We start from the raw sequence: 139,714 nt of genomic DNA, 5'->3' as shown, positions 1-139,714 counted from the left end.
AGTCTGATGAAATGGTGGCTGCAGTCCAGCTGGAGTGATGAATGTGATTCTGTCAAAGCGGTGATCCTGTAGAAGGGTCTGGTCTTCCTCTGCAGGTCCAGGGGTGCTTATGGAGCTCTTGTCCTCTGGGAATGCAGTAGGCAAGGTGGTCATGGTGTTGCAAGGGTGAGATTATATCCAGGTAGGAATGCTTGGTTCCTCCCCCTGGGCGGAGCATCCCACAATGGGATGATGTGATTTTATCAGTCCTGCAGTGACACTCAATGGCCCATTAACAGAAGATGGCCCCTGGAGGACGTTATCAGGGCTGAGCCATGGAAGAGATAAAGAACATTGCCCCACCTGTTGATAACAGTTTATGGAGATGGGGACTGAAAACACTTTTGGTTACATCTGACACTGTAACCTGAAACAGTGAGGCAATCCCTGCTCGGGGTGGGGGGTGAACACCACCCCCCTTACCCAAACTGGCTCAGGTGTAAAACCCCCACCCTGGGAAGGCCACGCACACAGGGGACAAAGTCACACTTGCCCTGCCCCAGGGGAGATTTCTGTCTTGTTACTCCCTTGCTCCCTCCTCTTTTTCTTTCCATCTCTCTCTACCTCACATTTACTGTTCGATAAAATCCACTTTGGATTTGGTCTTGTGAGCACCTTAATTGGGGCAGAGGCATCTCTCTAACAATTTTATTATCCAGATTGCAACATTATTTTGCACAGTGAGTTCAGGGCACTGTTGGCTGACCCCAAGTGCTTTTGACAACAGCCTGGTTCTATCCTCTGAGGAGTTTGTGGCTCTTTCTGGAGGAACTCTTGGAAACTTGGATGCAGTTTCCTCTGAGTGACTTTTGGGAGAACTTATGAGGAAAATGGCTCTTGCGGGTGGCCAGTGTAAAGAAAAATATTTTGTTTTCCTTCTTTGAAAAGTCTGTTAAAATCACTGGAGGAAAGGGACCAAATGATACCAGCAAGACTGACAAGGATCATTCACCTCAAAGTGAGGAACACAAGGCTACTTAAATCCTACAAGAAGCCCAGCTCAAGTAGCTAAATTCCCAAATAACTCCTGAATTCACGGGCTTTGGGGGAAGAAGCATTATTTTCTTGGTCCCTGTCACCTTTGTGATAGCTACACAGACCTCTCCTTTCCTTTAATAATCTGTATTGGGACAAATTTCCATGTGTTTTTTTTTTTTTTTTTTTTTTTGAACCTGCCAGCATCTGAGCTGGAGCTGTGTTGGAACTGATGAAATTTGGAATTGCCAGAGAATTGCTTCTGTTGTTGGTTTATTAATGTTTGGGATTTATTTGTGTTTCCATGAGAAATGACTTCTGGGAAGAGCAAATCTTCCTCAAGGCATTTTATGGAGGGTTAAATTTGATTTCTGCTGAGTTTGTTTTGTCCAGTGTCCAGGGGATGCTCAAGGGGTCTCTGGTTTTGGTTTGGCCCTAATTTACTTCTGATTTGTCTTTATCAATTAAAAACACCTGAAAAATGACTAAAAAGAGTATTGACCAGAGATGTCAAAAGTGCCACCATTTAAGAGGTATTTGAGGTGGAATTTATTGTTTGGGAACATATTCTGGAGGATTTGTGGCTTCTTGGGGGATATCTGGTAGTATTCTCCATATCTTTGCACTCCAAAAGCCAAGGTGGATTGGTCTGTCACCTCAAAGTGACTCAATCCTACCTCAAAATGGCTGGTTCCCACCTCAGTCCCATGCCAAAATTACTCAGTTCCTCAGCCTCCAGGATGAGATGGGGTTGGAAGGTGACTGGGAGAAGTGAGATCCAAATTTGAGGTTGTGGGATCAGGATTGTGTGGGGCTGGGTGGGTGTGATTTATTTTGATAATAAGTAAAATTATCAGAATTATTGATTTCTGTCCCATTCATTTTCTGTCAGTTCTGGTTTGCTTTTCAGAGTGCCGCCTTCTCAGCTGATTTTGTTTGTGTCCTCCCTTCCCAGACTGAAAAGCAAGATGTGTTCTATTTGCCATCTGTATGGCAGTTGTCCTGTGTTAAGTGGGCAGTTTTTCCTTATCTCTTCCACAATCAATCCTCCCTCAGGGGAGACATCTGCTGATAATGGGCTATTGAATGTCACTGCATGGCTAATAAGAACTATAACATCCCATTGTGAGATGTTCCGCCCAGAGGGAGGAGCCAAGCATTCCTACCTGCATCTAGTCTTGAGATTCTGGCCCACCAACACAGCTTTTTCTGGGCTGGATTTTCCCATAGGAACAGCTGCTCCTTCCTCTTCAGAAGAAGATTCCCATTCCTACAGGATCACTTCTCCAACAGAACCACACCTGACACTGCAGGAGGACTGCAGCCCCAATTCCAATTAGACTGTGGCCAACATCCTGTCCAGCAGGGTGTCAGGTTGTATTCTGACTCTGTCAGTGTTGTTTTGGTTCACTGCATTGTTCATATTTTCATTTTCTTCCCTATTAAAAAAAAATTGTGATTCCTGCTCCCGTATTTTTACCTGAGAGCCCCCCTTAATTTCAAATTAATACCAATTCTGAAAGAAAGGGTCTACATTTTTACATTTCAGGGGAGGCTCTTTCCATCCTTAGCAGACACCTCTCCTTCCAAACCAAAACACCTCCTTTCTCTCCTGCCTTCCTTTGCCTGCTCTGTTTCTCTCTCATTGCCTCCCTTGACCCAGGGCAGCTCTCAGCAAAGTCCCTGCCCTGATTTAATTCCCAATCCATGAGCTATAGCAACCACAGGTGAAAATGTGAAGGCTGGCAGTGAAATGTCACTGTAAGATCTTGCTGCACTTGGCTTTTGGCTCTTTCATAAGAGCTTTGCCTTCAAGGGCAGGAACATCTTTTCCTGGCTGGGAACTGGAATTCCAGGCCCTGGGAGTGTGTGCCATGGATCCCAGAGGGGCATTCCCAAGGCTCCCAGGGTGCTGCTCCTGCTATTCCTCCCAAGGAGCTGTGCAGGGCAGGGGACAAGGTGCAGCAGCTGTGTTGGTTCTGCAGTGCCACAACAGCCCCTGGTTCCAGGAGTTTCCACACTGCCAATAGCGGTTCCTGGGTTCCATGATGTCCTGCTGTGTCCCCATGGATATTTGGTGTCATGAAGTTCTTCAGTGTCACAATTACTTACCTCGCTCCATGAGCTTCCACAGTGTCCAAATGGCCTCCTTGGATGGGCAGTGTCACCATGGACCATTGGCTTCATGCAGCCCCGCTGGGTCACCATGGACTCCTTGGTTCCATGAGGTTCTGGGGGGTGTCTCCATGGTCTCCTTGGATCCTCCGTGTCACAATGGACCACTGGATCCATGTGGCCCTGCTGTGTCACCATGGCCCCTTGGTTCCATGGGACCCCAGCGTCACAATTGACTCCTTGCTTCCACGTCATCCCCTCAGTGCCAAAATGTCCCCTTCATTCCATGGGGAACACAAAAGATTTATAAAAACATTGAGCAAATCCCGCTTAAAACACTTGGGAACATCTGTTTGCATTCCAAAGACAAGTTAAAGGTGAGGCTGGCACCAGCAGCTTCCATCTGCAACAGAGATCCAGGGAAAGGACAGGGACAGAGAACTCAGCTGGGAGACTCAGAGAATTCTGCTTCCAGAGATCATTTCTGACCACACTGTCCCTTGTAGAAAGGTGACACCACTCCAGGCAGCCTGTACTGAGCAGGTGGCTCCTGAGTGGGGTTTCTTGTTTAGGAAACCTGCTCAGGCTTTTCCATTCTTTTCTTCCCAAGAGGAAAACTTCTCCTGGGCCTGTGTGCAGGCAGAGCCCTGAGGAGAGCAGGTGGGACACGGTGCAATGGGCTGGGACATGGAGCTGCAGAGCTCAGGGACAAGGTTCTGCTGCAGGGCACAGGGATGTCAGTGCCAGGTGGGCGATGTCAGACATGGTGAGGCTGGGGGTGAGGAACAGCTTGTCCAAACAGGGTCAGTCCTCAGGGGGCTCATTCTTCTACATGCCCAGACCTCCTAATGAGACACTGAGTATCAAGGTCACCAGGGGAATGCTTCTAATCAGCTCTCTCTGAACTGGAAACTAAGAATACTCACTTGATTAAAGAAAAAAATTCAGGAGGTGCACTTGGAAATCTTCCTCCTTACAAGGACTCCAAACTGACTCCAATCAGCTGCACAAGCCCAGGAGATTTGCAGACAATTGAATGAAGACAAAGCGCCCCTGAAGTATTCTTTCATTTTGATGATCCCCATGATGGATTTGGGGCTGAGTCCAGGACCCTCAGGCACTGAGAGAAGGCTGAAGAAGCTGCTCAAGGAGTCAGGAGCAAAACTCCAAGTCCCTTGGAGCATCACTGGGCCCCACTGAGGGCAGGGACTGCCAAAGGCTCTCAGGGACTGGTGAGAGCAGATCCTTGAGGCCAGGATTGCAGGGAGCCCAAGGCTCAGAGCAGGGAACTGCAATGCTGAGCAAGGCCTGGGCTGGCTGGGGGAAGCAGAAAGGCCAAGCCCTGAGCCCAGCCTGGCACAGCAGGGCCTGTCCCTCACGGGCGGCTCAGGGCTGTTTGTGGGGCAGGGGGATGTGAGGGGCAGCAAGGACAAATGTCACAAATCTGTGTGACCCTGCAGATCCTCATGGAACCAAGGGGCCATGGTGACACTGTGCTGCCTCATGCAATCAAGGAGACCATTGTGAACTCAGAGACCCCAAGGAACCAAGGGTCCATGGTGACCTTGTGCAGCCGCAGTGACACAGAGGAGCTGTTGTGACACAGCGAGGGCACACGGAGCTGAGGGGCCATTGTGACACATCAGGGCTCTGTGGAACCACAAATCTATTGTGACATTCCAAGACCTCATGGAAGCACGGGGCCATTGTGACTCTGCAGAATCAAGGGGAACATTGTGACACTCCAGGGCCTCATGGAACCAAGGACACCATTGTGACACTGTGGGGTCCCAGGAAACCAAGGGAACATGGAACAGGTCTGGCTGGCTGGGCCTCCTGGGGACCACCTGACAGGTCTGGCTGACCTTGGCATGTCGAGGGCTACTTCTCATCTGCCCCTGAAGCACTGGGGTGTTGGCCTGATTTTTTAAGATTTTCTAAAACCTTCTGAGTTTACATTCTTGTAGCAAATTTTCTCACACAACTTTCTGTAAATAACTTATTGCTTTGCATTCCTTCATAGAGGAGGGGAAATTTGATGGACGGTAGTTTTGTCCAGTGTCATTGGAGAGGTGGCACTTTCACCCTCCAATCCACTGTCATCTTTGGAAAACTATAAATGTTGGAGTCAGAAATAAATTACATTTCTTTTACCGTCACAAACGCAAAGGTGCCCATCATGTTTACTCATGTCCCATAGTGACACTGGGGCTCTGGGCTTTCCTTCCTATGGGAGAGAACTATTCTTCTCCTCCAGGGGCCTATAGCCAAAACTGGAATTCCTCCGCCAAATTTCCTTATATTGCAAGGATTGTTTATAGATGAAATCTGCCAGGAGAGACAGATCTGGCTGCCTTGGCCACCCAGGGTCCACCTCTCATCTGCCTTTCAAACACTGGGACCATGTGCTTTTCTTTATTATGGGGAAAAACCATCCATCTCAACCAGGTACCCATGGCCAAAATTGGGCATCTGCCTCCAGAATTCCCTATATCCAATGATAGCTCCCAGAAAAATGATGCCAGGAATCACAAATCTGGCTGGCCTTGGCTTCCTGAGGACTGGCACTCATGTGCCTCTGAAACTCTGGGGCTCTGTGCTTTCATTTCTAATGAAAAGAATTCTTCTTCCTGTCCAGGTGCCCACGGCCAAAACAGAGATTCCACCTCCAAAATGCCCTATGTCCAAGGATAGCCCCTAGATGAAAGTTGTCAGGAGAGAGAGGTCTGGCTGGCTTGGCCTAAGGCTGGCCACATCTCATCTTCTTCCAGAACACTTGGATTTTGAGCTTTTCTTTCCTATAGGAAAAAAAAATCCATCCTGAGCAGGCATCCATGGCCAAAACTGGGATTCCACCTCCAAAACTCTGTACATCCAACAACTGCTCCCAGTGAAATCTTCCAGGACAGACAGATCTGCCTGCCCTTGGCCTCTTGGGGATGCCTTTCACCTGCTTTCAAAACACTGGGGTCAGTGATTTCCTTCCAATGAAAAAGACCTGTCCTTCTTCTCAAGGTGTTCATGGTCAAAATTAAGATTCCTTCTCCGAAATTCCATATATCCAAGGATCTCTCCATGACAAAAACTGCCAGGACAAACAGGTCTGGCTGGCTTGGCCTCTCAAGAGCCACCTCTCTTCACTTCTGCCTTTGAAACACTGGGGCTCTATTCTTTCCTTCCTATGGAAAAGAACTGTCCTTATCTACACAGAAATGGCCAAAATTGGGATTCCACTTCCCAAATTCTCTATATCCAAGGGTTGCTTTCAGACAAAAGCTACCAGGACAGAGAAGTCTGGCTGCTTTAGGCCTCTGGTGGAAGCCTTTCATCTATCCCTGAAACACCGGTGTTCCGTGCTTTTCTTCCTATGGAAAAGAACCATCCTTCTCCTTCGGGTGTCCATGTCTGAAATTGGGATTCCACCTCTAAAATTCCCTATATCCAAGGGTTGCTCCCAGCCAAAATCTGCCAGTACCATCAAGTCTGGCTGGCCTTGGCCTCTGGTGGCTGCCCCTGCCATACTGGGGCTCGGTTCTTTCCTTCCCATGGAGATCACTGTGACACTGTGGCACCTCATGGAACCAAGGGGATCATTGTGGCACCACTGGAGCCCATGGAACCAAGGGGCCATGGTGACACTGCGGGGCTTCATGGACCCAGAGACCATTATGACTCTGTGGGGCCTGATGGAACCATGGAGACCATTCCGACCCTTCAGGGCCTGGTGTCACCAAGGGGGCATTGTGACACCTCAGGGCCTCCTGGAAGCAAGGGACCATTGGGACACTGTGGGGCCCCATGGAACCGAGGGAACATGGACCAGGTCTGGCTGGCTTGGCCTCCCAGGGGTCACCTGACAGGTCTGGCTGATGTTGGAATGCCAAGGGCTGCTTCTCATCAGCTCCTGGAGCAAAGGGGCTATGTGCTTTCCTTGCTATAGAAAAGAACTGTCTGTGTTCAGATGCCCATTGCCAAAACTGGTATTCTCCCTAAACAATTTCCTGTATGCAAGGTTATGTTTTAGGAAAAAAACAGCCAGCTCTCGCTGGCCTTGCACTGTGGTGGTCACCTTTCATCTGCCCCTGAAACAATGGGGCTCTGTTCCTTCATTCCTGTGGAAAAGAAATGGTCTTCTTGTCCATGGTCCATGGCCAAAATTAGACTATGGCCTCCTAAAGTCCGTATATCCAAGGATTGCTCCCAGACAAAAGTAGCCAGGACAGACAGGATGAGTTAGCCCTGTCCTCTGGTAATTTTCACAGACCATGAGCTGAATATTTTTATTAGAAAACACCTTGGAGAGGGCCCAGAGATCTCCCAATGAGAGGTTTTGGGGGCTAGGGCACATGACCACTACATATGGACAAGTTACAGATGAGAAAGCGTGGCTGGGTCTCTCTCCCTTCTGGCCCCACAGAGGTGCCGAGGCCGGCCCAGCCCCGTCTCGGCCGTGGGGCCGGGCGGCTCCTGCCGTGGGGCCGGGCCCCTTCCCAGGGAGCCGCCAGGCGCCATCGGCTGCCGGGCAGGGCAGGGGAGGCCGCGGGGCCGAGGCCGGGCCGTGGCTGCGGGTGCTGACATCTGGCCCTGCCGAGCCCTGCCCCGCCGCCAGCCCGGGCCCGGCCAGGATCCGCCGGGCCCCAGGAGCAGCCCCGGGCCGGGCCGGCTCGGCCAAGGCTCTGCCGCCCTTGGGCTTCGCCCGCAGCCGGCGGGCAGGGCAGGAGAAGCCATCGGCCCCGGCCGTGCTGCTGCTGGGCTCTGGCCTGGCTGCTGAGATCCTGGCCCTGCCCCAGCGCGGCCCAGCCTGACACAGCCCCAGCGCAGCCGCTGCAGAAACCTCCATGGCAAAACAGCTCCGGCCGCAAGCACCGAGCCCGGCCGGGCTCACGGAACCATCTGCAGCCCCGGGAGATATTGACTCTGCCAGTGCTGCCATCCTCCCTCCACTGAGAGAAAAGGACACAGGGCAGGCACACAGAGGAGCAACATGGACACACCGAGGGCAGGGAAGGGGAAGTTGAGTCCCAGATGGGAGGGATGAGGAGATGCCTTGATCTTGGGGCTGAAATCCTCTGCTAAAGCTGTGGAGAAGGATGTCATTGATACATCAGACTCTCTTTTTCCCTATAATGAATTGAAAAGTATGGGACGATGACTTGTTTCAGCAGAGGCCTCCATGCTAAAGTAAGCAAATGTTGCAGTAGCTGTGATCTCCAATGAGAGGTTTGGACAGAGAAAGGGAGAACAGTGATGAGACCCTGCACCCTCAGGAAGAGAGGAAGACCTCTGTTCCCAGAGATGAAGATGATTTCAGAAAGAGATGAAGAGAACCTTTGCTCTTAAAGAGCTCATCTTGGGACTAATACCCCATAACTTGGCATTGCCCATAAGCACATCTGTGGGAAAAGGTGGGAAAACATGGGAGGGAGTTCATGATTGCAGATTTCTCCAGGCAGCTGCTATTTGTGAAAATGAAAAGCCATGAGATAGCTGTTTTGTTGTGGAGAAGTCTCCATAACATAAACAAGAGGAACTTCTCTACCTAAGTGAAGTGAAGAAAGACTATTCTAGAGGTGGTAAACTGACTGAAAATTTCAGGTTTTGTCTCTACATTGTCAGGTTGTATGGAGAGGGGAAGTGTTCTGAAAATTTTGCTCTGATTCTTATTACTCTTTCTTTAGTTATTATTAATACAATTTTATTTATACACTTCTAATATTTTAAGCCTACTTTGCCTTTCTCCTAATCCTATCTCACAGCAGGAAATGAGTAAGTATATTCTAGTGAGTGCACTGGTAATTAGCCAACACTGAATCCACCACACTAATTGAAGCATTGGCCGAGAAATCTCAAAATGGTGAACCAAAACCACTACAGAAACTTCCTGACAAACTGCACGAGAGCAGAGAGAAATTGAGGCAGAGCCATGGTTTGTCAGGACTTGCTTGATCCTGATGAGCCCCATGGTGCATTTGGAGCTGAGACCTGGAACTTCAGGGCCTGAGAGGAGATTGCACAAACCTTTCCCGGAGTCAAAGTCAGAGGAAAACCCCAAAGTGGTTGGAGTCTAAAGCATTAATGGGACCCACAAAGGTCCATCTATACCACAGACTCTTCATGGAGTCCTTGGAGGAAAGAACTGGAGGCCAGGATGGCACAAAAACCTCTCAGAGACTGAAAATGGCTCAAAGAACTCTCAATGTGGAAAGGAAAATCTAAAGTACCTTACAAAAGTTAAGAATCTCAAAGTATTCATGAGCCCCACTGAGTGTCACTTCAAAGCTCTCAAGGGAGTCATTAAAGCAGATAATTGGGGACAGGATTGCACAAACCTCTCACAGAGTCTGTAGCAAAAGGGAAACACCAAGTACCTTAAAAGAACTGAAGTACCTTGAAGCATTAATGGGCCCCACTGAGTGTTGTTACTGACAAAGCCTCTCCAGGGACTAATTAAAGCAGATAATTGGAGACCAGGATTGCAGAAAGCTCTCAGAGACTCCAAGGCAAAAGCCAAACCAAAAGTCCTTTCAAAAACCTGCAGTCCCTGGGAGCATGAAGGAGCCCCCAGGGCCATTCCTGACCAAGGCTCCCCAGGGACTCCTTCCAGCAGATCCTTGAGGCCACTGAGATGTGGGCATGGGGGGGATGCTGAGGGCAGGACCAGGGAGTGACAGTGCCCAGCCTGGCTGGGGCTGTGCCAGGAGGCCCCAGGGCCTCAAGACAAGGTGTCTCCTCACAGCCCTTGGTGGCACAGACCCTGCTGTGCCCCAGGGCACCAAGACTTGGCTTCTCTTTGTCCCCACCTGGCATCAGTGCCTCCAGTTCTCTGCTCTGCCTGGGGCCTGAGGAAACTTTCTCAGTCGTGTCTCTCAGTGGGACCCATTAAAAGTCCAAGAAACTTTGGAGTTGGATTCTGACTTGGAGTTCTGGAGATGTTTCTACAGTTCCCTCTGAGGGCCTGATGTTCAGGGCCTGAGCACAAAGCCCCAGAGGGTCATTAAAGTCCTTGTGCTGTGTCTGTGCTGCTGAGCTGGGCCGGGCTCCTGGCACAGAGGGTGATCCTGGTAAGCAAGCAGAGCTTCAAAAGCACATTTCTCTTGCTGAGCAGCTCTTCTCCCAGCCCAGCAGGGCTGGGGCACTGCCTGCAGCCAGCCCGGGCACAGCACAGAGGCACAGAGAGCTTCAATCAGTCAGGGCTGGGAAGGGGCTGAGAAGTGCCTGGGGCAGAATCACTGCCAGCCCTTGGCACAGGAACCTCTGGCTGCAGGACAATGCAGCTGCAGCTCCTGGAGAGATCTCCTAAAGCTGGAACATCCCGATGCCCACAGACCCTGTGCGTGCATTCTCTGCTCATCTCCTGTGCAGAGCAGCCAGGGGTGCCCAGGGCTGTCCTGCAGAGCAGGGTCCTGCAGCCCAGGGCGCTGTGCTGGGCCAGGGACTCTGCTGCCTGCCAGGGACAGCTCTCAGCCGGCCCTGGAGCTGCTCCCAGCACTGGGGGACAAGATCTGGGTGGAAGGACACAGCTGGTAGGACTTGGAATTTTCTTGTGTGGTGAGGATGCTGCATTTTTCAGGACTGCTCCCAGCATAACATTAAACTCTAGAAACGAGCAGATCATACAAAGACCACAGTAAGGCAGGGGCTACATCAAGGGGGAAATCCTGCTTTGAAAATCTAATATTCTGGGTTGCCTGGATGGAAAATTGCAGATAGATATTAATCTCTCAGTTTAGGTTTACAAAAATAAAAAAAAAAAATCTCTAGATGTGAATAACCCAGGGAGTGACAGAAATCAGCACCGGGCCCCTTAGAGACAGCATCAGTGTGGCTTTTCCAGCCTCCTCAGGGCTACTCTGACATTGCCATCAGAGCCTGCAGAGCCAGAGATGCCCCTGGGCAGTGCCTGAGCTGGGAGGGGTCTGCAGGGCAGACCCGAGCCTCCAGGGCTGGGCTGGGCTCTGGCAGCTCTGGCAGGGCTCAGCCCTGGGCACAGGAAAGCAGCAGCTGGCAGGGACAGCTCCAGGCAGCAGAACCCTGGGCAGGCAGTGAGGGGAAGAGTGCCTGCAAGCTGTGCTGGGATATTTAAAGTCCTCTCCAAACCCAACTATTCCATAATTATTTTTTTACAGATTCCCATGTGCAGCCAGAGCAAATGTCCAACAGCAGCTCCATCAGCCACTTCCTCCTGCTGGCACTGGCAGACACGCGGCAGCTGCAGCTCCTGCACTTCTGCCTCTTCCTGGGCATCTCCCTGGCTGCCCTCCTGGGCAACGGCCTCATCATCAGCGCCGTAGCCTGCGGCCACCACCTGCACACACCCATGTTCTTCTTCCTGCTCAACCTGGCCCTCAGCGACCTGGGCTCCATCTGCACCACTGTCCCCAAAGCCATGCACAATTCCCTCTGGGACACCAGGAACATCTCCTACACAGGATGTGCTGCACAGCTCTATTTTTTTTCCTTCTTCATTGGATCAGAGTATTTCTTGCTGACCATCATGTGCTATGACCGCTACGTGTCCATCTGCAAACCCCTGCACTACGGGACCCTCCTGGGCAGCAGAGCTTGTGCCCACATGGCAGCAGCTGCCTGGGCCAGTGCCTTTCTCACTGCTCTGCTGCACACAGCCAATACATTTTCCCTGCCCATGTGCCATGGCAATGCCCTGGGCCAGTTCTTCTGTGAAATCCCCCAAATTCTCAAACTCTCCTGCTCCAAATCCTACCTCAGGGAACTTGGGCTCATTGCAGGTAACGCCTGTTTAGGACTTGGCTGTTTTGTGTTCATAGTTTTCTCCTATGTGCAGATCTTCAGGGCTGTGCTGAGGATCCCCTCAGAGCAGGGACGGCACAAAGCCTTTTCCACCTGCCTCCCTCACCTGGCCGTGGTCTCTCTGTTCCTCAGCACTGCAGTGTTTGCCTACCTGAAGCCCCCCTCGATGTCCTCCCCATCCCTGGATCTGGCCCTGTCAGTTCTGTACTCGGTGGTGCCTCCAGCCCTGAACCCCCTCATCTACAGCCTGAGGAACCAGGAACTGAAGGCTGCAGTGTGGACACTGATGACTGGATGCCTTCAGAAACATTAAACTGCTGGCCAATTTCTGCCAATCACTTGTAATAAAAGTCATCTTTGACACATTTTGTTGATTTGTTTGGGTATTTTTTCCTTTGTTTTAGTTTTTTCCACATTGTCTGCACTAAATATCATTTTTTGTGCCATTTCTCATTTTGTTTCTCTCCACTTTCCCTGTACCCACAGACTGTGTCAATGAGGGGCTTCATTCTCAGTCGCTTTAAAGGAACTAAAGGATCTCCCAGCACAGTTTTCTGCAGGAATTCCCTTTGGTTGCCTTCTCTGGAGCTGCAGCAGCAATGCCTGTGTGCAGAGCTGGGGCAGATCAGGGCTGGCACAGCAGCTGTGCCCAGCAGCAGCAGCACTTGGTGCTGCCAGTGCTGCTCCCGTGGCCCTGCCTCGCTGCCCTGGTGGCCCTGGTGTTGCTGCAGGGCCTGAGTGCTCTCGGGGCCGGGCACAGTCCTGGGGGTGGCAGTGCCGGGGCTGCAGCAGGGACAGGCCATGGGCACTGCTGGGGCAGCACTGACGCCTCAGGCCAGGGCCTGGGGGCTCCAGGCTCCTTGCCCAGGCTCTCTCAAGAACACGGCCAGGCCAATGCTCAGCACAGAAAACCCCCGTGAGCAGCTGCAGGCTGTTGGTGTGGGGACATGAACCTGAGGGAGCACAAATGCCATCAGCCCCTGGGGCCAGGAAGGGCTGGGAGATGCCAGGGAAACCACTCAGCTTTGTCATGGCCTCTGCAGTCAGCCAGAAAGTTTTTTCCTTTCAGCTGGGAGTTTCCTGTCCCACTGGAGACGCTGCTGCTCAGAGCCAGAGCTGCCTGGCAGCCACCCCCAAACTGCCCTAGGAATTTCCTTGGCTTCACCTTTGCTTTCTTTACTCTTCCCTGGTCCAGATTTCTTCCTCTTGCCCAGCCCTGTTCCCTCCCCTGCAAACAGCCCATCCCTGTTTGCCCTTTCCTCCCCCACTCCCCATTGCAGTTCCTGACTTGGCACCATGGGAACGTCCCTTGGGGAGCAGGATCATCCCACAAGTGCTGCAGGAATTGTCTGCAGGCTCCTGCAGTGCCTGGTGCTGCTCCCTTGCCAGAGGCACCCCAGGCCAGGGGGGCACATCTGGGCTGCTGTGTCTGCCTGTGGGGCTCCCTGTTCTGGGCAGTGAGGAGGAGCTGCAGAGGCTCTGCAGGACTGACAGGATGGGCTTTGGGGCTGTGAGGAGAAGCTGAGGGACCTGGGCTGCTGGAGCTTCTGAAGAGGAGGCCCAGGGCTTCTCCTGCAACTGCTCCAAGGGTGTTTTCAGAGAATCCCAGAATCAGCAAGGCTGGAAAAGACCTTGGAGATCATCGAGTCCAACCTGTGCCCTGACACCACCTTGTCTTCCCTGAGCCTCCTCTTCTCCAGGATCAACAACCCCAGCTCCTTCAGCCACTCCTCACAGCACTTGTGCTCCAGATCCCTCACCAGCCTTGTTGCCTTTCTCTGGACATGCTCCAGCCCCTCCATGTCCGCCCTAAATTGGGGGTCCCAAACCAGACACAGCACTCGAGGTGCTGCCCAACCATTGCCCAGCACAGGGGAAGAATCACTGCCCTGCTCCTGCTGGTCACACCATTCCTGATCCAGGCCAGGAGCCATTGGCCTTCTTGGCACCTGGGCACACTGCTGGCTCATGTCCAGTCTGCTGTCCATCAGACCCAGTAGGTCCCTTTCTGCCTGGCTGCTGTCCAGCCCCTCTGTCCCAGCCTGTAGCACTGCAGGGGTTGTTGTGGCCAAAGTGCAAGACCCGGCACTGGGACTTGTTAAACCTCACCTTGTTGGATTTGGGCCCTGGATCCAGCCTGTGCAGGGCCCTGTGCAGAGCCCTCCTACCCTCCAGCACATCAGCACTCCCAGACAACTTGGTGTCACCAGGGTTAATGAGTCCCCAGAGTGTCCCAATGGTCTCCACGATTCCGTGAGGTATCCCAGTGTCACAATGTCCCTTTGGTTCCATGGGACCCCTTGGTGTCACAAAGTCCCTTGGATCTTTGGGCCCCACAGTGTCACAATGTCACCGTGGTCCCCCAGGGACCTGCAGTGTCACAGTGGATCCTTGGTTCCATGAGGTCTGGAAGGGCAGCAATGCTCTCCTTGGTCCCACAGTGTCACAATGGCCTCTTGGTCCCAAGGGCCACCATGATGTCAAACATGTTCCCTTAATTCTACAAGTCCCTGAGGAGCAGCAGTGGCCCCTTGGTTCCATATATTTTTAGACTGTATTAGAAGGTGCTGGGGATAAATATCAATTGGACATTGCTGATATCAATCGATAAACTGGAAAAGAAAACTTAACAAGACAAAACAATTCTTTCTGCATTGTTTTCAATATAGTATATTCACTTGGAATAAACTTCTGAAATCTGTCTAATTCACCACAGATGAATTGAGGACATGAATTTTCCCATAGGTTTTTCTTCTTCAGGTGTTTATAACATATATTTATGGGCCTTTTTCACGGAATTCCTGAACAGAAGAGCTCAAAAAAGCAGAGGCCTTTGGAGTAGGAAAATTCATCAGTAACCTCCAAGTGGCTGAGGGTGCATCCCCATCAGAGCAGCAATGAGCAGAAATGGGCACAGCTTTGTGGCTGCCCCAGCTCTGGGATGGGCCCTGGGCCTGGAGCAGGAGCAGCTCTGGAGGGCCCCAGGGCCGGGGCTCTTGTGCTGGCCTGGGCAGATGGGATGGCAGCAGGGGCTGCAGAGCTCTCAGCACCTCAGGCAGAGGGGAGCAGGGCAGCCAGGGAGCTCCTTTGGCCTTGGCCAAGCCCCTTCCCCCATGGTGGGGCTGAGTCCTGGCTGAGCTGCAGCTGCTGCTGTGCCCTTGGCAGGGGCTGAGGCCGTGGGGCAGTGCCCAGAGCAGCCTGGGCTGAGCAGAGCTGTGGGGCCAGAGCCGGCTGGGCTGTGCTGGGGAGAGGCCCTCGGTGCTGCCCAGAGCTCAGGGCAGCTGGCAGAGCTGGCAGGGAGCTGGGCTGGGCTGGGAGAGCCTGGCACAGAAACCATCAGTGTCCATCTCAGCCTGGCTGAGCGGGCAGGGGCAGGGAGATCATCCAAGGTCCACAAGTTCTCTGTGTGGGAGCTGAGCTTGTGACCCCCTGAGCCCTCCCAAGTGCTGGGGCTGCACCTCCAGCTCCAGAGGAGATGTGACAGATGGGAGCAGAGACAAATAATTCCTGGTGGACTCTTCCTTGGGTTTGCTTATACAGGTGACCTGGATCTATATGTAGATGAGGTATTTAGTGTCATATAACACTGTGAGAGTGATAAGAATAATATTTTTTAGCTGAAAATTATATTTCACACATAATGCACAATGAGAAAAAAATATACATAGGATCAGAAGAGCATCTGCGTTTTTCAGAGAATGAGAGACTCATTGATGTTCCAGCAGCCAAACCTGTTCAAATGCTTTCAAAGGCTTTCAAAGGCTTTCTTGAGATGAGATGTGACCACCCGAGGCCAAGGCCAGTCAGAGCTGTCTGTCCTGGCAGATTTTGGGTGGGATTACTCTTGCATATATGAAAGTTTTCAGGAGGAGTATCCATTTTGGCCATGGGCACCTGGAAAGATGGATGGTTCTTTTCCATAGGAAGGAAAGCACAGAGCCCCAGTTCTCCAGGGGCTGATGAGAGGCAGCCCTCAACATTCCAAGATCAGCTGGACCTGTCAGGTGGCCCTGGGAGGCCAAGCCAGCCAGACCTGTTCCATGTTCCCTTGGTTTCATGGCACTCTGCAGTGTCCCAATGTTCTCCTTGCTTCTGAAGTGTGGCCCCTTCCTTCCATGAGGCCCCCAGGGTGACAGTGGCCCTTGGGTTCCACAAGGCCCCACAGTGTCACAATGGTCTCACAGAAAGGAAACCACAGAGCCCCTGTGTTTCAGGATCTGATGAATTCTTCAGTCACCGGAGGCCAAGGCCAGCCAGACCTGTCTGTCCTGGCAGGTTTGTCTGTGACCAACCCTTGGATATTTGGAATTGTGACTGTAGAATCCCAATTTCAGCCATTTGTGCCTGGAGGAGAAGGCCAGTTCTTTTCCATAGGAAGGGAAGCATGGATCCCCTGTGTTTGGAAGGCAGGTGAGAGCCCACCTAAGGATGCCAAGGCCAGCCAGACCTGTCTGTAATGGCAGCTTTTGTGCAGGAGCAATCTTTGACTATGGAATTTCTGGATGTGGAATCCCAATTTCGGCCATGGAAACCTGGCTGAAAGAAGGAGATGGATGAAGGATGAAGAAGCATGGTTGTTTTCATAGGAAGGAAAGGACAGAGCCCCAGTGTTACAGGGCAGAATAGGGAGAGAGACCACCAGAGGCCAAGGCAAGCCAGAGCAGTCTGTCCTGGCAGCTTTTGTCTGGGAGAAACCCTTGCACGTAGGGAATTTTGGAGGAAAAGTGTCAATTTTGGCCATGGTTGCCTATGCAGGAGGGACAGTTCTTTTCCACAGGAAGAAAAGCACAGAGCCTCAGTGTTTGAAGGCAGGTAAGAGCCAGCTCTCAGGAAGACAAGGTCAAACAGACTTGTTGGTAATGGTAGCTTTTGTTTAGGAGCAATCCCTGGATATTGGGAATTTTGAGAGGGGAATCCCATTTTGGCCATGGATGCTTGATTGAGAAGGGCAGTTCCTTTCCATTTCAAGGAAAGCCCAGAGCCCCAGGGCTCTGTTTCAGGGGTACATGAGAAGAAACCCTCGACATGCCAAGGGCAGTTGGACCAGTCAGGCCAAGACAACCAGACCCGTGACCTGTTCCCTTGGATCCATGGGGCCCTGCAGTGTCACACCGGCCCCTTGTTTCCATGGGACCCTGCAGTGTCACACTGGTGGTGTCATATTGGATCCTTGGTTCCAGGAGGCCCAGATGTGTCACGCTGGCCTCTTGTTTCCATGGGGCTCCATAGTGTCACAATGGTCCCTTGCTTCCATGAGGCCTTGCAGGGTCACAGGGGTCTCCTTGGTGCCACAGGGTCACAATGGACCCTTGGTTCCATGGGCACTCACAGTGTCAGAAGGGTCTCCTTGGCTCCATGGGGCCCTGCAGAGCCCCTTGATTCAACGAGGCCTCAAAGTGTCAGAATGGCCTCCAGGATTCCAATGGGCCCCACAATGTCACAATGGACCTTTGGTTCCCTGGGGTCCCACACTGTTCCACGAATCCTTAGTTCCATGGAGCCCTGCAGCTCCTTGGTTCCATGGTGCCACCCAGTGTGACAGCTGCCCCTTGGCCTGCCAACACTCCATAGCGTCACAATGGCCCCTCGGTTCAATGGGGCCTTGTGGTGTCACAATGGCTCAGTGAGGCCTTTAGTGTCACAGGAGTGTCCCTGATTCCATGAGTGTTGGAACCCTGGATGCTGAAAATGTTAAACTCGCTGTGCTGAAAGGCACAGACTTGCAAGAGAACACTGCATTTGACCTGAGGCTGTGGAGAAGGCTTCCAAAATTGATTAATAGCACTGGGGTTACAGGTGCGTAGTTGGTTAGAGGTGCATAGTACCACAGGGTGGAAAACATAGAGTTTGGTGTTTTAGAACATAATAATAAATATGATACAATATTGAGGTTTTAGGGTGGACACAGGTTCTTCTTATTTACTTTCTCCTTTATGGGTTTGGGTGATATTTTGTGATTGGACAGAAAAGTCTGCATTGCTGGCTTCGAGGAATCAATTATTGGGTTAAAATGGAAAATAATTTAGGTGTCATTCTTTGGTTGGATAATTTTAAAAGACCTCTTAACAAGAGATATTTGGTCATTTTGTGACTTGCTAATGAAAGATTGCAGAATTCACAATTGTGAGGTTGAAACACTGATGAGAAACAAGAAGCACCTGAGTCTGAACATGAACTATCATCTCAAGTACCTTTAATCCTGACCAGGACACAGGTAGAAAAAACAAGCAGAGCACCCACACCTAAGGCCTGGCAGTGTGACAACAGACCATTGGTGTCACTGAGCCCCACAGTGTCACAATGGTCCCCTTGGCCCCACGAGGCTCTGCAGTGCCACAGAGGCCCTTTGGTTTCACAAGGCCTCAAAATGTAGGAATGGTCTCCATGGTTCCATGAGGCCCTGCTGGGTCACAATGGACCTTTGGTTCCAGGATGCCCCAGAGTGACACAATGGTGACACAATGGTTCCATTGGACCCTTCATCCCATGGAGACCCACAGTGTTCACTGCAGTCCCCTTGGTTCCCTGAGGCCCTGCCATGCTCTAATGGACCCCTGGTTCCAGTGGGTCCCAAAGTGTCAGAACAGTCTCCATTGTTCCATAAGGCCCCACAAAGTCACTGTGCTCCCCTTGGTTCCACAGGGCCCCACAGTGTCACAATGGACTCTTGGCTCCATGAGATGCCATGCTGTGTCCCAATGGCTCATGGTTCCATGAAGCCACACAGTTTAACAATGGTCCCTTGGTTCCATGAGGCCTCCCCGTGTCACAATGGACTTGGGGTTCCATGAGCTTTCCTACTGCCAAAAACAGTCTCCCTGGTTCCACAGTGTCACCATGGTCCCATTGTTCCATGAGGTTCCATGGCACAACCTTGGTTCCATGGCCACCTTGGTTCCGTGTGACCTTGCAGTGTCACAATGGACCTGTGGTTCCATGAGGCCTTGCTGTGTCAGAATGGCCACTTGGTTCCAAGAGGTTTCTCAGGGTCACAATGGTCTCCTTGGATCCGTGGTGTTACAATGGACCATTGGTTCAATGTGGCCCCAGTGTGCCAAAATGGATTTTGGTTCCATGGGGTTTCGCTGTGTCACCATGGACCCTTTGTTCCATGAGTTTGCACAGAGTCACAGCTGACAGCTGGGTTCTGTGAGGCCCCATGGCCACCAAATCTCTGAAATATCAGAACAAGACTCCTTAACACTAATTTGCTATTTAAGAGGGGATCATTTATTCAGGCCTTGGGTCTAGTGAGGGATAACTCCTAACCGTATGTGGACATGTAACTCTACCTGTGTGTTGCTTATACACAGTCGCTAAATGTGTATTACCATTTACCCATTGCCATAAAACCCACCCCAAGTTCCCAGGTTCAGTCCTTGCTTTTTCTATCACTGCATTCTTGAGCCAGATGTCTTCTACACTTCCAACTGTCCTTGCTGGAAAAGCAGCTCCTGCATGCATTGTTCTTGTGTTAAAAGTTCCCAGCACAGTAAAAATGGAATTAACCCTTTGGGTATCAAGGCCAAGGCTTTGTGTGGCCAGGCAGGGGCAGCAGGAGGCAGAGCTGCCAGCAAAGGAAGGGCCAGCGAGGTGGGGCAGCCGGGGGTGACGACAGCCTGCAGGGACAGAGGCGCAGGGCAGGGACACCGTGGGACAGCCTGGGCTGCAGAGGGCTCAGGGATGTGCAGCAGCTGCAAGGCCCTGACAGAGCCAACCTGTGCAGCCCTTTGGCCATGGCTGCTGGCCCTGGGCCTGAGGCCACCAGGGGACAAGTGACCCTTGCAGCCCTGGGGCCTCAGTGCCTCCTTGTCCCTGCTCAGCAGCCTGGCAGGGGCCGCCCCATGGTCCTGCCCTTGGCACTGCACATCCCCACATGCCAGTGCCCATCCCGGGAAGAGCCCTGAGCAATGAGGGAGGGACAGGATCTGCCTTGCCAGGGGCTGGGGCTCAGGCCTGGGCCCTTTGCATTCCTGAAACACATCGAGGTTTGCTCAGCACCAGAGACACCTTTCCCTTGCTTGTGCCCAGCTGTCATCACTGACTCCAGTGTTCTGCTCTGACGGGAACCTGGGGAAACTTTCTCAGTCCTGTTCCTCAGTGGGACCCATTAAAACTTCAAGAAACTTTGGAGTTTAAATTTAGCTTTGAGTTCTTGAGAAGTTTTTTGAAGACACTCTCAGGGACTGAGTCTGATGCAAACAACACCAAAGCCCTGAGAGGGTCATTAAAGTTTTCCTCTTCCAGTTGTGGAGAAAGATTTCAAAGAGCTTGTAAGAAATACACATTCCTGTTTTAAAGGGTGTATTTTATTACATTTCTCTTTAGATCAGAGGCGATTGCAGCATTCTGTGATTGATATTGAGCCAGGGTCTCCCCTCAGGAGCTCTGGCCTGCTCAGAGAAGCTGTGCCCTGAGCTCTGGCCCAGCATGGACAACCTTGCTCCACATTGCCCCAGCCCATCCTGTGTGTCCTCACTCACCTGGGACCTGCTGTGCCTGCAGAGCTGGCTGCACCCAGCCTAAGAGGGGCTTTCCCTTTTTCTATGTTTGGAGCAATCTAAAACCCCTGAGTTTCCCATGAAAACAGACACCCTCCTCAGGTGTGTGCCAGCCCAAGGTGCCACCAAAACTCCTCCAGACCGGCCCAGGGCCAGCTGTGAGGGTGGATCATCAGCCCCAGCTACACTGGGCACTGCAAGGGGCTGTGGCCATGGGCACTGCACTGACCCCACTGCTGGGTTTGGCTGCCACGGCAGCCCTGAGAAATTAAACTGTCCTTGGAAACACTGGGGAGGACTGGGACACATTGGGGAACACTGGGAATGCTGTGGGACACACTGGGACATACTGGGAGTGATCCTGTGGGGCACTGGGACAGCCTGGGAACATGAGGAATGCTGAGGGGGAATCTGGGTGGGCTGGGACACACTGGGACATACTGGGAGTGAAACTGGGAGTGAAACTGGGGGATACTGGGACAAACTAGGGACATTGTGGGGAAGACTTGACAATACTGCAGCATACTGTGGATGACATTGGGAGAAACTGGGAGGGCCTGGGAATGAACTCAGGTGTATTGGGAGGGACTGGGCTGTACTGGGAAGGACTGGGGGGGAACTTGGTTTTTACTGGGCTGTACTGAGGATGAACTGGGCTGTACTGGGAGGGACTGGAGGGGTTGAATGGCAGTTCCCGCCTCCGCCGCCTCCCATTGGCCGAGGCTCCCGCCCATCAAAGCCCCTAGCTAATCAGCGCATGGGATCATCGCTTTGGGGGCGGTGCCTGGAGTCAGCGCCATCTTTTCTTTTTGCCTACAACTCCCATAATGCCACGCAGACCACTAGAGTCCCATGGGGTCGGGACTACAACGCCCGACATGCCCTGCGCTCCACAAACACACACACACACACACACACACACACACACACACACACACACACACACACACACACACACACACACACACACACGCGCGCGCGCACACACACACCGCCCCCCCCAGTATCCGCCGCCCATCTGCCCCATGCAAAAGTGTCCCCGAGGCCTTCCCGGACCCCAAACGCCGCGTCCGAACCACTTCCGAGACTACAGCTCCCATCATGCTCCGCGGCGCACGGCCAGCGCTGTTCCAGCCGTGACTTCATCTCCCGTCATGCCCCGCGCCGCACGAGTGCCGCTGTCGCTGTGCCTGGAACTCCCGTGATGCTCCGCGGCCCCGTTACACTGCATTGTACCCGCGCCTACAACTCCCATCAGCCCCCGCGCCCAGCGAGCCCCGCCCGAGCCCCCCGAGTGCCCAATCAATAGCCAATAGTGGTCGATGAATTAATTGTGTTACTTAGAACCAATGACCAATAATTTTTTGGTTACAAGACACATATAGAGATTTTTTTATACAAGCATTAAAATGAAATAATAAAATATTGATCAATATTTTTATTCATAAGCAAAATAAAATTTTAATTGTTATTAAGCTAAAATTAATTAATTGAAATAATTTATTAAAACTTAATTAAATTTTATTTATGAAGAAAAATGCATAATTTTTAAAAAATATTTTGGCATGTCAGTCTCAGGTGGGCAATATCTGTGGGTAAGGGGCATGTGGTAAATGGATGTGATTCATGCTGAATAAGTTGTGTCCTAGATTGCGAGGCAAGATGTATTCAATTGCCATCTGTTAGAGGTTGGTTCACTACATTGTTTATTTTATCTTTTTATTTTCTTCCCTAATAAAGAACTGTTATTCCTGCTCCCATATTTTTGCCTGAGAGTCGCCCTTAACTTCAAATTTATAGCAATTTACAGGGAGGGGGTCTACATTTATTTTTTTCCCCATTTCAGGGAGGGTCCTGCCTTCCTTAGCAGACTCCTGTCTTTGCAAACCAAGACAGATTTTGGCACCCAACGTGCAGCTCGAGGGCACAGGAACAAAAAAGGGAATAACAGTTCTTGAGTAATCCAATTTCTGTGTGCTGCTACAGAAACCTCGTTCAGCGGCACCCTGTGCTCCAGCCTGCCCTGGTTTGGGTGGCACGGAACCGTGGCTGCATTTCTCCATTTGCAGGCCCTGATCTAAACACGGCTCCTACAGCCAAGGCTGCTGTGGCTGTTCTCCGGTTTGTTTTATGGGTGAATAAGGGGAAGAATTCATGGATCTTTAACTTCCTCTGGGAAGCAGGCACATGGATTCACAGCTGTCACACACTAACTGTGTGCTTTTGGGGTTACTTTAATAATGGCACCTACTGTGAGGAAATGACACCGGGGGAAATTTTCGCCCAAGCCTTTAACCATCTCTTTGGGGCTGCCCCACCAGTTTGTGAAGGGCTCAGATCCACTCCAAATACCAATGATATCATACAGGGGCTGTGTTGCTGTTAGCCCTGTTCTATTTGGCACTGAGAGACAAGGGAAGATTAACCTGGATAACCACCCTGACACCCAGCCCAGAACCTGACACGGCCCCAGAGACCAGGGATGCTGCTGCCCCAGAGCCTGACCCTGCCCCACAGCCACCCCAGATATGAACCACCCAGACTGGGTGGGGGTCTGCTGAGGGAGATGCAGGAGATGCTGAAGGAGTGCATTCCCCAGCTGGTGAGAAGCCCTGCCCCTGCCCCAAAAAAGGAGAGTCTGATGGGGCAGCAGTGGAACCCACAGATGTTACAACTGTCCAGGTTCCAGCTGAGCCACAAAGGCAGCCACAGCCAGCAGCAGTCGCCCCTGTAGAAACAAGGAGGTCTAAGATGGAATCAGAGCACCCAGATAAGGGAAGGCCCTCACAACCCATAGGGGAACCAAAGGTTGCAATCATCACCGAGTCCCTGACGCACAAAAGTCTCTGTAACCTGCACAAGGACATTGAATGACGGAGACGTGAGGCTTATACAACCTGACTGCTTCAAGTCTGAGACCTCATGGGTACAGGTGTCCAGCTGGATGGTGGTGAGGCAAGGAATTTGGGACCCTTGACCCAAGGCTCAGGTATGAATCAGATTTTTGTAAGGGAGCCAGGGTCCCTTTCCCTCTGGGCGCGGATTTTAATGAGTGTCAGAGAGAGGTTTGTCCACAGGGAGAGAATGCAGGAGCACCAGCATAGACGTGCTGGAAAACCCTTGAGGAAGGGATCCAACAGCTGAGGGAAGTGGCAGCATTGGAGGTACTCTTTGGGAGGGATGGACAGCATGATAATGACCCCAACAAGGTCAGGGGCACAGGGCAAATGCTGTGGAGTCTGGCAAGGCTGGGGCCATCTCAGTACACCACCTTCACTGCCACGATCAATGCTGATAACAGCCGAGAGACAGTGGGCTCTGCTGCCAGCAGCTGAGAAATTGTGAGAGTATGATCCATGGCCCAGTGCAGGCTCATGGCTCTGCTGTGGGCAAGGAACTCAAAGAGGAGATGAGGGAGATGAGGGTGGAGGTGAGGAGGAACAGTTCCCACATTGCCCCAGTGCGAGTCACAGGCCCCAAAGTCAGAGCCCAACGTTCCCCAGCCAGAGAGAGAGGGTACGCCCCACGGGCTGGCCTGGGGTTCTTTCTGTGTGACCATGGGGAAGACATGGGAAGGTGGGATGGGAAACCCATTTCTGTCCTGGCAGCGTGGGCGTGTCAGCTCAAGGAGGGAAGCACTGACCGAGGGAATTCCAGTGAAGTGAAGGCAGCCTCAGCCTCCCATGACTGAGCTGTCGAGTATGATCTGTCAGATCCCCTTTAAAGTACCTCTATCATGTATGCCTAGGAAAGAAATAACAACCAGGGCTAGAGGGGCCCCTGTCTCCAGCCAGGGAGACGCACAGGAAAACCAGATCTTTTTGTCAGTGTGGATCCGATGGCCTGGCACATCAGAGCCACAGAAATATGAAGCTTTAGCTGATACTGGTGCACAGTGTACCCCAATGCCATCGGGACATGTGGGGCAGAACCTGTTTCCATTGCTGGGGTGACGGGGGGATTGCAGCAATTGACCCTGGTGGGAGCTGAGGTGAGCCTGGCTGGGAAGGAGCAGCAGAAACATCCATTGTGACCGGCCCAGAGGCCCCGTGTGTTCTGGGCATAGACTTCCTCCAGAACGGATGTTACAGAGACCCAAAGGGACTCAGGTGGGCTTTTGGCATAGCTGCTGTAAAGGCAGAGGACATTAGGCAATTGAACACCTTGCCTGGACTGTCTGAGAACCCATCTGCAGTAGGACTCCTGAGGGTGGAAGAGCAATGAGTGCCAATTGCCACCTCGACAGTGCACGGCTGGCAGTATTGAACGAATCGGGATGTTGTGATCCCCATCCACAGAATGATCCGTGAGCTGGAGAGCCAAGGGGTGGTCAGTAAGGCCCACTCACCCTTCCACGTCTGGCCTGTGCACATGTCTGATGGAGAATGGAGATTGACTGTGGACTATTGTGGCTTGAATGAAGTGACTCCGCCACTGAGCGCTGCTGTGCTGGACATGCTGGAACTCCAGCACGAGCTGAAGTCCAAGGCAGCAAAGTGGTATGCCACTATTGACATTGCTAACATGTTTTTCTCCATTCCTCTGGCAGCAGAATGCAGGCCTCAGTTTGCTTTCACCTGGAGGGGCGTACAGTACACCTGGAACCGACTGCCCCAGGGGTGGAAACACAGCCCCACCATCTGCCATGGACTGATCCAGGCTGCACTGGAAAAGGGTGAGGCTCCAGAACACCTGCAATACATCGATGGCATCGTTGTGTGGGGGAACATGGCAATGGAAGTGTTTGAGAGAGGTGAGAAGATCATCCAGATACTACTAGAAGCTTCGCCATCAAGAAAAGTCAATGGACCTGCTGAAGAGATCCAGTTCCTGGGACTGAAATGGCATGACGGATGGCACCAGATTCCCACTGAGGTCATCAACAAGATCACAGCTATGTCCCCACCAACCAGCAAAAAGGAAACACAAGCTTTCCTAGGCGTCATTGTTTTTGGAGAATGCACATTCCCGAGTATAGCCAGATTGTGAACCCTCTCTACCTGGGTACCCGCCGTTCCCAACCGTTCCCAGCCCTTTCCAGCCCTTTCCAGCCCTTTCCAGCCGTTCCCAGATGTTCCCAGATGTTCTCCAGGTGTTCCCAGCCCCACCGCCGTAAAGCGAGCCGCGCCCGCCGCTCCGCGACACTCCGCACCCGCCGCCGTAAAGCGCGCCGCGCGGCGCGACAACATGGCGCCGCGCGTTCGCCTCGGTGCATCCCGGCATGCCCCGCGGCCGCCGCGCCTTTGCCTCGGTGCATCCCGGCATGCCCCGCGCCCGCCGCCGCCGCCATTTCCGGCAGCCCCCGCGCCGCCCTCCGCCTCCGCCGCCGCCGCCGCCGCTCCGGTGGGAGCCGGGATCGGGGAAAGGGGGAGCGGGTCCCACCGGGAGCAGCGGGATCAGCGCCGGGAGCCGCCCGCAGCGCCGCTGCCGCCCGCAGGTCCCGCAGCGCGCCGCGCCCAGCTGAGGAAATGGTGAGGGAACGGCTCCCCCCCCCCCGGGGGGAATGGAACCGACCGGGAGCGAACCCCGCCCCCCCCCGCGGGGGGAATGGAACCGGCCGGGAGCTCCCAGTCCCTCCCAGTTCATCCCAGTAACGTCCCAGTTCATCCCAGTAACGTCCCAGTTCATCCCAGTTCATCCCAGTCCCTCCCAGTTCCCTCCCAGTCCCTCCCAGTATGGTCCCAGTCCCTCCCAGTTTGCCCAGTTTGGTTTCCCAGTCCCTCCCAGTTCATCCCAGTAACCTCCCAGTTCAAACCAGTTCATCCCAGTATCGTCCCAGTCCATCCCAGTTCATCCCAGTATGGCCCAGTCCTTTCCCAGTCCATCCCAACCCCCTCCCAGTAAGTCCCAGTTCATCCCAGTCACTCCCAGTATCCCCAGACCCCATTCCCAGTTCCCTCCCAGTAACTCCCAGTTCCCTCCCAGTTCATCCCAGTAACCCCAAATCCCATTCCCAGTCCATCCCAGTATGGCCCAGTCCCTCCCAGTTTGATCCCAGTCCATCCCAGTCACCCCAAACCCCAAACCAGTTCCCTCCCAGTCCCTCCCAGTCCCTCCCAGTTCCCTCCCAGTCCCTCCCAGTTCCTCCCAGTTCCCTCCCAGTCCCTCCCAGTTCCTCCCAGTTCCCTCCCAGTCCCTCCCAGTTCCCTCCCAGTCCCCTCCCAGTCCCTCCCAGTTCCTCCCAGTTCCCTCCCAGTTCCCTCCCAGTTCCCTCCCAGTCCCCTCCCAGTCCCTCCCAGTTCCTCCCAGTTCCCTCCCAGTCCCTCCCAGTTCCCTCCCAGTCCCTCCCAGTCCCCTCCCAGTCCCTCCCAGTTCCCTCCCAGTCCCCTCCCAGTCCCTCCCAGTATAAACCAGTTCCTCCCAGTATAAACCAGTTCCCTCCCAGTATAAACCAGTTCCCTCCCAGTTCCCTCCCAGTCCCTCCCAGTATAAACCAGTTCCCTCCCAGTCCCTCCCAGTTCCTCCCAGTTCCCTCCCAGTCCCTCCCAGTAACTCCCAGTTCCCACCCAGTAACTCCCAGTCCCTCCCAGTATAAACCAGTTCCCTTCCAGTTCCTTCCCAGTCCCTCCCAGTATAAACCAGTTCCCTCCCAGTCCCTCCCAGTATAAACCAGTTCCCTCCCAGTAACTCCCAGTTCCCTCCCAGTCCCTCCCAGTTCCCTCCCAGTCCCTCCCAGTATAAACCAGTTCCCTTCCAGTTCCTTCCCAGTCCCTCCCAGTATAAACCAGTTCCCTCCCAGTCCCTCCCAGTCCCTCCCAGTATAAACCAGTTCCCTCCCAGTCCCTCCCAGTCCCTCCCAGTATAAACCAGTTCCCTCCCAGCACGGGCGGCTCAAGCTCCGCCCCGCGGACTCCGCCCGGCGCCGGCAGCGGGAGGAGAAACTGAGGCACTACCGGGAGGCCATGGACGCCTTACTGGGGGTACTGGTTTGTACTGGGAGGGACTGGGAGGGACTGGGGGTTACTGGTTTGTACTGGGAATGGGTTTGGGGTTACTGGTTTGAACTGGGAATGGGTTTGGGGTTACTGGTTTATACTGGGAATGGGTTTGGGGTTACTGGTTTGAACTGGGAATGGGTTTGGGGTTACTGGTTTATACTGGGAATGGGTCTGGGGTTACTGGTTTGTACTGGGAATGGGTTTGGGTTTACTGGTTTATACTGGGAATGGGTTTGGGGTTACTGGTTTGTACTGGAATGGGTTTGGGGTTACTGGTTTATACTGGGAATGGGTTTGGGTTTACTGGTTTATACTGGGAATGGGTTTGGGGTTACTGGTTTGTACTGGAATGGGTTTGGGGTTACTGGTTTGAACTGGGAATGGGTTTGGGGTTACTGGGATGAACTGGGAATGGGTTTGGGGTTACTGGTTTGTACTGGGAATGGGTTTGGGGTTACTGGTTTGTACTGGGAATGGGTTCGGGGTTACTGGTTTGTACTGGGAATGGGTTCAGGGTTACTGGTTTATACTGGGAAGGACTGGGAGGGTATTAAACTGGTCTGTACTGGTCTGTACTGGTTCATACTGGTTTATATTGGGATCCCACCTGTCCAGCAGGGGGCGCTGCCCGCCCAGGTGTTATCCCTGATTGGAAGTGGTTTATACTGGTTTGAACTGGTTTTTACTGGTTCATGCTGGTTTATACTGGTTTGAACTGGTTTATACTGGTCTATACTGGTTTATACTGGTTTGAACTGGTTTATACTGGTCTATACTGGTTCCCACCTGTCCAGCAGGGGGCGCCGCCCACCCAGGTGCTGCCCCGGACCGGAACTGGGAATTACCGGGGAGAAACTGGGATGTACTGGGTTTATACTGGTTTGTACTGGTCCGTACTGGTTTATACTGGTTTATACTGGTTTATACTGGTCTCTGCAGGGGCCGCCCCCCGCCCAGGTGCTGTCCCTGACGGGCGCCGTGCTGGCGGCCAATCCCGACGTGGGCACCTGCTGGAACCTGCGCCGGCGGGCACTGGGAGCACTGGGAGGGGACTGGTTCGTACTGGTTTATACTGGTTTATACTGGTTTGGGCCGGGAGGGGCCGGGAGGGCACTGGTTTGTACTGGGAGGGGGCGAGAAAGGGTTAAAAGGGAGTTTGGGGCTACTGGTTTGTACTGGGAGGGTACTGGGAGGGCACTGGTTTGTACTGGTTTGTACTGGTTTTTACTTTTTTTACTGGTTTATACTGGTTTTGACTGGTTTTTACCATCCATACTGGTCCCTACTGGTTTGTACTGGTTTATACTGGTTTATACTTCTTTGCCTTATACTTTTTTTACTGCTTTTTACTGGTTTTTACTGTTTTTTTTCTAATTCTTACTGGTTTTTACTGGTTTTTACTGGTTTATACTAGTTTATACTGGTTTTTACTGGTTTTTACTGGTTTTACTGGTTTTTACTGGTTTTTACCATCCATACTGGTCCATACTGGTTTGTACTGGTTTCGACTGGTTTATACTGCTTTGCCTTATACTTTTTTTACTGGTTCTTACTGGTTCTTACTGGTTCTTACTGGTTTTTACTGGTTTTTATTGTTTTTTACTGGTTTTTACTCTTTTTTTGTAGTTTTTACTGGTTTTTACCATCCATACTGGTCCATACTGGTCCATAGTGGTCCATACTGGTCCATACTGGTTTATACTGATCTATACTGGTTTACTTTATACTTTTTTTACTGGTTTACACTGGTTTTTACTGGCTTTTACTGGTTTTGACTGGTTTTTGCCACTCATACTGGTCCCTACTGACCCATACTGGTTTATACTGGTCTTTACTGGTTTATACTGGTTTGCCTTACACTTTTTTTACTGTTTTATACTGGTTTTTACTGGTTTTGACTGGTTTTTAGTGTTTTTTTCCTGTTTTTTGCCACTTACACGGGCCCGCACCGGTTCACACCGGGTCCGCACTGGTCCGTACTGGTCCTTACTGGTTTGTACTGGTGGCAGGGTGCCCTCGGAGCTGGCGTTCGTGGGGCAGTGCCTGGGGGTGAACCCCAAATCCTACGGGGCGTGGCACCACCGGGGCTGGGTGCTGGGCCACGCCCCGGCGCCCCCTGCTGGCCGGGAGGACCTGGCGCTGTGCGAGCGCCTGCTGGCGGCCGACCCCCGCAACTGTGAGTGCTGGTTTGTACTGGTTCATACTGGTTTGGACTGGGACGGGGTGCTGGGGGTGCTGGGGTAGGGCTGGGGTCACTGGTTTGGACTGGTTTGTACTGGGTTATACTGGGAGAGGGACATCAGTGTGTGTGTGAGCGCCCCCTGCTGGCCGGGAGGACCTAGCGCTGTGTGTACTGGTTGTACTGGTTTGTACTGGTTTATACTGGGATGGGGTGCTGGGGGTGCTGGGAGAGGGCTGGGGTCACTGGTTTGGACTGGTTTGTACTGGGTTATACTGGGAGAGGGACTGGGGTGTGTGTGTGTGAGCGCCCCCTGCTGGCCGGGAGGACCTGGCGCTGTGTGTACTGGTTGTACTGGGTTGTACTGGTTCATACTGGTTTATACTGGGGCGGGGTGCTGGGATAAGGCTGGGGTTACTGGTTTGGACTGGTTTATACTGGGTTATACTGGGAGAGGGACTGGGGTGTGTGTGTGTGTGCGCCCCCTGCTGGCCGGGAGGACCTGGTGACCCACTGTGATTTATACTGGTTTGTACTGGTTTGTACTGGGATGGGGTGCTGGGGGTCACTGGGTTGTACTGGGTTATACTGGGGGATACTGGGTTATACTGGGAGGCAGCTCAGGGATGCTTTGGGACCTACTGGGAGCAACTTTTGGGGTGCTGGGCTTACTGGTTTATACTGGGATGGGGCCTGGGACCTACTGGGAGTGACTTCGGGTTGTGCTGGGCTTACTGGTTTATACTGGGAGATGCTGCCACAGCCCTCAGGGGCTTAGGGTGGCTCCCAGTCCTTACTGGTTTATACTGGGAGATGCTGCCACAGCCCTCAGGGACTCGGGGCAGCTCCCAGTCCTTACTGGTTTGTACTGGGAGATGCCACCATGGCCCTCAGGGGCTCGGGGCAGCTCCCAGTCCTTACTGGTTTATACTGGGAGATGCCACGACGGCCCTCAGGGGCTCGGGGCAGCTCCCAGTCCTTACTGGTTTATACTGGAAGATGCCACCATGGCCCTCAGGGGCTCGGGGGCAGCTCCCAGTCCTTACTGGTTTATACTGGGAGATGCTGCCATGGTCCTCAGGGGCTCGGGGGCGGCTCCCAGTCCTTACTGGTTTGTACTGGTGCCCTCCCAGTATAAACCCAGCAAACCTGGAAACCCCAAGATCACACTTGGAGCCCACTGGGAATGGGTTTGGGCGCATGAAGCCTTACTGGTTTATACTGGGAGCTGCCGCCGCGGCCCTCAGGGGCTCGGGGGCGGCTCCCAGTCCTTACTGGTTTGTACTGGTGCCCTCCCAGTCCACGCCTGGGAGCACCGGCGGGCTCTGGTGGCCGGGCAGGACCCCGAGGCCGAGCTGGCATTCTCTGGGGCGCTGCTGAGCCGCGACTTCTCCAACTTCTCGGCCTGGCACCACCGGCTGCGGCTGCTGGCGCCCGCCCGGGGCGAGCCCGGGGCGCTGCCGCCCGAAAAGCTGAAGGAAGGTGAGAGAAAATTCCCAAAAATCTGTCGGATCCCAAAAAAAATGGACAGGCGATCCTAGAAAGGGGGGTTTAATGGTGGTCAATAGATCCCATTGGGTTTAATGGGGTAGACCTGGTGTCCCAAAATCCCCATTGGGTTTAATGGGGTAGACCTGGTATCGGTAAATCTCCATTGACTTTAATGGGTAGACCTGATGTCCATTAATCCCCATTGAGTTCAATGGGTAGACCTGGTATCCGCAAATCCCCATTGACTTTAATGGGGTAGACCTGGTGTCCCAAAATCCCCATTGACTTCAATGGGGTAGACCTGGTGTCCCTAATCCCCATTGACTTCAATGGGGTAGACCTGGTATCGGTAAATCTCCATTGACTTTAATGGGGTAGACCTGGTGTCCCAAAATCCCCATTGGGTTTAATGGGGTAGACCTGGTGTCCATAAATCCCCATTGACTTTAATGGGTAGACCTGGTGTCCGTAAATCCCCATTGACTTTAATGGGTAGACCTGGTGTCCCAAAATCCCCATTGACTTTATTGGGGTAGACCTGGTGTCCCTAAAAATCCCATTGGGTTTAATGGGGTAGACCTGGTATCCATAAATCCCCATTGACTTTAATGGGGTAGACCTGGTGTCCATTAATCCCCATTGACTTTAATGGGGTAGACCTGGTATCCGCAAATCCCCATTGACTTTAATGGGGTAGACCTGGTGTCCCCAAGTTCCCATTGACTTTAATGGGGTAGACCTGGTGTCCCAAAATCCCCATTGACTTTAATGGGGTAGACCTGGTGTCTCCAAATCCCCATTGGGTTTAATGAGTACACCTGTACTCCCCCACACCTGGGCGCCCCCATTCAGATTTCGGGGCATCCCACGAGGTTTTGGGGTGCCCCTTTGCCCCCCTGAGATTTTGTGCTGCTCCCTTTGCGCCTCCAGAGCTGGAGCTGGTGCAGAACGCCGTCTTCACCGACCCCACGGACCAAAGCGCCTGGGTGTACCTGCGCTGCATCCTCTCCCGAGGTAACCCGGCCTTCCCTCCCACCCCTGGGGCTCTCACCTGGATTTTTGGGGCGCCCCCTGAATGTTGGGGTGCCCCCCGACAGCCCCCCCGCCGCCTAGGGTTATCTGTCTCCATGTCGACCGTGAGGACGCGACGCTGGCTGTCATCTTCTCCCGGCCCGTCAAGGTGAGTGGGGACACCTGGGAACCCCAAAAATCATCTGTGTCCCCCCAAAAAATCACCTGGATACACCTGAGTACCCCCAAAATCATCAGGGAACCCCAAAAATCAACTGGATCCACCTGGATTGCCCCCAAAATCACCTGGGTACCCTGCAAAATCATCCGAGAATGCCAAAAACTACCGGGATGCACCTGAGAACTCCTTAAAATCACCTGGGAGACCCTATAATCACCTGGATATCCCCAAAATCACCTGAATACACCTGGATCCCGCCAAAACATCACCTGAATAACCCCAATAATCACCCGGATCACCCAAAAATCTCCTGGGTACCCCCAAAGATCATCTGGATTGCCCAAAACTCCTGGGGGCCCTCCCAAACCGGTCCTTCTGAATCCCCATTGGCTTTAATGGGGTAGACCTGGTGTCCTTAAATCCCCATTGACTTTAATGGGTAGACCTGGTGTCCCTGTATTCCCATTGACTTTAATGGGTAGACCTGGTGACCCAAAATCCCCATTGGGTTTAATGGGGTAGACCTGGTGTCCTTAAATCCCCATTGACTTTAATGGGGTAGACCTGGTGTCTGTAAACCCCCATTGACTTTAATGGGTAGACCTGGTGTCCCCAAATCCCCATTGACTTTAATGGGGTAGACCTGGTGTCCATAAATCCCCATTGACTCCAATGGGGTAGACCTGGTGTCCCCAAATCCCCATTGACTTTAATGGGGTAGACCTGGTGTCCCAAAATCCCCATTGACTTTAATGGGTAGATCTGGTGTCCTTAAATCCCCATTGATTTTAATGGGGTAGACCTGGTGTCCCAAAATCCCCATTGACTTTAATGGGTAGACCTGGTGTCCCAAAATCCCCATTGACTTTAATGGGTAGACCTGGTCTCACAAAATCCCCATTGACTTAAATGGGGTAGACCTGGTGTCCCAAAATCCCCATTGACTTTAATGAGTAGATCTGGTGTCCCAAAATCCCCATTGACTTTAATGGGTAGACCTGGTGTCCATAAATCCCCATTGACTTTAATGAGTAGATCTGGTGTCCCAAAATCCCCATTGACTTTAATGGGTAGACCTGGTGTCCATAAATCCCCATTGACTTTAATGGGGTAGACCTGGTGTCACAAAAATCCCCATTGACTTTAATGGGTAGACCTGGTGTCCCAAAATCCCCATTGACTTTAATGGGGTAGACCTGGTAGCCGCAAATCCCCATTGACTTTAATGGGGTAGACCTGGTGTCCGCAAATCCCCATTGACTTTAATGGGGTAGACCTGGTGTCCATAAATCTCCATTGACTTTAATGGGGTAGACCTGGTGTCCCAAAATCCCCATTGACTTTAATGGGGTAGACCTGGTGTCCCAAAATCCCCATTGACTTTAATGGGGTAGACCTGGTGTCCAAAGATCCCCATTGACTTTAATGGGGTAGACCTGGTGTCTGTAAACCCCCATTCATTCCAATGGGTAGACCTGATGTCCTCAACACTTCACTGTTAAAAACTCCAATTTTGGGGCTGCAAATTCTGGATTTTTAGTAGGAAAACCCCCAAAACTTTGCGCTTTACCCCCCCACAGGTTAACCCGGAGTGCCCGGAGCTGAAGGCGACCGTGGACGGCTCCGCCCTGGCCGGGCCGTGGCGCTCGGCCGAGGGGCGGCCACGCCCCAGCCACACCTGGGTATCCTCCCCCCCAAAGGCAGGAGGGCGGGGCCGGGGTGGGCGTGGCTTGGGGGGTGGGCGTGGTCACCTCACCTGGCACACCTTGACGGGTGACATCAGCTCTGCCACCTCCCTGCCCCGCCCACCGAGAGCCCCGCCCACCTGGAGGTCACCTGGGCTGACTCCGCCCCCCGCCAGGTGACGCTGCTGCCAGGTGAGGCCACGCCCCCTCGGACCCCGCCCGCTTCTGGCCACGCCCCTTCCTCACCTGGCCACGCCCTTTTCTCCCCCAGGTGAGGCCGAGGCGTGGTGGCAGGAGCCAATCGTGGAGCGGGAGCTGTTCTGGTGAGCCACGCCCCCTTTTTTTGGCAAAGCCACGCCCCCTTTCCCTCAACCCCCACCTCCTTGGGCCACACCCACATTGAGCTGCCAATCATCCTTCTAAATGGGGTGAAGCCACGCCCCTTTTCCCAAGCCACGCCCCTTAATTAAGCCACGCCCACCCCTGCTGCCATTCCTTCCCATGGGTTTGAGCCACGCCCACCCAATTCCTAATCCCGTTAAGCCCCGCCCCCTTGTTGCAAGCCACGCCCCTTTGTGACAAGCCACGCCTCCTTTTGAGCTATGACCACGCCCCTTTATGCAAAGCTCCGCCCCCTTTTCAAGCCCTGCCCCTTTTGCGCTCTGACCACGCCCATTTCTCAAGCCCCGCCCCTTTTTGAGCTCTGACCCCGCCCATTTCTGCAAGCCCCGCCCTTTTTGCGCTCTGGCCCCGCCCCTTTATCAAGCCCCGCCCCTTTTGGAGCTCTGGCCACGCCCCTTTATCAAGCCCCGCCCCTTCCGCTCTCTGGCGCCGCCCCCAGGCCGGAGCTGGGCGTGGCGGCGGCGCCGGTGCTGCAGGAGCAGGTCCAGGTGTGCCGGGAGCTGCTGGAGCTGGAGCCCCAGAGCCGCGGTGAGAGCCCCAAAATACCCCAAAATATACCCCAAAATACCCCAAAATATACCTCAAAAATACCCAGAATTACTGCCAAAAAACAGCCAAAAATACCCCAAAATACCCCGAAATATACCCCAAAATACCTCAAAATATACCCCAAAATACCCAGAATTACTGCCAAAAACCAGCCAAAAATACCCCAAAAATACCCAGAATTACTGCCAAATCCAGCCAAAAATACCCCAAAAATATACCCCGAAATACCCCAAAATATACCCCCAAAATACCCACAATTACTGTCAAAAAACAGCCAAAAATACCCCAAATTATACCCCAAAATACCCCAAAATATACCCAAAAAATACCCAGAATTACTGCCAAATCCAGCCAAAAATACCCCAAAATATACCCCAAAAATAGCCCAAAATATACCCCAAAAATACCCAGAATTACTGCCAAATCCAGCCAAAAATACCCTAAAATATACCCCAAAAATACCCCAAAATATACCCCAAAAATACCCAGAATTACTGCCAATAACCAGCCAAAAATACCCCAAAATACCCCAAAACATACCCCAAAAATACCCACAATTACTGTCAAAAACCAGCCAAAAATACCCTGAAATATACCCCCAAAATACCTCGAATTACTGGAAAAAAACAGCTAAAAATACCCCAAAATATACCCCAAAATACCCCAAAATATACCCCAAAATTACCTAGAATTACTGCCAAAAACCAGCCAAAAATACCCTAAAATATACCCAAAAATACCCCAAAATATAGCCCAAAAATACCCACAATTACTGTCAAAAAACAGCCAAATATACCCCGAAATATACCCCAAAATTACCTAGAATTACTGCCAAAAACCAGCCCAAAATATCCCAAAATATACCCCAAAGTACCCCAAAACATACCCCAAAAATACCCACAATTACTGTCAAAAAACAGCCAAAAATACCCTAAAATATACCCCAAAATTACCTAGAATTACTGCCAAAAACCAGTCAAAAATAACCCAAAGTATACCCCAAAAATGCCCCTAAATATACCCCAAAATACCCAGAATTACTGCCAAAAACCAGCCAAAAATACCCCAAAATATACACCAAAATACCCCAAAATATGTCCCAAAAAATACCCATAATTACTTCCAAAAACCAGCCAAAAATACCCCGAAATATACCCCAAAATACCCCAAAATATACCCCAAAATACCCCAAAATATGTCCCAAAACTGCCCACAATCACTCCCCAAAAACCAGCCAAAAACACCCCAAAAATACCCAGAATTACTCCCAAAAATGGACTAAAAGCCAGCCAAAAATACCCAAAAAACCAGCCAAAAATACCCCAGAAATACCCAAAATTAATCTCAAAAATCCCCAAAAACCAGCAAAAAATAACCCAAAATACCCCAAAAATTCCCAAATTTACTCCCCAAAAACCACCCTAAAAATGCCCCCACAAACACCCCTAAAATTGCCCCAAAACACCCCAAAATACCCAAACCAACCCCAAAATTCCCTTCAAAAAACCCCAAAACCACCCCAAAAAAATCCTCCAAAAAAGCTCCAAAATTCCCCCCAAAAAATCCCCAAAAAATCCCCCCAAAAGAACCTGAAACTCACCCAAAATTCCCCCCAAAAAAACCCCAAAACCCCCCAAAATTCCCCCAAAGAACTCCAAAAATACCAAAAAAATTCCCGCAAAAAAAAACCCAAAACCCACCCAAAATATCCCCCAAAAAACCCCAAAACCAACCTAAAAAAACCCCAAAAATTCCCCCAAAAACCCCAAAATTCCCCCAAAAAACTCCAAAAATAGAAAAAAAAAATTCACCCCCAAAAACCCAAAACCCACCCAAAATTCCCTTCAAAAATCCCCAAAATTCCCCCCAAAAAAACCCCAAAATTCCTAAAAAAAACCCAAAAAAAACCCAAAAAACCCCAAAATTCCCCAAAAAATCCAAAATTCTGGTCTATACTGGTCCATACCGGTCCATACTGGTTTATACTGGTCCATACTGGTTTATACTGGTCCATACTGGTCCATACCGGTCCATACTGGTTTATACTGGTCCATACTGGTCCATACTGGTCCATACTGGTTTATACTGGTCCATACTGGTTTATACTGGTCCATACTGGTTTATACTGGTCCATACTGGTCCATACTGGTTTATAGTGGTCCATACTGGTCCATACTGGTCCATACTGGTCTATACTGGTTTATACTGGTTTATACTTGTCCATACTGGTCCATACCGGTCCATACTGGTTTATACTGGTCCATACTGGTCCATACCGGTCCATACTGGTTTATACTGGTCCATACTGGTGCAGGCTGCCTGCTGACCCTGGCTCTGCTTTTGGCCGCGTTGGATCCTCGGGGCGGCGCCCGCGAGATCCGGGAGCACCTGGGGAGCCTGCGGGTAACTGGTTTATACTGGTTTATACTGGTTTGTACTGGTTTGTACTGGTTACCGGTTTATACTGGTTTGTACTGGTTTGTACTGGGCAGGCCGCGGACCCGCTGCGCTCCGGCTTCGTGGCCCATGTCCAGTCGCGCTTCGAGGCCGCGCTGGCCGTGCTGGGAGCGGGGCAGGAGCTCAGCCTGGCCAGTAAGGTAACTGGTTTGTACTGGTTTGTACTGGTTTGTACTGGTTTGTACTGGTTTGGGGTCGGGGGGTTACTGGTTTGTACTGGGAGGGGGCTGGGAGGGGGTTTGGGGGTGGTGGGAGGGGATTAAAGGGTTAAAAATGGGGAAAAATGGGGATTTTTTATACTGGTTTATACTGGTTTGTACTGGTTTGGGGTTGGGGGTTACTGGTTTGTACTGGTTTATACTGGGAGGGGACTGGGATGGACTGGGAGGGGATTTGGAGGGACTGGGAAGGGATTAAAGGGTTAAAAATGGGGGAAAATGGGGAAAAAAGGGAGAAAATTGGGATTTTTTAATACTGGTTTATACTGGTTTGTACTGGTTTGGGGTTTGTGGTTACTGGTTTATACTGGTTTATACTGGGAGGGGACTGGGATGGACTGGGAGGGGGTTTGGGGGTGGTGGGAGGGAGTGAAAGGGTTAAAAATGTGGAAAAATGGGGAAAAATGGGGATTTTTTATACTGGTTTATACTGGTTTGTACTGGTTTGTACTGGTTTGGGGTTGGGGGTTACTGGTTTATACTGGTTTATACTGGGAGGGGACTGGGATGAACTGGGAGGGGATTTGGGGGTGGTGGGAGGGAGTGAAAGGGTTAAAAATGGGGGAAAATGGGGAAAAAATGGGGAAAATGGGGATTTTTTTTATACTGGTTTATACTGGTTTGGACTGGTTTATACTGGTGTGGTACTGGCTTATACTGGTTTATACTGGGAGGGGACTGGGATGAACTGGGAGGGGATTTGGAGGGACTGGGAGGGGATTAAAGGGTTAAAAATGGGGAAAAAGGCAGAAAATTGGGATTTTTTATACTGGTTTATACTGGTTTATACTGGTTTGTACTGGTCCATACTGGTTTGTACTGGTTTCTACTGGGCCATACTGGTTTGTACTGGTTTGTACTGGGCCATACTGGTTTATACTGGTTTGGGAGGGTTTATAGCGGTTTAAAGCAGTTTAAACTGGTTTGTAGTGGTTTGTACTGGTTTATACTGGTCTGTAGCAGTTTATAATGGTTTATTTGGGTTTATACTGGTCCATACTGGTTTATACTGGTTTATACTGGTTTATACTGGTTCAGGGGCTGACGGCACTGCCGTTCCTGGAGCGGATGGCCGCGCTGAGCCGGCTGGAGCTGGGTTATACTGGGTTATACTGGTTTATACTGGTTTATAGCCGTTATTTGGGTTTTTACTGGTCCATACTGGTTTATACTGGTTTATACTGGTCCATACTGGTTTATACTGGTCCATACTGGTTTATACTGGTCCATACTGGTCCATACTGGTTTATACTGGTTTATACTGGTTTATACTGGTTCAGGGGCTGACGGCACTGCCGTTCCTGGAGCGGATGGCCGCGCTGCGCCGGCTGGAGCTGGGTTATACTGGGTTATACTGGTTTATACTGGTTTATAGCCATTATTTGGGTTTATACTGGTCCATACTGGTTTGTACTGGTTTGTACTGGTTTATACTGGTTTATACTGGTTCAGGGGCTGACGGCGGTGCCGTTCCTGGAGCGGATGGCCGCGCTGAGCCGGCTGGATCTGGCTGGGAACGAACTGCGGGAGCTGCCGGCGGCGCTGGGAGCGCTGCGGCGCCTGAGGGTGAGAAACCAGTTCAACCAGTAACACACCAGTTCAACCAGTAACACATCCCAGTAACATCCCAGTTACATCCCAGTTCCTCCCAGTTCCTCCCAGTCCCTCCCAGTATAAACCAGTTCCCTCCCAGTTCCCTCCCAGTTCATCCCAGTCCGTCCCAGTTCCCTCCCAGTCCCTCCCAGTTCCCTCCCAGTTCATCCCAGTCCGTCCCAGTTCATCCCAGTCCATCCCAGTCCCTCCCAGTCCCTCCCAGTTCATCCCAGTCCCTCCCAGTCCCTCCCAGTCCGTCCCAGTACAAACCAGTTTGCAGGAACTGGATCTCTCCGACAACCACGTGACCGAGGTGGGCGTGGCCCCGCCCCTCCCCCGCCTGCAGCTGCTGCGGCTGGACCGGAACCGTATGGACTGGTTTATACTGGTTTATACTGGGAGGGCGCTGGGAGGGGACTGGGAGGGACTGGGAGGGACTGGGAGGGAACTGGGAGGGAACTGGGAGGGAACTGGGAGGGACTGGGAGGGAACTGGGAGGGACTGGGATGAACTGGGAGGGACTGGGATGAACTGGGAGGGAACTGGGATGAACTGGGAGGGAACTGGGAGGGAACTGGCAGGAACTGGGAGGGACTGGGAGGAACTGGGAGGGAACTGGGAGGGACTGGGAGGGACTGGGATGAACTGGGAGGGACTGGGAGGGAACTGGGAGGAACTGGGAGGGACTGGGAGGGAACTGGTTTATACTGGGATGAACTGGGAGGGACTGGGAGGGAACTGGGATGAACTGGGTTATACTGGGAGGGACTGGGAGCAACTGGGGGGACCCTGGGATGGACGGGGAGGGCACTGGTTTATACTGGGAGGGACTGGGCAGCTCTGTGGCTCCATACTGGTCCATACTGGTCTATACTGGTCCATACTGGGCCGGCATTTCCCGCGCTGGGGAGGGGGAAGGGGGCGTGGCTTAGCCCGCAGTGGGCGTGGTCTGACGGCCCCACCCCCCCAGCCATTGGCCACGCCCCCGCTCTCGCCCCATTGGCTGCCTGGCCCCGCCTGGCCCGGCTGGGATTGGCCGAGACCCCGCTGGGCTCCGCCCCCGGCGGCCCCGCCCACCTGGCCGAGCTGCTGCCGGGCGTCGAGGTCGCCTTCAGCTGATTGGCTGCTGCCGCTGCCGGCCACGCCCCTTCGCCCGCGCTGGCCACGCCCCCTTTGCCGGGCGGCGCGGGAACTTCCGGGTCCGGCGTTCAATAAAGGCACGGCCCCGTTCCTCCCAGTTCCTCCCAGTTCCTCCCAGTTCCATCCAATCCCTTCCCAGTTCCTCCCAGTTCCTCCCAGTTCCATCCAATCCCTTCCCAGTTCCTCCCTGTTCCTCCCAGTTCCTCCCAGTTCCTCCCAGTTCCATCCAATCCCTTCCCAGTTCCTCCCTGTTCCTCCCAGTTCCATTCAATCCTCTCCCAGTTCCTCCCTGTTCCTCCCAGTTCCTCCCAGTTCCATCCAATCCCTTCCCAGTTCCTCCCAGTTCCTCCCAGTTCCATTGAATCCCTTCCCAGTTCCTCCCAGTTCCTCCCAGTTCCATTGAATCCCTTCCCAGTTCCTCCCAGTTCCTCCCAGTTCCATTGAATCCCTTCCCAGTTCCTCCCAGTTCCTCCCAGTTCCATCCAATCCCTTCCCAGTTCCTCCCAGTTCCTCCCAGTTCCATCCAATCCCTTCCCCGTTCCTCCCAGTTCCATTCAATCCTCTCCCAGTCCATCCCAGTTCCCTCCCAGTTCCATTCAATCCCTTCCCAGTTCCTCCCAGTCCCTCCCAGTAACCCCGAATCCCCTCCCAGTTCCATTCAATCCCTTCCCAGTTCCTCCCAGTCCATCCCAGTAACCCCGAATCCCCTCCCAGTTCCATTCAATCCTCTCTCAGTCCATCCCAGTCCATCCCAGTTCCCTCCCAGTCCATCCCAGTCCATCCCAATCCATCCCAGTCCCTCCCAGTAACCCCGAATCCCCTCCCAGTTCCATTCAATCCTCTCCCAGTCCCTCCCAGTTCCCTCCCAGTCCCTCCCAGTTGCCTCATCCCGGCCTCCGCCCCGGTTGCGCCACCGCGGGTGGGGGGAGGGGCGGGGGTGACCCCGCGGGTTTTTTTGGGGGGGGTGGGCGGGGGGGGAATGCGTCACTGCCAAATAGTGATCCACGGCCCAGCCCTGGGGCGAGGCCTTGCCAAATAGTGATCCATGGCCCAGCCCTGGGGCGAGGCCTTGCCAAATAGTGAGCCACGGCCCAGCCCGGAGGGCGGGGGAGCTGCCAAATAGTGACTCAGGGGTTGGCAAAGGGTGAGTCACGGGCTTGCCAAATAGTGAGCCACGGGGTCAGCCAGAGGGGAGAAGTGAGCCGCACCCCTCCTGCCAAATAGTGAGCCATGCGGTGAGCCCATTGGTTCTCCCCATAGGGACCACCCTGCCACATAGTGAGCCATTGGTTCAAACCATAGGGACCCCCCTGCCACATTGTGAGCTATTGGTTCAGCCCATTGAGAACCCCACTGCCACATAGTGAGCCATTAGTTCTCCCCATAGGGACCCCCCTGCCACATAGTGAGCCATTGGTTCAGACCATAGGGAACCCCCTGCCACATTGTGAGTTATTGGTTCTCCCCATTGAGAACCCCCTGCCACATTGTGAGCCATTGGTTCAGCCCATAGGGACCACCCTGCCACATAGTGAGCCATTGGTTCAAACCATAGGGACCCCCCTGCCACATTGTGAGCTATTGGTTCAGCCCATAGGGACCACCCTGCCACATAGTGAGCCATTGGTTCAAACCATAGGGACCCCCCTGCCACATAGTGAGCTATTGGTTCAGCCCATTGAGAACCCCCTGCCACATAGTGAGCCATGCAGTGAGCCCATAGGGACCCTCCTGCCACATTGTGAGCTATCGATTCACCCCATAGGGATCCCCCTGCCAAATACAGAGCCGAGCCCGCTCCCCATATTGGGCTCCCTGCCACATAGTGAGCCATTCATTCAGCCCATAGGGACGCCCCTGCCACAAAGTGAGCCATAGGGTCAGCCCGTAGGAACCCCCCCTGCCACATTGTTAGCCATTGGTTCAGCCCATAGGGATCCCCCTGCCAAATACAGAGCCGAGCCCACTCCCCATATTGGGCTCCCTGCCACATTGTGAGCCATTCATTCAGCCCATAGGAACCCCCCTGCCACATAGTGAGCCATTCATTCAGCCCATTGAGAACGCCCCTGCCACAAAGTGTGCCCCACCCCTCCTGCCAAATAGTGAGCCATACAGTGAGCCCATAGGGGCCCCCCTGCCACATTGTGAGCCATTGGTTCACCCCATAGGGACCCTCTGCCACATAATGAGCCATTCATTGAGCCCATTGGGACACCCCTGCCACATTGTGAGCCATTGGTTCTCCCCATAGGGAACCCCCTGCCACATAGTGAGCCATTCATTCAGCCCATAGGAACCCCCCCTGCCACAAAGTGAGCCATTGAACCATCCCACAGGGATCCCCCTGCCAAATGCTGAGCCGAGCCCCCTCCCCACATTGCACCAGACCCCCTCTGCCAAATAGTGAGCCATTGATCTCCCCATAGACCCCTCCCTGCCAAATAATGAGCCGCACCCCCTATAGACCCCCCCGCCACATAGTGATCCATTGATTTTCCCATAGGGAAACCCCCTGCCAAATTGTGAGCCATGTCCCCTATAGACCCCCCTGCCACATAGTGATCCATTGGATTTCCCATAGGAACCCCCCTGCCACATAGTGATCCATTGGATTTCTCATAGGAACCCCCCTGCCACATAGTGATCCATTGGATTTCCCATAGGAACCCCCCTGCCACATAGTGATCCATTGGATTTCCCATAGGGACTCCCCCTGCCACATAGTGATCCATTGGATTTCCCATAGGAACCCCCTGCCACATAGTGATCCATTAGATTTCCCATAGGAACCCCCCTGCCACATAGTGATCCATTGGATTTCCCATAGGAACCCCCCTGCCACATAGTGATCCATTGGATTTCCCATAGGAACCCCCTGCCACATAGTGAGCCATTGGATTTCCCATAGGGACTCCCCCCCACTCGGCCACCCAGTGGGTTATACTGGTTTATACTGGTTTATACTGGGAGTGCGCTCGGGAGGCTCTGGGGCCCGCTGGGAACGACTTTTGGGGCTACTGGTTTATACTGGTTTGTACTGGGGGACTGCTCCTGAAGCCCTGGGACCCCCCCCCCCCCCCCGGGAGTGATCTCGGGCCTACTGGTTTGTACTGGTTTATACTGGGAGGGTGCTCAGGACACTGCGGGGCCCGCTGGGAACCATTCTGGCTGGTTCCCCCCTTACTGGTTTGTACTGGTTTGTACTGGGAAAGGTTCCCGGGGGGGTTGCCACATAGTGATCCATTGCCCCGCCCGTGAGCCCCCCCCTTGCCAAATAGTGATCCAGGGTGGGGCTGGGGGCGTGGCCTGCGCTGGCCACGCCCCTTCCTCTGCTGGCCACGCCCCTTTCCCGCTCCGCCGGCACTGGGAGTTACTGGGAGCCACTGGGAGCGACTGGGAGCCCCTCGAGGAGGTACTGGGAGCACTGGGAGGGCGAACTGGGAGTACTGGGAGGGCTGGGGGGGTAACTGGGAGCACTGGGAGGGCGAACTGGGAGAACTGGGAGCACTGGGAGGGGGTTACTGGGCAGACTGGGAGCACTGGGAGGGCGAACTGGGAGAACTGGGAGCACTGGGAGAGGGAACTTGGAGCACTGGGAGGGCTGGGAGGGGGTTACTGGTCGAACTGGGAGGACTGGGAGGGGGTTACTGGGAAAACTGGGAGCACTGGGAGCACTGGGAGGGCGAACTGGGAGCACTGGGAGCACTGGGAGAGGGAACTTGGAGCACTGGGAGGGCTGGGAGGGGGTTACTGGTCAAACTGGGAGGACTGGGAGGGGGTTACTGGGCAAACTGGGAGCACTGGGAGGGGGTTACTGGGAGCACTGGGAGCACTGGGGGGTTACTGGGAGCACTGGGAGGGGGTTACTGGTCAAACTGGGAGCACTGGGAGCACTGGGAGGGGGTTACTGGTCAAACTGGGAGCACTGGGAGGGGGTTACTGGGCAAACTGGGAGCACTGGGAGCACTGGGAGGGGGTTACTGGTCAAACTGGGAGCACTGGGAGGGGGTTACTGGTCAAACTGGGAGCACTGGGAGGGGGTTACTGGTCAAACTGGGAGCACTGGGAGGGGGTTACTGGTCAAACTGGGAGCACTGGGAGGGGGTTACTGGTCAAACTGGGAGCACTGGGAGGGGGTTACTGGGCAAACTGGGAGCACTGGGAGGGGGTTACTGGGCAAACTGGGAGCACTGGGGGGTTACTGGGAGCACTGGGAGGGGGTTACTGGGCAAACTGGGAGCACTGGGAGGGGTGACCGGGGCTGCCGGAAGCGGGAACTGGGAGCACTGGGAGCACTGGGAGGGGTCACTGGGCGAACTGGGAGCACTGGGAGCACTGGGAGGGGTCACTGGGCGAACTGGGAGCACTGGGAGGGCCGAGGGGTTACTGGGAGCACTGGGAGGGGTCACTGGGAGCACTGGGAGGGAGGCGCGGGGGGGAACTGGGCGAACTGGGAGCACTGGGAGGCGTTACTGGGCAAACTGGGAGGGGTCACTGGGCAAACTGGGAGAACTGGTCCGGCGGGGGAGGAGCTGCTGGGACAGGCCCGGCCCGGGGGGACTGGGAGGGACTGGGATCAAACTGGGAGGGACCGGGAGGGACTGGGAGGGACTGGGATCAAACTGGGAGGGACTGGGAGGGACTGGGAGGGACTGGGATCAAACTGGGAGCACTGGGAGGGACTGGGAGGGAACTGGGATCAAACTGGGAGGGACCGGGAGGGACTGGGAGGAACTGGGATCAAACTGGGAGGGGTTACTGGGAAGGATTGGGGGTTACTGGTTCATACTGGGAGCACTGGGAGCAGTCACTGGTCCATACTGGGAGCACTGGGAGCCATACTGGGAGCACTGGTTTGTACTGGGAGAGGGTTGGGGTCATACTGGTCCATACTGGGAGCACTGGGAGGGGTCTCTGTTCCATACTGGGAGCACTGGGAACAGTCACTGGTCCATACTGGGAGCACCGGTTTGTACTGGGAGAAGCTTGGGGTCATACTGGTTCATACTGGGAGAACTGGGAACAGTCACTGGTCCATACTGGGAGAACTGGGAGCAGTTACTGGTTCATACTGGGAAGGACTGGGGGATACTGGGAGCACTGGGAGGGGTCACTGGTCCATACTGGGAAAACTGGGAGGGGGTTTCGGGTCATACTGGGAGCACTGGTTTGTACTGGGAGAACTGGGAGCAGTTACTGGTCCATACTGGGAAGGACTGGGAGATACTGGGAGCACTGGGAGCGATCACTGGGGTCACTGGTTTGTACTGGGAGCACTGGTTTGTACTGGGAGCACTGGTTTGTACTGGGAGAGGGTTGGGGTCAAACTGGGAGCACTGGGAACAGTCACTGGTCCATACTGGGAGCACTGGGAGCCATACTGGTCTATACTGGGCCATACTGGGAGCACTGGTTTGTACTGGGAGAGGGTTTGGGTCATACTGGGAGCACTGGGACCCATACTGGGAATACTGGGCGGGGGTTTGGGTTATACTGGTTTATACTGGGAGCACTGGGAGGGGTCACTGGGAATACTGGGAGAGGGTTGGGGTCATACTGGGAATACTGGGAGCACTGGGAGAGGGTTGGGGTCATACTGGGAGCACTGGGAGGGGTCACTGGTCCATACTGGGAGCACTGGGAGGGGTCACTGGTCCATACTGGGAGCACTGGGAGCCTTACTGGGAATACTGGGAGCTGTTACTGGTCCATACTGGGAAGGACTGGGGGATACTGGGAGCCATACTGGGAGCAGTCACTGGGAGAGGGTTTGGGTCATACTGGTCCATACTGGGAGCCCAGGAGGGGTTACTGGTCCATACTGCTTTTTACTGGTTTATACTGGTTTATACTGGTCCGTAATGGTCCATACTGGTCCATACTGGTTTATACCGGTCCACACTGGTTTATACTGGTCCATACTGGTCTGTACTGGTCCATACCGGTCCATACTGGTCCATACTGGTTTATAGTGGTCCGTACTGGTTTATACTGGTCCATACTGGTTCATACCGGTCCATACTGGTTTATACTGGTCCATACTGGTCCATACTGGTCCATACTGGTTCATACCGGTCCATACTGGTCTATACTGGTTTATACTGGTCCATACTGGTCCATACTGGTCCATACTGGTTTATACCAGTCCATACTGGTTTATAGTGGTCCATACTGGTTTATACCAGTCCATACTGGTTTATAGTGGTCCATACTGGTTTATACTGGTCCATACCGGTCCATACCGGTCCATACTGGTTTATACCGGTCCATACCGGTCCATACTGGTCCATACTGGTCCATACTGGTCCATACTGGTTTATATCGGTCCATACCGGTCCATACTGGTCCATACTGGTTTATACTGGTCCATACCGGTCCATACCGGTCCAAACCAGTCCATACTGGTCCATACTGGTTTATACTGGTCCATACTGGTCCATACTGGTCCATACTGGTCCATACCGGTCCATACCGGTCCATACTGGTCCATACTTGTTTATACTGGTCCGTACTGGTCCATACTTGTTTATACTGGTCCGTACTGGTCCATACCGGTCCATACTGGTCCATACCGGTCCATACCGGTCCAAACCGGTCCATACTGGTTTATACCGGTCCATACCGGTCCATACCGGTCCATACCGGTCCAAACCGGTCCATACTGGTTTATACCGGTCCATACCGGTCCATACCGGTCCATACCGGTCCATACTGGTCCATACTGGTCCAAACATATCCATACTGGTTTATACTGGTCCATACTGGTTTATACCGGTCCATACCGGTCCATACCGGTCCATACCGGTCCGTACTGGTCCATACTGGTTCCCAGGCCATGCCCGACCCCCGCCTGGACCGGGGCCGTTTTTCCTCCGTCCGCCGCGCGGGGGCGCCGCCGGCCCCGCCCCCCCCCGGGCGGCGCGCGGGGCTGTGGCGCCGCCTGGCGGCCGCGGGCGGGAAGTGCGGCTGCTGCGGGCGCTGCGGGCGCGGCGGGAGCGGCGAGTGGGAACCGAGCCCGGGGGAGATCCCCGGGAACCGCGCGGAGCAGCCGCTGCGGCCAGGTAAGGGTTAAACAAACCCGGGGGGGACGGGGGGGAAGAAATGGGGGGTTAGGGGGGAAAATTTGGGGATTTTGGATAAAAATTTCGGGATTTAGAGACAAAAATTTGGGGTTTTAGAGCCAAAAATTTGGGGGTTTTTGGGAAAATTTTGGGGGTTTAGAGACAATATTTGGGGGTTTTAGTGCAAAAAAATTGGAGGTTTTAGAGCCAAAATTTGGGGGTTTTAGAGCCAAAAATTTGGGGGTTTAGAGCCAAAAATTTGGGGGTTTTAGAGACAAAAATTTGGGGGTTTTTGGGAAAATTTGGGGGTTTAGAGACAAAAATTTTGGGGTTTTAGAGACAAAAATTGGGGGGTTTAGAGATAAAAATTGGGGGTTTAGAGACAAAAATTTGGGGGTTTAGGGGGAAAAAATTGGGACTTTAGAGACAAAAATTTGGGGGTTTAGAGACAAAAAATTTGGGGATTTTGGATAAAAATTTGGGGGTTTAGAGACAAAAATTGGGATATTAGAGTCAAAATGTGGGGGTTTAGAGACAAAAATTGGGGGGTTTAGAGATAAAAATTGGGGGTTTAGGGGGAAAATTTTGGGATTTTAGAGCCAAAAATTTGGGATTTTAGGGGGAAAAATTTGGGATTTTAGAGCCAAAATTTGGGATTTTAGAGCCAAAAATTTGGGGGTTTTAGAGTCAAAAATTGCGATTTTAGAGCCAAAAATTTGGGGGTTTAGAGACAAAAATTGGGGGGTTTATAGACAAAAAAATGGGGGGTTTAGGGGAAAAATTTGGGGGGTTTAGAGACAAAAATTTGGGGGGTTTAGAGACAAAAATTGGGGGATTTAGAGACAAAAATTTGGGGGTTTAAAGACAAAAATTGGGATTTTAGGGCTAAAAATTTGGGGGTTTTGGGAAAATTTTGGGGGTTTAGAGACAAAAAAATGGGGGGTTTAGGGGGAAAAATTTGGGATTTTAGAGCCAAAAATTTGGGGGTTTAGAGATAAAAATTGGGATTTTAGGGCCAAAAATTTGGGGGTTTTGGGAAAATTTTGGGGGTTTAGAGACAAAAATTGGGATATTAGAGTCAAAATTTGGCGGTTAGAGTCAAAAATTTGGGGTTTTAGAGACAAAAATTTGGGGGTATGGAGACAAAAAATTTGGGGGTTTAGGGGAAAATTTTGGGGTTTTAGAGACAAAAATTTGGGGGTTTAGGGGAAAAATTGGGATTTTAGAGACAAAAATTTGGGGGTTTAGGGGGAAAAATTTGGGGGTTTTAGGGCCAAACATTTGGGGGTTTAGGGGGAAAAATTGGGGGGTTTATAGACAAAAAAATGGGGGCTTTAGGGGAAAATTTTGGGGTTTAGAGACAAAAATTTGGGATATTAGAGTCAAAAGTTGGGGGGTTAGAGTCAAAAATTTGGGGATTTAGAGACAAAAATTTGGGGGTTTTAGAGACAAAAAATTTGGGGGTTTAGAGACAAAAATTGGGATATTAGAGTCAAAATTTGGGGGGTTAGAGTCAAAAATTTGGGGTTTTAAAGCCAAAAATTTGGGGGTTTAGAGACAAAAAAATTGGGGGGTTAGGGGGAAAAATTTGGGATTTTAGAGCCAAAAATTTGGGGGTTTAGAGATAAAAATTGGGATATTAGAGTCAAAATTTGGGCGGTTAGAGACAAAAATTGGGATTTTAGGGCCAAAAATTTGGGGGTTTAGGGGGAAAAAATTGGGACTTTAGAGTCAAAAATTTGCGGGTTTAGAGACAAAAAATTTGGGGATTTTGGATAAAAATTTGGGGGTTTAGAGACAAAAATTGGGATATTAGAGTCAAAATGTGGGGGTTTAGAGACAAAAATTGGGGGGTTTAGAGATAAAAATTGGGATTTTAGGGCCAAAAATTTGGGGGTTTTGGGAAAATTTTGGGGTTTTAGAGACAAAAATTTGGGGGTTTAGAGACAAAATTTGGGGGTTTTAGGGGGAAAAATTTGGGGGTTTTAGGGGAAAAATTTGGGGGTTTTGGGGGAAAATTTGGGGGTTTAGGGGGAAAATTTGGGGGGTTTAGGGGGAAAAATTGGGGGTTTTAGAGCCAAAAATTTGGGGGTTTTGGGAAAATTTTGGGGGTTTAGAGACAAAAATTTTGGGGTTTTAGAGACAAAACATTTGGGGGTTTAGAGACAAAAATTGGGGGTTTTAGGGGGAAAAATTTGGGGGTTTTAGGGGAAAAATTTGGGGGGTTTAGGGGGAAAAAATTTGGGGTTTAGGGGGAAAAATTTGGGGATTTTAGACCCAAAAATTTGGGATTTTATGGGGAAAATTTGGGGGTTTTAGGGGAAAAATTGGGGGTTAGGGGGAAAATTGGGGGGTTTAGAGACACAATTTGGGGGTTTACGGGAAAAATTGGGACTTTAGAGACAAAAATTGGGGGTTTAGGGGGAAAAATTTTGGGGTTTTAGAGACAAAAATTTGGGGGTTTAGAGACAAAAATTGGGATTTTAGGGCCAAAAATTTGAGGGGTTTTGGGAAAATTTTGGGGGTTTAGAGACAAAAATTTGGGGGTTTAGAGACAAAAATTGGGGGGTTTAGAGACAAAATTTGGGGGGTTTAGAGACAAAAATTGGGATTTTAGAGCAAAAAAATTTGGGGGTTTTAGGGCCAAAAATTTGGGGGTTTAGAGCCAAAAATTTGGGGGTTTTTGGGAAAATTTTGGGGTTTTAGAGACAAAAAATTTGGGGATTTTAGGGCTAAAAATTTGGATTTTAGAGCCAAAAATTTGGGGGTTTTTGGGAAAATTTTGGGGTTTTAGAGACAAAAATTTGGGGTTTTAGAGACAAAAAATTTGGGGATTTTGGATAAAAATTTGGGGGTTTAGAGACCAAATTTGGGGTTTTAGAGCCAAAAATTGGGGGGTTTAGGGGGATATTTGGGATTTTAGAGCCAAAAATTTGGGATATTAGAGTCAAAATTTGGGCGGTTAGAGTCAAAAATTTGGGGATTTAGAGACAAAATTTGGGGATTTTAGGGGGAAAAATTTGGGATTTTAGAGACAAAAATTGGGGGTTTTAGGGGGAAAATTTGGGGGTTTAGAGCCAAAATTTGGGGGTTTAGAGTCAAAAATTTGGGGGTTTAGAGACAAAAATTTGGGGTTTTAGGGGAAAAAATGTGATTTTTAGAGACAAAAATTGGGGATTTTAGGGGGAAAAATTGGGGGTTTAGTGCAAAAAATTTGGAGGTTTTGAGACAAAAATTTGGGATTTTAGAGACAAAAATTTGGGGGTTTAGGGGAAAAATTGGGATTTTAGAGCCGAAAATTTGGGATTTTATGGGGAAAATTTGGGGGTTTAGAGCCAAAAATTTGGGATTTTAGAGCCAAAATTTGGGGATTTAGAGACAAAATTTGGGATTTTAGGGGAAAAATTTGGGATTTTAGAGCCAAAAATTTGGGGGTTTAGAGACAAAAATTGGGGGTTTTAGAGCCAAACTTTGGGGGTTTAGAGATAAAAATTTGGGGGTTTTTGGGAAAATTTTGGGGGTTTAGAGACAAAAATCTCGGGGTTTTAGGGGAAAAATTGGGATTTTAGAGACAAAAAGTTGGGGGTTTAGTGCTAAAAATTTGGGATATTAGAGTCAAAATTTGCGGGGTTAGAGTCAAAAATTTGGGGTTTTAGGGGGAAAAATTTGGGGGTTTTAGGGGAAAAATTGCTATTTCAGAGCCAAAAATTTGTGATTTAAGAGACAAACATTTGGGATTTTAGGGGGAAAAATTGGAGTTTTAGAGCAAAAAATTTGGGATTTTAGAGCAAAACATTTGTTATTTTAGAATGAAACCTGTGTGGATTTTGGGTGAAAATTTGGGGTTTTCGCGTCCCCTCTTCCCGCTCCGTTTTTAACCCTTTCTCCCCCGTTCCCCAAAATTCCAATTCCCGCCCAGGACTCTGAGCCCCGCCCCTTTCCCCTTTCCCGCATCGCTATTGGCTCCTCCCGCCGCGCGCCAAGTCCCGCCCCCTGTGTGTTCCCTCATCCCTATTGGGCGCGGCGCGCCGCCAAGCCCCGCCCCCTCTCCATTCCCCGCATCCCTATTGGGCGCGGCGCGCGGCCAATCCCCGCCCCCCTCTCCGTTCCCCGCATCCCTATTGGGCGCGGCGCGCAGCCAATCCCCGCCCCCCTGTCCTTTCCCGCAGGCCTATTGGGCGCGGCGCGCAGCCAATCCCCGCCCCCTCTCCATTCCCCGCATCCCTATTGGGCGCGGCGCGCAGCCAATCCCCGCCCCCCTCTCCTTTTCCCGCAGGCCTATTGGCCCCGGTGTGGCTGCGCGCCGGCGCCTCGGCCAATCGCGCGGCGCACCACACGCAGGAGTTCCCGGCGCGCCCCCTGGTGGTGCGGCGCGGGCAGCGCTTCCACGTGGCGCTGGCGCTGCCGCGCGCGCCGGCCGAGGGCGAGGCCGTGTGCCTGGAGCTGGTGCTCGGTAAGGCGCGGAGCTGGATCGCGGCCGGAGCCGGAGCGGAGCGCGGGTTTGCGGGGGAATCGGGGATTTTTAAGGGAGGTTTTGGGGTGAAAATGGGGAGATTTGGGCGGGTGAAATGGTGGATTTTTGTGGGGAGTTTTGGGGTAAAATTGGGAAATTTGGTTGGAAAATATAAAATTTTGTGGGAAATTTTGGGGTAAAATTGTGAATTCTGTGGGAAGTTTTGGGGTGAAAATCGGGAGATTTTGGGGTAAAATGGTGGATTTTTGTGGGGAATTTTGAGGCAAAAATCAGGAGATTTTGGGGTAAAATAGGGAAATTTGGTGGGAAATTTTGGGGTAAAACTGGGAAATTTGGTTGGAAAATGGAAAATTTTGTGGGAAATTTTGTGCTAAAATTGTGAATTTTGTAGGAACTTTTGGGACAAAAATCAGGAGATTTTGGGGTAAAATTGTGGATTGTTATGGGACATTTTGGGGTAAAATTGTGAATTTTTAATGGAATTTTTGGGGTGAAAATCAGGAGATTTTGGGGTAAAATTGTGGATTTTTATAGGAAATTTTGGGGAGAAAATTGATATTGTTGCAGGAATTTTTGGGGTGAAAATCAGGAAATTTTGGGGTAAAATTGTGAATTTTGTGGGAAATTTTGGGTGAAAATCAGGAGATTTTGGAGTAAAATTGTGGATTTTTGTGGGAAGTTTTGGGCGAAAATCAGAGAATTTTGGGCTAAAATTGTGAATTTTGTGGGAAGTTTTGGGGTGAAAATTGGGAGATTTTGGGGTAAAATTGTGGATTTTTGTGGGGAATTTTGGGGTAAAATTGGGAAATTTGGTTGGAAAATATAAAATTTTGTGGGAAATTTTGGGGTAAAATTGTGAATTTTTATGGGAAATTTTGGGCGAAAATCAGGAGATTTTGGAGTAAAATTGTGAATTTTTCTGGGAAATTTTGAGGTAAAATTAGGAGATTTTGTGCTAAAATTGTGAATTTTGTGGGAAGTTTTGGGCAAAAATCGGGACATTTTGGGGTGAAATGGTGAAAATTTATGGGGAATTTTGTGGTAAAATTGTGAATTTTTAAGGGAGTTTTTGGGGTGAAAATCGTGAGATTTTGGGGGTAAAATTGTGCATTTTGTGTGAAATTTTGGGGAGAAAATCAGGAGATTTGGGGCTAAAATTGTGGATTTTTATGGGGAATTTTGGGTTAAAATTGTGAATTTTTGTGGGAAATTTTGAGGTAAAATTGGGAAATTTTGTGGAAAGTTTTGGGACAAAAATCAGGAGATTTTAGGGTAAAATTGTGAATTTTGTGGGAAATTTTGGGACAAAAATCACGAAATTTTGGAGTAAAATTGTGAATTTTTATGGGAAATTTTGTGCTAAAATTGTGAATTTTTATGGGAAATTTTGGGGAAAAATTGGGAAATTTTGTAGGAAAATAGAAAATTTTGTTGGAAATTTTGGGGTAAAATTCTGAATTCTTATGGGAAATTTTGTTGCGAAAATCAGGAAATTTTGGGATAAAATTGTGAATTCTTATGGGAAATTTTGGGTGAAAATTGGGAAATTTTGGGCTAAAATTGTGAATTTTGTGGGAAATTTTGGGGTAAAAAAATGGAAAATTTGGTGGGGATTTTGAAAAATTTGTGGGGAAATTTTGGGCTAAAATTGTGAATTTTTAAGGGAATTTTTGGGGCAAAAATCGGGAAATTTTGGGGTAAAATTGTGAATTTTGTTGGAATTTTTGGGCAAAAGTCGGGATATTTTGGGGTAAAATTGTGCATTTTGTGGGAAATTTTGGGGAGAAAATCAGGAAATTTGGGGGTAAAATTGTGAATTTTGTGGGAAATTTTGGGACAAAAATCAGGAAATTTTGGAGTAAAATTGTGAATTTTTATGGGAAATTTTGTGCTAAAATTGTGAATTTTTATGGGAAATTTTGGGGTAAAATCGGGAAATTTTGTGGTAAAATTGGAAAATTTTGTTGGAAATTTTGGGCTAAAATTCTGAATTCTTATGGGAAATTTTGGGCGAAAATCAGGAAATTTTGGGATAAAATTGTGAATTTTTGTGGGAAATTTTCAGGTAAAATCAGGAAATTTTGGGGTAAAATTGCGAATTTTGTGGGAAATTTTGGGGAGAAATCAGGCGATTTTGGGGTACAATTGTGAATTTTTATGGGAAGTTCTGGGGTAAAATTGAGATTTTTGTGGGAAATTTTGGGGTAAAATTGGGAAATTTTGTTGGAAATTTTGGGCTAAAATTCTGAATTCTTATGGGAAATTTTGGGCGAAAATCAGGAAATTTTGAACTAAAATTCTGAATTCTTATGGGAAATTTTGGGTGAAAATTGGGACATTTTGTGCTAAAATTGTGAATTTTGTGGGAATTTTCGTGCAAAAATCGGGACATTTTGGGGTAAAATTGTGCATTTTGTGGGATATTTTGGGGAGAAAATCAGGAGAGTTTGGAGTAAAATTGTGAATTTCGTGGAAAATTTTGGGGTGAAAATTGGGAGATTTTGGGCTAAAATTGTGAATTTTTATGGGAAATTTTGGGGTAAAAAAATGGGAAATTTGGTGGGGATTTTGAAAATTTTGTGGGGAAATTTTGGGCTAAAATTGTGAATTTTTAAGGGAATTTTTGGGGCAAAAATCGGGACATTTTGGTGTAAAATTGTGCATTTTGTGGGAAATTTTGGGGAGAAAATCAGGAGATTTTGGGGTAAAATTGTGAATTTTGTGGGAATTTTTGTGCAAAAATCGGGACATTTTGGGGTAAAATTGTGCATTTTGTGGGAAATTTTGGGGAGAAAATCTGGAGATTTTGGGGTAAAATTGTGAATTTCGTGGAAAATTTTGGGGTAAAATTGTGAAGTTCGTGGGAAATTTTTTGCGGGAATTTTGGGGTAAAACTGGGCAATTTCGGGGTAAAATTGGGCGGTGGAAAATTTGCGAATTTTCGGGGCGATAAACCGTGCCGTTTTGGGGTAAAACGGATGTTTTGATGGGAAATCACGGCGAAAATTGATGTTTTGACGGGGTTTTTTGGGGTAAAATCGCGGAGTTTTGTGGCAAATATTTAAATTATTGTACGAGGCATGCAAATGAGATGCAAATTTGCTTTCGGCAGGGCCCAACCCGCAGGTGGCCAAGGGCACGCACGTGTTGGTGCCGCTGGGCGGCGCCTCGGCCACCGGTTGGACGGCGGAGGAGGATGGGGGCGTGGCCGAGGCGCCGGGGGCGGGGCCTGCGGGAGGCCACGCCCTGTGGGTGGGGCTGACGGCCCCGCCCTGCGCTCCCATTGGCCGGTACCGGCTGAGCGCGCGCACGCGCAGCGCGGCCGGAGAATTCGCGGCGCCCTTCGAAGGGCCCAACGAGCTGGTGCTGCTCTTCAACCCGTGGTGCCCCGGTGGGTGTTTTGGGGGGAAAAGGGGGGAAATGGGGAAAAATGGGGGGAATTGGGGGAAAAATGGGGGAAATGGGGGGAAATGGGGGGAAATGGGGAAAAATGGGGAAAAAATGGGGGGAAATGGGGAAAAATGGGGAAAAAATGGGGGAAAAATGGGGGGAAATGGGAAAATGATTGGGGGGAATGGGGGAAATGGGGGGAAATGGGGGAAAATGGGGGGAAATGGGGAAATGGGGAAAATGGGGAAAATGGGGGGGAAATGGGGGAAATGGGGAAAAAATGGGGGGAAAATGGGGGGAAATGGGGGGGAAATGGGGGGAAATGGGGATAAATGGGGGGAAATTGGGGGGAAAATGGGGAAATGATTGGGAGATGGGGGGAAAAGGGGGGAAATGGAGAAAATGGGGGAAAAATGGGGAAAAAATGGGGGGAAATGGGGAAAATGGGGGAAAAATGGGGAAAAAATGGGGGTAAATGGGGGAAAATGGGGGAAAATGGGGAAAATTTGGGTGGAAATGGGGGAAACTGGGGGGAAATTGGGGGTAATTGGGAAAAAATGGGGGAAAAATGGGGAAAAAATGGGGGAAATGGGGAAAAATGGGGGGAAATGGGGAAAATGGGGGGAAATTGGGGGGAAATGGGAAAAATGATTGGTGGGATGGGGGAAAATGGGGGGAAATGGGGGAAAATTGGGAGGGGGAATGGGGGAAAATTGGGGGGAAATGGGAAAAATGATTTGGGGGAGATGGGGAAAATGATTGGGGGGAAATGGGGGGAAATTGAGGGGGGGAAATAGGGGAAAATTGGGGGGAAATGGGGAAAAAATGGGGGGAAAAGGGGGGGAAATGGGAAAAATTATTGGGGGGAAATGGGGGAAAATGGGGGGAAAATTGGGGGAAATGGGGAAAAATGGGGGGAAATGGGGAAAAATGGGGAAAAAATGGGGGGAAATGGGGAAAAATGGGAAAATGATTGGGGGGAATGGGGGAAATGGGGGGAAATGGGGAAAATGGGGGGGAAATGGGGGGAAATGGGGAAAAATGGGGGGAAAAGGGGGGAAATGGGGGGAATTGGGAAAATGATTGGGGGGAATGGGGGAAATGGGGGGAATTGGGGAAAATGGGGGAAAAATGGGGGGAAATGGGAAAAAATAATTGGGGGAATGGGGGGAAATTGGGGGGAAAAGGGGGGGAAACGGGAAAAATAATTGGGGGGGAAATGGGGGAAAATGGGGGGAAATGAGGAAAAAATGGGGAAAAAATGGGGGAAATGGGGGGAAATGGGGAAAAAATGGAGGAAAAAATGGGGGGAAATGGGGAAAAAATGGAGGAAAAAATGGGGGGGAAATGGGGGAAAATTGGGGAGAAAATGGGGAAAAAATGGGGAAAAAATGGGGGGAAATGGGGGAAATGGGGGGGAATTGGGGGGAAATGGGAAAATGATTGGGGGGAATGGGGGGAAATGGGGGAAAATGGGGGGAAATGGGAAAAATGGGGGGAATTGGGGGAAATTGGGGGAAAAAGGGGAAAAAATGGGGGGAAATGGGAAAATGATTGGGGGGAATGGGGGAAATGGGGGGAAATGGGGAAAATGGGGGAAATTTGGGGGGAAATGGGGGGAAATGGGAAAAAATAATTGGGGGGAATGGGGGAAAATGGGGAAATGGGGAAAATGGGGGGAAAATGGGGGGAAATGGGGGAAAAATGGGGGGTAATGGGGAAAATGGGGGGAAATGGGGGAAATGATTGGGGGGGAAATGGGGGGGAAATGGGGAAAAATGGAGGAAAATGGGGGAAAATGGAGGAAAAAATGGGGAAAAATGGGGGGAAATGGGGGAAATGGGGGAAATTTGGGGGGAAATGGGGAAAAATGGGGGGAAATGGGGAAAATGGGGAAAATGATTGGGGGGAATGGGGGGAAAACGGGGGAAAATGGGAAAAAATTTGGGGGGGAAATGGGGGAAAATGGGCAAAAAATAATTGGGGGGAAAGGGGCGGAAATGGGAAAATGGGGGGAAATGGGGGGAAATTGGGGGGAAAAGGGGGGGAAATTGGGGAAAAATGGGGAAAAAATGGGGGGAAATGGGAAAAATGATTGGGGGATGGGGGGAATTGGGGGAAATGGGGGAAAAATGGGGAAAAATTGGGGGGAAATGGGGAAAAATGGAGGAAAATAGGGAAAAATTGGGGGGAAAAGGGGGGTAAATGGGAAAAATGATTGGGGGGATGGGGGAAAATTGGGTAAAAATAATTGGGGGGGAAATTGGGGAAAATTGTGGGGAAAATGGAGAAAAAATGGGGGAAAAATGAGGGGAAATGGGCAAAAATGGGCAAAAATGGAGAAAAAAATGGAGGAAAAATGGGAGGAAAAGGGGGGAAAATGGGCAAAAATAACTGGGGGGAAATGGGGGAAATTGCAAAAAATAATTGGGGGGAATGGGGAAAATGGGGATTTTGGGGAAAATAATTGGGGGGAGAATGGGGAAAAATAATTGGGGGGAATGGGGAAAATGGGGAAAAAATGGGGGGAAAATGGGGGAAATTTTGGGGAAAATTGGGGGGAAAATGGGGGGAAATGGGGGGAAAATGGAGGAAAAAAATGGGGTAAAAAATGGAGAAAAAATGGGGAAAAAATTGGAGAAATAGGGGAAAAATTGAAAGAAAATTGGGGGGAAATGGAGAAAAATGGAGAAAAATGAGGGAAAATGGAGAAAAAATGGAGGAAAAAATGTGGAAAATGGGGAAAATGGGGGAAAATGGAGGGGGAAAAGGGGGAAAAATGGGCAAAAATTGAGGGAAAAAGGGGAAAAATTGAGAAAAAAATGAGGAAAAAAGTGGGAAAAATGGGGAAAAAATGGAGAAAAATTGGGGAAAATTGGGGAAAAAAGGGGAAAAAATGGAGGAAAAAATGGAGGAAAAAAGGAGAAAAATTGGGGAAAAAAGGGGATAAAATGGAGAAAAATAGAGGAAAAAAGGAGAAAAATTGGGGGAAATTGAGGGGAAAAAACAGAGGAAGAAATGGAGGAAAAAGGGGGAAAATTTGGGCAAAAACGGAGGAAAAAAGGAGAAAAATTGGGGAAAAAAGGGGATAAAATGAGGGGGAAGCTAAAAAGGGGGCAAATTTGGGGGAAAAAAGGGGAAAAAAAGTGAATTTTCAGAGGACTCGGTGTACATGGAGCCCACCAGCGACCTGAGCGAGTACGTGCTGAACGAGAGCGGGCGCATCTTCTACGGCACCGAGGAGCAGATCGTGGAGCGCGCCTGGAACTACGGCCAGGTGAGCAAAAATGGCCCAAAAGAGCCCGAAATTACCCCAAAATATCAGCCAAAATATCCCCCAAATATCGCCCAAATATCACCGAAATATCGCCCAAATATCACAAAAATATCCCCCAAAATTCATCAAAAATTCACCAAAATGCGCACCTGGAACTACGGCCAGGTGAGCAAAAATGGCCCAAAAGAGCCCGAAATTACCCCAAAATATCAGCCAAAATATCCCCCAAATATCGCCAAAATATCACCGAAATATCACAAAAATATCACAAAAATATCCCCCAAAATTCATCAAAAATTCACCAAAATGCGCGCCTGGAACTACGGCCAGGTGAGGGGAAATGGCCTCAAAATATCCCAAAATATCCCCAAAATATCAGCCAAAATATCACCAAAAATTCACCAAAATATCACCAAAATATCATAAAAATATCACCAAAAATTCACTAAAAAAATCCCCAAAATGCGCGCCTGGAACTACGGCCAGGTGAGCAAAAATGGCCCAAAAGAGCCCGAAATTACCCCAAAATATCCCTGAAATATCAGCCAAAATATCCCCGAAATATCCCAGAAATATCACAGAAATATCCCTGAAATATCATAAAAATACCACCAAAATATCACCAAAATATCCCAAAAATATTCCCCAAAATATCACCGAAATATCACCGAAATATCACAGAAATATCCCAAAAATATCACAAAAATATCCCCAAAATAGCACCAAAAATATCACCAAAATATCACCAAAAATATCACCAAAAATATCACCAAAAATTCACTAAAAAAATCCCCAAAATGCGCGCCTGGAACTACGGCCAGGTGAGGGGAAATGGCCCAAAAGAGCCCGAAATATCCCCAAAATATCAGCCAAAATATCCCCCAAATATCGCCCAAATATCACTGAAATATCACCAAAATATCACAAAAATATCCCCCAAAATTCATCAAAAATTCACCAAAATGCGCGCCTGGAACTACGGCCAGGTGAGGGGAAATGGCCTCAAAATATCCCAAAATAGCCCCAAAATATCAGCCAAAATATCACCAAAAATTCACCAAAATATCACCAAAATATCATAAAAATATCACCAAAAATTCACTAAAAAAATCCCCAAAATGCGCGCCTGGAACTACGGCCAGGTGAGCAAAAATGGCCCAAAAGAGCCCGAAATTACCCCAAAATATCCCTGAAATATCAGCCAAAATATCCCCGAAATATCACAGAAATATCCCTGAAATATCCCTGAAATATCATAAAAATATCACCAAAATATCACCGAGATATCACAGAAATATCCCAAAAATATCACCAAAAATATCAGAAAAATGTCCCCAAAATATCACCGAAATATCACAAAAATATCAGAAAAATATCACCAGAATATCACCAAAATATCAGAAAAATATCCCAAAAATATCACCAAAATATCACAAAAATGTCCCAAAAATATCACCAAAATATCCCAAAAATGTCTCAAAAATATCACCAAAATATCACAAAAATATCACTGAAATATCACAAAAATATCAGAAAAATATCACCAGAATATCACCAAAATATCAGAAAAATGTCACAAAAATGTCACAAAAATATCACCAAAATATCCCAAAAATATCCCAAAAATATCAGAAAAATGTCCCCAAAATATCACCGAAATATCACAGAAATATCCCGAAATATCACCAAAAATTCCCCAAAATATCACAAAAATATCCCAAAATGAGCCCCCAAAATTCACAAAATATCCCCTAAAAAATCCCCCAAAATCACCAAAAAATCCCCTTGAAAATTCCCCAAAATTCACTAAAAAATCCTAAAAAAATTTCCCCAAAATACCCCCAAAACGTCCCCCAAAATTCACCCAAATATCCCCAAAATATCCCCCAAAATTCACCAAAAAATCAGCAAAAAATCCCCGAAAAATCCAAAATATCAGCCCAAAATATTCCCCAAAAATGCAAAATATCAGCCCAAAAAAATACCCCAAATACGCCCAAAATTCACCAAAAAATCCCCAAAAAACCCAAAATATCAGCAAAAAAAAAAGCCCAAAAAATCAGCCCAAAATCCCCCAAATCCACCCAAAAAAATCCCCCAAAAATAAAAATAATCGGCCAAAAAAATCCCCAAAAAATCCCAAAAAATTCAGAAAAAATCCAAAATACCGGCCAAAAAAATCCCCAAAATTTCCCAAAAATTCCAAAAATTGCCAAAAATTCCCCAAAAATTCCTAAAATTTAAAAAAATCCCCCAAAATTCCCAAACATTCCCGAAAATTGCCAAAAATTAGCCCAAAAATCCTAAAAATTCCCCAAAAAACCCCAAAATTCTCCAAAAATTCTAAAAATTGCCAAAAAAATCCCCGAAATTCCCCAAGAATTCCCAAAAAAATCTCCCCAAAAATTCTCCCAAAAAATTCTCCCAAAATTTCCAAAAATTCCCCCAAAATTTAAAATAAACCCCAAAAAAATCCCCCAAATTCCCCAAAAATTCTTCCAAAAAATCCCCAAATTTTCCCCAAAATTCCCCAAAATTTCCCCAAAACTCCCAAATTTCCACCCAAAATCCCCAATTTTTGGGGGGATTTCTTGGGGAATTTTTGAAAATTTTGGGGAATTTTGGGAATTTTGGGAATTTCCTCAAAATTTAAGATCCAAAATTTGGTGAAAATCCCAAAATTCCCCATCATGAGCCGCCATTTTGGTGCCATTTTTGGGGGATTTTGGCCAAATTTTGCCTATTTTTAATCCAATTTTTTTGGGGAATTTTTGAGGAATTTTGGGGGAATTTTGGCTAATTTTGGGAATTTCAGAATTTCCCTAAAATTTAAGATTCAAAATTTTGTGAAAACCCCCAAAAATCCCTGTTGGAGCCGCCATTTTGGTGCCCTTTTTTTGGGGATTTTGGTCAAATTTTCCCAAATTTTGGTCAAACTTTCGGGGAATTTTTTGAGGAATTTTTGGGGAATTTTTTTGGCAATTTGGGAATTTTGGGAATTTTGGGAATTTCCTCAAAATTTAATATCCCAAATTTGGTTAAAACCCCCAAAAATCCCCGTTGGGAGCCGCCATTTTGATGCCATTTTTTGCGGATTTTTGCCCAAATTTTGGCCATTTTTGATCCAATTTTTTGGGGAATTTTTGAGGAATTTTGAGGGAATTTTGGGAATTTTGAAATTCCCCAAAATTTAAAATCCAAAATTTAGTGAAAACCCCCAAAAATCCCCGCATCGGGCGCCGCCATTTCGCTGGGCTTCGCCGCCATTTTGAGCCGTTTCCCGCCGGATTTTTTCCGTTTTTTTTCGGGGGAAATCGCCCAAAATCCCCAAAAATCCCCAAAAATCCCCAAAAATGACCCAAAATGTCCCAAAATATCCCAAATTTCAGTTTGAGCCGGGCGTGCTGGACGCCTGCCTGTTCATCCTGGACCGCCGGGGGATGCCCCACAGCGCCCGCGGCGACCCCATCATGGTGGCGCGCGTCGTCTCCGCCATGGTGAGCGCGGATTTTGGGGGGAAATCCGGGGATTTTGGGAAAATTGGGAAATTTGGGGATTTTGGGGGAAAATTTGGGGGGTTTTGGGGGGATTTCTGGGGGTTTTTGGGGGAAGTATTGGGGATTTTTGGGGGAAATTGGTGAATTTTTGGGGAGAATTTGGGGGAAATTTTGGGGATTTTGGGGGGAAATTTTTGGGGGAAATTTTGGGGGATTTGGGGGAAAAATTGGGGGGATTTTTGGGGAATTTTGGGGGAAAATTGGGAATTTTGGGGAAAATTTGGGAGGATTTGGGGGAATTTCTGGGGGGTTTTGGGGGAAATATTTGGGATTTTTGGGGGAAATTTTGCGGATTTTGGGGGGAAATTTGGGGATTTTGGAGGAAAATTTGGGGGAAATTTTGGGGAAAATTTGGGGGATTTTTGGGGTTTTGGGGGGAATTTCTGGGGGGTTTTGGGGGGAAAAGCAGGAAATTTGGGGGAAATATTTGGGATTTTTGGGGAAATTTGCAGATTTTGGAGAAAATTTGGGGAAAATTTGGGAATATTTGGGGAGAATGTGGGGAAAATTTGGGAGGAATTCTGGGGAAAATTTGGAAAATTTGGGAAAATTTGGGAGGAATTTTGGGGATTTGGGGGGAAATTTGGGAATTTTGGAGAAAATTTGGGAGTTTTGGGGAATTTTGGGGAAAATTTGGGAAAATTTGTGGAAATTTGAGGATTTGGGGAAATTTGGGGAATTTTGGGAGTAATTTTGGGGAAATTTGGGGGGAATTTGGGAATTTTGGAGGGAAATTTGTGAATTTTTTGGAACATTTGGGGGCAATTTTGGGAATTTTGGGGAAATTTGGGAGTTTTGGGGGATTTGGGGAAAAATGTGGGGAAAATTGGGGAATTTTGGGGAGAAATTGGGGGATTTTGGGGGATTTTGGTGGGAATTTGGGGATTTGGGGGAAAATTTGGGGAATTTTGGGGGAAATTTGTGGAAGTTTTGGGGTTTTTTGGGATTTTTTGGGGAATTTTGGGGGAATTTTGGGATTTTCATAATTTTGACTTTTTTCCAAGAATATTTTCAGGAATTTTGGCATTTTTTGGATGGAATTTTGCTGGGAATTTTCGGCCATTTTGAGACGCAACTTTCGCTATTTTGAGGTGGAATTTTCCCAATTTTGGGCAAAAATTTTGGGATTTTTTTGGGAATTTTTGGGGGAATTTTTGGGGGAATTCGGAGATTTTTATATTTTTGACTTTTTCCCAAGAATATTTTCAGGAATTTTGGCATTTTTTTGATGGAATTTTGCTGGGAATTTTCGGCCATTTTGAGACGCAACATCCGCCATTTTGAGGTGGAATTTTCCCAATTTTGGGCAAATTTTTCATGAATTTTCAGGATTTTTTGGGGATTTTCATAATTTTGACTTTTTCCCAAGAATATTTTCAGGAATTTTGGCATCTTTAGGCTGGAATTTGCTGGGAATTTTCGGCCATTTTGAGATGCAACATCCTCCATTTTAAGGTGGAATTTTCCCAATTTTGACCCAAATTTTTCTGGAATTTTTGGGGTTTTTTCAGGGAATTTTGGATATTTTGGGGATTTTCATAATTTTGACCTTTTCCCAAGAATATTTTCAGGAATTTTGGCATCTTTGGGACGGATTTTTGCTGGGAATTTTCGGCCATTTTGCGACGCAACTTCCGCCACTTTGAGGCGGAATCTTCCCAATTTTTGAGCCAAAATTCTGGGGATTTTTGCCCCAAATTTTTCAGGAATTTCGGGGATTTTGGCGAATTCCCGGATTTCACCATTCCCCGTGAATATTTTCCAACATTTTACCACCTTTTTACCCCGAGCGTTTCCCTCATTTCCAACCGTAACTTCGCCGTTTCCCGCCCGATCCGCTTGAAAATTTCGGTGTTTTTTGCCCCAAAATTCCCGTTTTTCGCCCCAAAATTCCCGTTTTTCGCCCCAAAATTCCCATTTTTTTTTTCCAGGTGAATTCCCTGGATGACAGCGGCGTGCTGGTGGGGAACTGGACCGGGGATTACTCGCAGGGCACCAACCCCTCGGCCTGGGCCGGCTCCGTGGCCATCCTGCGCGCCTTCCACGGCACCGGCAACCCCGTGCGCTACGGCCAGTGCTGGGTCTTCGCCGGCGTGGTCACCACTGGTTTGTACTGGTTTATACTGGTTTGTACTGGGAGGGGGAGAGGGCGAAAAAACGGGGAGAAACGGTGAAAAAACGGTGAAAAACGGGCGAAAAATGGGGAAAATAGGGGGAAATAAAGGGTTAAAAATGGGGTAAAAGGGGGATTGGGGTTACTGGTTTGGACTGGTTTATACTGGTTTATACTGGTTTATACTGGTCCATACTGGTCCATACTGGTCCATACTGGTCCATACTGGTCCATACTGGTTTATACTGGTCCATACTGGTCCATACTGGTCCATACTGGTCCATACTGGTCCATACTGGTCTATACTGGTTTATACTGGTCCATACTGGTTTATACTGGTTTATACTGGTCCATACTGGTCCATACTGGTTTATACTGGTTTATACTGGTCCATACTGGTCCATACTGGTTTATACCGGTCCATACTGGTTTATACTGGTTTATACTGGTCCATACTGGTCCATACTGGTTTATACTGGTCCATACTGGTCCATATTGGTCCATACTGGTCCATACTGGTCCATACTGGTCCATACTGGTCCATACTGGTTTATACTGGTTTATACTGGTTTATACTGGTCCATACTGGTCCATACTGGTCCATACTGGTCCATACTGGTTTATACCGGTCCATACTGGTCCATACTGGTCCATACTGGTTTATACCGGTCCATACTGGTTTATACTGGTTTATACTGGTTTATAACGGTCCATACTGGTTTATACTGGTTTATACTGGTCCATACTGGTCCGTACTGGTCCATACTGGTCCATACTGGTTTATACTGGTCTGTACTGGTCAGTACAGGTCCATACTGGTTTATACTGGTCTGTACTGGTCCATACTGGTCCATACTGGTCCATACCGGTCCATACTGGTTTATACCAGTCCATACTGGTCCATACTGGTCCATACTGGTTCATACTGGTCCGTACCGGTCCGTACTGGTCCATACTGGTCCGTACTGGTCCGTACCGGTCCATACTGGTCCATACTGGTTTATACTGGTTTATACTGGTCAGTGCTGCGCTGCCTGGGCCTGCCCACCCGCACGGTCACCAACTACAACTCGGCCCACGACACCGACACCTCGCTGACCACCGACATCTACCTGGACGAGGCCATGCGGCCGCTGGAGCGCCTCAACACCGACTCCGTCTGGTACTGGTTCTTACTGGTTTATACTGGGAGGGACTGGGAGGGGGCGGGGGGCGAAGAAACGGGGGAAAAACGGCGAAAATTGGGTAAAAATTGGGTGAAAAATGGGGGAAATAGGGGGAATAAAGGGTTAAAAATGGGGGAAATGGGGATTGGGGGTTACTGGTTTATACTGGTTTGTACTGGTTTGTACTGGTGTCATACTGGTTTATACTGGGAGGGGGCGGAGGGTGAAGAAATGGGGGAAAAATGGCGAAAATTGGGTAAAAAATGGGGAAAATGTGGGGAATAAAGGGTTAAAAATGGGGTAAGATGGGATTTGGGGTTACTGGTTTATACTGGTTTGTACTGGTTTATACTGGTTTATACTGGGAGGGACTGGGAGGGGGAAAAGTGTGAAAAAATGGGTGGAAAAAGGTGAAAATTGGGTGAAAAATGGGGAAAATAGGGGAAATAAAGGGTTAAAAATGGGGGAAATGGGGATTTGGGGTTACTGGTTTATACTGGTTTGTACTGGTTTGTACTGGTTTATACTGGGAGGGACTGGGAGGGACTGGGAGGGACTGGGAGGGGAAAAGGGTGGAAAAATTGGGGAAAAAGGTGAAAATTGGGTGAAAAATGGGGAAAATATGGGGAATAAAGGGTTAAAAATGGGTTAAAAGGGGATTTGGGGTTACTGGTTTATACTGGTTTGTACTGGTTTATACTGGTTTATACTGGGAGGGACTGGGAGGGGATTTTGGGGCATTTTGAGGCGCTGAAAGGCTCAAAAAACGGGGGGAAATCGGGAAAAATTGATGGTTTTCACTGGTCCATACTGGTTTGTACTGGTCCATACTGGTTTGTACTGGTTTATACTGGTTTGTACTGGTTTGTACTGGTTTATACTGGTTTGTACTGGTTTGGACTGGTGCAGGAACTTCCACGTGTGGAACGACTGCTGGATGAAGCGGCCGGACCTGCCCGAGGGCTACGACGGGTGGCAGGTGGTGGACGCCACCCCCCAGGAGACCAGCAGCGGTACTGGTTTATACTGGTTTATACTGGTTTATACTGGTTTATACTGGGAGGGACTGGGAGGGGACTGGGAGGGGGGAAATGGGGAAAAAACGGGGGGGAAAGGGTTAAAAATGGGGGGAAAATGGGGAAAAAAGGGTTAAAAATGGGGATGATGGGGTTACTGGTTTATACTGGTTTGTACTGGTTTGTACTGGGAGGGGACTGGGATGAACTGGGAGGGACTGGGAGGGGATTAAAGGGTTAAAAAGGGGGAAAATGGGAAAAAATGGGGAAAATGGGGATTTTTTATACTGGTTTGTACTGGTTTATACTGGTCCTTACTGGTTTATACTGGTTTATACTGGTCCTTACTGGTCCTTACTGGTCCGTACTGGTCCATACTGGTTTATACTGGTCCAGACCAGTCCCTACTGGTTTATACTGGTTTATACTGGTTTATACTGGTTTATACTGGTCCATATTGGTCCATACTGGTCCATACTGGTCCATATTGGTCCATACTGGTCCATACTGGTCTATACTGGTCCATACTGGTTTATACTGGTTTATACTGGTTTATACTGGTCCATACTGGTCCATACTGGTCCATACTGGTCCATACTGGTCCATACTGGTTTATACTGGTCCGTACTGGTTTATACTGGTTTATACTGGTTTATACTGGTCCATACTGGTCCTTACTGGTCCTTACTGGTTTATACTGGTCCATACTGGTCCATACTGGTCCATACTGGTTTATTCTGGTTTTTACTGGTCCATACTGGTCCTTACTGGTCCTTACTGGTTTATACTGGTTTATACTGGTCCAGGCCTGTTCTGCTGCGGGCCCTGCTCCGTCAAGGCCGTCAAGAACGGCGACGTCTTCCTCAAGTACGACACGCCCTTCGTCTTCGCCGAGGTCATTATGCAAATGAGCGCCTAATGAGCCCCTAATTACCCTCCTCCGCCTCCCGGGGGGAGGGGGGGGTGAAAAGGGGCGGGGTTAATTATGCAAATGAGGCGGTTCATTATGGAAATGAGGGGGGGAGGATGAGGAGTTCTGCTGGCGGGGGGGTGGGTAGGGGCTGGGTATGCAAATGAGGGGTTGATTAATTATGCAAATGAGCTGTTGATGAGGGGGAGTGGAGGTGTGGCGAATGGTTAAAAGGGGGCGAAAGAATTATGCAAATGAGATGTTTAATTATGCAAATAAGCCGGTGAGCAATGGTGGCCCACTACTTGATTGCGGTTTTGGGGCGTGGCTTTATTATGCAAATGAGCGGCTAATTAGGACAATTAATATCTCTACTAATGACATGATGGGGTGATGATTAACTATGCAAATGAGGCGGTTAATTACAGAAATTATCACCCCAGCTATGGCAGTCTGCTGGCAGCTGGCGTGGACTAATTATGCAAATGAGGGCTTGCTTATGCTAATGAATAGGTGTAATTAACAGTGTTCCTGAGGGGTATAATTAATTATGCAAATGAGGTCGTTAATTAAGGAAAGGAGAAGATCAGCAATAGCAGCACACTGGCGGCTTGCGGTGGTGGGTGTGGCATAATTATGCAAATCATGCCTTAATTATGCTAATTAGGACATTTAAGTAATGCTGCTGATGGGGTGATCATTTATTATGCAAATGAGACCTTTCAGGGGCACGCATTAATTACACAAAGCAGGGTTAATTACCCTAAGAATTAACCACAATTAACAATGCTGCTTAGAGGGATAGTTAGGGCTACTAACGACCTAATTAATTATGCAAATGAGCCGATTAACTATGCGAGCGAACAGCCACAAGGTGAATTGTCAGTGGTGGGCATGTCCTAATTACACAAACCGGGTTAATTACCTTAATGACAAACCACAATTAACCATGCTGCTACGGGGGGATATTAGCAATACTAATAACCTAATTAACTATGCAAATGAGCCAGTTAATTATGCAGGCGAACAGCCACAAGGTGCGCTGTCAGTCGCGGTGGGCACACACTAATTACATGAACCGGGGTTAATTACCCTAATGACGAACCACAATTAACCATGCTGCTAAGAGGGATTGTTAAGGACGGCACTAACCTAATTAATTATGCAAATCAGCTGATTAATGATGCAGGCGAGAAACTACAAGGTGCCCTAACAGCACCAGGGGCATGGACTAATTACACGAACCGGGGTTAATTACCTTAATGACAAACCACAATTAACCATGCTGCTAAGAGGGATTGTTAAGGACGGCACTAACTTAATTAATTATGCAAATGAGCTGATTAACTATGCAGGCGAGCAACAACAAGGTGCCCTAGCAGCATCAGGAGCATGGACTAATTACACGAACCAGGGTTAATTACCTTAATGATGAACAACAATTAACCATGCTGCTATGGGGGATAGTTAGGGCAAGTAACGACCTAATTAATTATGCAAATGAGCTGATTAATGATGCAGGCGAGCAACTACAAGGTGCCCTAGCAGCACCAGGGGCATGGACTAATTACACGAACCGGGGTTAATTACCTTAATGACAAACCACAATTAACCATGCTGCTAAGAGGGATTGTTAAGGACGGCACTAACTTAATTAATTATGCAAATGAGCTGATTAACTATGCAGGCGAGCAACAACAAGGTGCCCTAGCAGCACCAGGAGCATGGACTAATTACACGAACCAGGGTTAATTACCTTAATGATGAACAACAATTAACCATGCTGCTATGGGGGATAGTTAGGGCTACTAACGACCTAATTAATTATGCAAATGAGCCGATTAATGATGTGAACACAGAGAGAAAAAGTGAACAGGCAGTCGCCATGTGCACGCCCTAATTACCCAAACCGGCGTTAATTACCCTAACGCCAAACCGCCATCAACCGTAGCAATAAGAGGGACGATTGGGGATAGGGGAGGGGTAATTAATTATGCAAATGAGATGCTAATTGCGCAGGTGAACAGCGACAAGGTGTACTGGCAGCGGCAGCCGCACGGCGGCTTCGCCGTGGTGCACGTGGAGGAGAACGCCATCGGCCGCAGGATCAGCACGGTGGGCGCGCGGTCAGCGGCCAGAGTGGACATCACTGACCAGTACAAGTACCCCGAGGGTCAGTGAGTGACCATGAGTGACCACTGAGTGACCACTGACCAATGAGTGACCACTGAGTGACCACTGAGTGACCACTGACCAATGAGTGACCACTGAGTGACCACTGACCAATGAGTGACCAATGAGTGACCACTGAGTGACCGCAGGATCAGCACGGTGGGCGCGCGGTCAGCGGCCAGAGTGGACATCACTGACCAGTACAAGTACCCCGAGGGTCAGTGAGTGACCACGAGTGACCACTGAGTGACCACTGACCAATGAGTGACCAATGAGTGACCACTGACCAATGAGTGACCATAGAGTGACCACTGACCACTGAGTGACCACTGAGTGACCACTGACCAATGAGTGACCACTGAGTGACCACTGACCAATGAGTGACCACTGACCAATGAGTGACCATAGAGTGACCACTGAGTGACCAATGACCCAACCCTTGACCAATTGCCCAACCATTGACCAATGACCCAACCAATGACCAACCCATGACCCAATGACCCAACCTTTGACCCCTTGACCAATGACCCAACCAATGACCAATGACCCAACCCTTGACCAATGACCCAACCGATGACCCAACCCTTGACCAATGACCCAACCCATGACCCCTTAACCCAACCCTTGACCCCTTGACCCAACCCTTGACCAATGACCAAACCCTTGACCCCTTAACCCAACCCTTGACCCCTTGACCCAACCCTTGACCAATGACCCAACCGATGACCCAACCCTTGACCAATGACCAAACCCTTGACCCCTTAACCCAACCCTTGACCCCTTGACCCAACCCTTGACCAATGACCCAACCGATGACCCAACCCTTGACCAATGACCCAACCCTTGACCCCTTAACCCAACCCTTGACCCCTTGACCCAACCCTTGACCAATGACCCAACCGATGACCCAACCAATGACCAATGACCCAACCCTTGACCAATGACCCAACCCATGACCCCTTGACCCAACCCTTGACCCAATGACCCAACCCTTGACCCAATGACCCAACCCATGACCCAATGACCCAACCCATGACCCAATGACCCAACCCTTGACCAATGACCCAACCCCTGACCCAATGACCCAACCCTTGACCCAATGACCCAACCCTTGACCCAATGACCCAACCCTTGACCCAATGACCCAACCCATGACCAATGACCCAACCCATGACCAATGACCTAACCCCTGACCCAATGACCCAACCCATGACCCAATGACCCAACCCTTGACCAATGACCCAACCCTTGACCAATGACCTAACCCCTGACCCAATGACCCAACCCCTGACCCAATGACCCAACCCTTGACCCAATGACCCAACCCATGACCCAATGACCCAACCCTTGACCAATGACCCAACCCCTGACCCAATGACCCAACCCTTGACCCAATGACCCATCTGATGACCCAACCCACGACCCCTTGACCCCACCGCTGACCCCACCCTTGCCCACCGCCAGGCTCGGAGGAGGAGCGCCGCGCCGTCTCGGCCGCCACGGCGCACGGCTCGCGGCCGCGCCGCCAGGGCCCGGCGTCGTCCGGCGACGTGACGCTGAGCGTCGGCGCCGGGCCGGCCGTGGCCGGCGCCGAGCTGGAGCTGTGGGCCGCGCTGGCCAACGGCGCCGCCGAGCCCCGCACGCTGCGGCTGCGCTTCTCCCTCTGCGCCGTCCGCTACACCGGCGTGGCCGGCGCCGCCTTCCGGCAGGAGCAGCACCGCCGGACGTTGCCGCCGGGCCAGGGTTCGGACTGGTTTCGTACTGGTTTCTACTGGTTTCTACTGGTTTATACTGGTTTGGGGTTTTGGGGAGGTTTGGGGGTCAGCCAATGGGTGGAAAGTGGGTTCGGAAAGGGTTAAATGAGGGTTTGGGGTTACTGGTTTGTACTGGTTTGTACTGGTTTATACTGGTTTATACTGGTTTATACTGGTTTATACTGGTTTATACTGGTTTATACCGGTTTATACTGGTTTATACACCGGTTTATACTGGTTTATAATGGTTGATACTGGTTTATACCGGTTTATACTGGTTTATAATGCTTTATACCAGTTTATATTGGTTTATATTGGTTCATACTGGTTTTTACTGGTTTAGATTGATTTATACTGGGTTTTACTGGTTTATACTGGTCCATACTGGTCCATACCGGTTTATACTGGTTTGAAACTGGTTTATACTGGTTTATACTGGTTTATGCCGGTTTATACTGGTTTATACTGGTTTATACTGGTTTATACCAGTTTATACTGGTTTTATACTGGCTTATACTGGTTTGGTACTGGTGTCCCCAATGTCCCCTGAGGTTTCCCTTGGGATGTCCCCAATGTACCTCCCATGGTGTCCCTTGGGGGTGTCCCCATTGTCCCCCAGGATTGTCCCATTGTCCCCGGGGTTGTCCCAATGTCCTCCTGGGGTTGTCCCATTGTCCCCCATGGGTGTCCCCGGTGTCCCCCATGGGTGTCCCCGATGTCCCCCCATGGGTGTCCCATTGTCCCCCATGGGTGTCCCATTGTCCCCCATGGGTGCTCCCATTGTCCCCCGTGGGTGTCCCTGCTGTCCCCAGGGTTGTCCCTGATGTCCCCCATTGTCCCCCCGGGTTGTCCCATTGTCCCCGGGGTTGTCCCCATTGTCCCCCATGGGTGTCCCCGATGTCCCCCAAATGTCCCCCGTGGTTGTCCCATTGTCCCCTGGGGTTGTCCCAATGTCCCCCAGGGTTGTCCCATTGTCCCCCATGGGTGTCCCTGCTGTCCCCAGGGTTGTCCCCATTGTCCCCGGGGTTGTCCCAATGTCCCCTGGGGTTGTCCCAATGTCCCCCATGGGTGTCCCCGCTGTCCCCCATGGGTGTCCCCGCTGTCCCCCATGGGTGTCCCCGCTGTCCCCATGGTCGTCCCCATTGTCCCCCATGGGTGTCCCCAATGTCCCCCAAATGTTCCCTGGGGTTGTCCCATTGTCCCCTGGGGTTGTCCCAATGTCCCCCATGGGTGTCCTCGATGTCCCCCAGGGTTGTCCCAATGTCCTCCGAGGTTGTCCCAATGTCCCCCATGGGTGTCCCCAATGTCCCCCAAATGTCCCCCGGGGTTGTCCCAATGTCCCCCATGGGTGTCCCGTTGTCCCCCATGGGTGTCCCCAATGTCCCCCATGGATTTCCGAATGTCCCCCAGGGTTGTCCCAATGTTCCCTGTGGTTGTCCCATTGTCCCCCGAGGTTGTCCCAATGTCCCCCATGGGTGTCCTCGATGTCCTCCATGGGTTTCCCAATGTCCCCGGGGTTGTCCCAATGTCCCCCATGGGTGTCCCCGCTGTCCCCATGGTTGTCCCCATTGTCCCCCATGGGTGTCCCCAATGTCCCCCAAATGTTCCCTGGGGTTGTCCCATTGTCCCCTGGGGTTGTCCCAATGTCCCCCATGGGTGTCCCCGATGTCCCCCAAATGTCCTCCCGGGTTGTCCCAATGTCCCCCATGGGTGTCCCATTGTCCCCCACGGGTGTCCCCGGTGTCCCCCGTGGGTGTCCCTGCTGTCCCCAGGGTTGTCCCTGATGTCCCCCATTGTCCCCCCGGGTTGTCCCATTGTCCCCGGGGTTGTCCCCATTGTCCCCTGGGGTTGTCCCAATGTCCCCCAGGGTTGTCCCATTGTCCCCCATGGGTGTCCCTGCTGTCCCCAGGGTTGTCCCCATTGTCCCCTGGGGTTGTCCCAATGTCCCCCATGGGTGTCCCCGTTGTCCCCCATGGGTGTCCCCATTGTCCCCAGGGTTGTCCCCATTGTCCCTAGGGTTGTCCCAATGTCCCCTGGGGTTGTCCCAATGTCCCCCATGGGTATCCCCGCTGTCCCCCACGGGTGTCCCCGCTGTCCCCCATGGGTGTCCCAATGTCCCCCATGGGTGTCCCATTGTCCCCCATGGGTGTCCCATTGTCCCCCATGGGTGTCCCCGCTGTCCCCCATGGGTGTCCCCACTGTCCCCCATGGGTGTCCCATTGTCCCCCATGGGTGTCCCAATGTCCCCCATGGGTGTCCCCATTGTCCCCCATGGGTGTCCCAATGTCCCCCATGGGTGTCCCCATTGTCCCCCATGGGTGTCCCAATGTCCCCCATGGGTGTCCCCATTGTCCCCCATGGGTGTCCCCGTTGTCCCCCGTGGGTGTCCCATTGTCCCCCATGGGTGTCCCCGCTGTCCCCACGGGTGTCCCCGCTGTCCCCCATGGTGTCCCCGCTGTCCCCCATGGGTGTCCCCGCTGTCCCCCATGGGTGTCCCCGCTTTCCCCCATGGTGTCCCCGCTGTCCCCATGGGTATCCCCGCTGTCCCCCATGGGTGTCCCATTGTCCCCCATGGGTGTCCCCGCTTTCCCCCATGGTGTCCCCGCTGTCCCCATGGGTATCCCCGCTGTCCCCACGGGTGTCCCCGCTGTCCCCCAATGTCCGGGGGTTGTCCCGGTGTCCCGGCAGAGGAGACGGTGAGGATGACGGTGCCGTACGCCGAGTACGGGCCGCAGGTGGGCGAGCAGGACGCGCTGAAGCTGACGGTGGCGGTGGCCGTGCAGGAGAGCGGCCGCGTGGTGGCCAAGGAGCTGCTGGTGCGGCTGCAGGCGCCCGAGCTCAGCCTGACGGTAAAAAAATCCCGGAAAAATCCCGGAAAAATCCCGGAAAAATCCCGGAAAAATCCCGGAAAAATCCCGGAAAAACCCCGGAAAAATCCCGGAAAAATCCCGGAAAAATCCCGGAAAAATCAGGGAAAAATCAGGGAAAAATCAGGGAAAAATCAGGGAAAAATCAGGGAAAAATCAACAAAAAATGAAAAAAAAAAAATCAACAAAAATCTCAAAAATATCCCCAAAAAAATCACAGAAAAATCAACAAAAATTACCGAAAAAATCACCAAAAAATCCCGGAAAAATCACGGAAAAATCAACAAAAATCAACAAAAATCACGGAAAAAATCAACAAAAATCTCAAAAAAAATTCCAAAAAAATTCCCAAAAAAATCCAAAAAAATCCCAAAAAAATCACGGAAAAATCCCGGAAAAATCACCGAAAAATCAACAAAAATCACTGAAAAAATCACCAAAAAATCCCGAAAAATCACGGAAAATTCAGGGAAAAATAAGGGAAAAATCAGGGAAAAACCACCGAAAAATCAGGGAAAAATCACTGAAAAATCAGGGAAAAATCACCGAAAAATCAACAAAAATCACGGAAAAAATCAACAAAAAATGAAAAAAAAAATCCAAAAAAATTCCCCAAAAAATCAAAAAAAATCACAAAAAAATCACGGAAAAATAAACAAAAGTCACTGAAAAAATCACCAAAAAATCCCGGAAAAATCACGGAAAAATCCGGAAAAAATCACCGGAAAATCAACAAAAATCACGGAAAAAATCAACAAAAATCTCAAAAAAAATTCCAAAAAAAATCAACAAAAATCACTGAAAAAATCACCAAAAATCCCAAAACAATCCCCCAAAAAATCACCAAAAATCCACCAAAAATCCCCAAAAAAATCACCAAAAAATCACAAAAAAAATCAACAAAAATAAAAAAAAATCCCGAAAAAATCACGGAAAAATCAGGTAAAAATCCCCAAAAAATCAACAAAAATCACAGAAAAAAAAAATCAACAAAAATCTCAAATATATCCCAAAACAAAATCACGGAAAAAATCAACAAAAAATGAAAAAAAAAATCAACAAAAATCTCAAAAATATCCCCCAAAAAAATCACGGAAAAAATCAACAAAAGTCTCAAAAAAATCAACAAAAATCCAAAAAAAATCCCCAAAAAAAATCACCAAAAATCCCCCAAAAATCCCAAAAAAAATCACCAAAAAAATCACCAAAAAAACACCAAAAATCCAAAAAAATTCCCCAAAAAATCACGGAAAAATCACCAAAAAATCAACAAAAATCACGGAAAAAATCAACAAAAATCTCAAAAAAAATTCCAAAAAAATTCCCAAAAAAATCCAAAAAAATCCCAAAAAAATCACGGAAAAATCAACAAAAATCTCAAAAAAAAATCCAAAAAAATATCAACAAAAATCCCCAAAAAATCAACAAAAATTTCAAAAATATCCCCAAAAAAATCACGGAAAAAATCAACAAAAATCTCAAAAAAATATCAACAAAAATCCCCAAAAAATCAACAAAAATTTCAAAAATATCCCCAAAAAAATCACGGAAAAAATCAACAAAAATCACAGAAAAAACCACCAAAAAATCCCGGAAAAATCACGGAAAAAATCAACAAAAATCTCAAAAAAAATCCAAAAAATATCAACAATAATCCCCAAAAAATCAACAAAAATCACCGAAAAAATCCCCAAAAAAATCATGGAAATAATCAACAAAAAATGAAAAAAAAAAATCCAAAAAAACCCCAAAAAAATCACGGAAAAAATCAACAAAAATCACCAAAAATCTCGAAAAAATCCCCAAAAAATCACCAAAAATCCCGAAAAAATCCCCCCAAAAAATAACGGAAATAATCAACAGAAATCGCAAAAAAAAATCCAAAAAAATATCAACAAAAATCCCAAAAAAATCACCAAAAATCTCAAAAATATCCCAAAAAAAATCACGGAAAAAATCAACAAAAATCCAAAAAATATCTACAAAAATCCCAAAAAAATCAACAAAAATCACCGAAAAAATCACCAAAAAATCTCAAAAATATAAAAAATCACCCAAAAAATCACCCAAAAAATCACAGAAAAAATCACCGAAAAAATCAACAAAAATCCCATAAAAAAATCCCAAAAAAATCACCGAAAAAATTACCAAAAAAATCACCAAAAATCCCAAAAAAATCCCCAAAAAATCACCAAAAATCCCGAAAAACTCCCCAAAAAAATCACGGAAAAAATCAACGAAAATCACCGAAAAAATCACCAATAAATAAAAAATAATCACCAAAAATCCCAAAAAAATCACGGAAAATATTCCAAAAAAATCCCAAAAAAATCACCAAAAATCCCGAAAAAATCACGGAAAAAATAAACAAAAATCACCGAAAAAATCACCAAAAATCCCAAAACAATCCCAAAAAAATCACCAAAAAGCCCGAAAAAATCCTCCCAAAAAATCACGGAAAAATCACAGAAAAATTACCAAAAAATCATGGAAAAAATCTCGAAAAAATCAACAAAAAATAAAAAAAAACAATCACCAAAAAATAAAAAAAATCCTAAAAAAATCTTAAAAAAATCAACAAAAAATCACCGAAAAAATCAACAAAAAAATCACCAAAAAAATCCCCAAAAAATCAACAAAAATCCCCAAAAAAATCACCCGAAAAAATCAACAAAAATCCCAAAAAATCCCCAAAAATTCCCCCAAAAATCACCAAAAATGCCAAAAAATCCAAAAAAAATCAACAAAAAAAATCACAAAAAAATCCCCAAAAATCACCAAAAATCACCAAAAAAATCCCCAAAAAATCCCCAAAAAATCACCAAAAATCCCCAAAAAAAAATCCCAAAAAAATCACAGAAAAAATCAACAAAAAAAAAAAAATCACCAAAAAAACCCACCAATAATTCAAAAAAAATCCCCCAAAAAATCCCAAAAAAATCACCCAAAAAAATCACCAAAAATCCCAAAAAAAATCCCAAAAAAATCACCGAAAAAATCCCCAAAAATTCCCCAAAAAATCACCAAAAATTCCCCAAAAAATCACCAAAAATCCCCAAAAATTCCACACAAATCACGAAAAAATCCCAAAGAAATCCCAAAAAGAAATCCCAAAAAAATCCCCCAAAATAAAAAAATCTCCAAAAAATACCCAAAAATCCCAAAAAATCCTCCAAAAATCCCCAAAAAATAAAAAAATCCCCCAAAAATACCAAAAAATAAAAAAATCTACAAAAAAATAAAAAAAATCCCCCAAAAATCCCAAAAAATTCCCCCCAAAAAATCCCAAAACATCCCCTAAAAATCCCAAAATGGAATCCTCAAAAAATTCCCCGAAAATCGGAATTTTGGGGTGAAAAAATGAGATTTTAGGGGATATTTTGTGGGGGAATTTTGGGGGTGAAAAATGGGATTTTTTTGGTGAAAAATGGGATTTTTGGGGGTAAAAAAATGGGATTTTGTGGCGATTTTGGGGGTCGTTTTGGGGTGAAAAATGGGATTTTTGGGGCAATTTTGTAGGGGATTATTTTTGGGGTGTAAAATGGAATTTCGGGGTGATTTTGGGGTGATTTTGGGGGAATTTTTGGGGTGATTTTGGGGGTGAAAAATGGGAATTTTTTCCCGTAAAAAATGCGATTTTTTGGTGTAAAAAATGGGATTTTTTGGCAGTAAAAAATGGGATTTTGGGGCGATTTTTGGGGGGATTTTTTGGGGGTAAAAAAGCGGAATTTGGGGGTGATTTTGGGGGAATTTTTGGGGTGATTTTGGGGTGAAAAATGGGATTTTTTTTCAGTAAAAAATGGGATTTTTTTTCAGTAAAAAATGCGATTTTTCCCCGCAAAAAATGCAATTTTTTGGGGATTTTTCGTGGTAAAAAACGGGATTTCGGGGCGATTTTGGGGGGATTTTTTTGGGGTAAAAACGCGGATTTTGGGGGAATTTTGGGGGAATTTATGGGGTGATTTTTTGGGTGAAAAATGGGAATTTTTTCCCGTAAAAAATGCGATTTTTTGGCGCAAAAAATGCGATTTTTGGGAGGATTTTTCGCGGTAAAAAACGGGATTTTGGGGCGATTTTTTTGGGGTAAAAAAGCAGAATTTGGGGGTGATTTGGGGGTGATTTTTTTGGGTGAAAAATGGGATTTTTTTGGGGTAAAAAATGCGATTTTTGGGGGGATTTTTCGCGGTAAAAAACGGGATCTGGGGGCGATTTTTTTGGGGTAAAAACGCGGAATTTGGGGGTGACTTGGGGCTGATTTTGGGGTCATTTTAGGGTCATTTTTGGGGATGATTTTGGGTTGATTTTGGGGTGATTTTGGAGGAATTTTTGGGATGATTTTGGGGTGATTTTGGGGGGATTTTGGGGTTGATTTTGGGGTGATTTTGGGGGCATTTTGGAGGAATTTATGGGATGATTTTTTGGGTGAAAAATGGGAATTTTTTCCGGTAAAAAATGCGATTTCTCGGCGCAAAAAATGCGATTTTTGGGGGGATTTTTCGCGTTAAAAAACGGGATCTGGGGGCGATTTTTTTGGGGTAAAAACGCGGAATTTGGGGGTGATTTTGGGGTGATTTTGGGGTGATTTTGGAGGAATTTTTGGGATGAATTGGGTGATTTTGGGGTGATTTGGGGGTGATTTTGGGGGAATTTTTGGGGTGATTTTGGGGTGAAAATGGGAATTTTTTGGAGTAAAAAATGGGATTTTTTTGGAGTAAAAAATGCGATTTTTCGGCGCAAAAAATGCGATTTTTGGGGGGATTTTTTGCGGTAAAAAGCCGGATTTCGGGGCGATTTTTTTGGGGTAAAAACGCGGAATTTGGGGGTGATTTTGGGCTGATTTTGGGGTGATTTTGGGGTGATTTGGGGTGATTTTGGCGCAGCTGCTGGGCCCCGCCGTGGTGGGCCGGGCCGTGGCCGTGCAGGTCGTGTTCCAGAACCCGCTGCCGGCGCCGCTGCCCGCCGCCTCGCTGCGCATGGAGGGCGCCGGCATCGCCTGCCCCAAGCCGCTGGCCCTGGGGTGAGCCCCACTGGTTTATACTGGTTTATACTGGGAGGGGAAAAATGGGGGAAAAATGGGGAAAATTGGGTGAAAATTGGGTGAAAATTGGGTGAAAAATGGGTAAGAAATGGGCGAGAAATGGGCGAGAAGTGGGTAAGAAAGGGTTAAATGGGGATTTGGGGTTACTGGTTTGGACTGGTTTATACTGGTTTATACTGGTTTATACTGGGAGGGGGAAATGGGGGAAAAATGGGGAAAATTGGTGAAAATTTGGTGAAAATCGGGTGAGAAATGGGTGAGAAATGGGCGAGAAATGGGCGAGAAGTGGGTAAGAAAGGGTTAAATGGGGATTTGAGGTTACTGGTTTGTACTGGTTTATACTGGTTTATACTGGTTTATACTGGGAGGGGGAAAAATGGGGAAAATTGGTGAAAATTGGGTGAAAAATGGGCGAGAAATGGGCAAAAAATGGGTGAGAAAGGGTTAAATGGGGATTTGGGGTTACTGGTTTATACTGGTTGATACTGGTTTATACTGGGAGGGGGAAAATGGGGGAAATTGTGAAAATTTGGCAAAAAATGGACAAAAAAATGAGGCAAAAATGGGAAAAAATGGGGAAAAAAGGGGTTAAACTGGTTTATACTGGTTTATACTGGTCCATACTGGTCCATACTGGTCCATACTGGTCCATACTGGTTTATACCGGTCCATACTGGTTTATACTGGTTTTTACTGGTCCATACTGGTCCATAGCGGTCCATACTGGTCCATACTTGTCCATACCGGTCCATACTGGTCCATACTGGTTTATACCGGTCCATAGTGGTCCATACTGGTCCATACTGGTCCATACTGGTTTATACCGGTCCATACTGGTCCATACTGGTCCATACTGGTTCATACTGGTTTTTACTGTTTTTTACTGGTCCATACTGGTCCATACTGGTCCATACCGGTCCATACTGGTCCCTACCGGTCCATACTGGTTTATACCGGTCCATAGTGGTCCATACTGGTCCATACTGGTCCATACTGGTTTTTCCCCCCCCAGCTCGGTGGGGGCGGGGCAGACGCTCCGCCTCAGCCAATCGGTGACGCCGCTGCGGGCGGGGCAGCGCCGCCTGGTGGCCACGCTGGAGAGCGGCGCCCTCCCCCCCCTGAGCGGCTGCCTCCAGTTCCGGGCGCTTACTGGGAGCACTGGGAGCACTGGGAGCGCCGAGGATGCCGCTGGGAGCGCCGAGAGCCATACTGGGAATACTGGGAGCACTGGGAACGGCGGCCGGCGGCTGCGCCGGAGGAGGGGCAGGCCGGGCGGGAGCACGGGGGGGTGAACTGGGAGCACTGGTTTGTACTGGGAGCCTTACTGGGAGCACTGGTTTGTACTGGGAGCGCTGGGAGAGGGTTTGGGATCAGACTGGGAGCACTGGGGATAGTTACTGGTTCATACTGGGAGCACTGGTTTGTACTGGGAGCGCTGGGAGAGGGTTTGGGATCAGACTGGGAGCACTGGGAATAGTTACTGGTTCATACTGGGAGCACTGGTTTGTACTGGGAGCGCTGGGAGAGGGTTTGGGGTCAGACTGGGAGCACTGGGAATAGTTACTGGTTCATACTGGGAGCACTGGTTTGTACTGGGAGCGCTGGGAGAGGGTTTGGGGTCAGACTGGGAGCACTGGGAATAGTTACTGGTTCATACTGGGAGCACTGGTTTGTACTGGGAGCGCTGGGAGAGGGTTTGGGATCAGACTGGGAGCACTGGGAATAGTTACTGGTTCATACTGGGAGCACTGGTTTGTACTGGGAGCACTGGTTTGTACTGGGAGCACCGGGAGGGGTCACTGGGAATACTGGGAGGGGGTTTGGGGTCATACTGGGCTATACTGGGAGCACTGGTTTGTACTGGTCCATACTGGGAGCACTGGGAGCGGTCACTGGTCCATACTGGGAGCACTGGGAGCCTTACTGGGAGCACTGGGAGGAGGTTTGGGGTCATACTGGGAATACTGGGAGCTGTTACTGGTCCATACTGGGAGCACTGGGAGGCATCACTGGGAATACTGGGAGCCATACTGGTCTATACTGGGCCATACTGGGAGCACTGGTTTGTACTGGGAGAGGGTTTGGGTCATACTGGGAGCACTGGGACCCATACTGGGAATACTGGGCGGGGGTTTGGGTTATACTGGTTTATACTGGGAGCACTGGGAGGGGTCACTGGGAATACTGGGAGGGGGTTTGGGGTCATACTGGGAATACTGGGAGCACTGGGAGAGGGTTGGGGTCAAACTGGGAGCACTGGGAACAGGTACTGGTCCATACTGGGAGCACTGGGAGCCTTACTGGGAATACTGGGAGGGGGTTTGGGGTCATACTGGGAGCACTGGTTTGTACTGGGAGCCATACTGGGAGCACTGGAAGGGGGTTTGGGTTATACTGGTCCATACTGGGAGCACTGGGAGGGGTCACTGGGCCATACTGGTCCATACTGGGAGCACTGGGAGGGGTCACTGGTCCATACTGGTCCATACTGGGAGCACTGGGAGGGGTCACTGGGCCATACTGGTCCGTACTGGGAGCACTGGGAGGGGTCACTGGTCCATACTGGTCCATACTGGGAGCACTGGGAGGGGTCACTGGGCCATACTGGGCCATACTGGTCCATACTGGGAGCACTGGTTTGTACTGGGAGCCCTGCCGATGACGTCACCGCCCCGCCCGCCAATAAAATCGCTGCGCAAACCCCCGCCCCGCGCGTGACGTCATTCAAGGGGCGTGGCTAACGGGAGGGAAGGGGGGCAGGCGGCGCCGCTCGGGATTGGCCGAAGCGGCGGCCAATGGGGAGGGAGCGCGGCGCGGTGACGTCACTGGGAGCGCGCGGCCGCCGCCGCCGCTACCGGAGAGCGGCGGGAGCGGGGCGGAAGTGACGTCACTGGGAGCGCGGGAAAACGGAGAGCGCGGGATGGGAGGAAGTGACGTCAGGTGAGGGGGGACTGGGGGGGACTGGGGGGGACGGGGAGGGACTGGGAGGGACTGGGAGGGACTGGGAGGGGGTTTGGGGGTACTGGGAGGGACTGGGATGAACTGGGAGGGACTGGGAGGGACTGGGATCAAACTGGGAGGGAACTAGGAGGGACTGGGAGGGACTGGGAGGGGGTTGGGGGGTACTGGGAGGGCACTGGGCCATACTGGTTTATACTGGGAGGGACTGAGGGGGAGCTGCGGCCATACTGGGATGAACTGGAAGGGACTGGGACGGACTGGGATCAACTGGGATGTGACTGGGACATACTGGGAGGGACTGGGATGGACTGGGACCTCACTGGGAGTTACTGGGATGAACTGGGAGGTGACTGGGCTGTACTGGGAGGGTACTGGGATGGACTGGGAGTTACTGGTTTGGGGTTTGGGGTTACTGGGATGAACTGGGAGGAACTGGGACCATACTGGGACAAACTGGGAGCTCACTGGGATGGACTGGGACAGGACTGAGACTTGACTGGGCCATACTGGGAGGGAACTGGGAGGGAATGGGAGGAGGCTGGGTTATACTGGGATGTACTGGGATCGACTGGGGAGGCACTCGGAGGGACTGGGAGGGAACTGGGAGGGAATGGGAGGAGGCTGGGCTATACTGGGATGAACTGGGATCGACTGGGGAGGCACTGGGAGGGACTGGGAGGGAACTGGGAGGGACTGGGAGGGAACTGGGATGAACTGGGAGGGACTGGGAGGGGTTTGGGGGGTACTGGGAGGGCACTGGGCCATACTGGTTTATACTGGGAGGGACTGGCGGGGAGCTGCGGCCATACTGGGATGAACTGGGAGGGACTGGGAGAGACTGGGAGGAACAGGGATGGACTGGAAACCCACTGGGCCATACTGGGATGAACTGGGAGTTACTGGTTTGGGGTTCAGGGTTACTGGGAGGGCACTGGGGCCATACTGGGATGAACTGGGCGCTGACCAGTCCAAACCGGTTTCTCTCCCCCCCCCACCCCAGCCCCTCCCTGCGCTTGGCCCTGGCCGGGGCCTGGTGGGCGCTGAGGGGGCGTGGCCTGGATGGGCGTGGCCCGGGTGGGCGTGGCCTGGCGGGGCGTGGCTGGGGGCGGCTCCTGGCCCTGCTGGAAGCCTCGGGGGCCGCGGCCCCGGCGCTGCTGCGGCCCCGGCACCGCGCCCGCCTCAGCCTGGGGCTGCGCGCGCAGGTAGGCCACGCCCACCCCCGGTTAGCCACGCCCACCCCCGGTTAGTCACGCCCAATCATGCTCAGGCCACGCCCACTAATGCTCAGGCCACGCCCATCACATTCAGGCCACGCCCACCCCCGCTCAGGCCACGCCCATCCCATTCAGGCCACGCCCACCACCGCTCAGGCCACGCCCACTCATGCTCAGGCCACGCCTACCCCCTCAGGCCACGCCCACCCCCGGTTAGCCACGCCCAATCATGCTCAGGCCACGCCCAATCATGCTCAGGCCACGCCCACTCATGCTCAGGCCACGCCCATCACATTCAGGCCACGCCGATCCCATTCAGGCCACGCCCACCCCCGCTCAGGCCACGCCCACTCATGCTCAGGCCACGCCTACCCCCTCAGGCCACGCCCACACTGCTTCGGCCACGCCCATCCCCGCTCAGGCCACGCCCATCCCCGCTAAGGCCACGCCCATCCCCGCTAAGGCCACGCCCACTCCTGCTCAGGCCACGCCCATCCACCTCAGGACACGCCCACTCCTGCTCAGGCCACGCCCACACTGCTTTGGCCACACCCATCCCCGCTCAGGCCAGGCCCACCCCCTCAGGCCACGCCCACTCCTGCTCAGGCCACGCCCACCCTGGTTCGGACACACCCGCCCCACAGGCCACGCCCACACTGCTTTGGCCACGCCCATCCCTGCTCAGGCCACGCCCACCCCGGTTCGGACACACCCACCCCCGCACAGGCCACGCCCACCCTGGTTTGACCACGCCCACTCCCGGTCAGACCACGCCCACCCTGTCCAGGCCACGCCCCCACATCCAGGCCACGCCCACCCCCGCTCATGCCACGCCCACACCGCAAACCACGCCCAGTGCGGTGATTGGATGGTTAAGCCACGCCCACTTCAAATTCGGCCACGCCCACTACGGGAAATTGCCGTCTAGGCCACGCCCACCCCGCTAATGCCATGCCCATTTTGCATATTAATGAGATTAATCAACGCCTGTTTCAGCACAAGCCACGCCCTCCCAGTATAAGCCACGCCCACTCCTTTAAGCCACGCCCATTGTGTTAGGCCACGCCCACTCATTTAAACCCCGCGTGTTGTGGGAATTAATGAGTTGAGGCCACGCCCACTCATCTAAACCACGCCCATTGTGGGAATTAATGAGTTTAAGCCACGCCCACTCATATAAACCACACCCATTGAGGGTTTAAGCCACGCCCACTCATTTAAACAGCACCCATTGTGCGATTTAATGGAGCTAAGCCACGCCCACTCTTTTAATTAACACCCATTATGGGGCTAGGCCACGCCCACTCATTTAAGCCCCATCCATTATGGGAATTAATTAGCTTAGGCCATGCCCACTCCTTTAATTGTCACCCATTGTGGGTTTAGGCCACGCCCGTTTATGTCCAGGCCACGCCCATCCCTCCTCAGGCCACGCCCACTCCTATAAGCACCGCCCATTGTCTGCTAAGGCCACGCCCACTCCTCTAAGCCCCGCCCATTGGCTCCTCAGGCCACGCCCACCCAGTTAAACCCCGCCCCTTTGCCCTTTTATGGGCGTGGGGTGCCCCAAGCCCCGCCCCCAATGCCCCAAGCCACGCCCCTTGCTCCCTTGGCCCCGCCCCCAGATGGTGACGTCACTGCTGCGGGAGCTCGGCCCCTCCCCTGCCGTGCTGGACGCGCTGGATTGGCTGTTCCCGGAGGGGGCGGGGCCAGCGGGAGGCCACGCCCTCGGGGTGAGACTGGGATGGACTGGGAGGAACTGGGAGGGACTGGGAGGAACTGGGAGGGAACTGGGATCCAACTGGGAGGGCACTGGGAGGGAACTGGGAGGGAACTGGGATCCAACTGGGAGGGCACTGGGAGGGAACTGGGAGGGATTGGGAGGGAACTGGGATGAACTGGGAGGGACTGGGATGAACTGGGAGGGACTGGGAGGGACTGGGAGGGACTGGGAGGGGACTGGGAGGAACTGGGAGGGAACTGGTTTGGGGTTTGGGGTGACTGGGATGGACTAGGATCAAACTGGGAGGGACTGGGCCATACTGGGATGGACTGGGAATGGGATTTGGGGTTACTGGGATGAACTGGGAGGGAACTGGGAGGGACTGGGAGGGGACTGGGATGAACTGGGAAGGAACTGGGAGGGACTGGGAGGAACTGGGAGGGAACTGGGATCCAACTGGGATCCAACTGGGAGGGCACTGGGAGGGAACTGGGAGGGACTGGGAGGGAACTGGGAGGGGACTGGGAGGGACTGGGAGGGAACTGGGAGGGACTGGTTTATACTGGGAGGGAAGTGGGAGGGACTGGAGGGAACTGGGAGGAACTGGGAGGGGACTGGGAGGGACTGGGAAGGACTGGAGGGACTGGGAGGAACTGGGAGGGACTGGGAGGAACTGGGAGGGGACTAGGATGAACTGGGAGGGACTGGGAAGGACTGGAGGGACTGGGAGGAACTGGGAGGAACTGGGAGGGGACTAGGATGAACTGGGAGGGACTGGGAAGGACTGGGAGGGAACTGGGAGGAACTGGAGGAACTGGGAGGGAACTGGTTTGGGGTTTGGGGTTACTGGGATGGACTGGGATGGACTGGGATCAAACTGGGAGGGACTGGGCCATACTGGGATGGACTGGGAATGGGACTTGGGGTTACTGGGATGAACTGGGAGGGCACTGGGAGATACTGGGATGAACTGGGATGGCTCTGATCCATACTGGGATGAACTGGGAGGGCACTGTGGCCATACCAGTTTGAACTGGAGCCATACTGGTTTGAACTGGGAGCCCTGCTCCCCCTTGAACCCCTCCCCATATCCATATATGGGCAAAGGGGGCGTGGTCTGAGCAAGCCACGCCCCCCAGACCGCTCAGGAGCTCCCCCTGGTGGGCGTGGCCGAGGAGCACTTCCGGGAGCAGGTGCTGGGAATTCTGGGAAGTGGGCGGGGCCTGGAGCCCTTCCTGCAGGTGAGACCACTATAAACCAGTATAAACCAGTAAGGTCCTGGAACCCTGCCCCGCCCCTCCCAGTTAATCCCAGTATAAACCAGTAAGCTCCCAGTCACTCCCAGATCCTCCCAGTATAAACCAGTAACACCCTGGGGACCTCCCAGTTCATCCCAGTATGGCCCAGTCCCCTCCCAGTCCCTCCCAGTATAAACCAGTAACCCCTAAACCCTCTCCCAGTCCATCCCAGTAACCCCCACACCCCCTCCCAGTCCCTCCCAGTATAAACCAGTATGGGCAAGTCACCTCCCAGTAACCCCAAACCCCCTCCCAGTTCCCTCCCAGTTTGTCCCAGGTCCCTCCCAGTCCCTCCCAGTCCCTCCCAGTCCCTCCCAGTTCCTCCCAGTCCCTCCCATTTCCTCCCAGTCCCTCCCAGTTCCCTCCCAGTTCCTCCCAGTCCCTCCCATTTCCTCCCAGTTCCCTCCCAGTCCCTCCTAGTTCCTCCCAGTTCCCTCCCAGTCCCTCCCAGTCCCTCCCAGTTCCTCCCAGTTCCCTCCCAGTCCCTCCCAGTTCCTCCCAGTCCCTCCCAGTTCATCCCAGTTCCCTCCCAGTCCCTCCCAGTCCCTCCCAGTTCCTCCCAGTCCCTCCCAGTCCCTCCCAGTCCCTCCCAGTATAAACCAGTTCCTCCCAGTTCCTCCCAGTTCCCTCCCAGTTCCTCCCAGTCCCTCCCAGTCCCTCCCAGTTCCCTCCCAGTCCCTCCCAGTCCCTCCCAGTCCCTCCCAGTATAAACCAGTTCCCCCCAGGAGTACGGGCCGTGTTTCCGCCGTTCCCTGCTCCGCCTTTTCCTGGAATTTTTGGAGCGCCTGGAGAGCGCCCTGCCCCCCCCCGACCTGCCCCAGGTGAGTTGGGGGCGTGGCCTCGCCCAAGCCACGCCCCTTTTCCACAAGCCACGCCCCCTTTGCTGAAAGCCACGCCCCCTGGGAATTGCCATTTTTACAAAAACCACCCCAAAATTCACAAAACTCACCCAAAATTCACCCACATTTTCCCAAAGTTCACAGAAGTCAACCAAAATTCTCCAAGTTTTCCCCAAAATTCATAAAAATTACCCAAAATTTCCCCGAGTTCACCCCAATATCATCCCAAATTTGCCCCAAAATTAATACAAAATTCTTTCAATTTTTTACAAAAACCACCCATAATTCAGCCAAAATTTACAAAAATCACCCAAAATTTCCCAAAATTCAGAAAAATCGCCCAAAATCGCCCAAAATTCACAAAATTTTCCCAAAATTCCCCCAAAATTTCCCAAAATTCTCGGAAATCACCCAAAATTTCTCAAAGATTTCCCCAAACTTCACAAAAATCACCCGAATTCACCCAAATTTTCCCAAAATTCACGGAAATCACCCAAAATTTCCCCAAAATTCCCAAAAATGACCAAAAATTCACCCAAAATTTCCCAAAATTCAGGGAAGTCACCCAAAATTTCCACAAAATTCACAAAAGTCACCCAAAAGTCACCCAAAATTTCCCAAAATTCATGGAAATAATCCAAAATTTTCACAAAATTCACAAGATTCTCCCAAAATTCTCCAAAATTTCCCCAAAAATCACCCAAAATTCACCCCAAATTCGCCCAAAAATTCTCCAAAATTAATCCAAAATTCCCCTAAAATTCACAAAAATCCCTCAAAACTCACCCAAAAAGCCTCAAAATTCACCCAAAATTTCCCAAAATTCACGGAAGTCACCCAAAATTCTCCAAAATTTCCCCAAAATTCACAAAAATGACCAAAAATTCACCCAAAATTTCCCAAAATTCACGGAAGTCACCCAAAATTTCCCCATAATTCACTAAAATCACCCAAAAGTCACCCAAAATTTCCCAAAAGTCATGGAAATAATCCAAAATTTTCACAAAATTCACAAGAATCTCCCAAAATTCTCCAAAATTTCCCCAAAAATCACCCAAAATTAACGAAAATCATCCAAGCTTCCCCTAAATTCACCCCAAATTCGCCCAAAAATTCTCCATAATTAACCCAAAATTCCCCTAAAATTCACAAAAATCCCTCAAAACTCACCCAAAAAGCCCCAAAATTCACCCAAAATTTCCCAAAATCCACCGAAATCACCCAAAATTTCTCAAAGCCGCCCAAAACTCCCCCCCCAAAAAATCGCAAATTCACAAAACTCCCGCCAAAATGGGCCCCGCCCCTCTCCTGGCCCCGCCCACTTCCACAAGCCCCGCCCCTTTCTTCCTATTGGCCGCAGCTGGAGCGGCTCTGCCGAAGCCACGCCCCCCCGGGCTGCAGGCCACGCCCCCTGCCCCGCCTCCAGCGTTATTTCGCCGAGGTTCGCCACGCCCACCCAGGTAGGCGGGGCTTTGAGAGTGGGCGGGGCTGTGTATGCAAATGAGCTGCCTCATTAACCCCAAATCCCCGCCCGCAGCTCCCTTGCCACGCCCACTCCCGGCGGAGAAAACGCCGCTCACGTGAGTAGCCACGCCCATCCTGCTCCCCGCCTAATTGCGTTGCTAATTAATATGCTAATTAAGCGTCGCGTGTTTAATTAATGCAGGAGGAAGCCCCGCCCCCGCCGCCGCCGGCTCCGCCCACTCCGCTTCCTCCCCCTGGGTGAGTTGCCCTCATTAGCATGGAGCGAACCATTCCCCCATGGGGGGAGGCCGGGGCGGCCAATGAGCTTTTGGGGGGGATTTTTGGGAGCCAATCGCAGCGCGGCGCGGCCGGGGAGCGCTGTGGCGCTTGGCGTGACGTCAGCGCGCGTTGGAACAGCGAAATTTGGGCTTAAAAAGGGCGTTTTTGGCGTTCCCGCCGCGCCGCAAAACGGAGCCAGGCAGGAAAGGAGGGCGGGAAATGGCGATGATTGACAGCGCGTCTAACCAATGAGGCGCGTCCAGAGCCCGGAAGCGCTGTCGGAACTACAGGCAGCGCCATTTTTACTGCTGGCGAAAGGCAGGCGCCGCGCGCTGATTGGTGGAAACCCCGGAAGCGCCTCGCCCGCCATTTTAGCTGCGGTCAGAGCGGGCGGGGCTTCACTTCCGCTTCCGCTCGGCGGCTCGGAAGGCGCCGCGGCCGCCACGATGCTGATCAAAGTCAAGGTGGATTTTGGGGCGAAAAACGCGGATTTGGGGCAAATTCGGGGGTTTTTGTCCTTCAACCCTTGGAGGCGGGGGGGTTTTGGGGGGAAAAGCGGGAGTTTGGGGGGAGTGAGGGGTGAGGCGCGCGGTGCATTGTGGGATGATGGCGGCCCCGCAGACGCTGACGGGGAAGGAGATCGAGATCGACATCGAGCCCACGGACAAGGTGAGCGCCCAGTACGGACCAGTACGGACCAGTATGGACCAGTACGGGGCGGGGGCGGGAGGGAAGGAGCGGCTCAAGGGGAGGGGGGAAGAGCCAGGGGGCTCCCAGTTCATCCCAGTCCCCTCCCAGTTCATCCCAGTATGGATCAGTGCCCTCCCAGTACATCCCAATATGGATCAGGGGTGTCCCAGTTCATCCCAGTCCATCCCAGTCCCCTCCCACTTCATCCCAATTTGGATCAGTCCCCTCCCAGTTCATCCCAATATGGACCAGTCCCCTCCCAGTTCATCCCAGTATGGATCAGTGTCCTCTCAGTTCATCCCAATATGGATCAGTGGTTTCCCAGTTCATCCCAGTATTGCTCAGCGCCTTCCCAGTTTATCCCAGTTTGATCCCAGTATGGCCCAGTGCCTTCCCAGTTCATCCCAGTTTGATCCCAGTCCAGCTCATTAAGGCTCAGTTCCCTCCCAGTCCCTCCCAGTATAGACCATTCTCTCCCAGTTCCCTCCCAGTTCCCTCCCAGTCCCCTCCCAATCCCTCCCAGTTCCCTCCCAGTATAAACCATTCTCTCCCAGTTCCCTCCCAGTCCCTCCCAGTATAAACCATTCCCTCCCAGTTCCCTCCCAGTTCCCTCCCAGTCCCTCCCAGTATAAACCATTCCCTCCCAGTTCCCTCCCAGTTCCCTCCCAGTCCCTCCCAGTATAAACCATTCTCTCCCAGTCCCTCCCAGTTCCCTCCCAGTCCCTCCCAGTTCCCTCCCAGTTCCCTCCCAGTCCCTCCCAGTCCCCTCCCAGTACCTCCCAGTTCCCTCCCAGTCCCCTCCCAGTTCATCCCAGTATGGATCAGTGTCCTCCCAGTACATCCCAGTATGGATCAGAGGTTTCCCAGTTCATCCCAGTCCCCTCCCAGTTCATCCCAGTATGGATCAGTGTCCTCCCAGTTCATCCCAGTATGGATCAGTCCCCTCCCAGTTCATCCCAGTATGGATCAGTGTCCTCCCAGTAAATCCCAGTATGGATCAGAGGTTTCCCAGTTTATCCCAGTACCCTCCCAGTTCATCCCAGTATGGATCAGTCCCCTCCCAGTTCATCCCTGTATGGATCAGGGGTGTCCCAGTTCATCCCAGTCCATCCCAGTCCCCTCCCAGTTCATCCCAGTATGGATCAGTCCCCTCCCAGTTCATCCCAGTATTGCTCAGCGCCTTCCCAGTTCATCCCAGTTTGATCCCAGTATGGCCCAGTGCCTTCCCAGTTCATCCCAGTTTGATCCCAGTCCAGCTCACTAAGGCTCAGTTCCCTCCCAGTCCCTCCCAGTATAAACCATTCTCTCCCAGTTCCCTCCCAGTTCCCTCCCAGTCCCTCCCAGTCCCTCCCAGTTCCCTCCCAGTTCCCTCCCAGTCCCTCCCAGTTCCCTCCCAGTATAAACCATTCTCTCCCAGTTCCCTCCCAGTCCCCTCCCAGTCCCTCCCAGTCCCTCCCAGTTCCCTCCCAGTCCCCTCCCAGTCCCTCCCAGTCCCTCCCAGTATAAACCATTCTCTCCCAGTTCCCTCCCAGTCCCCTCCCAGTCCCTCCCAGTCCCTCCCAGTTCCCTCCCAGTCCCTCCCAGTCCCTCCCAGTCCCTCCCAGTTCCCTCCCAGTCCCTCCCAGTCCCTCCCAGTCCCTCCCAGTATAAACCATTCCCTCCCAGTCCCCCAACCACATCCGACTCCTCCAAGCCGCTCCCCCCTCCCCTTCCCCCCCCCACTTCCGGCGCCCGCTCCGCTCCACTTCCGGCCCTCCGTACCCCAAAATGGCGGCGCCCACATCCCCCACATCCGGCGGGCGACTCCGCCGCGCCGTAACTCGCCCCGGCTGCGCCCGTTTGTGCCCCGGCCGTGCCCGTTTGAGCCGGGCCGCGGCCCAGCCGTGCCCAGCTGTGCCCAGCCGTGCCCAGCTGTGCCCAGCTGTGGCCCGGGCGCCTTTTCCCGGCGCAGGTGGAGCGGATCAAGGAGCGCGTGGAGGAGAAGGAGGGGATCCCCCCGCAGCAGCAGCGGCTGATCTACAGCGGCAAGCAGATGTGGGCGGGGCTTGAGGGGAAGGGGCGGGGCTAAGGGGAAAGGGGCGGGGCTTGATGGGAATAGAGGCTGTGGGGAAATGGGCGGGGCCAAGGGGAAAGGGGCGGGGCTTGAGGGGAAAGGGGCGGGGCTTGAGGGGAATAGGAGAGGCTATGGGGAAAGGGGTGGGGGCAAGGGGAAAGGGGCGGGGCTTGAGAAGCAATGGGCGTGGCTTGATGGGAAAGGGGCGGGGCTTCAGAGAATAGGAGATGCTGTCGGGAAAGGGGCGGGGCTTGAGGGGAAAGGGGCGGAGCTTGAGGGGAATATTATAGTCTATGGGAAAGGGGGTGGGGCTTGAGGGGAAAGGGGCGGGGCTTGAGAGGAAAGGGGCGGGGCTTAACGGGAATAGGAGAGGCTATGGGGAAAGGGGCGGGGCTTGAGGGGAAAGGGGCGGGGCTTGAGAGGAATAGGGAAAACTGGCGAAAGGGGCTGGGCTAAAGGGGAAATGGGCGGGGCTTGAGGCAAGTCAAGCTAGGGGGAAAGGGGCGGGGGTTTGAAAGGTAAGGGGCGGGGCTAAAGGGGAAAGGGGCGTGACTTGAGGCAAATCAATCAATCTAGGGGGAAGGGGCGGGATTTGAAAATTAAGGGGCGGGGCTAAGGGGAATGGGGTGGGGCTTGGTAAGGGGCGGGGCTTAATGGGAATATTAATTGTCTGTGCAGAAAAGAGGTGGAGCTTAATGGGAATATTAATGGGACAAAAGGAAAGGCGGGGCTAAGGGAAAGAGGTGGGGCTAGAGGGACAATTTGGGGGGAGTTTGGGTTAAATTGGGGAAATGTGTGGGAGATTTGGGTTAAAAATTGGGAATTGTGGGGGGAATTTGGGCTAAAAATGGGGGAATTTTGACTTCAAATAGGGATTAAAATGGGAAAAATCCGCGCAAAAATCCCGAATTTTTCAGTTAAAATTCGGGCTAAAAATGGGCAAATTTTGGCTTAAAATAGGGGGCGAGGATGAGGAAATTTGGGGTGGAAATATGGCAAAAACAGAGAAATTTGGGGCAAAATTTTGGTTCAAATGGGGTTTAGTGAGGTGGGCGTGGCCGGGGTGGTCAGAGCATGAGTGGGCGTGGCTTAAGATGGCGGGGTAGAGTGGGTGTATGTTTTGTGTGCTAATTATGGGCGTGGCCTAAGTGGGCGTGGCCTCTCCGGCTCCTCCCCCCAGGAACGATGAGAAGACAGCGGCCGACTACAAAATCCAGGGGGGCTCCGTCCTCCATCTTGTCCTGGCCCTGCGGGGGGGCGTGGCCAGGCCCTGAGGGGGCGTGGCCACACCCAGGCCACGCCCCTTTCTCCCCTTTAAGCCACGCCCACTCCTTTCCCCCATCCCTGAGGTTGTTTCCTATTGGTGGATCTGTTATTATTTAATAAAGGTTGTCTGATGACGTCGTAACCGCGTCGGTGATGTCATTTCCTGCACGCTGGGCCTCGCTTTGTCACAACGTTGCCCTTTTAAGGTGGCATTGCCCTTTTAAGAGTGTAGCCGCTTTAAGAGTCCTGTGGGCCCCACTGGCGGCGTTGCCCTCTTAAGACCTTTCCAAAATTCCCCAATTTTGTCCCCAAATTTTCCATTTTTCGCCCCAAAATGACGATTTTTAACTCCAAACCCCCACAAAATTAAAATTTGGTCATTTTACCTCCCAAATCCTCATTTTGTGCCTCAAAATCCAACGTTTCACCCTGCAAATCCCAATTTTGCTGCATAAAAAATCCAAAATTGCCGTTTGTCAGCCCAAAATCAACGTGACAATTCCAAACCCTTGATTTAACCTTTCCGTCTCCAAAACCGAACATTTTCAACCCCCAAATCCTCATTTTTCACCCCCAAACCCCCCCCATTTTTAACCCTTCATCCTCCCTCAATCCCCAATCCCGAGTGAAGCCCCAATATTCCTATTTTTCACCCCAAACTCACTTTTTCCCCTCAAAAAACCCTTTCAGCCTCTATCCTCCTACTGCTGGCTCCGAATTCTTCATTTTGAACCCAACACGAGTTATTTTTCCCCAAACCGCCGATTTTTCCCCAAAAATCTCCTCTTTCTAGCATCGCCCTTTTAAGAGCGGTCCCCACCCCCATCGCAGCTTTAAGAACCACCGGAGCGCCCTTTAGCCACGCCCACTTCCGTCGTCGCACCACCCCACTTCCGCCCTTTTTGCCGTACACAAAATGGCCGCCCCCCGCTTCTTTCAAAATGGCCGCACCCGCTTCTCTCAACATGGCGGCGGCCGCCTTGGAGCGGGTCCTGGGGGAGCTCCTGGAGCCGGACGGCGCCAGGATCCGCCAGGTTTTGGGGGATTTTGGGCAAATTTGGGCGGATTCGGGGGGATTTGGGGGTTTTGGGGGGCCCCGCGGTGAGGGTTGCGGGTGTTTTGCAGGCCTCGGAGCGGCTGCGGGACGCGCTGCGGGAGCCGGAGGGGCCCGAGGCGCTCGCGGAGCTGCTGAGGGCGGCGGAGAGGCCGCAGGTGAGGGGGGATTTTTGGGGGGATTTTTGGGGATTTTGGGAAATTTTGGGAGGAATTTGGGGGGTTTTGGGGGTGAATTTGGGGGATTTGAGGGGGATTTTGGGGGAAATTTGGGGGGATTTGGGGTGAATTTGGGGATTTTTGGGGGAATTTTGGGGATGCTGAGGGGATTTGGGGGGAAATTTGGGGGATTTTGGGACATTTTGGGGGGAATTTAGGGATTTTGGGGGGTGAATTGGGGGATTTGGGGTGAACTTGGGGATTTTTGGGGGGAATTTTGAGATTTTGAGGAATTTTGGGGTGAATTTGGGAAATTTTGGGGGGGTTTAGGGGATTCTGAGGGGAATTTGGGGGAGATTTTGGGGATTTTGGCATGAATTTGGGGGATTTTGAGGATTCGGAGGGGATTTTGGTGGGAATTTTGGGATTTTGGGGGTGAATTGGGGGATTTTGGGGGGAATTTGGAAAATTTTGGGGAGATTTAGGGGGTTCTGAGGGGATTTGGGGGGATTTGAGGAAATTTTGGGGGGAATTTGGGGATCCTGAGGAGATTTTGGGGTGAATTGGGGGATTTTTGGGATGAATTTGGGAAATTTGGGGGGGAATTTAGGGATTTTGGGGGGAATGTTGGGATTTTGGGGAGGAATTTGGGGATTTTGGGGGGATCCTGAGGGGATTTGGGGGGGGAATTTGGGGATTTTGGGAAAGTTTGGGGAGAATTTGGGGATTCTGAGGGGATTCTGGTGGGAATTTCGGGATTTTTTGGGGGGGATTTGGGGATTTTGGGGTGAGTTTGGGGATTTTTGGGGGGATTTGGGGAAAGTTTGGGGAGAATTTGGGGATTTTGAGGGGATTTTGAAGGGAATTTGGGGGTTTTGGGGGGATTTTTGGGTTTTTAGGAAGAATTTTGGGGGATTTGGGGGGAATTCGGGAAATTTGGGGATTTTTTTGGGGATTTTGGGGGGATTTTGGGATATTTTGGAGTGAATTTGGGGATTCTGAGGGGATTTGGGGGGAAATTTGGGGGATTTTGGGACATTTTGGGGGGAATTTAGGGATTTTGGGGGTGAATTGGGGGATTTGGGGTGAACTTGGGGATTTTTGGGGGGAATTTTGAGATTTTGAGGGATTTTGGGGTGAATTTGGGAAATTTTGGGGGGGTTTAGGGGATTCTGAGGGGATTTTGGAGGGAATTTGGGGATTTTTGCGGTAAATTTGGGGAATTTGGGGTGAATTTTGGGATTTTGGGGGGGTTTGGAGGGGAATTTGGGAATCTTTGAGAGGAATTTTGGGATTTTGGGAGTAATTTGGGGGGATTTGGGGTGAATTTGGGAAATTTGGGGGATTTGGGGATGAATTTGGGGGAATTTGGTGGGGATTTTGGTGAAATTTTGGGGTGATTTTGGAGAAATTTTAGGGGGATTTTGGGACTTTGGAGGGATTTTGGGGGGAAATTTGGGAGAAATTTAGGGATTTTGGGGTGAGTTTGAGGGATTTTGGGGGGAATTTTGGAGATTTTCGGTGGGATTTTGGTGATTTGGGGGGAATTTTGGGGCATTTTGGGGGGAATTTATGAAATTTTTGGGGAAAATTTGGGATTCTGAGGGAATTTTGGGGGGAATTTGGGGATTTTTGGGGGGAACTTGGGAATTTTTCGGGGATTTTGGAGATTCTGGTGGGATTTTGGGGGGGATTTGGGGAAATTTCGGGAGGAATTTGGGGATTCTGAGGAGATTTTGGGGTGAATTTGGGGATTTTCGGGATGAATTTGGGAAATTTGGGGGAGTATTTAGGGATTTTGGGGGGAATGTTGGGATTTTGGGGAGGAATTTGGGGATTTTTTGGGGAATTTGGGGATTTGGGGGGGGGGTTGGGAGTAATTTTGGGGGATTTGGGGTGAATTTGGGGGATTTTGGGTGTAATTTGGGAAATTTTGGGGGAATTTTGGGAAAATTTGGGGGGATTTTGGGTATTGGAGGGGAACTTTGGGGATTTCAGGGAAAATTGGGGGGTTCTGAGGGGATTTTGAGGAGAATTTGCGGGATTTTGGTGAATTTTGGGGGAAATTTGGGGATTTTGGAGTGAACTTGGGGGATTTTGGGACGATTTTTGGGGTGAATTTGGGGGATTTTGGGATGAATATTGGTGTGAATTTGGGGGATTTTGGGATGATTTTGGGGGTGAATTTGGGGGATTTTGGGATGAATATTGGGGTTGAATTTGGGGCTTTTGGGGGTGAATTTTGGGGTGGATTTTGGGGTGAATTTGGGGGATTTCGGGGTGAATTTTGGGGTGAATTTGGGGCTTTTGGGGGTGAATTTTGGGGTGGATTTTGGGGTGAATTTGGGTGGTTTCGGGCTGAATTTTGGGGTGAATCTGGGGGATTTTGGGGCTCCCAGATCCGAAATTTGGCCGCTCTTCTGCTCCGGAGGCGCCTCCGGAAACTCCCCCCGGAGTTGATTGACAGGTGGGCGGGGCTTCAGCCCCATTGAAGTCAATGGGAGGGGCGTGGCTTGTGGGGAAGTGGGCGGGGCTTCAGCCATATTGAAGTCAATGGGAGGGGGCGTGGCTTGTGGGGAAGTGGGTGGGGCTTCAGCCCCATTAAAGTCAATGGGAGGAGGCGTGGCTTGTGGGGAAGTGGGCGGAGCTTCAGACCAATTGAACTCAATGGGAGGGGCGTGGCTTGTGGGGAAGTGGGCGGGGCCAGTAGCCAATCAGAATTAATGAGGGGGCGTGGGTTGTCTTCATTTGGAGTACAATGGAGGGGGTGGAGCTTAATTAAAAATGTTAATTAGGGAGGGGATGGAGCTAATTTAATTCAGGGGAGTGGCTTAATATGGGCGTGGCCTGGGGTTAATTAATTAATTTGATGTGCGTGATTAATTACAAAAGGGGGAGGGGCTTAAGTTTGGTTTTGAGGGCGTGGCCTGTGCATAAATGGAGTTAATTAGCAGAATATGCTAATGAGGGGGCGTGGCTAACTGTGGCCACGCCCCCTCCCAGGCTCCCCCACGTCTTGGTCGAGGCCTTGGAGCGGGAGACGGAGTGAGTGGAAAATTGCCCGAAATTCCCCAAATTTCCCCCAAATTTCCCCAAAATTTGGGAGATTTTGGGGATAAACCTGGAGGGGGGTGGGGCTGGAGAAGAATTGGGGAAAAAAATTGGGATTTTGGGAAAAAAAATTGGGGGATTTTAGGTGGATATTTGGGGTTTTTGGGTTGAAAATCGGGGAGTTTTTGGTGGAAAAATTTGGGATGTTTTGGTAAAAAATTTGGGGATTTTATGGGGAAAATTGGGGGTTTTGGGCTGAAAATCGGGAATTTTGGGAAAATTGGGAATTTTTGGGGAGAATATTGGGAATTTTGGGGAAAATGGGGATTTTTAAGGGAAAAATGGGAATTTTGTGGGGGGAAAAAAGGGAATTTTGGGTGAAAAATGTGGATTTTTTTTGAGAAATGGAAATTTGGTGAAAAATTTGGGGTGTTTTGGTAAAAAATGGGGATTTTTGGGGTGAAAATTGGGGGGTTTTGATTAAAAATTGGAATTTTGGGTAAAAAATGGGGAATTTTGGGAAAAAGCTGGGTGAAAACATCAATTTCTGGGGAAAAAATTGGGAATTTGGAATGAAAAATTGGATTTTCCTGGGTGAAATTTGGGGGGAAAATGGGAATTTTGGGCTGAAAACGGGCAGAATAAATCCCCGAAAAATCAGATTTTTTTCACTAAAAATTGCGAATTTTGGTGAAAAAAATGGGAATTTTTGGGTAAAAAAAATCGGATTTTTTTGCTGAAAAGTGGGGATTTGATCCTAGAATTGGGGGATTTTGGGGAATTTTGGGAATTTTGGGAATTTTTTGCCCCCAGCTCGTCCAGCAGAGGGGCCCTGGCCCAGCTCGGGGCGCGGCTGGTGCTCCTGGGGGGCCCCAAATTTTGGGAACCGGTGGAAAAATGGATCCAGGAGGCGGCGAAGGATCCCCAAAAAATGGAGGTGAGAGCCCCAAAATTTCCAAAAAAAACCCGAAAAAAATTTAGAAAATCTTCTCAAAAAAAATCCCCAAAAAAATTCCTCTAAAAATCCCCGAAAATTCCTCTAAAAACCCCTAAAAAATCCAAAAAAATTCTTCAAAAAATCCCGCAAAAAATCCCTAAAAATTCCTCTAAAAATCCCTAAAAATCTCCCTAAAAATTACCAAAAAATCCCCAGAAAATCCCCAAGAATTCCTCTAAAAACCACTAAAAAATCCCAAAAAATCCTTCAAAAAATCCCCAAAAAATCCCCCAAAATTCCTCTAAAAACCCCTAAAAAATCCCAAAAATTCTTCAAAAAATCCCTAAAAATTCCTCTAAAAATCCCGCAAAAAATCCCTAAAAATTCTTCAAAAAATCCCGCAAAAAATCCCTAAAAATTCCTCTAAAAATCCCTAAAAATCCCCCTAAAAATTACCAAAAAATCCCGAAAAAATCACCAAAAAGTCTTCAAAAAATCCCCCCAAAAAATCCCTAAAAATTCCTCTAAAAATCGCTAGAAATCCCCCTAAAAATCCCAAAAAAATTCTCTAAAAATCCCCAAAAAATCCCCAAAAAACCCCAAAAAAATCCCTAAAAATTCCTCTAAAAATCCCGCTAAAAATCCAAAAAAATTCTTCAAAAAATCCCCCAAAAAATCCCCCAAAAATCCCTAAAAAATCCTCTAAAAACCCCTAAAAAATCCCCAAAAATTCTTCAAAAGAATCCCTAAAAAATCCTCTAAAACCCCCTAAAAAATCCCCAAAAATTCTTCCAAAAAATCCCCAAAAATTCTTCCAAAAAATCCCTAAAAAATCCTCTAAAAACCCCTAAAAAATCCCCAAAAATTCCTCTAAAAACCCCTAAAAAAATCCCTAAAAATTCTTCAAAAAATCCCAAAAAATCCCTAAAAATTCCTCTAAAAACCCCTAAAAAATCCCCAAAAATTCCTCTAAAAACCCCTTAAAAATCCAAAAATATTCTTCAAAAAATCCCCAAAAATTCCTCTAAAAACCCCTAAAAAATCCCCAAAAATTCTTCAAAAAGTCCCCAAAAAATTCCTCTAAAGATCCCTAAAAATTCCCCTAAAAATTACCAAAAAATCCCTAAAAATCCCTCTAAAAACCCCTAAAAAATCCCCAAAAATTCTTCAAAAAATCCCAAAAAATCCCTAAAAATTTCTCTAAAAATCCCTAAAAAGCCCCCTAAAAATTACCAAAAAATCCCAAAAAAATCCCCAAAAATTCCTCTAAAAACCCCTAAAAAATCCCCAAAAATTCTTCAAAAAATCCCACAAAAAATCCCTAAAAATTCCTCTAAAAACCCCTAAAAAATCCCCAAAAATTCCTCTAAAAACCCCTTAAAAATCCAAAAATATTCTTCAAAAAATCCCCAAAAATTCCTCTAAAAACCCCTAAAAAATCCCCAAAAATTCTTCAAAAAGTCCCCAAAAAATTCCTCTAAAAATCCCTAAAAATTCCCCTAAAAATTCCCCAAAAAATCCCTAAAAATTCCTCTAAAAACCCCTAAAAAAATCCCCAAAAATTCTTCAAAAAATCCCCAAAAAAATCCCCCAAAATCCTGCTAAAAATCCCCCTTAAAATTACCAAAAAATCCCAAAAAAATCCCTAAAAATTCCTCTAAAAACCCCTAAAAAATCCCCAAAAATTCTTCAAAAAATCCTCAAAAAATTTCCTAAAAATTCCTCTAAAAATCCCCAAAAAAATCCCCAAAAATTCCTCTAAAAACCCCTAAAAATCCCTCTAAAAACCCCTAAAAAATCCCCAAAAATTCTTCAAAAAATCCCCCTAAAAAATCCCCAAAAATTCCTCTAAAATTTACCAAAAAATCCCCAAAAAATCCCTAAAAATTCCTCTAAAAACCCCTAAAAAATCCCAAAAAATTCCTCTAAAAACCCCTAAAAAATCCCCCAAAATTCCTCTAAAAACCCCTAAAAAATCCCCAAAAATTCTTCAAAAAAACCCCCCAAAAACCCCCCAAAAACCCCCCAAAAACCCCCCAAAATCCCCCCAAAAATCCCCCCCAAACCCCGCCCAAGCCATGCCCTGACTGCGCTTCCCCCCGCGGCCGCAGGGGGCGCTGCGCTTCCTGGGCGTGGCGGTGGGCGTGGCCGGCCCCGCGCTGGCGCGCGCTGGCCCCGCCCACCTGCGGCTGTGCCGCGCGGGGCTGCGCGCGCGCCCCCTGGCGGCAATGGCGGCAACGGCGGCGCTGCTGCCCAGCCTGAGGCCGGTGAGCGGATTGGGGCCAAAACGGCGGGGATTGGGAAAATCGGGGGGAATTTGGGGGAATTGGGGGGTTTGGGGGGTTTGGGGGGAAATTTGGGGGGAAATTTGGGGGTTTGGGGGAAATTTGGGGGAAATTGGGGAAAATTGGGGGGAAATTTGGGGGTTATAGGGGGCGAAATTTGGGGGTTATAGGGGGAAATTTGGGGGAAATTGGGGAAAATTGGGGGAAATTGGGGGGAAATTGAGGGGTTTGGGGGGAAATTTGGGGGTTATAGGGGGAAATTTGGGGGTAAAATGTGGGATTTTTGGGATGGAATTCAGGATTTTTCAGGCAAAAGTTGGGGGTTAGAGGGGGAAATTTGGGGGGTTTTGGGGAAATTTGGGGGGGTTTCAGGACAAAATTTGGGAATTTGGAGGCAAAATTTGGGGGGTTTTAGGGAAAAATTTGGGGGTTTAGGGGAAAATTTTGGGGTTTTTGGGAGAAATTGGGGAGTTTGGGGATGAAATTTGGGGGTTTGGGGGGGAAAATTTGAGGGGTTTGGGGAGAAAATTTGGGGGGTTTGGGGGAAAGTTTGGGGGGTTTAGGGGCAAAAATTGGGATTTTTGGGATGGAATTCAGGATTTTTCAGGCAAAATTTGAGGGTTTTAGGGGAAAATTTGGGGGGTTTAGGATGAAATTTGGGGGGGTTGGGAGAAAATTTGGGGGTTTTGGGGGAAAATTTGGGGGGTTTGGGGGGAAATTTGGGGGGTTTAGGGGGAAATTTGGGGGTTTTGGGATGAAATTAGGGGGGTTTGGGGGAGAAATTGGGGGTTTGGGGGGAAATTTGGGGGGAAATTTGGGGGTTTGGGGGGAAATTTGGGGGGAAATTTGGGGGGAAATTTGGGGGGTTTGGGGGGAAATTTGGGGGTTTGGGGGCGAAATTTGGGGGTTTTAGGGGAAAATTTGGGGGGAAATTTGGGGGGTTTGGGGGGAAATTGGGGGAAATTGGGGAAAATTGGGGGGTTTGGGGGGAAATTTGGGGGTTATAGGGGGAAATTTGGGGGTTTTGGGATGAAATTTGGGGGTTTGGGGGGAAATTTGGGGGGAAATTTGGGGGTTTGGGGGAAAATTTGGGGGGTTTGGGGGGAAATTTGGAGGGAAATTTGGGGGTTTGCGGGGAATTTCAGGGGAAATTTGGGGGGAAATTTGGGGGTTTGGGGGGAAATTTGGGGGGTTTGGGGGGAAATTTGGGGGGTTTGGGGGGAAATTTGGGGGTTTGGGGGAAAATTTGGGGAGAAATTTGGGGGGTTTGGGGGGAAATTTAGGGGTTATAGGGGAAAATTTGGGGGTTTGGGGGGAAAATTTGGGGGTTTGGGGGAAATTTGGGGGCAAAATGTGGGATTTTTGGGATGGAATTCAGGATTTTTCAGGGGAAATTTGGGGGTTTTGGGGGAAATTTGGGGGGTTTGGGGGGAAATTTGGGGGCAAAATGTGGGATTTTTGGGATGGAATTCAGGATTTTTCAGGGGAAATTTGGGGCTTATAGGGGGAAAATTTGGGGGTTTTGGGACAAAATTTGGGGATTTTGAGATGAAATTCAGGATTTTTCGGGCAGAAGTTGGGAGTTTCTGGAGAAAATTTGGGGGTTTAGGGAGAAAATTTGGGGGGTTTTGGGCAAAATTGGGGAGTTTGAGGAGAAAATTTGGGAGTTTCTGGAGAAAATTTGGGGGCTTTAGGGCGAAATTTGTGGGGTTTGGGGAGAAAATTTGGGAGTTTGGAGGCGAAATTTGGGATTTTTGGGATGAAATTCAGGATTTTTCAGGTAAAATTTGGGGGGTTTAGGGGAAAATTTGGGGATTTTGGGGTGAAAATTTGGGATTTTCGGGCGAAATTTGGGGGTTTCTGGAGAAAATTTGGGGGTTTTGGGGTAAAATTTGGAGGTTTTGGGGCAAAATTTGGGGATTTTCAGTAGAAATTTGGGGGGTTTTGGATGAAATTTTGGAATTTTGGGGTGAAATTTGGGGGTTTTGGGGCCAAAATTTGGGAATTTGGGGCCAAAATTTGGGATTTTTCCATCTAAATTTGGGGTTCCTGGGGAGAAAATTTGGGATTTTTCGGGCAAAATTTGGGATTCTCTAAAATTCCCCAATTTCCCCGTTTTTGCCCAAAATTTTGGGTTTTTTTTTCAGCCCCTCCCCCGCTCGCTGCTCCCGGACGTCCTCGAGGCGCTGCAGGAGCTGCTGGGCCTGGACGAGGTGAGGAAAAATTGGGGGAAATTCCGGCAATTTTGGGAAAATTTGGGAATTTGGGCAAAATTTGGGGTGAAAATAGGAAAAAAAATGGGAAAATTTGGGCGGAAATTGAGGGAATTTGGGGTGAAATGGGGAAATTTTGGGGTGAATTTTGGGGATTTTTTGGGGTGAGTTTTGGGTGAATTTTGGGGTGAATTTTGGGAAATCTGGGAAAATTTGGGGGGAAAAATTGAGGTGAAAATAGGAGAAAATTGGGGAAATTTGGGCTGAATTGGGGAAATTTTGGGGTGAATTTTGGAGATTTTTTGGCTGGATTTTGGGAAATTTGGAAAATCTGGGAAAATTTGGGGTGAAAATAGGAAAAAAATTGGGAAAATTTGGGCAGAAATCGGGGAAATTTTGGGGTGAATTTGGGACATTTTGGGGAAATTTTGGTTGAAGTTTGGGAATTTTTGGGGTGAATTTTGGGGATTTTGGGGTGAATTTTGGGGTGGATTTTGGGGATTTTTGGGTTGAATTTTGCGGTGAATTTGGGGAAATTTGAGGAATTTTGGGAAATTTGGGGTTAAAATAGGAAAAAAATTGGGAAAATTTGGGCTGAAATTGAGGAAATTTGGGACATTTTGGGGTGAATTCAGGGGATTTTAGGGTGAATTTTGAGAAATTCGGGAAAATTTGGGTTGAAAATAGGAAAAAAATTGGGAACATTTGGGAAGAATTTGGAGCAAAATTGAAAAAAAAAATTGAAAATTTGGGGATGAATTTTGGGGAAATTTGGGATGAAAACGGGAAAAAGTTGGGAAAATTTGGGCTGAAATTGGGGAAATTTTGGGGTGAATTTGGGACATTTTTGGGGGAAATGTTGGGGTGAATTTAGGAAATTTTTGGGGTGAATTTGGGACATTTTTGGGGTTAATTTTTGGGTTAAATTTGGAACATTTGTGGGCTTAATTTTGGGGTGAGTTTGAGACATTTTGGGTGAGTTTGGGACATTTGTGGGCTTAATTTTGGGGTGAATTTGGGACATTTTTGGGGTTAATTTTTGGGTTAAATTTGGCACATTTTGGGGTGAATTTTGGGGTGAATTTGGGACATTTTGGGCTGAATTTTGGGGTGAATTTGGGACAATTCGGGCTGAATTTCTGGCTGCAATTTGGGGTGAATTTGGGACATTTTGGGGTGAATTTTGGGGTGAATTTGGGACATTTCTGGGCTTAATTTTGGGGTGAATTTGGCACATTTTGGGGTTAATTTTGGGGTGAATTTGGGACATTTTGGGCTGAAATTTGGGATGAATTTGGGAAATTCCCGTCCAGGATCACGGCGCCGACGCCCTGGAGGTGCTGGATGAATTCCTGGAATCCCATCCCGAATCTGTGATCCCTCACCTGCGGCCCCTGCTGGAGCTCTGCCTCCAGGTGAGCCCCAAAATCTTCATTTCCGCCCAAAATTTGGGAATTTTTGGGCAAAAATTGGGATTTTTCCACCCAAAAATGTTGGTGACACCAGGTCTACCCATTAAAGTCAATGGGGATTTTGTGACACCAGGTCTACCCATTAAAGTCAATGGGGATTTTGGGACACCAGGTCTACCCATTAAACCCAATGGGGATTTGCGGACACCAGGTCTACCCCATTAAAGTCAATGGGGATTTTTGTGACACCAGGTCTACCCATTAAACCCAATGGGGTTTAAAGGACACCAGGTCTACCCCATTAAAGTCAATGGGGATTTGCGGACACCAGGTCTACCCATTAAAGTCAATGGGGATTTTGGGATACCAGGTCTACCCATTAAAGTCAATGGGGATTTCCGGACACCAGGTCTACCCATTAAAGTCAATGGGGATTTGCGGACACCAGGTCTACCCATTAAACCCAATGGGGATTTTGGGGCAATTCCCAGAGTTTTTGGGGAAATTCCCGGAATTTTTTCGGGAATTCCCAGGATTTTGGGAATTCCTGGGATGTTTGGGAATTCCTGCCCCTCCCCTGGAGGATTTTTGGGAATGTTCAGGCGGGATTTGTCCCCTCAGGTGGCTGGGGACGAGTGCAGGGGCGACGCCGTCAGGGTCCGGGCCTTGGCCACGCTGACGTTCCTGGCCCAGAAGAGACCCAGGGTGAGACTGGTTTATACTGGTTTGTACTGGTTTGTACTGGGAGGGCACTGGGAGGGAACTGGGATGGCCTGGGAGGGGATTTGAGGCGGTTTTGTGGGGCAAAACCAGTCAAAAATGGGAAAAAATCGGGTTTAAAAGGGATTTGTTATACTGGTTTGATACTGGTTTATACTGGTTTGTACTGGGATTGAACTGGGATGGACTGGGAGGGAACTGGGACAAACTGGGATGGACTGGGAGGGGATTTGAGGCCATTTTGGGGGTGCAAAAAGGGGCAAAAATGGTCAAAAACGGGGCAAAATCAGGATGGAAGGGGAGTTTTATACTGGTTTATACTGGTCTGTACTGGGAGGGCACTGGGAGGGAACTGGGACAAACTGGGAGGGGATTTTGGGGGAATTTGAGGGGATTTTGGGGCTCCAAAAGGGTCAAAAATGGGAAAAACTGGGATAAAAGGGGAGATTTTTATACTGGTTTCTACTGGTTTCGTACTGGTTTGAGACTGGTTGATACTGGTTTGTACTGGTTTATACTGGGAGGGAACTGGGACAAACTGGGAGGGGATTTGGGAGGATTTTAGGGCTGAAAAATGATGGAAAAATGCGATTTTTTCCTGGTTTTTTCCATTTTTTACTGGTTTGTACTGGTTTGTACTGGTTCATACTGGTTTGTACTGGTTCATACTGGTTTGTACTGGTTTTCCTCCAGGCCCTGCTCCGGGGGGGGCTCCTGGCCCTGCTCCTCCGGGGGCTCCTGGTCCCACTTTGTGCCGAAATTCGGCCGGAAAATCCCGAACCCGAGGAGAGCTGGGAGGGGGAGGGGCGGCCCTGCCCCCGCCACGGCGCCGCGCAGGTACCGGAATTCCCGGAATTCCCAAAATTCCCAAAATTCCCAAAATTCCCAAAAAAACCCCAAAGTTCTGAGACATTGCCCTGATTTTTTAGGGTTTTTTTCCCATTTTATTTGGATTTTTTTCTCTTTTTTTTCCCATTTTTTTCTGATTTTTTTTTCCCATTTTATTTGGATTTTTCCCCATTTTCCCCCATTTTATTTGGATTTTTTTCCCTCGTTTTTTCCTATTTTACTTGGAATTTTCCCCCTTTTTTTTCCCAATTTACTTGGAATTTTCCCCCATTTTTCCCCAATTTATTTGGAATTTTTTTCCCATTTTATTTGGAATTTTTCCCCTTTTTTCCCCAATTTATTTGGAATTTTTTCCCATTTTATTTGGAATTTCCCCCCTTTTTTTTCCCAATTTATTTGGAATTTTCCCCCGTTTTTCCCCAATTTATTTGGAATTTTTTCCCATTTTACTTGGAATTTTCCCCCATTTTTCCCCAATTTATTTGGAATTTTTTCCTATTTTATTTAGAATTTTTCCCCCTTTTTTTCCCAATTTATTTGGAATTTTCCCCCGTTTTTCCCCAATTTATTTGGAATTTTTTCCCGTTTTACTTGGAATTTTCCCCCATTTTTTCCCATTTTATTTGGAATTTTTGCCCATTTTTTTTTAATTCTTTCCCGTTTTATTTGGAATTTTCTCCCCTTTTTCTTCCCATTTTGTTTGGATTTTTTTCCCGATTTTTATGATTTTTTCCAATTTTATTTGGAATTTTCCCCCTTTTTTTCCCATTTTATTTAGAATTTTTTCCCATTTTACTTGGAATTTTTTCCCATTTTATTTGGAATTTTTCCCATTTTATTTGGAATTTTTTCCCATTTTTTTTAGAATTTTTCCCTTTTTTTCCCAATTTATTTGGAATTTTTTTCCCCAGTTTTGGGCGATTTTTTCCCATTTTTTGTGATATTTTTTTCCCTTTTTTTTTTTGGATTTTTTCCCCATTTTAATTAAAACTTTTCTGGAATTTTCAATGGGATTTTGCCCAAATTTGGGATTTTTTCTCCATTTTCTCCCCTCAGGTTCTGGACGCTCTGGCCCAGGGGCTGCCCCCCGAAAAGCTGCTCAAGGAATTGGTGAGTTTTGGGGCAAAAAATCATAATTTTGGGAAAATTGGGAAATTTGGGAATTTTTGGGATTTTTTTTGGAGTTTTTTGAACTTTTTTTTGAGGAATTTTGGGGTTTTTTTCTGCCCTTTCAGGACCTTTTTTAGCAGGAATTTTGCAGATCCTGAGGGAAAATTTGGGGAGAATTTTGAAGATTTTGGGTTTGGGATAAATTTTTAAAACTTTGGAATTTTGGGGATTTTTGGGGAATTTTTTGGGAATTTTTTGGACTTTTTTTGAGGAATTTTGGGGTTTTTTTCTGCCCTTTCAGGACCTTTTTTGGCAGGAATTTGGGAAATCCTGAGGGAAAAATTGGGGAAAATTTGGGAGATTTTGAGTTTGAGTTAAATTTCTTAAATTTTGGAATTTTTATGAATTTTTTTTTTTTAGTTTTTGGGAATTTTTGGGGAATTTTTTCCCAATTTTTATTAATTTTTTTTTTGTGACATTTCAGGACCTTTTTTGGCCTAAATTTGACAGATCCGGAGGGAAAATTTGGGGAAATTTTGGGTTTGGGTTGAATTTCTTAAATTTTTGAATTTTGGGGATTTTTTTTTTTTAATTTTTGGAAATTTTTTGGGCTTTTTTTGAGGAATTTTGGGTTTTTTTCCTGACCCTTCAGGACCTTATTTTGTCAGGAATTTTGCAGATCCTGAGGGAAAATTTGAGGAAAATTTGGGGAATTTTGGGTTCAGAATGAATTTTTTAAATTTTGGAAATTTTAGGAATTTTGGGGAATTTTTTTGGAGATTTTTTTTTGAGGAATTTTTGGGATTTTTTCCTGCCCTTTCAGGACCTTTTTTGGGAGGAATTTTGCAGATCCTGAGGGAAAATTTGGTGAAAATTTCGAATATTTTGGGTTTCTGATAAATTTTAAATATTTGTCAATTTGGGGTCAATTTTTTGGGAATTTTTTCCAAATTTTCCCAATTTTTTTTTTTTTCATTTTTAGCCTTTTTTTTCTTTACCCTTCCAGGACCATTTCAGGCAATTTCTCCCTCAGGGATCGAATTTTGGGCCAAAACTCCGCAATTTTACCTTTTTGATGACTAAAAACCAAAATTTTTCTCCGAAACTCCCAAAAATTTTTAATTTTCACCAATTTTGGGACTTTTCCCCCCATTTCCCATCAATTCCATTTTTTTTTCCACCTCCTTCTCATTATCACCCTTCCAGGACCTCCCTGTAGGAAAACCGCGATCATTTTGCGGGAAAACCTTGAAATTTTCGCTTTTTTTGCGGCGAATTTCCAACTTTTAGCAATTTTTACTTCTCCCTGTGCTACTTTTGGGTCGATTTTACCCGATTTTGGTTCATTTTTAACCGATTTCGCCTCATTTTTTCCCCCAATCCTCCTCCTGCCTCCTCTCTCAACTCCCGCTCCTCCCTCCCGTTTTTCCCCGTTTTTCCACCGATTTTCTCCCGGTTTTTTTTCCCCGCCTCCTCCCCGTCCCCTCCGCCCCCTCCCCCGTCTCGTTTTTGGGTGAAAATCCGGCGATTTTGGGGTCGGCGCTCGCCCGGAAGTTGCCGCTGCTGGAGGAGCCGGCGCGGGGCGGCGCCGCCGGCGGCCGCAAGGGGGCGCTGATGGCGCTGGCGGCGCTGGCGCGCGGCTGCGGCGCCGCCCTGCGGCAGCGGTGAGCGCCATATATGGGCAAAAGGGGGCGGGGCTTGGGCCCGGGGGCGGGGCTTGCTCCTTATATGGTCAAAATGGGCGGGGTTTTCACCTCATATGCATAAAGTGGGCGGGGTTTTCAGCTCATATGCATAAAGTGGGCGTGGTTTTTGCTTCATATACATAAAGTGGGCGGGGTTTTCAGCTCATATACATAAAATAGGCAGGGTTTTCACCTCATATGCATAAAGTGGGCGGGGGTTTCACCTCATATGCATAATGTGGGCGGGGTTTTCACCTCATATGCATAAAATGGGCGGGGTTTTCACATCATATGCATAAAGTGGGCGGGGTTTTCACCTCATATGCATAAAATGGGCGGGGTTTTCACCTCATATGCATAAAGTGGGCGGGGTTTTTAGCTCATATGCATAAAGTGGGCGGGGTTTTCACCTCATATGCATAAAGTGGGCGGGGTTTTTGTCTTATATGCATAAAATGGGCGGGGTTTCAGCCTCATATGCATAAAGTGGGCGGGGTTTTCACCTCATATGCATAAAGTGGGTGGGGTTTCTGCCTCATATGCATAAAATAGGCGGGGTTTTCACCTCATATGCATAAAATAGGCGGGGTTTTCAGCTCATATGCATAATGTGGGCGGGGTTTTCACCTCATATGCATAAAATTGGCGGGATTTTCACCTCATATGCATAAAGTGGGCGTGGTTATTACCTTATTTGGTGAAAGGGGGCGGGGTCTCGGGGTGCTGGCGGGCTGTGGGCGGGGTTTAAAGGAAGGGGGCGTGGCTTAAACCGTTCCAATGCATTGTGGGCGGTGCTTGAGGCATTCAAATGAGTGGTGGGCGTGGCCTGCAGGTACCTGGGCGTGGTCCTGGGCGCCCTGCGGGCCGGGCTGGGAGACCCCGAGGGCTCCGTCCGGGGGGCGGCGGCCGCGGCGCTGAGGGAGCTGCGGGAGGAGATGGAGGTGCTGGTTTATACTGGTTTATACTGGTTTATACTGGTTTGGACTGGTTTGGACTGGGAGGGAATGGGAGGGGAAAAATGAGGGGGAAAATGGGGAAAATTGGGCAAAAAATGGGGGAAAAATGGGGGAAAAATTGGATTTTTAAGGGTTAAAAATGGGGGAAATGGGGATTTGGGGTTACTGGTTTGGACTGGTTTGGACTGGTTTATACTGGTTTATACTGGGAGGGATTTTTGGGTGAATTTGGGGGATTTTTGGGGTGAATTTTTGGGGTGAATTTTGGGGATTTTTGGAGGATTTTGGGGTGAATTTATGGGAGGATTTTGGGGTGAAATTTTTGGGATTTTTGGGTGAATTTTGGGGATTTTGGGGTTGGATTTTGGGGATTTTTGGGATGAATTTGGGGGATTTTTGGGTGAATTTGGGGGAATTTTTTGGGTGAATTTTGGGGTGAATTTTGGGGTGAATTTTGGGGATATTTGGGGTGGATGTTTGGGATTTTTTGGGTGAATTTTTAAGATTTTTGGGTTGGATTTTGGAGATTTTTGGGTGGATTTTGGGGATTTTTGGGTGAATTTTGGGGATTTTTGGATGAATTTTTTGAGGCTTTGGGGATGAATTTTGGGGTGAATTTTGGGGAATTTCTGGGGTGAATTTTGAGTCAAATTTTGGGATATTTTGGGTTGGACTTTGAGGATTTTTGAGTTGAATTTTGGAGTGAATTTTTTGGGCTTTGGGGATGAATTTTGGGGATTTTTGGGTGAATTTTTGGGGAATTTTGGGGATTTTTGGGTGAATTTTTGGGATTTTTGGGATGAATTTGGGGGATTTTTGGGTGAATTTTTGGGGATTTTTGGATCCATTTTTGGGGAATTTTGGGGATTTTTGGGTGAATTTGTGGGATTTTGGAGTTGGATTTTGGGGATTTTTGGGTGAATTTTTGGGATTTTTGGGGTTGGATTTTGGGGATTTTTGGGGTGAATTTTGGAGATTTTTGGGCTGAATTTTGGGAGATTTTTGGGGCGAATGTTGGGAAATTTTTGGGATAATTTGGGGGATTTTTGGGGTGAATTTTGGTGATTTTTGGGGTTGATTTTAAGGACCTTCCAAGTTGGATTTTGGGGATTTTTGGGCTGAATTTTTGGGGATTTTTGGGCTGAATTTTGGGTTTTTTGGGGCTATTCCGGCTGGGATTTTTTCCCAACTGGTTTTTACTGGTTTTTACTGGTTTTTACTGGTTTTTACTGGTTTTTACTGGTCGCAGGCGGAGCTGGCGCCGCTGGCGGCCGAGGCGCTGCCGCGGATTTTGGGGGAATTTTGGGAATTTCCAAATTCCCCCCAGCCCAAGGCCTGGTTCGTGCTGGAGACGCTGCTGGAGGCGCTGGGTGAGCCAAATTTGGGGTGAATTCCGGGGATTTTGGGCAAAAACGGGGAATTTGGGGGAAAAAATGGGAAAAAAAGGGGGAAATAATTTAAATTTTGGAGGAATTTGGGGGGAAAAAATGGAAAAAAATCAGATTTTGGGGAAATATTTAAATTTTGGGGAAATATTTAAATTTTGGGGGAAAAAAATGGAAAAGATTGGGGGAATGGGGGAAAAGATTTTAAGTTTTGGAAGAATTTGGGGGAAAATTGGGAAGAAATTGGGGAAATTTGGGGGGAAATTGGGAAGAAAAATGGGGGGAAATTGGGGAAAAAATTTTAAATTTTGGAAGAATTTTGGGGAAAAAAATGGAAAAAAAATTGGGGAAATGTGGGGGGAGAATTGGGAAGAAAAATGGGAAATTGGGGAAAATTTGGGGGAAAAAAAATAAAATTTGGGGAATAAATGGAAAAAATTGTGGAAATTTGGGGGAAAACTGGGAAAATATGAGGAAAATTTGGGTAAAAAATGGAAAAAATCAGGAAAGTTTGGAGAAATTTGAGAAAAATTGGGAAATTTTGGGGGGAAATCGGGAAAAATGGGGTAATTTGGGGGAAAATATTATATTTTGGGAAAATTTGGGGGGAAATGGAAAAAAATTGGGGGGATTGGGGGAAAAATTAAATGTTGGAAAAAATGGGGGAAAAATAGGAAAAATTGGGGGAATTTGGAAAAATAGAAAAAATGGGGATATTTGGGTAAAATTGGGAAAATTTGGGGGAAAATTGTAAAAAAAATGAGGAAAATTTGGGTAAAAAAATGGAAAAAAGGGGAAATTTGGGGGAAATTTGGGTAAAATTGGGAATAATGGGGAAAAATTGGGACAAAATGGGGTAATTTGGAGAAAAAATATAAAAAATATATAAAAAAATATAAAATATATAAAATATATAAAATTTGGAAAATTTTGCGGGGGAAAATGGAATAAATAAGTGGAATTTGGTGAAAAAATGTAAATTTTGGAAGAATTTGGGGAAAAATGGAAAAAAAATGGGGAGATTTGGGGGAAAACGGGGAAAATTTGGGCAAAAATTGTGAGAATTTGAAAATTGGAAAAGAATGAGAAAAATTTGGGTAAAAAGTGGAAAAAATGGGGGAATTTGAGTAAAATTGGGAAATAATGGGGGAAATTTTGGCTAAAATTGGGAAAATTTGGGGAGGATTGGGAAAATAGGTGGAAAATATTAAAAATTTGGGAAAAATTGGGGGAAATTTGGAAAAAATGGGGAAGTTTTGGCAAAAATGGGAGAATTTGGGGGAAAAAAATTTAAAATTTGGAAAAATTTGGGGAAAAAATGGAAAAAGAAAAAGGGGAAATTTGGGGGGAAATGGGGAATATTTGGGAAAAAATTGTGGAAATTTGAAAATTGGAAAAAAATGAGGAAAATCTGGGGGAAAATTGGTTATTTTTGATGAATTTTGGGTGAATTTTTGGGTGAATTTTTGGGTGGATTTTGGGTGAATTTTGATGAATTTTTTTGGGTGAATTTTTGGGTGAATGTTGATGAATTTTTGGGTGAATTTTGATGAATTTTTGGATGAATTTTTGGGTGAATTTTGCTGAAGTTTTTAGGTGAATTTCGTTGGATTTTTGGGTGAATTTCCTTGAATTTTTGGGTGAATTTTTGGGTGAATTTTGATGAATTTTTTGGGGTGAATTTTGATGAATTTTTTGGGTGAATTTTGATGAATTTCTGGGTAAATTTTGATGAATTTTTTGGCTGAATTTTTTGGCTGAATTTTTTGGGTGAATTTTGCTGAATTTTTTGGGTGAATTTTGATGAATTTTTGGGTGAATTTTGGTTGAATTTCTGGGTGAATTTTGATGATTTTTTGGGTGAATTTTGATGAATTTTTTGGGGTGAATTTTGATGAATTTTGGGTGAATTTTTGGGTGAATTTTGATGATTTTTTTGAGTGAATTTTTGGGTGAATTTTGATGAATTTTTTGGGGTGAATTTTCATGAATTTTTTGGGTGAATTTTGATGAATTTTTGGGTGAATTTTGATGAATTTCTGGATGAATTTTGATGAATTTTTTGGGTGAATTTTGAGGAATTTCTGGATGAATTTTGATGAATTTTTTGGGTGAATTTTGAGGAATTTCTGGATGAATTTTGATGAATTTTGGGGTGAATTTTGCTGAATTTTTTGGGTGAATTTTGATGATTTTTGGGTGAATTTTTGGGTGAATTTCTCTGAAATTTTTGGGTGAATTTCGATGAATTTTTGGGTGAATTTTTGGGTAAATTTTGATTAATTTTTTGGGTGAATTTTGATGATGTTTTGGGTGAATTTCTGGGGGAATTTTTGGGTGAATTTTTGGGTGAATTTTGCTGATTTTTTTGGGTGAATTTTGCTGAATTTTTTGGGTGAATTTTGCTGAATTTTTTGGGTGAATTTCCTTGGATTTTTGGGTGAATTTTGCTGAATTTTTTGGGTGAATTTTGCTGAATTTTTTTGGGTGAATTTTGCTGAATTTTTGGGTGAATTTTGCTGAATTTTTTGGGTGAATTTTGCTGAATTTTTTGGTTGATTTTTGCTGAATTTTTTGGTTGATTTTTGCTGAATTTTTGGGTGAATTTTGATTAATTTTTGGGTGAATTTTGCTGAATTTTTTGGGTGAATTCCCTTGGATTTTTGGGTGAATTTCCTTGGATTTTTGGGTGAATTCCCTTGGATTTTTGGGTGAATTTCCTTGAATTTCCGTTGATTTCGGGCGGGTTTTTTGCGCCTCTCTGTCCCTTTTCGCTCCTGGTGAGTTCATGAGCGTTAATTACCGTTAATTAGCGTTAATTACCGTTAATTGCCCGCAGGTGAGGAGGTGCAGCCCTGGCTGCCCCAGGTGCTCCCCAGGATTTCGGCGGCTCTGGAGGCGCCGCGGGGCCGGGAGCTGGCGCTGAGCGCGCTGCACGCGCTGGGTGAGCCCCAAAAACTGCCCAAATCACCCCAAAAAACTGCCCCAAAACTGCCCAAAATCACCCCAAAAATATCCCCAAATCCGCCCAAAAATATCCCAAAATTATCCCAAAATTATCCCAAAATTATCCCCAAATCCGCCCAAAAATATCCCAAAATTACCCCAAAATTATCCCAAAATTACCCCAAAAAACTGCCCAAAAACTGCCCAAAATCACCCCAAAATTATCCCCAAATCACCCCAAAAAACTGCCCAAAATCACCCCAAAAAACTGCCCAAAACTGCCCAAAATCACCCCAAAATTATCCCCAAATCACCCCAAAAAACTGCCCCAAAACTGCCCAAAATCACCCCAAAAAACTGCCCAAAACTGCCCAAAACACCCCAAAATTATCCCCAAATCCGCCCAAAAATATCCCAAAATTATCCCAAAATTATCCCAAAATTATCCCCAAATCACCCCAAAAAACAGCCCCAAATCACCCCAAAAAACTGCCCAAAAACTGCCCAAAATCACCCCAAAAATATCCCCAAATCCGCCCAAAAATATCCCAAAATTATCCCAAAATTATCCCCAAATCCGCCCAAAAATATCCCAAAATTATCCCAAAATTATCCCAAAATTATCCCCAAATCACCCCAAAAAACCGCCCCAAATCACCCCAAAAAACTGCCCAAAAACTGCCCAAAATCACCCCAAAATTATCCCCAAATCACCCCAAAAAACTGCCCAAAATCACCCCAAAAAACTGCCCAAAACTGCCCAAAAACTGCCCAAAATTATCCCAAAATCACCCCAAAAAACTGCCCCAAAACTGCCCAAAATCACCCCAAAAAACTGCCCAAAAACTGCCCAAAATTATCCCCAAATCACCCCAAAAAACTGCCCAAAAACTGCCCAAAACACCCCAAAATTATCCCCAAAATCACCCCAAAAAACTGCCCAAAATCACCCCAAAAACTGCCCAAAACACCCCAAAATTATCCCCAAATCACCCCAAAAAACTGCCCAAAATCACCCCAAAAAACTGCCCAAAATCACCCCAAAAAACTGCCCAAAATCACCCCAAAATTATCCCCAAATCACCCCAAAAACTGCCCAAAATCACCCCAAAAATATCCCCAAATCACCCCAAAAAACTGCCCCAAAACTGCCCAAAATCAGCCCAAAATTATCCCAAAAATATCCCCAAATCACCCCAAAAAACTGCCCCAAAACTGCCCCAAATCACCCCAAAAAACTGCCCCAAAACTGCCCCAAATCACCCCAAAATTATCCCCAAATCACCCCAAAAAACTGCCCCAAAACTGCCCAAAATCACCCCAAAAAACTGCCCCAAAACTGCCCAAAATTATCCCCAAATCACCCCAAAAAACTGCCCCAAAACCGCCCCAAATCAGCCCAAAATTATCCCCAAATCACCCCAAAAAACTGCCCAAAATCAGCCCAAAATCACCCCAAAATTATCCCCAAATCACCCCAAAAAACTGCCCCAAAACTGCCCCAAATCACCCCAAAATTATCCCAAAATTATCCCCAAATCACCCCAAAAAACTGCCCAAAAACTGCCCAAAATCACCCCAAAATTATCCCCAAATCACCCCAAAAAACTGCCCCAAAACTGCCCCAAATCACCCCAAAATTATCCCCAAATCACCCCAAAAAACTGCCCAAAAACTGCCCCAAATCACCCCAAAATTATCCCCAAATCACCCCAAAAACTGCCCAAAATTATCCCAAAATCACCCCAAAAAACTGCCCAAAAACTGCCCAAAATCACCCCAAAATTATCCCCAAATCCGCCCAAAAATATCCCAAAATTATCCCAAAATTATCCCAAAATTATCCCCAAATCACCCCAAAAAACCGCCCCAAATCACCCCAAAAAACTGCCCAAAAACTGCCCAAAATCACCCCAAAATCAGCCCAAAATTATCCCAAAATTACCCCAAAAAACTGCCCAAAAACTGCCCAAAATCACCCCAAAATTATCCCCAAATCACCCCAAAAAACTGCCCAAAATCACCCCAAAAAACTGCCCAAAACTGCCCAAAAACTGCCCAAAATTATCCCAAAATCACCCCAAAAAACTGCCCCAAAACTGCCCAAAATCACCCCAAAAAACTGCCCAAAAACTGCCCAAAATTATCCCCAAATCACCCCAAAAAACTGCCCAAAAACTGCCCAAAACACCCCAAAATTATCCCCAAAATCACCCCAAAAAACTGCCCAAAATCACCCCAAAAACTGCCCAAAACACCCCAAAATTATCCCCAAATCACCCCAAAAAACTGCCCAAAATCACCCCAAAAAACTGCCCAAAATCACCCCAAAAAACTGCCCAAAATCACCCCAAAATTATCCCCAAATCACCCCAAAAACTGCCCAAAATCACCCCAAAAATATCCCCAAATCACCCCAAAAAACTGCCCCAAAACTGCCCAAAATCAGCCCAAAATTATCCCAAAAATATCCCCAAATCACCCCAAAAAACTGCCCCAAAACTGCCCCAAATCACCCCAAAAAACTGCCCCAAAACTGCCCCAAATCACCCCAAAATTATCCCCAAATCACCCCAAAAAACTGCCCCAAAACTGCCCAAAATCACCCCAAAAAACTGCCCCAAAACTGCCCAAAATTATCCCCAAATCACCCCAAAAAACTGCCCCAAAACCGCCCCAAATCAGCCCAAAATTATCCCCAAATCACCCCAAAAAACTGCCCAAAATCAGCCCAAAATCACCCCAAAATTATCCCCAAATCACCCCAAAAAACTGCCCCAAAACTGCCCCAAATCACCCCAAAATTATCCCAAAATTATCCCCAAATCACCCCAAAAAACTGCCCAAAAACTGCCCAAAATCACCCCAAAATTATCCCCAAATCACCCCAAAAAACTGCCCCAAAACTGCCCCAAATCACCCCAAAATTATCCCCAAATCACCCCAAAAAACTGCCCAAAAACTGCCCCAAATCACCCCAAAATTATCCCCAAATCACCCCAAAAACTGCCCAAAATTATCCCAAAATCACCCCAAAAAACTGCCCAAAAACTGCCCAAAATCACCCCAAAATTATCCCCAAAATCACCCCAAAAAACTGCCCAAAATCACCCCAAAAAACTGCCCAAAACACCCCAAAATTATCCCCAAATCACCCCAAAAACTGCCCAAAATCACCCCAAAAAACTGCCCAAAATCACCCCAAAAAACTGCCCAAAATCACCCCAAAATTATCCCCAAATCACCCCAAAAACTGCCCAAAATCACCCCAAAAATATCCCCAAATCACCCCAAAAAACTGCCCCAAAACTGCCCAAAATCAGCCCAAAATTATCCCAAAAATATCCCCAAATCACCCCAAAAAACTGCCCCAAAACTGCCCCAAATCACCCCAAAAAACTGCCCCAAAACTGCCCAAAATCACCCCAAAAAACTGCCCCAAAACTGCCCAAAATTATCCCCAAATCACCCCAAAAAACTGCCCAAAATCAGCCCAAAATCACCCCAAAATTATCCCCAAATCACCCCAAAAAACTGCCCCAAAACTGCCCCAAATCACCCCAAAATTATCCCAAAATTATCCCCAAATCACCCCAAAAAACTGCCCAAAAACTGCCCAAAATCACCCCAAAAAACTGCCCAAAAACTGCCCAAAATTATCCCCAAATCACCCCAAAAAACTGCCCAAAAACTGCCCCAAATCACCCCAAAATTATCCCCAAATCACCCCAAAAAACTGCCCCAAAACTGCCCAAAACACCCCAAAAATATCCCCAAATCACCCCAAAAACTGCCCAAAATTATCCCAAAATCACCCCAAAAAACTGCCCAAAAACTGCCCAAAATCACCCCAAAATTATCCCCAAATCCGCCCAAAAATATCCCAAAATTATCCCAAAATTATCCCAAAATTATCCCCAAATCACCCCAAAAAACTGCCCAAAAACTGCCCAAAATCACCCCAAAATCAGCCCAAAATTATCCCAAAATTACCCCAAAAAACTGCCCCAAAACTGCCCAAAATCACCCCAAAATTATCCCAAAATCACCCCAAAAAACTGCCCAAAATCACCCCAAAAAACTGCCCAAAACTGCCCAAAAACTGCCCAAAATTATCCCAAAATCACCCCAAAAAACTGCCCAAAATCACCCCAAAATTATCCCCAAATCCGCCTAAAAATATCCCAAAATTATCCCAAAATTATCCCCAAATCACCCCAAAAAACTGCCCAAAAACTGCCCAAAATTATCCCCAAATCACCCCAAAAAACTGCCCAAAATCACCCCAAAATCACCCCAAAATTATCCCCAAATCCGCCCAAAAATATCCCAAAATTATCCCAAAATTATCCCAAAATTATCCCCAAATCACCCCAAAAAACTGCCCAAAAACTGCCCAAAATCACCCCAAAATTATCCCCAAATACGCCCAAAATTATCCCAAAATTATCCCAAAATTATCCCCAAATACGCCCAAAAATATCCCAAAAATATCCCCAAATCCGCCCAAAAATATCCCAAAAATATCCCAAAAATATCCCAAAAATATCCCAAAATTATCCCAAAAATAGCCCCAAAATTAGCCCAAAAATAGCCTCAAAATTATCCCAAAATTGTCCCAAAATCATCCCAAAATCACCCCAAAATTATCCCCAAATCCGTCAAAAAATATCCCAAAAACTGCACAAAATTTTCCCCAAATCCATCCAAAAATATCCCAAAAATATCCCAAAATTATCCCCAAATCCGCCCAAAAATATCCCAGAAAAATCCCAGAATTATCCCAAAATTATCCCAAAATCCGTTCAAAAATATCCCAAAAACTGCACAAAATTATCCCGAAATTATCCCAAAATCATCCCAAAAAATCCCCAAAATTCCCCATAAAATTCCCAATTTTCTCCCCCGATTTTCACCCCAATATTTTCCCAAAATTCCCAAATTTCCCCCCAAAATTCCCCCAAAAAATTCTTCAGAAATCCCAATAAAATCACCGAAAAATTTCCAAAAATTCCCCAAAAAATCTCTTAAAAATCCTCCCAAAATTTCCCCAAAATTCCCCAAAAAAAATCCGAAAAAAGCCCCAAAAAATCCTCCAAAATTCCCAAAAAATCCCCAAAACTTCCCCATAAAACCCCCCAAAAATACCCAAATTTTCCCCCCGAAATTCCCCCAAAAAATTCTTCAAAAATCCCCAAAAAATCCCCAAAAAACCCTCCAACATTCCCAAAAAAATCCCCAAAATATCCCCCAAAATCCCCAAAAAAATCCCCAAAAAATCCCCCAAAATTCCCCAAAAAATCCCCAAAAAAATCCCCAAAAATACCCAAATTTTCCCCCCAAAATCCCCAAATTTCCCCCCAAAATTCCCCCAAAAATCCTTTCCAAAATCCCCAAAAAATCCCCAAAAAATCCCCAAAACTCCCCCTAAAATCCCCAAATTCCCCCCTGATTTTCACCCCGAATTTCCCCCGAAATTCCCGAATTTTTCCCCCCGAAATTCCCGAATTTCCCAAAATTCCCGAATTTCTCAGCCTGCAGCTCCGGCCTCCCGCCCCTCCCCCCCCCCACCCTCGCCGCCGTCGCCGCCCTGGCCCGGGGGGGGGAGCAGCAGCTCCAGGCCCTGGGTGAGACTGCTTTGAACTGGTTTATACTGGTTTATACTGGTTTATACTGGTTTGGACTGGGAGGGACGAAAGGGGGGAAAACTCGGTGAAAAAATGGGGAAAATCGGGCGAAAAACGGGGGAAAAATGGGAATTTAAAGGGTTAAAAATGGGGGATTTGGGTTACTGGTTTGGACTGGTTTATACTGGTTTGGACTGGTTTGGACTGGTTTGGACTGGGAGGGGAAAAGTGGGGGGAAAATGGGGAAAATCAGGCAAAAAATGGGGAAAAATGGGAAAAAATGGTTTATACTGGTCTGTACTGGTTTATACTGGTTTATACTGGTCCATACCGGTCCATACTGGTCTATACTGGTTTATACTGGTTTATACTGGTCCATACTGGTTTATACTGGTCCATACTGGTCCATACTGGTTTATACTGGTCCATACCGGTCCATACTGGTCCATACTGGTTTATACTGGTCCATACCGGTCCATACTGGTCCATACTGGTTTATACCGGTCCATACTGGTTTATACTGGTTTATACTGGTCCATACTGGTCCATACTGGTCCATACTGGTCCATACTGGTCCATACTGGTCCATACTGGTTTATACTGGTCCATACTGGTCCATACCGGTCCATACTGGTTTATACCGGTCCATACTGGTCCATACTGGTCCATACCGGTCCATACTGGTTTATACTGGTCCATACTGGTTTATACTGGTTTATACTGGTCCATACTGGTCTATACTGGTTTATACTGGTTTATACTGGTCCATACTGGTCCATACTGGTCCATACTGGTCCATACTGGTTTATACTGGTCCATACTGGTCCATACCGGTCCATACTGGTTTATACCGGTCCATACTGGTCCATACTGGTCCATACCGGTCCATACTGGTTTATACTGGTCCATACTGGTTTATACTGGTCCATACTGGTCCATACTGGTCCATACTGGTCCATACTGGTCCATACTGGTTCCAGAGGTTCTGGCGGCGCTGGGCCCCGCCCAGGTGGGGGAGGGGCTGCTGGAGGCGCTGCAGCTCGGGCTGCGATTGGCCGAGAGCGGCGACAGCGACGCCACGCGGGTCACGTGAGTGCCGGCATTCCCGAAATTCCCGAAATTCCCAAAATCCCAAATCCCAAAATCCCCAAAATCCCCAAAAATCCCAAAAAAAAATGCCCAAAAATGCCCAAAAGTTCCCAAAATTCCCCCAAATCTCCGCCCACTCATCTTAAGCCCCGCCCATTCCCCTTAAGCCCCGCCCATTTCCCCTTAAGCCCCGCCCATTTCCCCTTAAGCCCCGCCCATTTCTCCTTAAGCCCCGCCCACTGCCCTGAGTCGGCCCCTGTCAATCACAGCCCAAGCCACGCCCACGCCGCCCCAAGCCACGCCCCCGCCTTTGGCCACGCCCACTTTGGGCTTCTGGCCGCTCCCAGTTCATCCCAGTAACCCCAAGGCCCAAACCAGTAACGTCCCAGTAACTCCCAGTTTGATCCCAGTTCATCCCAGTTCATCCCAGTATAAACCAATTACCGCCCAGTCCCTCCCAGTCCCTCCCAGTTCCCTCCCAGTCCCTCCCAGTTCCCTCCCAGTCCCTCCCAGTCCCTCCCAGTTCCCTCCCAGTTTCCTCCCAGTCCCTCCCAGTCCCTCCCAGTTCCTCCCAGTCCCTCCCAGTCCCTCCCAGTTCCTCCCAGTCCCTCCCAGTCCCTCCCAGTTCCTCCCAGTCCCTCCCAGTTCCCTCCCAGTTCCCTCCCAGTCCCTCCCAGTCCCCCCCAGTCCCTCCCAGTCCAAACCAGTTTCTCCCAGTTTGGCGCTGCTCTCGGCCGTCTCGGAGCTCCTGGGGGAGGGGACGGCGCCGCTGCTGCCCCAGGCGCTGCCGCTCCTGCAGGGGGCGCTGCGCCCCCCGCCGCCGCCGGTCAGTACTGGTTTGTACTGGTTTGTACTGGTTTGGGGGCTGGGGTTACTGGTTTGGACTGGGAGGGGACTGGGAGGGGGTTTGGGGGTGGTGGGAGGGAGTGAAAGGGTTAAAAATGGGGAAAATGGGGATTTTTTATACTGGTTTGTACTGGTCCATACTGGTTTATACTGGTTTATACTGGTGCATACTGGTCCATACTGGTCCATACCGGTTTATACTGGTCCATACTGGTCCATACTGGTTTATACTGGTCCATACTGGTCCATACTGGTTTATACTGGTCCATACTGGTCTATACTGGTCCATACTGGTTTATACTGGTCCATACTGGTCCATACTGGTTTATACTGGTCCATACTGGTCCATACTGGTCCATACTGGTCCATACCTCTCCCTTTCCCCCCCCAGCCCCCCTCCGACGCCCCTGATTGGCTGCTGGGTTTCCATGACGACGAGGAGGGGGCGGAGCCAATGGAGGACGAGGACGAGGAGTGGGCGGGGCCTGATCTGTGAGTGGGCGTGGCCTGGGCCGGGTGGGCGTGGCCTGTGGCTAAAGGGGGCGTGGCCTGATGCCCATTTATGGTCATGCCACGCCCCCTCGCAGGGCGGAAGTGGGCGGAGCTTTCCCCGGATTGGCCGAGGCGGCGCTGGGGGCGCTGGGGGAGCTGGCGGAGAACTGCGGGTAACTGGTTTATACTGGTTTGAACTGGGAATGGGTCTGGGGTTACTGGTTTGTACTGGGAGTGGTTTGGGGTTACTGGTTTATACTGGGAATGGGTCTGGGGTTACTGGTTTATACTGGGAATGGGTTTGGGGTTACTGGTTTGTACTGGGAATGGGTTTCGGGTTACTGGTTTGTACTGGGAATGGGTTTGGGGTTACTGGTTTGTACTGGGAATGGGTTTGGGGTTACTGGTTTGTACTGGGAATGGGTTTGGGGTTACTGGTTTATACTGGGAGTGGTTTGGGGTTACTGGTTTGTACTGGGAATGGGTTTGGGGTTACTGGTTTGTACTGGGAATGGGTTTGGGGTTACTGGTTTATACTGGGAGGGAGTTTGGGGTTACTGGTTTATACTGGGAATGGGTTTGGGGTTACTGGTTTGAACTGGGAATGGGTTTGGGGTTACTGGTTTGAACTGGGAATGGGTTTGGGGTTACTGGTTTGAACTGGGAATGGGTTTGGGGTTACTGGTTTGTACTGGGAATGGGTTTGGGGGTTACTGGTTTGTACTGGGAATGGGTTTGGGGGTTACTGGTTTGTACTGGGAATGGGTTTGGGGTTACTGGTTTGTACTGGGAGGGGTTTAAACTGGTCCATACTGGTCCGTACTGGTTTATACTGGTCCATACTTGTCTATATTGGTTTATACTGGTCCATACTGGTCCATACTGGTTTATACTGGTTTAAACTGGTCCATACTGGTTTATACTGGTCCCCAGCTCCGCCCTCCTGCCCCACCTGGAGCCCCTCCTGGCGGCCATCTTGGATCTGACCCAGGTGAGCCCCCTCCCAGTTCCCTCCCAGTATAAACCAGTAACCCCCGCTCCCCCTCCCAGTCCAAACCAGTCCAAACCAGTAACTCCCAGTTCCCTCCCAGTTCCCCCAGTGCCGGGTCCGAGGCGCCGCCTACGAGGCCCTGGGGAGCCTCAGCTGCTGCGGGAGGGAGTCGCAAACTGGTTTGTACTGGTTTATACTGGTTTGTACTGGGAGGGGGCTGGGAGGGCTTTAAACTGGTTTGTACTGGTTTGTACTGGTTTGTACTGGTTTGTGCTGGGATTTTGTGCATCAAAAATGGGAAAAAATGGGGAAAAATAGGGAAAATTGGGGAAAAAAGGTCAAACTGGTTTGTACTGGTTTATACTGGTTTGTACTGGTTTGTACTGGGAGGGGGCTGGGAGGGCTTTAAACTGGTTTGTACTGGTTTGTACTGGGAGTTTGTGCATCAAAAACCGGGAAAAATTTGGGTAAAATGGGGAAAAAATTACCAAAAAATGGGGAAAAAAGGGTTAAACTGGTTTGTACTGGTTTATACTGGTTTATACTGGGATTTTCTGCAGCAAAAATGGGTCAAAAATGGGAAAAAATAGGAAAAAATGGGAAAAAATTGGGAGAAAAAGGGAAAAATCGGGGGAAAATGGGGGAAAAGGTGATTGAACTGGTTTATACTGGTTTATACTGGTTTATACTGGGATTTTTTCCACCAAAAAAGGGGAAAAATGAAAAAAAATGGGAAAAAATGGGAAAAAATGGGGAAAAACGGGTCAAAATTGTTTATACTGGTTTATACTGGTTTATACTGGGATTTTTTCCACCGAAAAAGGGGAAAAATGAAAAAAAATGGGAAAAAATGGTAAAAAATGGGGAAAAAATGTGGAAAAGTTGGAAAAAAAGGCGTTAAACTGGTTTATACTGGTTTGTACTGGGATTTTGTGTTCCAAAAATGGGATAAAATGGGGAAAAATTGGGGAAAAAAGGGAAAAATTGGGGGAAAAAAGGTCAAACTGGTTTGTACTGGTTTATATTGGTTTATACTGGGATTGTGTGCTCCAAAAATGGACAAAAATGGGAAAAATGGGAAAAAATTGGGGGAAAAAGGGGAAAATTGGGGAAAAATTGGGGGAAAAATGTGAAAAATTGGGGGAAAAAGGGTCAAAGTGGTTTATACTGGTTTATACTGGTTTGAACTGGTTTATACTGGGATTTTGTGCCTGGGAGAGCAACTGGGAGCGATAAAATTGGGCAAAAATTTGAAAAAATTGGGGAGAAATGGGAAAAAAATTGGGGAAAAATAGGGAAAAAACACGTTATACTGGTTTATACTGGTCCATACTGGTTTTTATTGGTTTGCACTGGGATTTTGTGCTACAAAAATGGGAAAAAATTGGGGAAAAAAGGGAAAAAATGGAAAAAAATTAGAAAAAACATGGAAAAATTGGGAAAAAATGAATTGGTTTGTACTGGTTTATACTGGTTTGTATTGGTTTGTACTGGTTTGTACTGGTTTATACTGGTTTATACTGGGATTTTTTCCGCCGTAAAAGGGGAAAAATGGGAAAAAATGGGAAAAAATGGGGAAAAATGGGGAAAAGTTGGGAAAAAAGGCGTTAAACTGGTTTATACTGGTTTGTACTGGTTTGTACTGGTTTGTACTGGTTTATACTGGTTTATACTGGGATTTTTTCCGCCGAAAAAGGGGAAAAATGGGGAAAAGTTGGGAAAAAAGGCGTTAAACTGGTTTGTACTGGTTTGTACTGGTTTGTACTGGTTTATACTGGTTTATACTGGGATTTTTTCCACCGTAAAGGGGAAAAATGGGAAAAAAATGGAAAAAATGGGGGGAAAATGGGGAAAAGTTGGGAAAAAAGGCGTTAAATTGGTCTGTACTGGTCTGTACTGGTCTGCACTGGTTTGTACTGGTTTGTACTGGGATTTTTTCCACCGTAAAGGGGAAAAATGGGAAAAAATTGGAAAAAATGGGGAAAAAATGGGGAAAAGTTGGGGAAAAAAGCCGTTAAACTGGTTTATACTGGTTTATACTGGTTTGTACTGGTTTGTACTGGTTTGTACTGGTTTATACTGGTTTATACTGGTTTATACTGGTCTGTACTGGTTTATACTGGTTTATACTGGTTTATACTGGTTTATACTGGTTCCCCGCAGGCCCCTCCCCCGCCCAGCAGGGGGCGTTCCGGGCGCTGCTGGGGGCGCTGCGGGCGGAGCCGGAAGTGGGCGGGGCCCTGGGGGCGGTGGGCGGGGTCGGGCGGCTGCTGCAGCCCCCAGGCCACGCCCCCCCGGAATGGCTGGAGCCCATTGGCCGAGCCCTGTGTGACGTCATCGTCGGGCAGGTGAGAGGGGGCGGGGCTTAAAGTGGGCGTGGTTTAATGTGGGCGGGGTTTGGGATTGTGGGCGTGGCTTGAGGGGATTTGACCAATGGGGGCGTGGCTTGGGGTGAGGGGGCGTGGCTTTGGCGGGTGGGCGTGGCTTGGTTTAAGCCCCGCCCCTTTCTCCGACAGATCGCCTGCCTGAGATCCCGAGGGGACGGCGACGAGGAGGAGGTGGGGGAGCGGCTCCCAGTTCATCCCAGTTCATCCCAGTAACCCCAAATCCCATTCCCAGTTTGTCCCAGTTCATCCCAGTTCATCCCAGTTTGGTCCCAGTAACCCCAAATCCCATTCCCAGTTTGTCCCAGTAACTCCCAGTTCATCCCAGTTTGGTTCCAGTGAACCCAAATCCCATTCCCAGTTCATTCCAGTAACTCCCAGTTCAGCCCAGTCCATCCCAGTATGGCCCAGTCCCTCCCAGTCCCTCCCATTCCCTCCCAGTTCCCTCCCATTCCCTCCCAGTTCCCTCCCAGTCCCTCCCAGTCCCTCCCAGTCCCTCCCAGTTCCCTCCCAGTCCCTCCCAGTCCCTCCCAGTCCCTCCCAGTTCCCTCCCAGTTCCTCCCAGTTCCCTCCCAGTCCTTCCCAGTCCCTCCCAGTCCCTCCCAGTCCCTCCCAGTTCCCTCCCAGTCCCTCCCAGTTCCCTCCCAGTTCCTCCCAGTTCCCTCCCAGTCTCTCCCAGTCCCTCCCAGTCCCTCCCAGTCCCTCCCAGTTCCCTCCCAGTTCCCTCCCAGTCCCTCCCAGTTCCCTCCCAGTTCCCTCCCAGTCCCTCCCAGTCCCCTCCCAGTCCCTCCCAGTCCCTCCCAGTCCCCTCCCAATTCATCCCAGTTCATCCCATTCCCTCCCAGTCCCTCCCAGTCCCTCCCAGTCCCTCCCAGTCCCTCCCAGTAACCCCCCCACCCCCCCCAGACCTCCCAGCGCTCCGAGCTCCGCGAGACAGCCTCCGATTGGCTGCCGGAGGTGGGCGTGGCCATGGCGCGGGTGGGCGTGGCCGGCACCGGGGGGGGCGTGGCCTTCCCGCCCCGCCTCTTCCGCCGCCTCCTCCCCTCCCTATTGGCCGCCCTGGCCGACCCCGCCCACCCGGGGGCGCGGTCCTGGGCGGGGGCCGTGATTGGCCAGCTGGGCGGCGCCCTGGGCCCCGAGGCCACGCCCTTCCTGCCCGACCTGGGCCCCGCCTTCCGATTGGCCGCCGCCGACGCCGACCCCGAGGTCAGGGCCAACGCCTTCTACGCCATTGGCCGGATCGGCGAGGCCGCCGGACACGCCCACCTGGAGTATCCGCCAATGGGGAGGCGGGGGGAGGGGCTTGGGGGGCCCTGAACCCCTCCCGCCATCTTTAAGCCACGCCCATATTCCCTTAAGCCACGCCCACTTTTCATTAATGAGCTTTAAGCCCCGCCCACACTCCCTTAAGCCCCGCCCACATTTCATTAATGAACTTTAAGCCACGCCCATAGTCCCTTAAGCCCCGCCCACATTCCCTTAATGAGCTTTAAGCCACGCCCATATTCCCTTAAGCCACGCCCACATTCCATTAATGAACTTTAAGCCACGCCCATATTCCCTTAAGCCCCGCCCACATTCCCTTAAAGAGCTCTAAGCCCCGCCCACACTCCCTTAAGCCCCGCCCACATTCCCTTAATGAGCTTTAAGCCACGCCCACAATCATTTAAGCTCCGCCCACATTTCCATAATGAGCTTTAAACCCGCCCACAATCACTTAAGCCCCGCCCACATTCCCTTAATGAACTTTAAGCCCCGCCCACATTCCCTTAAGCCCCGCCCACATTCCCTTAATGAGCTTTAAGCCCCGCCCACATTCCCTTAAGCCCCGCCCACATTTCCATAATAAACTTAAAGCCCCGCCCACATTCCCTTAAGCCCCGCCCATATTTCCTTAATGAGATTCAAACCCCGCCCACATTCCCTTAAGCCACGCCCACAATCCTTTAAGCCACGCCCACATTTTTAATGGGCTCTAAGCCCCGCCCACATTCCCTTAAAAGGCTCAAAGCCCCGCCCACAATCCCTTAAGCCCCGCCCACTTTTCATTAAATGCTTAAACCCCGCCCACATTAAATTAAAATACTTTAAGCCACACCCACACACGTTTAAGCCACGCCCACATTCTCTTAAGCCCCGCCCCTTGTCAATCAACCCCCGAAGCCCCGCCCACATTCCTTTAATGAGCTCTAAGCCCCGCCCCTTTCCCTTAATGAGCTTAAACCCCGCCCAAATTCCCTTAAGCCACGCCCACATTCCATTAAAATGATTCAAGCCCCGCCCACATTCCCTTAATGTGGTTTAAGCCCCGCCCACAATCCCCGAAGCCCCGCCCACATTCCTTTAATGAGCTGTAAGCCCCGCCCCTTTTCCCCTAAGCCCCGCCCCCTTGCCAATCAACGCCAAAGCCACGCCCCCAATCCCTCTATAAGCTCAAGCCACGCCCCCTTGTCAATCAATTCGGAAGCCCCGCCCGCAATCCCCATATAAGGCCAAGCCCCGCCCACTTGTCAATCAACCCACCGAAGCCCCGCCCCTTTCCGTCGAAGCCCCGCCCCTTTTTCCTTAATTGGCAGGGGGGCGTGGCCGGGGGCGGAGCTCTGCCTGCGCGCCCTGCGGGGGGAGGGGCCGGGGCGGGTCCGGGACAACGCGCTGGGAGCGCTGGTCAGACAGCAGGGGGCGCCCTGCCCGCAGGTGGGTACTGGGAGGGACTGGGAGGGACTGGGAGGGACTGGGATGAACTGGGAGGGACTGGGAGGGAACTGGGAGGAACTGGGAGGGAACTGGGAGGGACTGGGAGGGACTGGGAGGGACTGGGAGGGACTGGGAGGGACTGGGATGGACTGGGAGGGACTGGGAGGGACTGGGAGGGACTGGGAGGGACTGGGATGGACTGGGAGGGACTGGGAGGGACTGGGAGGGACTGGGAGGGACTGGGAGGGACTGGGAGGGGGTTGGGGGTTACTGGTTTATACTGGGATGAACTGGGAAGGGAAAAATGGGGAAAAAAATCGGATTTTAAAGGGTTAAAAATGGGGGAAATGGGGGTTTGGGGTTACTGGTCCATACTGGTTTATACTGGTCCATACTGGTCCATACTGGTCCATACTGGTCCATACTGGTCCGTACTGGTCCATACTGGTCCATACTGGTCCGTACTGGCCCATACTGGTCCATACTGGTCCGTACTGGTCCATACTGGTCCATACCGGTCCATACCGGTTTATACTGGTCCATACTGGTTTATACTGGTCCGTACTGGTCCATACTGGTCCATACTGGTCCTCACTGGTCCATACTGGTCCATACTGGTTTATACTGGTCCATACTGGTCCATACTGGTCCATACTGGTCCATACTGGTTTATACTGGTTTATACTGGTCCATACTGGTCCATACTGGTCCATACTGGTCCATACTGGTCCATACTGGTCCATACTGGTTTATACTGGTCCATACTGGTCCATACTGGTCCATACTGGTCCATACTGGTCCATACTGGTCTATACTGGTTTATACCGGTCCATACTGGTCCATACTGGTCCGTACTGGTTTATACTGGTCCATACTGGTCCATACTGGTCCGTACTGGTGCAGCTGCTGCCGCTGCTCCTGGGGGCGCTGCCGATCTCGGAGGATCTCGAGGAGGAGGCGCCGGTGCTGAACTTCCTGCTGAGGGCGGGGCCCGAGCTGGTGAGCCCCAAAATCGCCCAAATTCACCCCAAAATCCTGTCCCGAGGATCCCCAAAATTCGGGGGAAAAAATGGGGGAAAAATTAAAAAAAAAAAAGTGAAAAAATCCGGCGGAATTTGGGGAAAATACAGCAAAATATTCAAAATATTGGGGGGATAAAATGGAGCAAATTGACCCCAAAATCTGCTCCGAAAATTCCCAAAATTTGGGGGAAATTTGGGAAAAAATTTGGCCGACGGTTGGGAAAAAAATGCCAAAAAAAAATTTGGGAGAAATTCAACAAAATTCCCCCCAAAATTCCAAATTCAACCCAAAATTCCTGAATTTCCCCCATATCCTGCCAAATTTCTCCCCAAATCCCAAAAATTCCCCAAAATCCCCGAATTTCCCCCAAAATTCTGAAATTTCTGCCAAATTCCCCCAAATTCTGAATTTTCCCCCCAAAAAATCCCAAAATTTCCAACAAATTTCAATCTAAATTCCCCCAAAAATTCCCAATTTTTTCTCCAAAATCCCCAAATTTTTCCCCAAATTTTGGCAAAATTCCCAAATTTCCCCCAAATCCCCCAAAATTTACCCAAAATTAACCCAAAATCCCCAATTTCTCCCAAAAATTCTCCTCCAAAATTCCCAATTTTTACCCTGAAATTCTCCAAAATTCTGAATTTCCCCAAAAAAAATCCCAAAATTTCTGAATTTTCCGCCAAAAAATTCCTCAATTCCCGCAAAATTACCCTAAAATTCCCAACTTTTCCCAAAGTTTCTCGAATTTTCCCCAAAATTCCTGATTTTTTCCCCAAAAATCCCCCAAATTTTCCCAGATTTCCCCAAAATTCTGAATTTCCCAAGAAAATTCCCCAAATTTCCACAAAATTTCTCCAAATTTCCCAAAAGAATTCCCAAAATTTCCACAGAATTCCCCAAAAAAATTCCCGAATTTCCCCCAAAATTTTTCCCCAAATTCTCCCAAAATTTCCCCCTAAAATTCCCAAAGTTTTCCCCAAAAATTTCCCCCAAAATTCTGAATTTCCCCAAAATTTCTCCCAAAATTCCCAATTTTCCCCAAATTTCCCTAAATTCTGAATTTCATGCAAAAAAATTTCCAAATTTTCCCCAAATTACCCCAAAATTCCCAAATTTTCCCAATTTCTCCCCAAAATTTCCCCAGAAAAATCCCCCCAAAATTCCCCCTCATATTCCCAATTTTTTCCCCCCAAAATCCCCAAATTTTCCCCGAATTTCCCCAAAATTCCTGAATTTCTGCCAAAATTCCCCAAAATTCTGAATTTTCCCAAAAAAATCCCAAAATCCCCCCAAAAGTTCCCCAAGTTCTCCCAAAAATTTCCCCCAAAATTCCAAATTTCTCCCCAAAATTCCCAAACTTTTCCCCAAAAATTCCCCAAATTTCCCCAAAAATCCCCAAAATTCCCAAATTTCTCCCAAATCCCTCAAAATTTCTCCTCAAATTCCCAAATTTTCCCAATTTCTCCCCAAAATTCCCAAATTTTTCCCCCTAAAATCCCCAAATTTTCCCCCAATTTCCTCATATTCCCAAATTCCCCCAAATTTCCCCCAAAAAATTCCAAAATTCCCCCAAAACCCCCCAGAATTCTCAATTTCCCTCAAAAATCTCCAACTTCTCCCCAAAATTCCGCAATTTTTCCCCAAAATCCCCAAATTTTCCCTGAATTCCCCCAAAATTCCAAATTCCCCCAAAAATTCCCCCAAAAATCCCCAAATTCCCCCCAAATTCTCCCCAAAAATTCCCATTTTTCCCCCTAAAATCCCCATTTTCTCCCCAAAATTCCCCATTTTTTCCCCCAGTTTTTTCCCCAAATTCCCTAAAATTCCCCCCAAATCCCCGAAACTCCCAAATTTTCCCGAAATTCCCCCAAAATTTGGGAATTTTTGGCCCCAGCTGCTCCCTCACCTCGCGGCGTTCGTCGGCGCCGTCGGCCCCGGCCTGGCCCAGCGGCGCCTCCCGGCAGGTGGGATGGAAAATTCGGGAATTTGGGGAATTTTGGGGAGAAATTCGGGAATTTTGGGCAATTTCGGGGAAAAATTGGGGATTTTGGGGGAAAAAATCGGGATTTTGGGGTGAAAATTGGGTGATTTTAGGGGAAAAAAGTGGGAATTTGGGGGAAAATTTGGGAATTTTGGGGGATTTTGAGGAGGAATTTGGGGTAAAATTTGGGGATTTGGGGGAAAATGGGAAGAATTTTGGGAATTTTTGGTGGAAATTTGGGAATTTTGTAGAAAATTTGGGAAATTTGGGAGAAAGTTTGGGAATTTTGGGGAATGTTGGGGGAAAATTTGGGGATTTTGGGGGAAAAATTCGGGATTTTGGGGGGAAAATTGGGCAATTTGGGGGGAAAAAAGTGGGAATTTGGGGGAAATTTGGGAATTTTTGGGAATTTTGGGGGATGTTGGGGAGAAATTTGGGGATTTGGGGATTTTGGGGGGAAATTTGGGGATTTTGGGGAAAATGGGAAGAATTTTGGGGGTTTTTGGTGGAAATTTGGGGGTTTTGGAGAAAATTTGGGAAAAAATTTGGGGGTTTGGGGGAAAATTGGAGAATTTTTTTGGGTTTTGGGGGGAAATTTGGGGATTTCAGGGAAAATTTGGAAATTTGGGGGGAAATGTGGGGTTTTGGGGGGAAATTTGGGAATTTTTGGGAATTTTGGGAATTTGGGGGAAAATTTTGGAATTTGGGGAGAATTTTGGGAATTTCTGGTGGGAATTTGGGGGGAAATTTGGGGATTTTGGGGGAAAATTTGGGAACTTCTGGTGGAAATTTGGGGATTTTGGGGAATGTTGGGAGTTTTGGAAGAATTTTGGGATTTGGGTGGAAAATTTGGGGATTTTGGGGAATTTTGGGGATGTTGGGGAGAAATTTGAGAATTTGGGGGGAAAACTTGGAGATTTTGGGGGGGAATTTGGGGGAAATTGGGAATTTTGGGGGAAATTGGGGGAATTTGGGGAGAATTTTGGGAATTTTTGGAGTAAATTTGGGAATTTTGGAGAAAATGTGGGTAAAAATTTGGGAATTTTAGGGGGAAAATTTGGAGATTTTGGGTAAAAAAATCTGGAATTTGGGGAAAATTTGGGATTTGGGGGAAAATTTTTTTGTAATTTTGGGAAATTTGGGGAAAACTGGGGACAAAAAATTGGGAATTTTGGGGAAAATTTGGGAAAATTTTGGGAATTTGGGGGAGAATTGGGAATTTTGGGGGATTTCGAGGGAAAATTTGGGGGATTTGGGAATTTTGGGACAAAAATATGGGAATTTTGGGGAAAAAATGGGAATTCAGGGGAGTATTTGGGAATTTTGGGTGGAATATTGGGAATTCTGGGGGGAATTTGGGGGGAATTTCGGAAAATACTGGGTATTCGGGGCAGAATTTGGTAATTTGGGGAAATTCAGTAATTTCAGTGAAAAATTTGGGAATTTGGGACAAAAATTTGGGAATTGGGGGAGATTTGGGAATTTGGAGGGGAAATTCGGGGAAGATTTGGGGGAAAATTTGGGAAAAAATTTGGGGATTTGGGGGGAAAAATTGAGAATTTTTTTGAATTTTGGGTGGAAATTTGGGAATTTCAGGGAAAATTTGGGAATTTGGGGGGAAATGGGGGGTTTTGGGGGGAAATTTGGGAATTTTTGAGGGAAAATTTGGGAATTTTGGGAATTTTGGGGAATGTTGGGGGAAAATTTGGGGATTTAGGGGGAAATTTGGGGATTTTCTGGGAATTTGGGGGGAAATTTTGGAATTTTTGGGAATTTTGGGGGATGTTGGGGGGAAAAATTGGGAATTTGGGGGGAAAAATTGGGAATTTTGGGGGAAGATTTGGGAATTTGGGTGGATAAATTGGGAATTTTTTGGTATTTTGGGGGATGTTGGGGAGGAATTTGGGAATTTGGGGGGAAAATTTGGGGATTTTGGGGAAAATGGGGAATTTTGGGGGAAAATTTAGGAAAAAATTTGGGGATTCTTGGGGGGGAAATTGGGAGTTTTTTGGGATTTTTTTCTCTTTTTTTTCTCATTTTTTTTCTCTTTTTGTCTCATCATTTTCTCTTTTTTTCTCTTATTTTTCTTTTTTTTCTCATTTTTTCTCATTTTCTTCTCTTTTTTCCCTTATTTTCTCTTTTTTTGTCATTTTTTTTCCCTTTTTTTTCTTTTTTTCTTTCTTTTCTGTTTTTTTTTTTCTTTTTCTTCGCTTTTTTTCTCATTTTTTTCTCTTTTTTTTCTCATTTTTTTGTCATTTCTCTTTTTTTTCTGTTTTTTTTTCTCATTTTTTTCTCCTTTTTTTCTGCTTTTTTCTCTGTTTTTCCTCATCTTTTTCTCTTTTTTTCTCTTATTTTTCTTTTTTTTCTTATTTTTTTCTCTTTTTTTCCCTTTTTTTCTCTTTTTTCTCATTTTTTTCTCCTTTTTTCTTTTTTCTCATTTTTTTCTCCTTTCTCTTTTTTTCTCATTTTTTTCTCATTTTTTTCTCATTTTTTCTCCTTTTTTATCTTTTTTTCTCTTTTTTCCCTCATTTTTTTCTCATTTTTTTCTCTTTTTTTTCTCATTTTTTCTCATTTTTTTGTGGTTTTTTTCTCATTTTTTCTTTTTTTCTCATTTTTTTCTCTTTTTTTATCTTTTTTTTCTCCTTTTTTTCTCATTTTTTAATCTGTTTTTTCTTTTTTTCTCATGTTTTTCATTTTTTCTGTTTTTTTCTCATTTTTTTCTCTTTTTTTCTCATTTTTTCTTTTTTCTCCTTTTTTTCTTTTTTTTCATTTTTTTCTCATTTTTTTCTCATTTTTTTCTTTTTTTCTCCTTTTTTTCTCATTCTTTTCTCATTCTTTTCTCTTTTTTCTCCTTTTTCCTCATTTTTCCTCCTTTTCCTCTTTCCCCGGCCCCGCCCCCTGCCAGGGCTCAGCCAATCGCTGCTGGCGCTGCTCCGGGCGATGGGCGGGGCCAACCCGCGGCACTTCCGGGTGGGCGTGGCCTCCCTGGACCCCGCCCACGCCGCCATCTTGGCCCGGCTGCTGGATGACGTCACCGCCGACCAATAAAAACGCGAGGGGCAGAAAGGGGGCGTGGCCTGCGCGGAGGGGGCGGGGCTCGGGAAAATCCAGGAATTTACAGAAATTCCCAAAAAATTCCAAGAAATTTCACCCCGAAACGTCCGGAATTCACCTGAAATTCCCAAATTTAACCCAAAATTCCCAATTTTAACCCAAAATTCCCAAATTTCACCCAAAAATTCCCCAAAATTCACAAATCTCACCCAGAAACTCTTAAAATTCCCAATTTTCCCCCAAAAAAATTCCCGAATTTGATCCAGAAATCCCCAAAATCCCCCAGAATTCCCAAATTTTACGCCAAAAATTCCCCAAAATGCCCAAATTTCACCAAAATTTCCCAAAAATTTACAAATTTTCAACCAAGTTTCAAGAAAAAAAAAATTGCTCAAAATTCCCAGGTTTTGTCAAGAATTCCCAAATTTCCCCCAGAACTCCCCAAAATTCCCAAATTTTGCAGAAAAATTTCCCAAAAATCTGAAATTTCACCCAAATTTCCCAAAAATTCCCAAATTTCACCCACATTTCCCGCAATTTTTCCCTAAAATTTCTCAAAATCCCCAAATTACACCCAAACTTCCTAAAAATTTCCAAATTTCCCCCAAATCCCCAAATTTCCCCCAAATATTCCAAAAATTTCCAAATTTCACCCCAAAATTCCCCAATTCCACTCAAATTTCCCCAAAATTTCCAAATTCTTCCCTAAAATTCCCAAATTTCACCTGAATTTCCCCAAAATCTGAAAATTTCCCCAAAATTTCCAAATTACCCCCAAAAAATTCCCAAAATGCCCAAATTTGATCCAACCATTTCTAAAAAAATAATCAAATTTCCCCCAGAATTTTCCAGAATTCCCAAATTTCCCCCAGAAGTCTCCAAAATATTTTCCACTTTTGCTGGAAAATTCCCCAAAAATCCTCAAATTTCTCCTAAAATTTCCCTAAAATTCCCAAAATTCGGTAAAAAAAATCCCCAAAATTCTTCAAAATTCCAAAAATTCCACCCAAAAGTTCCTGAAATTCCCCAAATTCCTCTCAAAATTCCCAAATTTCCCCAAAATTCCCAATTTCCCTCCAAATTCTGAAAAATGGCCCCAAATTCCAAATTTCCCCCAAATTCCCTTAAAAATTCCCAAAACTCCTCCCAAAATTCACAAATTTTCCCAAAAATCCTCCAAAAATTCCCCAAATTCCCCCAAATCCCAAAATTCCCAAAAAATTCACCAAATTTCCCTGAAAAATTCCTGACTTTTTCCCGAATTTCTCCCAAGTTTCTCCCAAATTTCCCCAAATTTCTGTCTAAATTTTCCCCAAAATCCCCAAATTTCACCCAAAACCCCCAAATTTTTCCCCAAAATCCCCAAATTTCCCCAAAATCCCCAAATTTCCCCCAAAATCCCCAAATTTCCCCCCAAAATCCCCAAATTTCCCCTCAAAATCCCCAAATTTCCCCCCAAAATCCCCAAATTTCCCCAAAATCTGCAAATTTCCCCCCAAAATCCCCAAATTTCCCCCCAAAATCCCCAAATTTCCCCAAAATCTGCAAATTTCCCCCCAAAATCCCCAAATTTCCCCAAAATCCCCAAATTTCCCCCAAAATCCCCAAATTTTTCCCCAAAATCCCCAATTTTTCCCCAAAATCCCCAAATTTCTCCCCAAAATCCCCAAATTTTCCCAAAAACCCCCAAATTTCACCCCAAATCCCCAATTTTTCCCAAAATCCCCAAATTTCCCCCAAAATCCCCAAATTTTCCCAAAATCCCCAAATTTTCCCAAAATCCCCAAATTTCCCCAAAATCCCCAAATTTTACCCCAAATTTCCCCCCAAAATCCCCAAATTTTCTCCAAAATCCCCAAATTTCCCCCAAAATCCCGAAATTTTCCCCAAAATCCCCAAATTTCCCCCCAAAAACCCTCTCGGCTCCATATAAGGCAAAGTGGGCGGGGTTTATTGGCGGCCGGGGCGGAGCTGGATCCTGATTGGCCCGTAGGGCTGCGCCTGCTCCAGCTTCAGCCAATGGGAGGCGCAGAGCTCTGGGGGGAAGGGGCGGGGCTTAATGAATATTAATTAAGGGGCGGGGCTTAAAGTGGGCGGGGCCTAATGAGGAATTTAATTAAGGGGTGCAGATTATTGTGGGCGGGGCCTAATTAGGAAATTAATTAAGGGGTGCAGATTAAAGTGGGCGGGGCCTAATTAGGAAATTAATTAAGGGGTGGGGATTAAAGTGGGCGGGGCCTAATTAGGAAATTAATTAAGGGGTGGGGATTAAAGTGGGCGGGGCTTGAGGGAAGGGGCGTGGCCAAGGCTCACCCAGGCACAGCGCGAAGGCCCGAGCGACGCGGGGCCGCAGCCAATCAGGGCCCAGGATGGCGCCAAGCTCCGCCCCCTCCGGGGCGCGGGCGTGCTCCAGGATCAGGCTGGCGGAGAGACGGGATTGGTCGGAAAAATTCCCAAAAAAACCGGGCAAAATCCCAAAAAATGTCCCAGAATATGTCCCCAAAATCTTAAAAAAATTAAAATAAAAATTAGCAAAATAATCCAAAAATATATCCCAAAAAATGTCCAAAAATATATCCCAAAAATCTCAAAAAATCAAAATAAAAATCCACAAAATAATTCCAAAAAATGTCCCAAAAATGTCCAAAAATTCCAAAAAAAATCCACAAAATAATCCCAAAAAATGTCCCAAAAATCTCAAAAAAATCAAAATAAAAATACACAAAATAATCCCAAAAAATGTCCGAAAATATGTCCCAAATATCTCAAAAAAATAAATAAAAAAAAATAATAATCCCAAAAAATGTCTCAAAAAATGTCCCAAAAAATCCCCCAAAAAAATCTACGAAATAATCACAAAAAATGTCCAAAAATATGTCCCAAAAATCTCAAATAAAATTTAAAAAAATACACTAAATAATCCCAAAAAATGTCCGAAAATATGTCCCAAAAATCTGAAAAAAATTAAAATAAAAATCCACAGAATAATCCCAAAAAGTGTTCCAAAAAATGTCCCAAAAATCTCAAAAAATTCCCCAAAAAATCTACAAAATAATCCCAAAAAAGTCTCAAAAAATGTCCCAAAAATTCCCCCAAAAAAATCTACAAAATAATCACAAAAAATGTCCAAAATATGTCCCAAAAAATCTCATAAAATCAAAATAAAAATCCACAAAATAATTCCAAAATTGTCCAAAAATTCCCCAAAAATCCACAAAATAATCACAAAAAATGTCCCAAAATAGGTCCCAAAAATCTCAAAAAATTAAAATAAAAATACACAAAATAATCCAAAAATATATCCCAAAAAATGTCCCCAAAATCTCAAAAAAAATTTAAAAAAATACACAAAATAATCCCAAAAAATGTCCAAAAATATATCCCAAAAATCTCAAAAAATCAAAATAAAAATCCACAGAATAATCCCAAAAAATGTCCCAAAAATCTCAAAAAAATCAAAATAAAAATCCACCGAATAATCCCAAAAAATGTTCCAAAAAATGTCCCAAAAATGTCAAAAAATTAAAAAAATAAATACAAAAATTAATCGCAAAAAATGCCACAAATATCTCAAAAAAATTCCCAAAAACATGGCCAAAAAATTAATAAAAAATCCCAAAATTGTCCCAAAAAATGTTCCAAGTATCTCAAAAAATTTAAAAAAAAATCCAAAAAATAATCGCAAAAAATGTCACAAAATATGTCCCAAAAATCTCATAAAATTAAAAAAAAACTCCTCAAAATAATCCCAAAAATATCCCGAAAAATGTCCCAAAAATCTCAAAAAATTCACAAAAAAATCTACAAAATAATCCCAAAAAATGTCCCAAAAATCTCATAAAATTAAAAAAAAATCCACAAAATATTCCCAGAAAATGTCCCAAAAAATCTCAAAATTTAAAAAAAAAAAAAATTACACAAAATAATCCCAAAAAAAGTCCCAAAAGTGCCACAAGAGTCACAAAAATTCCTCAAAACTCCCCCAAAATTGCCAAAATCTAAAAAAAAATCTCACAGAATTCCCAAAAATTCTCCAAAAGCCCCAAAAATTCCTCAATAATCCCCATCAATTCCCCAAAAATGCCTAATAAAACTCCCCCTGAATTCCCAAAAAATCCCCCAAAATTAATTCCGAATTCCTCCAAAAATTCCAAAAAAATTCACAAAAAAATCCCACAAAATTTTTTTTTAAAATTCCCCAAATTGCCGAAACTCCCAAAAATCCTGGAAAAATCCCCAAAAAATCCCTTCAAAGTCGCCGAAAAAATCCCTGAAAAATCCCCAAAAATTCAAAAAACCCCCCCAGATTTTCCCAAAATTCCCCGGAATTTCCCCAAAAACTCCCCCGAAATTTAAAGAATTCCCTCCAAAATGTCCCAAAACCCCCAAAATTCCCGAAAATTCCCCAAAATTCCCAAATTTCCGAGCCCACCTGCGGAGGTCGAGGGGCGGCGCCTCCGGCAGCTCCGGCAGCAGCTCCGGGGGCGGGGCCGGGAGGGGCGGGGCGCTGGGGGCGGGGCCAAGCGTCAAACCACGCCCCCTGTCATCATTAGCCACGCCCCTTTCGGCCAACCACGCCCCCTTTCAATCCAAGCCACGCCCCTCTCCCCGTTAGCCACGCCCCCTCCGTCCAGCCACGCCCCCTTTTCCCCAAGCCACGCCCTCCATCAAAGCCACGCCCACGCCTTTCCAAGCCACGCCCCCTGCGTCCAACAAAACCGCGTCTGTTCTCCACAAGCCACGCCCCCTTTTCTGGCCAAGCCACGCCCCTTTTTAAATAAACCACGCCCCCTATTACACAATTCACTCCATCCATCAAAGCCACGCCCACTCCTTTACCAAGCCACGCCCACTCCATCCACAGGCCACGCCCCCTCTCCCCATAAGCCACGCCCACTCCTCTAAAAAAGCCGCGCCCTTTCAGAAAGCCACGCCCTTTTATTTCAAGCCACGCCCAATTTTTAACTAAGCCACGCCCCTTTTCCCCAACCCACGCCCTCCATCAAAGCCACGCCCACTCTTTTAACATGCCGCGCCCTTTCAGAAAGCCACGCCCTCTTTCACTCCAAGCCTCGCCCCTTTTAGGTCAAGCCACGCCCCTCTTTTCACTAAGACACGCCCCTTATAAAGCCACGCCCCTTTCCCCAACCCACTCCCTCCATTAAAGCCACGCCCACTCATTTCTAAGCCACGCCCACTCCATCCACAAGCCACGCCCCCTCTCCCCATAAGCCACGCCCACTCCTCTAAAAACCCGCGCCCTTTCAGAAAGCCACGCCCCTTTTATTTCAAACCACGCCCCATTTTAACTAAGCCACGCCCCCTTACCCCAACCCACGCCCTCCATCAAAGCCACGCCTACTTCTTTACGAAACCACGCCCCTTTCAGCAAGCCACGCCTTCTTTCCCTCCAAGCCACGCCCCTTTTAACTAAACCACGCCCCCTTTCCCCCAACCCAACCCCTCCATCAAAGCCATGCCCACTCCTTTAACAAACCACGCCCCTTTCAGTAAGCCACGCCCCTTTCACTGCAAGCCACGCCCCCTTTCTGACTAAGCCACGCCCCCTTTCCCAACCTACTCCCTCTATCAAGGCCACGCCCACTTTACCAAACCACGCCCACTTTACCAAGCCACGCCCACACCTTTAACAAGCCGCGCCCTTTCAGCAAGCCACGCCCCCTTTTCATTTCAAGCCACGCCCCTTTTCTGACCAAGCCACGCCCCCTTTAAACCACGCCCTCATCAAAGCCACGCCCACTACTCTAACAAGCCGCGCCCCTTCAGAAAGCCACGCCCCCTTTCTGAGCAAGCCACGCCCCCTTTAAACTAAACCACGCCCTCTGTCAAAGCCACGCCCACTCCTTTACCAAGCCACGCCCCTTCTTCTAAAAGCCACGCCCTCCTTTTACCAAGCCACCCCCATTCACTTTTTCTTTTTTTT

At 48.5% G+C, this 139,714-nt stretch overlaps 5 protein-coding genes across 13 annotated transcripts; all 5 read left to right on the top strand.

Moving 5' to 3' along the window:
- Window positions 1-11,075: 11,075 nt before the first annotated feature.
- Window positions 11,076-12,396, top strand: LOC146763993 (olfactory receptor 14A16-like). The gene has a single exon (XM_085565371.1). The coding sequence runs from the start codon at window positions 11,279-11,281 to the stop codon at window positions 12,209-12,211; it is 933 nt and encodes a 310-aa protein (XP_085421497.1). The 5' UTR covers window positions 11,076-11,278; the 3' UTR covers window positions 12,212-12,396.
- Window positions 12,397-25,480: 13,084 nt separating this feature from the next.
- On the top strand, window positions 25,481-40,340 carry RABGGTA (Rab geranylgeranyltransferase subunit alpha). The gene is made up of 16 exons (XM_085565423.1): window positions 25,481-25,870; window positions 27,221-27,319; window positions 28,277-28,392; window positions 29,347-29,513; window positions 30,816-30,998; window positions 31,938-32,021; window positions 32,105-32,187; window positions 33,780-33,881; window positions 33,983-34,076; window positions 34,156-34,207; window positions 34,726-34,814; window positions 37,150-37,238; window positions 37,328-37,432; window positions 38,963-39,076; window positions 39,384-39,471; window positions 40,074-40,340. The coding sequence occupies exons 1-16, from the start codon at window positions 25,481-25,483 to the stop codon at window positions 40,220-40,222; spliced, it is 2,004 nt and encodes a 667-aa protein (XP_085421549.1). The 3' UTR covers window positions 40,223-40,340.
- Window positions 40,341-47,066: 6,726 nt separating this feature from the next.
- On the top strand, window positions 47,067-80,773 carry TGM1 (transglutaminase 1). 2 transcript variants are annotated; one of them, XM_085565700.1, is made up of 14 exons: window positions 47,067-47,307; window positions 51,584-51,760; window positions 54,894-55,172; window positions 58,330-58,448; window positions 61,838-61,945; window positions 63,937-64,111; window positions 65,142-65,280; window positions 66,194-66,297; window positions 67,107-67,195; window positions 69,230-69,383; window positions 70,847-71,125; window positions 73,825-73,985; window positions 78,884-79,020; window positions 80,054-80,773. In XM_085565700.1, the coding sequence occupies exons 1-14, from the start codon at window positions 47,082-47,084 to the stop codon at window positions 80,331-80,333; spliced, it is 2,427 nt and encodes an 808-aa protein (XP_085421826.1). In that variant the 5' UTR covers window positions 47,067-47,081; the 3' UTR covers window positions 80,334-80,773. The 2 variants fall into 2 exon arrangements, with proteins under 2 accessions (XP_085421826.1, XP_085421825.1); XM_085565699.1 differs by lacking the exons at window positions 78,884-79,020; window positions 80,054-80,773 and having other exon boundaries at window positions 73,825-74,711.
- A 1,070-nt stretch (window positions 80,774-81,843) lies between these two features.
- Window positions 81,844-92,966, top strand: NEDD8 (NEDD8 ubiquitin like modifier). Of its 4 annotated transcripts, XM_085565702.1 has the most exons (11): window positions 81,844-81,981; window positions 83,003-83,204; window positions 84,213-84,949; window positions 86,079-86,180; window positions 86,963-87,058; window positions 88,437-88,536; window positions 88,614-88,656; window positions 88,743-88,798; window positions 89,441-89,488; window positions 91,461-91,543; window positions 92,743-92,966. In XM_085565702.1, exons 3-11 carry the CDS (start codon window positions 84,767-84,769, stop codon window positions 92,749-92,751), a joined length of 720 nt encoding a protein of 239 aa, XP_085421828.1. In that variant the 5' UTR covers window positions 81,844-81,981; window positions 83,003-83,204; window positions 84,213-84,766; the 3' UTR covers window positions 92,752-92,966. The 4 variants fall into 4 exon arrangements, with proteins under 4 accessions (XP_085421828.1, XP_085421829.1, XP_085421827.1 ...); XM_085565703.1 differs by lacking the exon at window positions 83,003-83,204 and having other exon boundaries at window positions 81,850-81,981; window positions 84,842-84,949; XM_085565701.1 differs by lacking the exon at window positions 81,844-81,981 and having other exon boundaries at window positions 82,179-83,204; window positions 84,842-84,949.
- Window positions 92,967-93,374: 408 nt separating this feature from the next.
- IPO4 (importin 4) lies at window positions 93,375-138,299 on the top strand. Of its 5 annotated transcripts, XM_085565697.1 has the most exons (29): window positions 93,384-93,862; window positions 93,954-94,040; window positions 96,440-96,507; window positions 97,044-97,085; window positions 97,905-98,028; window positions 100,140-100,295; window positions 102,461-102,526; window positions 103,840-103,941; window positions 104,560-104,643; window positions 105,352-105,495; window positions 106,564-106,617; window positions 108,172-108,281; window positions 109,135-109,243; window positions 110,508-110,628; window positions 113,483-113,587; window positions 119,124-119,216; window positions 120,197-120,305; window positions 121,023-121,131; window positions 121,543-121,643; window positions 121,739-121,816; window positions 122,577-122,634; window positions 122,735-122,813; window positions 124,798-124,982; window positions 125,151-125,192; window positions 125,925-126,289; window positions 127,595-127,712; window positions 128,616-128,711; window positions 130,630-130,699; window positions 133,622-133,874. In XM_085565697.1, the coding sequence occupies exons 1-29, from the start codon at window positions 93,770-93,772 to the stop codon at window positions 133,762-133,764; spliced, it is 3,111 nt and encodes a 1,036-aa protein (XP_085421823.1). In that variant the 5' UTR covers window positions 93,384-93,769; the 3' UTR covers window positions 133,765-133,874. The 5 variants fall into 5 exon arrangements, with proteins under 5 accessions (XP_085421819.1, XP_085421824.1, XP_085421822.1 ...); XM_085565693.1 differs by lacking the exons at window positions 130,630-130,699; window positions 133,622-133,874 and adding an exon at window positions 136,088-138,298 and having other exon boundaries at window positions 93,375-93,862; XM_085565696.1 differs by lacking the exons at window positions 130,630-130,699; window positions 133,622-133,874 and adding an exon at window positions 136,060-136,318 and having other exon boundaries at window positions 93,378-93,862.
- The last annotated feature ends 1,415 nt before the right edge of the window (window positions 138,300-139,714 follow it).

This window comes from Lonchura striata, chromosome 36, assembly GCF_050655825.1.
Source record: "Lonchura striata isolate lonStrDom1 chromosome 36, ASM5065582v1, whole genome shotgun sequence".
In the NCBI taxonomy this organism is placed as follows: Eukaryota; Metazoa; Chordata; class Aves; order Passeriformes; family Estrildidae; genus Lonchura; species Lonchura striata.
The sequence above is the reverse complement of the archived record's forward strand: the minus strand, read 5'-3'. Positions and strand labels throughout refer to the sequence as shown.

Bases quoted from the DNA above. Each gene is read 5' to 3' on its own strand.
- LOC146763993 (XM_085565371.1), top strand. From the start codon at position 11,279: ATGTCCAACAGCAGCTCCATCAGCCACTTCCTCCTGCTGGCACTGGCA.
- RABGGTA (XM_085565423.1), top strand. From the start codon at position 25,481: ATGTTCTCCAGGTGTTCCCAGCCCCACCGCCGTAAAGCGAGCCGCGCC. The intron at 34,208-34,725 runs GTGAGCCACGCC...CGCCGCCCCCAG, and splicing joins GTGGAGCGGGAGCTGTTCTG to GCCGGAGCTGGGCGTGGCGG. The intron at 34,815-37,149 runs GTGAGAGCCCCA...ATACTGGTGCAG, and splicing joins GCTGGAGCCCCAGAGCCGCG to GCTGCCTGCTGACCCTGGCT.
- TGM1 (XM_085565699.1), top strand. From the start codon at position 47,082: ATGCCCGACCCCCGCCTGGACCGGGGCCGTTTTTCCTCCGTCCGCCGC. The intron at 55,173-58,329 runs GTGGGTGTTTTG...GTGAATTTTCAG, and splicing joins CTTCAACCCGTGGTGCCCCG to AGGACTCGGTGTACATGGAG. The intron at 66,298-67,106 runs GTACTGGTTTAT...ATACTGGTCCAG, and splicing joins CCCCCAGGAGACCAGCAGCG to GCCTGTTCTGCTGCGGGCCC.
- NEDD8 (XM_085565701.1), top strand. From the start codon at position 82,887: ATGAACTGGGAGTTACTGGTTTGGGGTTCAGGGTTACTGGGAGGGCAC. The intron at 83,205-84,841 runs GTAGGCCACGCC...CCCCGCCCCCAG, and splicing joins GCCTGGGGCTGCGCGCGCAG to ATGGTGACGTCACTGCTGCG. The intron at 86,181-86,962 runs GTGAGACCACTA...AGTTCCCCCCAG, and splicing joins GCCTGGAGCCCTTCCTGCAG to GAGTACGGGCCGTGTTTCCG.
- IPO4 (XM_085565693.1), top strand. From the start codon at position 93,770: ATGGCCGCACCCGCTTCTCTCAACATGGCGGCGGCCGCCTTGGAGCGG. The intron at 119,217-120,196 runs GTGAGACTGCTT...TACTGGTTCCAG, and splicing joins GCAGCAGCTCCAGGCCCTGG to AGGTTCTGGCGGCGCTGGGC. The intron at 121,817-122,576 runs GTAACTGGTTTA...ACTGGTCCCCAG, and splicing joins GAGCTGGCGGAGAACTGCGG to CTCCGCCCTCCTGCCCCACC.